Below are 144,179 nucleotides of genomic sequence, written 5' to 3'. Positions count from 1 at the left end.
ATACGATACGATACGATACGATACGATACGATACGATACGATACGATACGATACGATACGATACACTTTATTGTCCCCTTGGGAAATATGTCTTGGACTCAGTGCTGCACACCATCAGCTGCCGCCACAGCAGCATTAATAAATAGAAACATTATACACAATATTGTATTAATTCAAACAAATATTACAGCAGTGGTCGTTGCAGACAAACCTGGAGGAGATCTGCACTTTACCGAGTGCACTTTTCCAGTTATCAATGGAGTATATTGGCACCTTTTAGCCACCAGCGTTTACATTTTCGTCAATCATCACTACAAAATAACAACATGTCTACACGGTTGAAACAAACCTCATGCCGCATGCCTTCCTTTAATAGCTTTGAGCAAGTGTCAGGTTAAAAATCAATCGGTTAGTGACCCTGGTTTCATCTTTGACAGACTCTCTCAGTATTTCGTCTGAAGAGAGAGAAACAGACAGAGAGCCCAGAGGCAGACATAATGTTTGCTGCAGTGAAACGAGACCAAAGAGGTTACAGACATGTAACACGTTTGTCCTCGTTATTAAAAAAAAGGGGGGAAATATTTAAATGATCCACAGCAGTGTAATTATAGGAGGGGAATATCAATGAAGTAATTACTGTTACGCTGGTGGTGGAGACGTTCTCTCACACTTCCTCTTTCTCCAGGGAGAATCAGAGGCAGAACACGGGAGAAAGGAAAGAGAGAAGAAGAAGCAGGAAAGGAAACAACAGGGAGAGAGAGAGACAGAGAATCATAAACATACATTGTGTGTGAATGGCTGATGTCTCCTTTGAGAGCAGGAAGCTAATAATGTGGACAGCTTGGAGCAGGCAGGTTTTGGATGAGCCCTTGAGGTCTTGAGTCGTCTCAGCCTGCTAAATGCCAGCCAGATTCCCAGGAGAGGCCAGCAGCGCTGATATAACGATTAAACGGGAGAGAAAAGAGGGAAAGCAGAGGAGGGAGGGGAGAGAGAGAGAGAGAGAGAGAGAGAGACAGAGACTGGCAAACATGTTTCTGTCAGAGCAGAGAGCTGCTGTCCTCAGTCAGAGCTGATGCAGATTTAGACCAGCAATAATATCATCGTTTTCTGAATAAACACGAACCATCAGACGATCAGAAACAAACCTCCAGGTTAGTCGAACTTATTTGAACGAGAAAACGAATGTGAGCGGTACCCAAACTGTCAGCAAACATCCATCACACTTTAGAGATCAACTTCCTTCAACTTTGACCTGAGGCCTGTACTACAAAGCAGGATTTAGGGTCAGCGAGGTAACTTCAGGCATAACCCTTCAGGGTTTTCAGTCCTACGAAGATGGTTCACTTCTTACCGGGGTAGATCGCCATGGTAACTGATGCTGAAGACCTAACCTGCTCCGGAGCAGGTTATGTTTCGGATAAGAGATCAACTCGTATGAAAGCACCGCCTACCGACCAATCAAAGCTTGCAGATCGTAGGATAATATTACACAAATTTCTGACATGTCAGAAAGGAGGAGGAGTTAATCGGTCCTCGTTCCACCCCTGTACGCTGCACGGCAAAAGACGCCCGACGAAGCTGAAATTCGGTCCGACTCTAAAAGGAGTCGTGTGGCTCAAAATTCTGTCCTGAAACGGGCATAAATGTTACAGTGTATGCCCAGTTTTAAGCAATAAACCAATCAGTAGTCTGGCCAAGTTTTGGGCAAAAGACATGACATAGTGGGGGATATATAAAACACACACTGATGTCTGTCATATGAACTATTGTTGTTGAGGGACAGTGAGGATCTGGTTCTTATTTTCTCTCACTGGTAATAAAAATAATTAATTCAATAAACTCCTCAGACGTGCCGTCCCACCCTATAGATGCTCTATGAATCCGACTGTTATGGCCCACATGACAACATAGCCTCTGCTCCCCACCACCACCTCCACCCCCTGGTGGCTCGGCAGTTTGGCTCGCTCTTTGATTTGCAGGCTCGTTATGAATCTACTGCGAAAGCGCTTTCATGTCGGGGACACATTTAGAGCCGCAGCCCTCCGTACTCAGACATGGACGAAGTGCAGAGGTGGTGTCGGGGTGGAAAAGTGAATGTTCACAGATAAAAACCATGAGTGGTAAAAATGCGGTGCGTCTGCTGGAGAGTAAAAAACCCACAGACCAGCCACTATTTATTGGCTATTGACTTTCACTCAGGCCGAACGCAACACAAAGGCCGGGGGAGTTCACACTATCGTAAAAACACTTGCATGATGTCAGATTGTTCCTGTGGTTGAAATTTCCCCTTGTTATGTCATGTCACAAACATATTTTTAAAGAAATGTTCATCAATCCAAAATAAAGCTTCCTGTTCTTGTCATCTTTTAAAGATTTAAAACAATAATATGGACTAAAAGAGAATTTAGTATTAATATTAAATCATATTAAAACATGAAGCAACATCTCTTTCCACAAACATTGTTCCAGTTACTCTGTATAATCCACAGACCTCACTGTCAGCAGCTTTTATTGGGACTATTTTCTTGGTAGCATGAATAAAAACTATATACAGAGTGACTGTTTCTGGACAGTTCGAAGCAAAACACAAAATTCAGTCCATTGCATTGGGATGAAGGCGGAAATTTCAGATATGGATACTGACAACTTTGTGGCAAAAAAATCTTTCCATTGGATAAGAATTAAATAAATCCAGTTACTTATTGACAGATCGCACTTTTACAATATGGAGATTTGAATTGCTATACACGATAATAACACATTACAACTAAAAGGTAATGAACAACATTAAAGGTGCTATTGATAACATTCAGCCACTGGATGTCACACTCATTCTACTCCGTTCCATTGCATTCACTTCACAACAAGTGATTGCCAGTTCGTTGTACAACCTGCATATTTTATGGTCGAGTGGACTGAGACTCAGGCCCAATTCCAAACCACCCCCTACACCCTCTCCCCTACCCACTTCCACTCCGTTCGCGTGGAGGGTCTGCCATATTAAGTGCCATCCCAAACCAATTAGCGGGGAGTGGAAGTGGGTTATTAAACCCTCCAACAGCGAGTCTACATCGATGCCGACTTAACTAGCTTCCCTTACTGACGACACGCAACGCCGTTGTGTGTTCGTCATGCTCCAATGTCAGTTCAGTGTGACTACCGGTACAAACATTTACTTGTAAACTGCTCAAACTAAGATAAACATTTAATTTATTCTACTTTATTGTCAAACTTAAAGTAAATAGATTGTATTTAGGATCAAATATACCCTTATCTGGTCTAGAAAATGGTAAACACACCCATTTCATTGTAAAGTTTTGTGTATTTATACAAATATATATATATATACAACATATATTTATTAGTTTTTAACCCCTATCAGGAGCTATAACACCATAATTTATGATATCTTCAACTGTGCAATACTGATTTAACAGTACAATAATTTAGTGTAATAATTCAGCTGTGCAATAATCTGGTTTACTCCGGCATTAACACTGCATTTATTTATACAGTACATTTAAACTAATATCTATTTATACTATTCTTGCATTTTTACACACTTAATGTTAGATCCTATTTTTCAGCATTATTATTAGCAATTAGCACTGCTGTTATACATATTTCATATTTATATTTTCCTATGATTACTCTATGTGATATATATATTTATATATATATACAGTATATATATATATATGTATATATATATATAATGAGCAAAACATAACTCAATTTCCCCCCGGGGATCAATAAATGATGCTGATATTTATTTCCTTGCCGGAGAGAGGGAAGTTCGTCCCAAAGTGGCTGCAATATTTACACCCCTGTATTTTAATAGAGGACTTGGACATGCTGCTCACTTTAAAAACGATGTATAGTTTTCTGAATTGGCATATAAACCCTATAATGCTCCCAAAAGTAGATACTAGCACTGATCACAAGCCATCTCTATCTAAATCTCAGAGAAACCTTTTAAATAAAAATAGAAATAAAAAATAAATCCTCTGAAGTTACACATGATCACACACACCACTTTCTACTGGTGGACCCTGGATTAGTTCAAACAGCTATGTGTTGCGGTATTAAGCCGTGATTGATCGTGTGGCGTAAACATTCAGATGCAGATTCATCATCATCCTCTCAGAGTGACCGACAAGCATTCGTCAGAGACTGCCTGCGGCCCCTTCGTGATTTGTGGCACTCTCAACTTTTAGAGTCCGTCCCAGTGTGGTAGAGGAATGCCAAAGCTGTTCTGAGGTCAGCGGGAAGACACACAGATCACTTCCTAACTGACTAACACCTAACCTCGTGTGATAAAACAACAGGATGTAAAGGGAGAAAGGTGTGCAGTAGTAATGAAATGTGCTCACTGTTCTGTATGACATCATATGCAACCTTTACTGTTAGAAAAAGATTTTTCACTTTTCTCTCATTATGACCGTTAGAATGTTTATATTTTTCATTGGTTTTATAATCTTTGATTTTACAAATATTTAGTACTTTTTTAAAAATTTCTAATATGGAAATGTATTTATTTCCTATGTTGTCTCCTCTAATTTTCCTTAAAGGTCCCATATCATGCTCATTTTCAGGTTCATACTTGTATTTTGTGTTTCTACTAGAACATGTTTACATGCTGTAATGTTAAAAAAAAACTTTATATTCTTCATACTGTCTGCCTGAATATACCTGTATTTACCCTCTGTCTGAAAAGCTCTGTTTTAGTGCATTTCAACAGAATTGCGTTGCTAGGCAACAGTTTGGGTCCATGTTTACTTCCTGTCAGCTGATGTTATTTACATACACTGCAACAGGAAATAAACTGGGACACATTTAGAATGTTTATGTTTAAAATCGTGTAATGATCTATATATATTGTATATTTGTGACATCACAAATGGACGGAAATCCTAACGGCTTGTTTCAAACGCACAATTTCTGAATACGGGCTGTGTTTATTTCTCCGTATATTGAGCATTTTGATTGTTTAACAGTATTCATATAGCACTTAAACCTGCTTTATAATATAAAAGACATGGAAATCTCACTTTTTACAATATGGGACCTTTAAATTCCTCTATTTCGTGGATGTCTTATCCAACGGTGAAGATATGGGACACAAGATTTAATGGATTTTTGTTTTCATATCCAATACCAGAGCTCATCTGACACCACATGCCAAATCTCTGCATAAGTCAAATACAAACTGGACATACAGTTCTTCGTAAACACAGTTAAGGTGCATTACTTCTTTGATTGTGAGCTAAAGCTAAAAGCTTGAAACAAATGTAGACAATTTCAACGTAAACTTTCTCAAATCAATCTCCAATTTATAAATTTAAATCATGCAATATTCTCACTTGTATCCTTCTGTATCTTTAGACTTATCTTAAAACCCAAGTAATATGTATCATCTCATCCTGCAGGGCTTTTCATTAGTCCATCTATATAATCACTTTTTAATTGACTCAACTCATCCATTATTTCAATAGAAATTGGGATGATTGTGTGTTTTGCTGTATCCTGATGCTCTATACGAGCTGAAACTCCCTCCCTGTACGCCACGTCCACCGACTGTTTCATGTTGCCTCTGTTTGAAGTCAAGGTGGGGTCAGAGGACCGGTGGCATAAATCACTGCAGTTAGACGATGTTGGAGACTCCTGGAGGAGGACAACCTGCGGCTGCCGGGGCAAGAGTCTGGAGAGGCGATGAAACCCAATCCGAAAAGTTTTCACGAGGGCTTGTTTTTCTAGCGCCGAGCTGGGCCGTTGATCAGCTGTGGTATCCAAACAGAACAGGGCTTTAAGGAGCTCCTGCTGGTTCCTGTGTTGTTTCTTTGGGTTGACTTTGTACACCACCCCCCCTCCTCTCCCCTTTTCTTTGCCCTCTGCTCCCAGGGGGACGGAGTGTATTTAGACTCCTGGACAGCCTGCTGTGTCTGGGTCCAGGATTTACTCCTGGATCCTCACCTGAAGGGGTCTCTGCTTTGATTAATACTGAACACACCGGGTCCTCTGGTTTCTAATAAAATAAACCTGCCCAGTTTTACAATGACATATCCCACATACGTCCTTGTTAAAAAAAAATGAACGATGGCTTACACAGAAGGGCAATGAGCAAAAAAAAAAAGGCGAAAGCAAAGAGTGCTCATTGAGAAGAGGAGGACAGTTTGTGTGGAAGATGATGATTTAGTCGTTTATAGCACCTCAACGCTCAACAACTCACTGTCACTTGATGGCATTTGGACTGAAAGACAACCACAAAACCTTTGACTTAGGGTGTTTTCACACTTGGTCCCTTCCAGCCCTCCAAACGAACTCAGAGCAATTAGTCATCATTTTTTGCACATATGTGAACACTCCAAAAGAACTCTGACCTCCTCGGGAGGTGGTCTGAGTTCGGTTCACTTCAAGTCTGCGTTGCGGTTCACTTAACCTGTACTTTGTGAACACAAAGCACTCCAGGTTTGCTTTAGTGATGTCACGAGAATCGATACTTCGGTACTAAGTCAATGCAAAAATTCTGAAGACGTGACGGTACTCGTTTTTCTACAGAACCGCAGGTACCGTATGTACCACGAGGCTCGAGACTAATGGCGTTCCGTCGTCCCGGGGACAAAATAAAATGTGTTTGTATTTTGGTGAGAAACTTGAATAAAAACAGTTGTTTGAAGGAGATGTTTTATGAAAAAGAAACACTATGCCTGTACATGTTACGACCACCGCTTGAGGAGAGAGAAACGCTCCCAAATGCTCAATATGATTGTAATAACTGATGACAAAACACATTAATAATTGCGTTGATTGCACAGACAGGACATCCTAAAACATCCTAAAACATCCTAAAACATCAGTGGCAGCAACTTGATGAAAGCGCTGCATTTCCCATACACAACACTCAAGATGTTTATGGGCTTAAAGAATTTATATCATTAGGACTATGTGGGTCTGAGCTCCAGAGAAACTATAGTGTGAACAGAAAGAGGACTGAGGCCCCATCAGAGCTGAAGTGGACCAGAAAGAAAGATGAGTCCTCTTTCAAATGAACTGAGTCCCTTTTCAGTTGGTCCACTTTTTGGTCCAAGAGGACTGAGTTTACACCCTAATGGACAGTTCTGGTTCTATCATCAAATGTTCAGTCCCAAACCAATAATGAACGTATCTACAAACAATTATTGTGTGTCAGCCTGATAAATCTTCTTCCTTCTCCATTGTTGTTAATAATATGCTTTATAGTACAGTTTTTTTCTGTCCAGGTTGTAAAAACATGTCCATAACCCGACAAGCTCCAGAGTGGCAGAGTTAACCTCCTCTAAGACTCTGTGAGGACTGAAGAGCTTTGATTAAACCCATGGTCACCAGTTTTTTTATTGCTGTTACATCAATATTTTTCCTCCCTGAATGGCTACAGAGGATGAGGGGAACAGTATAAAACATGTAGCCGGTGAGAAATCCTCCCCTCACCAACTCTGAACCTGGTCCTGAGCTGCACTTGATTAAAAAACAACATTTAATAAGACGATGCCCCCACAGTCAGTGTCCTCCAGGAAGCCGACGTCAGCACAACAAAGACTGCAGCACACAAACACAGGGGTCGAGCATGTAGAAATATACAGGTACAGTAACACGTTATAATAGTTGTAAGCAGCTATAAAGACATTTTAAAGCTGCAGCGGGTAGAAATGGAGCAAATAGGATATTTTAAAAGTTATTTTTATAAAACGGTCACTATATCCTGACAGCAGTGCAGGAGACAATCTGAAAAAAATCATGTGCCTCTATGTCCTCCGGTGCTCATAATGGAGAGCCTAAGTCACTCCCCTTTCGGTGGACCCCATAGACGTTAATTTGAAAACAATATGAACGGTAGTCAACGGAGAGAGACAAATCATTTTTTTATTCCGTTTAAATTGCTCCAATTGCAATTCAAGAAAATGTTGCAAGTCAAGAAAATGTTGCAAGTCAAGAAAATGTTGCAATTCAAGAAAATGTTGCAAGTCAAGAAAGGTGCAGTTTGTTGTAAAACTGTTGACGTATACGTGTTTTATTTCTGATAACAAGCTTGATTTTGATTGACATGTGAATTCAGTACACCGATTTTGCTCCGGCACTCTCAACATTTCAAAACATACATCTTTTTTTTAAAGTTAAAGTAGAAAATGTTAAAGTATTTTAATAAATAAATAGGTAAGTAAGTAAATAGTTATAATAGTATGCATATTTATGATATTTTTATTGTTCAAGACAGGCCATTTCGGTCGAGACATTAAATATAACAATAGAATCAAAATAATGTTGTTTTACTTTTGCACGGCACTTTTTGTAGGCGGACGTTTTACTGGCGTCCGGAAGTTGCTTTCAGTCCAAAATGGTGGAACTGTAGCTCTTTGAGTCCTATTACTTCTCTTTCCTACATCTTTTCACATCCTACATCTTTTTTTTAATCTGCAAAGCACTTGAAAACTGTCATCCAATCTTCTTTTTCATCCTATTTTAAATTTTTAGTGCAATTGTTTGCCTAGTTTGATCGTTAAATTGTATTTTATTTAATCTCATTTACTTATATTTGATCTAATTTTTGTGTTTCTTGGCTGTAAGTCTTATGCAGGTTCCAAGTTTTTAATATTAAACCTGGTGCACCTTTTATTTAAACCTTCTTCTTAGACATTTTAAAGCTGCAGTGGGTAGAAATGGAGCAAATATGAATAAAAAAATTTAATTTAAAATGTATAACACCTCTATTTAAATATTCTTCTTCATCGTCTTATGTAAAAAAAAAAGTAAAAGTTTTCAGACGGCATTACAAAAACAAACTAACTGAAACATCAACAAATAAGGAAAAAGGGTTGAGAATCTTTGCCACAGGTGATGAGGTCACATATGTGTGAAATTCACTGTTTCTGCTGAAAGTGTAAGCCAGGATGTCTCTTATGGGAGATGCATGTTGCCCATTGTAGTCCGCAGACCTCCAGCATGCAGCAGTGACACTATAGCAGTGAGTGCTTTAAAGCTCCAGCTCTGGACAAAGGCTGTTAAAGAAAAGCAGACAGGCTCACAGAGATACCCAGCAGAGAGATGATGTGACAGTCAGACGGCCCGCTGTCAGCACGCTGCCCATGGCTGTCTGGAGAAAAAACCTCAATACGACAGGCAAGACCACCCAGCTGCAAAATACCCCCCCACCACCCTCCAACAACACTGCTCATATCAACACACTGTCAACCACATCAAATACATCACACGGCTATCTGAACACATTTATAGTTCGTGTGATGTACCTTTTTGACATATTCCTGAAAAATATGACCCTTTCAATACACATATCTGTAGCTGGGTGCTGTGATTTTTCTTACTGTTAGCTGTTATGAATTATTACGTTTTACTGTATATGTGTTTGAACCCTCGGAGACCCACAATAGACCCGTTTTAGTCTTTTTTAGAGAGGTACAGGGGGTCTTTAGTGGGAGATAGCAGGTCAACAGTAGATGTCACATAGAAGTGGTGTACATCATCTGAAAGCTGGGAGCCTGAAGGTTAATTTGAGATGCAGCTCAGCACCGTGTGTCAAGTTGTTCTAGTCATAAATCAGAAATAAACATGAATTAATGAATTATTTAAATTAATTGTAAAAGTGTATAAGGGTTTAGAACATTATGATTAAAATATATGATGGTCATCCCCATGCTCTATTATGTCTTATAAGTTGTTGCAGCTATTTTTGGGTTGATAGCATTTGTTACACAGATTTGGTGCTAAATTTGACCTTTTTGAAAAATGATCAATAATCCCTCCAAAACATCACATTAAGACACCAAGACCTTGAGGAACACCATAGAAAAAGAGATTTTGTTTAAAAATCTTTGGATTGGATGGCGAGCACCTCTGTTCTGGAAACTTCTCAGAAACCTCCTTATTGTCAATCTACCTAGGAAAGCCATCCATCCTCTGAATTGTAGTCGGGTATATTTATAGTGTATTACAATATTCTTTATATTTTGTATTCTATGGATATATTTCTCTAGTGTTGGCATGTACATTTTATGTACTGTTCCTGTGCATTGCCTGGATAACCTGCTGCTGTAACACGTTAATTTCCTAATTTGGGATCAATAAAGTACATCTATCTATCTATCTATCTATCTATCTATCTATCTATCTACCTATCTATCTATCTATCTATCTATCTATCTATCTATCTATCTATCTATCTATATCTGCATTTTCTTTTTTTGGTTTGATAAGGACACATCCTGAGGATTTCAGACTGGTGCTGGGTTTGGATTTAATGTACTGGCTTCATATCACAATATATTTAAGAAATCTGAAATGCAAAAAAAAGTCTCACATTAGGCTAATTCACCCTACATGGTTACTGTAGCTCAACAGAGTTCAGTAGCCTATTGTGACAGTTATCTCATATTTCACAAATTAATTAAAATCTTAAACTTTTAACATGTCATTAAAATGTAGATATTTAAATTAAAATATAGATAAATAAATTATACTCATGGCTGCCCTTTTCCTGTAGTCATTAATTTGTGAATTGCATTACACTATTTGCGTAAACAACAATATAGCCTACAATAAATAATGCCAAATTTTTTGATCTTCCTTGTTTGATGATATACAGTGAGAGAAAGCTTGGAAAATTTGTGATAAATACTACATTAATAACAAACTTAAGCAAGTGTCTTTCAAGATATTACATAGAATTTATCCAGTAAAACTTGTGTCAGAAAGATTCATGCTGGATATTGATTATAAGTGTAAATTAAATAAATATGAAATAAATATGTTTGAAGTAATGCTATATGTTTTAGTCAAGATAAGATTGGAAATAACATGCTGTATATAATACAATTATTTATTATCTTCGGAAAATGTCATATTCACAAAACAAAATGTTCAGGAACCAAGCCAACTATCCTGTACTTTATTAATTAATTCAAACAGTATAGCACAATCATACCCAATATTAAAAACAAAAAAGCCATTAAGACTTTTAAATTATTAAATGATTATAATAATATGATGTATATAACATAAACTCTGGCATTATTAAATGTTTTCTTTTCTTTTCTTTTTGTCTTGTTTTTTTTCAATTGTCTATATATCAGTTTGTACCTCTGTTAATGAGCATTAGTTCAATAAAGAAAGCATTATATTAAAAAATATATTAAAAAAAAAGTTAAATTCTTCGATTCATTTAGTGTGGTTTTTAATCCTGAAATTGCTATTTTTGTTTATTTATTTATTTTATTTTATGATTTTCTTTGCACAGCAGCAGGTCTGTCTTGAAGTCTGAAGGAAACTAAAATAGTTTTGCATTTTAGGTGAAAGCATTATAAAAGCATTATAAAAAAAGAAATAATAAAATAAAATAAAATATTTCCAAATTCTTTGACTCATTTAGAGTGGTTTTTAATCCTAAAATGGTTATTTATTTATTTATTTATTAATTTTATTTATGATTTTCTTTGCACATGCAGCAGGTCTGACTTGAAGTCTGCAGGAGACTAAAATAGTTTTTCATTTTAGGTGAAAGCATTATAATAAAAGCATTATAAAAAAAAAGAAATAATAATAAAAAAAATAATGCCAAATTATTCGATTCATTTAGTGTGGTTTATTATGATTTATTTATTTATTTATTTTACGATTTTCTTTGCACATGCAGCAGGTCTGTCTTGGAAGTCTGCAGGAGACTAAAATAGTTTTGTATTTTAGGCGAAAAGAAACACTTTTGGGACATAAATTGCTAACCTAAACACACAACATATATATATAGGCCTGCATGCTTTTTGAATAAATCTACATTTCACAGCCTTTCACAGTGAGTTTCTTTTTTGTTTTTAACACAAGTCTACTTTAAGTATCCTTCCAGACACATTCCGCCCTGAAGGCCCTGCGGAGCCCCAACAACACCAGAAGCAGAAGAAGAGTCAGAGAGAGGAGGTTGTCTTACTGCTGGTAGTCCTTCCTGCAGTACAGTCTCGTGTCTCTGCAGTAGCAGGTGTTGGTGAGCGGCTGCTGGCACGCGGCGCACTGCAGACACTCCTCGTGCCAGGACGCGTCGTTGACCCGCATCAGGAAACGGTCCGAGATGATCCGCGTGCAGCCCTCACACACGGCCTGCTGGAGCTGCAGGGAGGCACCCACTGATGGAGAGGAAGAGGAGAGGATGGAGGAGGAGGAGGAGGACATGTCAGATATATAGTTGATATGAAATGTGATTTGTGTTTCATTCAAGAAAAAAAAAATCTTCCATCAAGCCTTTTGAATTCATTCTTTCTTTTGTCTTGAATGTGTCATGAGTCTAAATAATAATAAAAAAACAATAAAGTGACATTTGCCCAGCCAGGTCTGCACTGTTAAGAATTTCCCAGTAAAATAACAGTAAAGAACTGATGGCAGCAGGGTTGCCTTTATGTTACTGTAAAATTAACATTATTATTATTATTATTATTATTATTATTATTATTATTATTATTATTAATAATAATAATTATTATTATTATTATCATTATTAAAATACTGTTTTTTTTATTAATTTCACAGTATTTTACAGTTAATTTACTGTTTAAAGATACATTATATAGCTGTTTTTCACCTGTCTTTTACATTATCTTACTGATTTGTTTTAATGCACTATTTAGGTTGTAGAGGTTGTGTCTGTAGAGGTTCTACTGTTCTAATGGAGAACAAAGATGGTTCTGTAGAGGTTCTACTGTTATAATGGAGAACAAAGATGGTTCTGTAGAGGTTCTACTGTTCTAATGGAGAACCGTTAAATCCTGCACTGTTAAGAATTTCCCAGTAAAATAACAGTAAAGAACTGGCAGCAGGGTTGCCTTTATGTTACTGTAAAATTAACATTATTATACTGTCGCTGAAATTTACAGCTTTGTAATGTTAATGTTTTATTAATTTCACAGTATTTTATAGTTAATTTACTGTTTAAAGATACATTATCTTACTGATTTGTTTTAATGACATTATTTTAGCTGTAGTTGTCTCTCTGCACTCATTGCTGTGTTCATTTCTGCATCTGTGTTTTACATTTCTAGATGGTTTTAATGCATGTGCATCATTTTTCTACTGCAGCTAAAATATAATGCTTCTGTAAAGTGTTTGCTGGTGTTGACTAACATGTTCTTTTTCCCCCTCCTATAGCAGTGTGGTCACATTTCAACAGTAAACACTTTCAGCTTAAATACTCTTAATTCAATTCCCTGCACAGACAACCACAGCTGCAGTTGATATGAAATGTGATATGTGTTTCATTCAAGGAAAAAAAATCTTCCATCATACCTTTGAATTTTTTTGTCTTGAATGTGTCATGAGTCTAAATAAGAAAAGAACAATAAAGTGACATTTGCCCAGCCTGGTGTGTGTGTTTGTTTTTCCCCCTCATTTGTTCTCGCTCTCCAGTATTATAATAATGGTGAAGAGCAAAGATAACACTACACGTAGGCCAGCGTCATCAACACAAGTATCCTCCATTCATAGGCCTATGTAAGCATTCATTTATAGGATACTCCTCTGCTGCTATATAGTGTGGATTAATATAATGTGTCGTGCAGTTTAAAGATGAAATGGTTTAAAGAAATAAAAATTTAGTTGGAATTATTCATTCTTGATTTAAAAAGCAAACTCCTATAAAACATAACAGGACAAATAGAGCAGAAATATTGAGGAAGCTGCACAGTCACAATGGAACTGATGATGAAGTGGGTCGATACAAGATGGAACTTTTATGTTCATATTTTATTATTATTATTTTACCTTTATTTTATTATTATTTATATTTTTTTACCTTTACATAAAAATACAGTTTAAATTGAGATGGCAGATCTGATAATAGAACGACTTCCATTGTTTCTGTCCTTAATTATAGACTATGACGTTGCAGCAGATATCTATCTATCTATATATATATATAGTGTGTGTGTATATATATATACAGTATGTTATATATAATATAAAAGTGCTGATGACTTTTTATTCATTTTTTAATTAACATTTATTTTATTATTATTTTTTTACCTTTATATGGCCACATATAAATCATATCTTTCTATCTATCTACCTATCTCTCTCTCTCTCTCTCTCTCTCTCTCTCTCTCTCTCTCTCTCTCTCTATATATATATATATATATATATATATATATATATAATATGATATGTGATGAAATGGGTCGATACAAGATGGAACTTTTTTATTCTTTTTTTTATTTTACCTTTATTTTATTATTATATTTTTTTACTATGTTTATCTATATATATCTCTATATTTATAGCTATAGATATAGCTATAAATAGACAGATCTTCTATATCTATAGCTATAGATATATAGATATAAAAGGCGTTTTGAAATCAAGTTCACATCTCCTTAAAGCTGACAAACTGTCCAGTTGTGTTGAGATGTCTGATCACATCTGATCACAATGAAAGAGAAGAAAAGTGTGAACTCACCGCTGAAACCATCCAGTGATCCCTCATCAGTCCGCATCAGTCGATCCTCTATTTTAATGTCTTTCAGCATCTTTAAACTCGACACGCGCTCCTCCGCGCGCTCCACACTCGCTATTTCCATAAAGCGCTTGCAGATCCGTGAGGTTCTGCGCGCTCTCTCTCTCTCACCTGAGAAATACTACTAGATACTACAATACAATGAAGCAAAATGAGTTTGTAAAATCCTGCAAAGTTGTGACCTTTCAGTCTCCAAGACAAGACCCACAGAGGACCAGAACCATCAGCTGATGTAAATCCAGAGGTGTGACATGAAACTGGTCCAGCAGACCTGAACTTGATGTGCCATTCTGCAGCTTGAGCCTCTCTCTCTCTCTCTCTATCTCTCTCTCTCTCTCTCTCTCTCTCTCTCTCTCTCTCTCTCTCTCTCTCTCTCTCTCTCTCTCTTTCTATGAGACTTCCAGCGGATAGAAACCCTCCCTCTATTGGTGCTCAGAGTCCGGATGGATCCGCCTCCACCAGGAGCTGCACAGTGAGTCCATGAATGTAGGCCTGAATGTCTGAAATCAAACACTTCAACATCATGGAAGGGTGGATTCAAAACATCCAATTAGCCTACTACACCCTAAATTATTACCAGGGTTTCACAAGATGCAGCTGTAATAATTCACAATAAATCACATTATAATTACATAAACAGGCCTTTAACTGTGATATTCACACTATATAATATTCATAATTGTATTGTGAAATGAATGCAAGGCATAGCTATTATTACTGCAAGCTACTGAGAATTCATCAGAAGAGAGGCTTCTCTGCATGCTAAATAAATGTGTTTATTTGAATTTAACCTCAATGTTTTAAGTTACTGATGGGTTAACATATAAAACTGTTTTTCAGTATTTTACAGTGTTTTTTAAGTGTAAATTTACAGCACAGTACTGGCTACTGAGTTGCATTAATGCAACTAGTAGCCAGTAATTTACATTTTACACTGTAATTCTACAACAGCATACTGCTAAACCACAGTAATTTAAACATTTACTGTGAAATTGCAGTTAAATAGGGTATTTTTACAGCAGCATACTGCTGAATTGTTGTATTCTGATGGTCATTTACTGTGAAGTTACCGTTAAATACAGTAATTCTACAGCAGCATACTGCTAAATCATAGTAATCTAAACATTTACTGTAAAGTTACAGTTAAATACAGTAATTTTATAGCAGTATACTGCTATATTGTGGTATTCTGAAGGCCATTTACTGTGAAGTTACAGTTAAACACAGTAATTACAGCAGCATACTGCTAACTCACAATACCTTACTGTAAACATGATATAGTACTTTACTGTGAAAGTAATGCAATTAGTAGCCAGTAATTTACTGTGAATGTACGGTGAAATAATTCACAGTGTACATGACAAATTAAACAAGCATGTTTCACCATATTTTGCCTCTTGAAACATTTCCATGACGACACTGAGGTCAGTTTTCTGGGCATTTGGGGGTTTTGCAACCAACACGGTTGGTATTCTATAGATTCTAGTATTTTTAGACTCAATTTGACTTTTAGGCAATTAAAAAATGAATGATTCATTATTTCTAGACCAGTTTGTTGCTGGCAGCATCTTAAGCAACATCAACTGACTTGTGACCTCACATCACATGCAACAGTGGCCTAGTTAGTACTTGTGGACAACCAAAAAAGTGTTTCTTCTGTCTCGGACTGTCTCATTTGACGGTCCAAGATAATTAGGAAAGGATATGCAATCATCATCAAATGATCATGGGACCCCTTGGGGGGGGGGGGGGGGGGGGGGGGGGGGGGGGGGGGGTTGTGACCGCCTGGTTGGGTTCCAACAATTTAGCCTTTTGAGTTGGGAATTTCTATTTACCATTTAGACCTGACTGGATTTAAAAATATGAAAAATCCCAATAATTAGAAGAATTTAGAGACTTTTTTAGTCAGAATTTTTGAAGGGGAGGGTAAGAGGTGTGCTGGCCCTGTCTACACTGAGTGTATATTAAGGCTATATTCTATAATGTGAAAATATCTTATTGCTAAAATATTCAGGATGCAAATATTCTACCAATTCTTTGGACATGTTTCTGATGTTGTCTATATTGAAATCCAGTTATTTGAGTTTGAACGGTATAGGCCTATCAACGATCTCCTATTTTATTGGACCCAAGATTAAATCTGTGCACGTGCAGCCTGATGTAGAATTTGCATAACTGTTAAAGGAAATTTTTTTTCTCCAATCTGCTTTCACAATACAGATTAATATTAAATATTACCCACGGATAACATCACATTATTCTAAACGGGCAGATATCCAGCAGTTTCAAATAAACCTTCGCAGATTGATCAATTCTCCACCGCAGGCCTGAGATCAGCTGTGTGGAAAGCAATAAAAAAGCCATATTCATCAGCTGTCTGCTCTTTTGTTCGTGCCGCTTTCACAGTTTGCTCCCAGATAGAAATCGTCGTGATATATGAAGAGCGGGAGGAGGCTTTTATTAACGGGAAATGAAATACTGAAAAAAATGCACGCGGGTCAGGTTCAATTATAAAATACGGAGGTTGTAGAGTACATAAATGGGTTGATTCATGGATTAAAACCGACTGCCTCTCCAACACACATGTGTATTGTGTGTAATTGGCATTTATGGGAGAAATCACAGAAAAAAACTTAGCCTATAGTTCATTTAAGAAAACAATTCATCCTTTCTTTACTTGACCTTACCTTGACCTTTAAGTTACGCTTTTAGTTTTATTTAAAAATATATATATTTAAGTATTTTTTATTTATTTATTTTTATTAATATTATCAGTATTATTTATTTCTAATTATTTATTTAATTTATCTTTATTTATTTTGTTTATTTTATGTGCTGCAGATGTATGTGCATGTATGTATGTATGTGGGGCTGCCCCCTTTAAGTCAATTGGTCGACTAATTGGTCATCTCGGTCGACTAGGATTTCTTTTCTTGTGTTTTTTCTTCGTGCTGGGTGACCTGTCTCCAAGAGATTTGTGAGCTCAACTATCGTAAACACAAGACTTGGAGTCGTACTTTTGTGCTATTCTTTGGGGAAGAGCTCAGTTTTACAGACGTGTTCGAACTAACTGATCACTTGGGTGACTTGATGGTGGATGGTATGTTGGTCGACTCGACTGAGAGTTTCTTTGGTCAGGGACAGTCCTGGTATTTATGTAGGTGTATAAATGTGTGTGCATATATGTATGTATGTGTATATATATATGTATATATATATATATATGTTTATGTATGCATGTGTGTATGCATGTACATATGTATGTAATCGGACAATGCATAATATTCTACTAAGTATTTCACTGTATAAACCCAAAAACCCCATAAATAAATCGTAAAAAAGAAGAATAGAAAATAATGGGATGCAGCAGCCTTGATCTTATCAGTAATTATTTAGTTTCTAAAGGAATTGTGAAATATTCTCAAATAAAATATATTTCAAAAGAAAAAAAGGTAGATTTGAAAAAGAAAAATAACATCACCCATCTTGTAAACAGTGATTTAAAATGTCAGCTATCGGTTTTGAGTAAAACATGAATGAGTGTCAGCTGATGGCGTTTAACCTGCACTTTAACAAACATGAAAAATGTGATTAATATTAGGCCATTGCATCATGGAAACTTGATGTTAATTAACATGTAAATTTCATTTGATTAATTATTGTTTGCTGAAAAATATCTACAGTTGCCTTTTTCCCATTTGAAGAGTATTAAAATCCATTTAATCAGAGCTAAATAAATGCAGTTTTTTAAAAAGAGGTGTTAGTATGTGCAGATAAAACCTGAAGCCAATTCTTTCCTATTTGTGAAGGTAGATTCTTCCAGTGAAGGAAAGGATGGAAGTCCAATCCTGACGCCCTGTGGTCAAAAGATGAAGCTCACCAGGAATAAAGAGCTGGTGAATGGATGAGAGAAACAATAGGAGCAATAGGAGCCCTCTCTCTCTCTGAAATGACCTGTTATTGGCCAAAGTCTTCCATCACAGGTCCTATAGGGGCTCAATCAGGCCAAGGTGCCATGCTAGTTTTGAATGAAGCCTAATTAACACACTCATTCTGCTAATTTTCCAGCAGCTGTGGTATAAAACAGATGCAAAGAAAAGAGGAGGTCTGATCTCCTTAACCATCAGAAACCACTCACTGCCTGTAAACGTAACGCAACACATGTCTAGAAGAGGATGAGCGTGTCGGAGCAGCAGAAGACTCTTTGATGACATGTGCCTCACACATTGACTTTCATCATTTCTATGATTTTAACAAGCAGATTTGTCAAAGGGAGCTATAAAACAGTCTCTTAGGAAATCCGCAGCAGTTGATGTCCTTGTAAACACGTTTTTATAATGTCTAAGAAGTCTAAGAAGTGTGTGTGATGTATGTGAGCAGTTGGAAAAGTTGTGGAAAATTAGGCAGCAGTTTTAAAGTAGTTGCGGTGGTGCCAACACAAAGCACTCTGGGTAGTTGTGTGCAACAGACTGCTGTAAAATTAAGACCATGAGCAGAATACCATATGAGCAGTGCCATGGTTTCTCTCACACACAGGACCTATACACTTATGAATATGGGGAGATAGCAGAGTGATGGGGCTGCCACACACATAGCACAGCTCCCCAAGCAGTTATAGGGGCTCTGTGCCTTGCTCAAGGGCACCGTGGCACTCTTCAGTTACCAGTCCACACTGAGCTGAGCTGCAGCTCCTCTGTACCAGCTTCCATCTCTCCACAGCCTGTCAGTGCTGCCCTCAGGCCAGTCTGCCTGTGCATTTAAGTGAAGACAATTCCGTTGTACATTAATCATCAACTAAGTACATCATCAGCCCGATACAAGTATCCACTTTACAGTAATTGCTGACATGTTAATTACACATAATGACAGGTGTGCTGTACTCTAGGAGGAGGTGGACTGTCTGTGAGTACAACTGTGAGGAAGTGCTGAGAGATCATGTGTCTATAGTTGTGTTGTCAATTGACAATTGGCAAAAAAAAGAAATGCGAATTAGTTGCGTTTCCATCAACATGGTTTGGAATGAATAAACTTGGCTACAATGTAGTTTGGTCAGAAGTTGGCGCTATAGGATACACATGGCTGCAATCCACCAGTAAACAGAATAAGAGGTAGAGATTGTGAACCGGAAACAACAAGGTTGAGCAGGAGAAACACTACGCTGCTACTGTATCAGGACTACCACTGCTTTTATTTATTTGTTTTAACCTCTTAAGCCCCTGGGTGCTGGAAGGTGTGTGGTTCGCCTAGACAGACATACCCAAAATAAATCAAGAATAGCTCCACAGCTACCAGGTCTATATGTGTGATCTTGGTCTCTATGGATTGGTAAGACCTCAGAGAATTCATCTCCAGTGTAAGTAAAATTGTGATTGGTTACTATGCCTGAGTAAATTGTGATGAACCATGGAAAAATTAACATTTTTATCCTCGCCTAAAATGTTTTCTAGATTAGACAGTGGATAACGCCATTATAGCAATGATGCCATGCACAGAGATGCCACTGAATTCATTAAGCAACTCCTTGACCACAAATGTGCCAAAGCAGATATAAATAACACAAAGCAGATAGATTCTAGAAAGGTTTTAGTAAAGATAGGACCAGGCAGACTCTCCATTTGGCCACTTGGATACCCAAAGTGTGCCAAATGGGTTTTCTACCTCTTGAAATAGAATCTGGCTATAATATACGACTGATATCCACTACAGGAGATGCACACAATGGAGCCTTTGGCCATGACATTTACCCTGTGTATCATCACATTCTACCATTGTGCACAGTTATAAATCAATAAAAAACAACTAAATTGTATAATTTTGACGAGTAGTTTTAATATAATAATGAAATATGATCAAGTAAAACTTAGATAATAACAAATAAGATCAATAATAATAATAATGTAGCTATATACCACTGCCAGCAAACATCCCCCTTGTGTGATCCTGAACTTCCACATGTATCGGGCCAAGGAATTGGTACGGAGTGCCATCAGAGAACGTGGTCAGCTTCAATATTGAGGACACCAGATCCAGATTTTGAGGTCTCCATCCCAATACAGTGGAGGAGAATGGACTTTCATTTGTATTGCTCACAGCATGGAAAGATAACCCACAGACCTCACTGTCAACAGTTTTCATTGGAACTATTCCCTCAGTAGAAAGTAGTACGATAGCTGCAATGCTAAATTATACTTGTATATGTACTTCATATTTCTTTAATGGAAATTGTAACTCTTTCTTTGATTCTTATGATTTGCATAACTACTCATGTGGACTGGAACAGCTGTGATTTAGAACAAGAACAATACTGTGCACAACATATGACAAAGTAAAGTCAAACGTCCATTGAGGTTGTTTTTTTTTTCCACTTCTTTCCTCTGTGGTTGGATAGTGATGCAGCTCCAGATGTCTGTCGGCCGCCGTTGTTTACTCCTGGCAGGAGAAGCCACATGTTTGCTGGAGAGCTAATTGACTCGAGTTTGTAAGTAAACCTTTCAGAAACAAAAACACACAGAGAGATGAAACACTGCAAATGAACCACAAACAGTGTGTGCAAATTTAAAGCAATGGAAGAAAACCACACTGTGAAGCTTACTGTATGTTGGCTTCTCCGAGACTCACTGTGAACTGAGCTTTGAAGCTTTAATGGAAAAGTATTTCACAGGAAATCTAATGTGAGGGGGAGCTGTGTTTGTGCACATGTTTGTTTAAAGTCCTCTGGTCCTCCCGTCAGATGATTTATATAAAGGGCAGCATTTAAAGCACACAGGTTTATAGCTTACATTAACGAAGAGGTACTTGTCAGGCCTCTTGTAAATTGTTTACAGTACATGAGCAGCATCTTGTGGCTGCAGGAGCAGGAGGCGCTGGCTCATTACATGCAGCTCAATGTGACCTGCTATATCAGTCCATACTTGACCATAACACTGTAATCAGTAGATGAACTGTGGACAGATATAACCCAGGCACATAGTTACATACAGCCTATGAACACTCTGAGGAGTTAATGTCTTAATATATAACTGTAGTATGCATATTTTAATTTAAAAATTTATTCATATATTAGGCCATAATTATGAATGAAAAAGTGAATATATATTTTTCTGTCACCAGGTCAGATTGTAAATTTTAAAAACAAAATAAACACTCCAAAAAACACATAATCAAGCCATACAATAAAACAGGATACCCCAAACATTTTCACCTTGATCAGAAACAAACAAACATTTTCATGCAGTTCCAAAATCATATTGTTATGTGGTAATAACTGGCATGGGGATTTACTAGGACTGTCAATCGATTAAAATATTTAATCGCGAATAATTGCAAATTATTCACACATTTTTTATCTGTTCAAAATGTACCTTAAAGGGAGATTTGTCAAGTATTTAATACTCTTATGAACATGGAAGTGGACAAATGTGCTGCTTTATGCAAATATATGTATATATTTATTAGTGGAAATCAATTAACAACACAAAACAATGACAAATATTGTCCAGAAACCCTCACAGGTACTGCATTTAGCATAAAAAAATATGCTCAAATCATAACATGGCAAACTGCAGCCCAACAGGCAACAACAGCTGTCAGTGTGTCAGTGTGCTGACTTGGCTATGACTTGCCCCAAACTGCAAGTGGGCATGTCTGTAAAGGGGAGACTCGTGGGTACCCATAGACCCCATTTTCATTCACATATCTTGAGGTCAGAGGTCAAGAAGGGACCCCTTTGAAAATAGCCATGCCAGTTTTTCCCTCGCCAAAATTTAGCGCAAGTTTGGAGCGTTATTTAACCTCCTCAGACCAGACTTTAGTTTGTTCAGGGTGGGTTTGGTCAAATACTGTCTGTGGATCAGTGGGAGGTTGTTGATAGCTTTGTTTTTGATTCAAGGCTTTTGTTACAGCAGACAATCTTAAAAACATGCAGGAACATTGCGTTCCTGTAAAACTGTCCCACACCAAAGACAGGAAGTTGCAGTTTTTAAATTAACTGCAGGAATAAAATGTTCCAGGATTATCAGAAGCTGGACTCGATAAGAAAGAAATATAAGTGTGTGTGAGCATTTGAGTATCATATCTCTTTTTCTTTTTCTGAGCTCAACTACCTACCTACCTAAACTTTAAAGATAAAGGCATGTTTGACTGTATCGAAAGCCTTGCAGAAATCATTTAAGGTCCCATATTGTAAAAAGTGAGGTTTTCTTGTCTTTAATATTATAAAGCAGGTTTAAGTGCTATATAAATACTGTTAAACTATCAAAACGCTCAATATACGGAGAAATACACACAGAACCGCATTCAGAAATTGTGCGTTTGAAACAAGCCGTTAGGATTTCTGTCCATTTGTGATATCACAAATATACAATATTTAGACCATTACACGGTTTTAAACGTAAAGATTTTAAATGTGTCCAAGTTTATTTCCTGTTGCATTGTATGTAAATAACATTAGCTGACAGGAAGTAAACATGGACCCAAACTCTTGCCTAGCAACGCAATTCCGTTGAAATGCACTAAAACGGAGCGTTTCAGACAGAGGGTAAATACAGGTATATTCAGGCAGACAGTATGAGGAAAATAAAGTTTTTTTTTCAACATTACAGCATGTCAACATGTTCTAGTAGAAACACAAAATACAAGTATGAACCTGAAAATGAGCACAATACGGGACCTTTAAATAAAATGAAACAATCATCATGGATGAGGTAACTATAATCAATTAAATCTAGTACTAATCTGACATTATTACTGATTCAGTCTCCCCTGCATGAATCCAGATTGTTCTTCATTAATTATCTTGTGTAGACCTGTTTTTAGTCTTTCTTGAAAGGAGTAGTGCAAATAATTTGGTATCATTATTTAATAAACTAATTGGTCTCCAATTATATGAATATAATTTATCTTTATTTGGTTTTGGAATAAGTATAATTACTCCTTGTTTTAAAGAAAGCATCATTAGCAAGTGTTGGTGTTTACATGGATGTTCAATACGTAGGCACGGTGGGTGGTTGGGTGGGAGGAAAGGGGTGCTCCTTCAGTCGGTTCAGTGATCCAAGGCCTATGGTAAGGAGGCTAGAACATACGTCATGAACGCGTCATCTCATCGTGGTATGGCACATGCGCAGTAGAATCTGGCCTGCACGACCGCGGCTTGAGTTACAACGCGCATGCGTAGTATCCCCATATTCCCCAGACCCGTGTCCTAACCTCCTTCTATAAGCCTTGCAGTGATCACTCCCCGGTTAGTTAGCTCCACCGACGGCTGCACCACCATGCTATCTGGAGAACCACCATGCAAACATACACAAAGCAGTTAAATAAGATTATAGCAATTTCGTAAAAAAAGCTGTGGAAAAAGTACAAGGGAGGATAACACAAGAAAATACACCGGAGACCGGAATTCAACTGTTATAACGTCGCTGGGTGAGTACTCAGCTAGCTAGCATTAGCATCCACTACAGATGTCTGGAAGCGACACTATAGCAACGGAAAGCTGCTGTTAACGGTGATATAACGTTACTATAGTGACTTAGATATGTTAAGGAGAACTATTATATTGCCTAATGGATAATGCTTGACAATGAACACCTTAGACACCGTTAACATCTGACAGCTTTGCCCGTTTGTCGCAGCTGGTGTTGGGTTACTTCTAGCTAACAGGCTAGCTTGTAAATCCCCCGAAAAATGCAAATCTTGTTTTTGACACTAAATCACAGCATGTCTTTTTCTATGGTGTTCCTAAAGGTCTTGGTGTCTTAATGTGGTATTTTGAAGAGATTATTGATCATTTTTATCAATTCTCAAGTGGAAAAAAATGGTTAAATTTATCACCAAATCTGTGTAACAAATGGTATTAATTAAAAAAATGCTGCATAACAATTTATAAAACATAATATAGCATTGGAATGACCAACATATACTTGAATCATAATGTTATAAACCCTTATACACTTTAACAGTTCATTTTAATTTGATTTATGACTAGAACAACTTGACACACCTAAAGATCCCCCCAAAAAAGACAAAAACTGGTCTATTGTGGGTCTCAGAGGGTTAAAAGCAGATGAAATCAATATATAATGTCTATGAGATTAATTAACAGTACAATACTGTATGTTATAATTATAAAGTAGCAGTAAAAACACTTTATTTTTCTTTTATTTGACCTGTTTGTTGGGAGACAGCAGGTCAACAGTAGATGTCACATAGAAGTGGTGTACATCATCTGAAAGCTGGGAACCTGAAGATTAATTTGAGATGCTGCTCAGCACTGTGAGTCAAGTTGTTCTAGTCATAAATCAGAAATAAACATGAATTAATTATTTAAAATGAACTGTAAAAGTGTATAAGGGTTTGGAACATTAGGATTCAAGTATATGATGGTCATTCCCATGCTCTATTATGTCTCATAAATTGTTGCAGCAATTTTTAGGTTGATACTACTTTTTGATTTCAGAATTTGGTGCTAAATTTAACAATTTTTTTCCACTCGATAATTGATCAAAATGACCAATAATCCCTCCAAAATACCACATTAAGACAGCACTGTGTGTCAAGTTGTTCTAAGGGTTTAAAACATTATGATAGAAGTATATGATGGTCATTCCCATGCTCTCATATGTCTCATAAGTTGTTGCATATCAAAATGATCAATAATCACTACAAAATACCACATTAAGACACCAAGACCTTGAGGAACACCGTAGAGGGAAATTAAAGTTTCCAGCATCACATTTCCATAGTGCAAACATATTAGTAAAAAGGCACAAGTAAGTAGTACAAAGTATAAAAAAATATACCAGATATAAAAATACCAGGAGATGAAGAAAACTGTTAAAAATGAATATAGTGCAGGGTAACAGCTGAGATACAATACTGTTCAAAATGTGACTATAGTGCAAAAAGTTTCCCCCTAAAGACCCCCTGTCCCCCCTAAAAAAGACAAAAATGGGTCTATTGTGGGTCTCAGAGTGTTTACCATAGACGCACCAATATTGAGTCAGTCAGCCTTTTCTAAAGAGTTTTATTTCGTCTTTGTTCCACAGCTCTGAACAGATGACTTTGGTAGTCAAGGAGATGCTATGTAGGAGGCCTCTGTTGTCCAGGCAGCTTCAAGAGTGATTCTTGCTCTGTGTAAATCCCACACTACTCACTTCTTATTAATATGCTAGTACGGATCCTATGCACCGTTTTATAAATGGCCTTCATTGCCCCCTCCAGTACATGGGTGTGTTGGTGGGTGGAGGGTGTGGATTGATGATGGTTCAGATAGACCACATCTTTGTGGCCCAGTGCGCAACTGGTACAACTGCTCTTTGAGAATCCCTGGCCTAGTACTAACCCTAGTCAGTGTAATAATAAATTAAACGCATATTAGGATATTTCACAAAACTTAATCGTAACTTGAGCATTACAACAAAGCTGTCCGCTCACCAGCTGTATCTGTAGATTGAAGGAAACGTCCAGTAGGTACAGTAGAGGAAAATGCAGGTTTTTAGCTCACCTTCATTTCATGTGAACTGACTTTGATCCAGGTAAATCCACCCTTCTCCTACTTCTCTGGACCACTTTCCAAGAAGTTAATCCGTCATGGTGCTTTTGTTGCAGAACGCTACAAAGATGCCTGAGGTTCGAGATCTTTCTGAAGCTTTGCCAGAGATGCCCATGGACCCGATCACTGGAGTCGGAGTAGTAGCCTCCAGGAACAGGGCTCCCTCTGGATATGATGTGGTAAGTTACTGAACACAACTTGGGACAGATTTTGACTAGTCAAAACTGAATTACAACTGTCGTTTTGACTAGTCAGAATGATGTTATAGATATCTTGAATACAAATTCTGACTAGTCACAATTTAATTACGACTAAAAATGACGTTGTAGATATCTCTGTTAATTCCGAATAGCCAGGCTTAGCTATTAAATGTTAAAACAGCTTGTGACATCCAGATATTGTAATTGTTGTCTCAGTTTAATGACCCCTCATCTTTTGACTTATCTGCCTCCAGGTCTCTACAACAACAGACGGCCTGGATGCTGACCTGTGGAAAGATGGCCTTTTCAAATCCAAGGTGACCCGCTACCTCTGCTTCACAAGGGTCTTCTCTAAAGAAAATGTAAGTTAACTCACCTCACCAACCAGCTATGCATGTTACAATCTTATGTCGAATGAATCGTTTGGTGAAGATTTTGAGCTAGTTATATTCACTTCCCATTTGTCCTTCTCTGTTTGTCTTCTTCTATAGAGCCATTTAGGCAATGTTCTTGTGGACATGAAGCTGATCGATATAAAGGACACTCTGCCTGTGGGTTTCATCCCAATCCAGGAGACTGTTGACACTCGTAAGTTATCAAGTCAAGTAGAAAGGCACTGATAACATCACTGTGTGGTAATACTGTTTGTCTGAAAAGGATTCGGATTAAATCTTTAAAACCCCAAAGATGTCGGGCCCTAACAATAAGAACTGCTGTGCTAATAATATTCAGAGAACCTTTCTGGCATCAATGTTTAGTTAAAGTGGCAACAGACAACTCCCTCCCCGCCCCCCGCATTAATTTTTATTTTTGTCCAAATTTCTAACACAAATCAATATACACATACATCGTTGGCGATCAACATTTACTTCATAATGATAAGTTAAAGCATAACACTTGTCTATTGCCACTTTAATGAGCAGACTGTCTGTCTCTTGTGTGTCCCACAGAGGAGCAGGCCTTCAGGAAGAGGCGACTCTGCATCAAGTTTATTCCACGGGACTCCACAGAGGCCGCCATCTGTGACATCCGCATCCTGGGACGCTCCAAGCAGGCCCCCCCTCAGTACACCTTTATCGGGTGAGCAGCTTGGGTTCACATGAATGGATGTTAGTTTCGGTTGTAGACTTGATAGTTTAGACTTGGCTGCTGTGGAATTTGAGACTTGACTACTGAAAGCAAAAGCATTGAAGTTTTGACTTCTGTCTGGGGTTCGAAACAGAAAAGAAAAAAAGTATTAATGAGAACAAAAAATGTGGGCTGTAACATGTACTCACATTTTGAGGAAGAGAAGTAGACATTCTTTTGTCAAGCGTGTAACTTTTTGTAACTTCTTGTTTAACAGAGAGCTCAACAACATGGGAATCTGGTATCGCATGGGGAACGTACCTCGGGCCCAGGACTCCACATTCACCCCAACCACCAACAACATCCAGAATGTGAATTCCTCCTCCGGCTCAGCCCCAGTCCCAACCGCTCCTATGCCCAAGTATGTCCATGCTAATGATATGTTTGTACGCATGTGCATATATGTGTCTGATTAGAGGTGTAAGAAAATATCAATACACATGAGTATCGCGATATTATGTTTTGCAGATACTGTATCGACTCTCAAACGCTGTATCGATGTATGTCTGATGTGTCATCACTTATCCAGATAGCTCTCATGTATCCTGCATTTACACACCTGGCTGAGACACTGCTCAGTCCTGATACAAGGAAAGAGGATGTTCACTGTCCTTAAAGTGGACATGAAACAGTCGACCAAGTTATGATGGTTTAATAAACGGATTTCCACTCTAATCAACAATTATATAACAAACATGACAAATGTCAGCATTTAAAAGAAAAAAAGAACAGCACAGTAGGCTATGGACGTGCAGCAAGGGACAGATTCAGCATAGATTCAGTATTTTGTCTCCATTGAACTAACCAGGTGCTATATTTTTTCTTTTTGTCCCCAAGACATATTTCTATGACCCTCCCAGCCAGCTTCAGAGGGAAGAACACCACCAGACCAGACTATGAGCACCAGAACTCCAACCTGTATGCTATCTCAGGTCAGTAGTTTGTCTTCCTCTAAACATCCTCTCCACCAATGTCTTCTTGAAATGTGTCCTTTGGACTTTTTTCCTTTCGTTCAGAACATTATGAGGATACAAAGTCCATTGAGTTTGTTTCTGTTGCAATTAGTGAGAGGTCGACCCACATTTTGGGGTAAAATGCCTTTACTAATAGCTTGAGACCATGTCCCAGCCTCTTTCAATGACCCTTTGTTAATACAAGCTCAACAAAAAGCCCTGTAGAGTTTCAGTGGACAGAATCCTTTCATGTCCTCTATTGTGAAACATAAGGAGGACCTTGTTGTGAAAAATTCAGTGACTTGCGCTGTTTAAATGTAACCACTGCCATCTTGTGGTACTTGTACGTTACTTTAAAATACAGTGTGGCTGGGACATTAACACACAAAATATGGGCCCTTAGTGTTTTGTTTTGTTTTTTTGTTAATCTGGGAATAACTGTTTTTTTTCTGTTACTTCTTTGCTGCCACTGTGAAAGACACATTTATGGAGTATTTTTTTCTAACTGTCTCTTTCAGCAATGGATGGCGTGCCTTTCATGGTCTCTGAGAAGTTTGCCTGTGCCTCATCCGATGTAAGTTGCCTGAGTTGAGTCTTGAAAAATTGACAAAAGATTAAGGTCGAATTTAAAGATAAATGGTGTGTGTATCAACTCGCTGTCAGAGAGAAGAGAGAGCAGAAAGTATCGATACTGTGAAAAATGAGTATCGAAACCGTTTCAAATATTCAAGTATCGATATGTATCGATACTTAAATATTTTCGATAGCACTTGATCCTCCGATAGCAGAGGTGTCCAGTCATGTGCTTTAACATCTCTGCTCTGCAACAGTTCTGCACCTATGTTTAATATAACCAGTGTAAAAGAATGCTTGACCTGTAAGCCAGTCCTGTTGTTTGACTGGTAGATGTTCTGTAAAAGTACAACAGATTTAAAATATAATATATTTGAAAATAGGAAAGGATAGTGTATATGATCACCAGAGTTATTGAATCTTAATTTGTCTACATAACTGGACAACTAGCTAACTAACTGTCACTGCTCTCCATGTTCAGCTGCAGCAGGTGGATCTGATGGGCATTACAATCAAGTCACTGGCTGAGATTGAGAAAGAGGTGAGTAGACAAATGTAATCAAACCTGATTCGTGAATAATAAAAAAAAAAATTCAAAACCCGTACAAAGTAATAATGTTTGACTGTCCCTCTGTCAGTATGATTACAGTTTCCGCACAGAGCACAGCGCAGCAGCTCGACTCCCTCCCAGTCCAACAAGGACCTCCCTGAGCTCTGAGGCCTGAGGATCCCCTCCTAACACCCTCCCTAACAACACTCTCCACACCAGCAGGAGAGACCTGTACACAACTACTGAGTACCTGCCCACAACAAAAAAATGAATTTCCTAACTTTTGGGAGATGACACGGTCTCTGTGTTTGTTAGATGTGCTGAGAGAGAGAGAGACAGAAGCAGAACACTGAGGGACTCTTGGTCTGGCTGAAACCACTACGTACACCATTGATGAGCTGGCTTTTAAAAAGAGATGGAATTGTTGGACAAAACAGACCTTTCTCGCTGAAGGAATCTCTCTCTTATGATTTTAAAATACAAAAACATCTCAAAAACAGTGTGAAGTGTTGTAATACAAATAACCACGTCCAACCTGAAGGACTTGTTACAAGCAAGATAAAAGGATTAAAAGGATATTCTGATGGATGGCACCTGTTACACCTTTGCTGTCTGAAATGGAATGAGAGCAGTCATCATGTCTCCATCATTGGACTGAATCACGATACCAGGAGGGAAAAATCATCCCAGTTCATATGTTGGAAATACAAAAAGTAAATGTCAATGGGATATTGTATTCAAACTTGTACTGCTTATCTTAATGGGGAATGATTCTCATTGTTCTCTAGATATTACTGTAATATACTGGTGTGACTGTGAGTGCACTTTGTATTTGGGAATTTCAGTGTGCTTCCTGTTTTCCACAGATATTCTGTTAACCACTCCTCCACTGTCTGTACATGAGCCAGCAGCTTGGCTTGTCTATAGAACCACTGTTACTGTTTATAGGTTGCTAAACCAGGACACATGTTACAATGCTGGACTACACTTACCACTATTCTTAGGATATTTGTCAACCATTGCTTATAATGTAATGTCTGCCTTTTCTTTTAGGGCTGGGTATCATTTTATCACCATATTAGTGATGAACACTTGCGTTTTGGTAACCAAACTTAACCAATATTTTTTTCAATAACTTACTTTGAATTACTATCAATTGATTTTTTTTTTTATAAAAACAAAACTAGTAACACTTCATTTTACAGGTCTGCAAATTTCATGGTAATTAGGTGATAATTAGCAAGTAACCTATTTGAAATTTCTTTGGAATTTTTGCAGAAATTACCTCAATATTTACCTAAAATTTATCAAAATTACTTTGTTATAAACATGATTAGCGAAAACTATTTTTCTATTAAACTGTCAAAAGTTGGCAGGACAAGGTTATCTTGCCAACTTTTGACAGTTTTCAATACTCAGTGCCACGGACATATTTCAGTCGCAATCACAAAAAGTTACTGAAGTTTGATACCCAGTTCTTGTTTGTTTACATCATCAAAACTATCTTCACTACTATTTTTAGTTATTAAGTGCAATGCTTAAAGGTACTAAATTTGATATCCAGAGCATTAATATAGTATCAAACAACTATTTGCTATGTTAAGATATAGAGGAGTAATGTCTACCTGAGCAGAGGATGAAGTCACCCTCCTTATGTGTGTTGTAATCAAAGCTTCTCTGTGCTTTGTTGACATTGCCGGGCCAGCCGCGCGTGCCTTTTAGTGCATGTGAGCGTGCCCTACTGGCTAGCTCACAGCCGCTGTTCTGCACTGCTCTCATCCGGCAGTTACAGCTGATAACGGCATCCTGACTGACAGCGTTTTGTCGTGGATGCGTAGCGCCCACCCTCCGGTAAACACTGTTAGCTCCGTCAGCACTGTTGCTGTTGTTTGCACTGTCAGCACCGTTAGCTGCGAGCTCAGCCGTCTCCATGTTGAGAGCCGTACGGAGGCAATAGAAATACTCTGAATTTCACATTTAACACCATTTAACAAACAGAAAGACGTTGCGGTAAAAGTGGTTCAGTTCTTCATCACGCATGAACAAAAGCATAAGTTGTCAAACAAAAGTGCTCTTTTTTTATTTCAGTACATGGTTTACACGTGAAAAAACCTTTGTACCTACAGTGACATATTTATCCTTTGTATTAACAATGGTATGTCTTTAATGCTACTCGTTTAAACAAACTTCTTTTAGCTTGAATCTGTTTTAGAAATTGGATAACTCTAATTAGCTTTATTTTTTTACCCATTTGACATGTGAACTCAGAACCACTAGAATACATTTCTTTGTGACAAATGAAAAGGTTTTACCTTGAAGGGATTGTATCAGAATAATTGTGGCCAAGTGTTATCCTGTAATCCCAATTATTAATTACAGAATTGTAATCTTTGATTTGATTTTATCCATTAGAGCTCGACAGTACTGGGTTTTTGACACCAATACCACTATCGACAGCTGATACATACACAAACACACAAACTACTTACATGCAAACATATATGCAGATACCGATATACCAGAAATTCTCAAATACCGTCCATGGCCTCGTTTCTTGTTTTACAAATATATTTTATCATATTTTGTTTGTAGGCCTTAATTTGAGAGACATTTTTGAAATCCGATCTGACATTCACCGAGACGTTACTCTTGAGTTCACTCCAAATAGATGTGTATTTTGTACGACTTTCCCTTTATGTTAATGCAGTATTGTGTTGAGAAGCACCGACGATGTGCTTATTTCACTCCCTTTTTGTTTCAAGTGTCTCTGCTATATTACCATTTCATAAATGCATGGATTAACTCCTTTTTATTTTATATTTTTGTTTGTCTAATTTATTAGTCATTTCAGTATTGTGACCATGTTGTTCTAAAGGCTCTATTGTTTTTTGCTTGTTTTCAGAAATGTATAAAATTGTCAATTGCACTGCTGACATGTTTGATGGGCTCATGTGAAGCTCCGTGTATTTGAGCTGAGTTGTATCTGCCTGCTCCGTGATCAGCTACACGTATCATTTCTCAACTGTGGTGTTTACTTCCAGCCAGTTTTTTGCTGAAACATTTAATAGCTAACTAATATTGTGTCTGCATTAACAACAAATAACAATCCTGCTTTGATATGTCTGTTAGTTTGCATGCATGGTGACATGAGGTGCCGGAGGTTTTAGTAGGACAGTTATTTTTTTAGGTTAATGATCAAAAGTCACGGATTATTTCACATAAATAGATTTTATTCACTAAAGAACGAACAAAACGGCATCAGTTGAATTTGTATTATAAGGAAGTTTTATTAAACTATGATGAACTGAAATCTTGACTTAAAGTTGGATTTGATTTTGGTAAGAATGGTGATGTCACTGAACTTCAAGCCTGATCAATACTGTATTCATGTGTGATGTTAGTCCCCATAGTAGCCATTTCATTGTAGTGAGACCATTTTTTTAAAAACTTGACCTCTCTGTATAAAATGACCTGTGGTGACCTCTAGGAAAATCACAGCTTCTTGAAACTTTACAGCCACAAACTAGAGACCTAGAGCATTCAGAGGATGGATGGCTTTCCTAGGTAGATTAACAATAAGGGAGCAGTTTCCAGAACAGAAGTGCTCGCCATCCAATCGCTGAACTATGCAATTCCTGCAGTGTTGCCAGAAAAGACAGGGATTGACTTAATTTACTCTCAGAGGTTTTTGGAAGCATCGTTAAAGAATGGTTCAGTTTTTTTTACAACTTTTCTCATAGTTTTGTCCATCATTTCTGTCAGTTATCATAACATTGTATAGCTGTAACAATGGGACACACAATAAAAAGGATGTTTAAAGCTAGTAAACTATCTATGTCTATGGCTTTCCTAGGTAGATTGAGAAAAAAGGGGGTTTCTGAGCAGTTTCCAGAAGGGATGAGCTCGCGATCTAATCGCTGTAATATGTAATTCTTACAGAAATCTCAAAATGTCAAATGTTTTTGATACCAAATCACAGCATGTTTTTTTTTATGGTGTTCCTCAAGGTCATGATGTCTTAATGTGGTATTTTGGAGGGATTATTGATCATTTTTATTAATTCTCGATTGATAAAAAATCATTAAATTTAGCACCAAATCTGTGTAACAAATGGTATCAACCCAAAAATTGCTGAGCTGCATCTCATATAATCTTCAGGTTCCAGCTTTCAGATGATGTACACCACTTCTATGTGACATCTACTGCTGACCTGCTATCTCCCCCTAAAGACCCCCTGTACCCCCCTAAAAAAGACTAAAACTGGTCTATTGTGGGTCTCAGAGGGTTAAATATTAGTCAGGGTCCATGTGTACTGCATAAGGAAAGAGGACCACAAGCTTCATCCTTTGTGAAAACAATGTGGAGGTGGATGAGTCAAAGGCGGGTTGATGTGAGCTGAGCAGCAGCGAGGAGCACAGGTGAGAGGTTGTTCCTCGGGGGAGGAGGGGTTAGCAGCCTGAAGACAGGGATATTGAAGGCAATGTGTGGTGACTGACAGCAGTGTGTCAGGAAACAAATGAACAACAAATGGTATCAACCCAAAAATTGCTGCAACAACTTCTGAGACATAATAGAGCATGGGAATGACCATTGTTAGAGAAATTATCTAATAAACAGTCTGGTCATTCAGTTAAGAAGCAAATACCATTTATTAAGCAAATGCATTTGGGTTCATATAGCAGACAAGTCAGTGTACAAAGACCAAGAGCTACCTCACTACATCATTCTTTATAATCTTGGTTTAGCCTTCCCCCCCTTGTAGCCCACACCTTCCACCCTGCTTCTGAGTGAAAGCATTGTCTATTGTTAAAAAGAGTTACTTGTGATTAGCTAGTTTTAGCAGAGTGCAGAGGCGAGGATGATAAGTAATGTATCTAAACTAGTACAGTCTGCTTTCCCAGGGTATTCAGATTTATCTGAGTACACAAATTCTACACAAAGGGTCATGGTATTTTCTCTCACACCATCATGTACTTTGATAATAATGTTCTAAACCCTTATACACTTTTACACTTCATTTTAATTAATTAATTCATGAATTAATTAATGTTTATTTCTGATTTATGACTAGAACAACTTGACACACACGTTATATTATGACGTTATTCTCGTTATATTATGACTTTATTCTCGTTATATTATTACTTTATTCTCGTTATATTATGACTTTATTCTCGTAATATTATTACTTTATTCTCGTTATATTACGACTTTATTCTCGTAATATTATTACTTTATACTCGTAATATTATTACTTTATACTCGTTATATTATGACTTTATTCTCATAATATTATGACTTTATTCTCGCTATATTATGACTTTATTCTCGTAATATTATGACTTTATTCTCGTAATATTATTACTTTATTCTCGTAATGCTACAACTTTATTCTCATAATATTATTACTTTATACTCGTTATATTATGACTTTATTCTCGTAATATTATGACTTTATACTCGTTATATTATGACTTTATTCTCGTAATATTATGACTTTATTCTCGTAATATTATGACTTTATTCTCATAATATTATGACTTTATTCTCGCTATATTATGACTTTATTCTCGTAATATTATGACTTTATTCTCGTAATATTATTACTTTATTCTCGTAATGCTACGACTTTATTCTCATAATATTATTACTTTATACTCGTTATATTATGACTTTATTCTCGTAATATTATGACTTTATTCTCGTAATATTATTACTTATTCTCGTAATATTATTACTTTATTCTCGTAATATTATGACTTTATTCTCATAATACTACGACTTTATTCTCATAATATTATGACTTTATACTCGTTATATTATGACTTTATTCTCGTAATATTATGACTTTATTCTCGTAATATTATGACTTTATTCCCATAATACTACGACTTTATTCTCATAATATTATGACTTTATACTCGTTATATTATGACTTTATTCTCGTTATATTATGACTTTATTCTCATAATATTATGACTTTATTCTCGTTATATTATGACTGGGGTGGGTAGGACATGAGAAACAGGGTGAAATGATGTGCTGTGTTACACTCTCATGTGCAGTAGGTGGCGGTATGCACCTTTAAGCTGTTTGCAATCCACCAAGAGAAGAAGAAGGAACCGGAACCGGAAATGAAACTGGGCTTTGCGACAGCTCAGCTCTGAGCGAATCAAAGTGCTCTGGGTGGCAGCTGTGTTATGATTCTGCTACAGTGCTTTACTACTAATAGAAAGAGTTAGCATCAATACAGGGAGTGTGCATGGATAACAGGGCAATGTGGACTCTTTCTTCCACTCATCGGATGTGACTTCTGAAGGTGAGTCACCGTCATGAACTAATAACACTTAAACCAGGGAGGCTATCCTTTAGCAGCTAGCTCACCACAACCAGATCACCACAGACAGCTTAGCCTGAACAAGCTTTACCAGATAACTAGGTACAACCAATGTCATTCACACTGTAATTACATCTTCTTACTGTCTGAATACCATGTATAAAGCTGCCACTTATATGAGGTTTACATGCTGACATAGCTAGCTAATGTGTAGGTCAGGGGTCAGCAACCTTTACTGTCAAAAGAGACGTGTTAGGTAAAGATCTGTCTGGAGCCGCAAAACATTTAAGCATTGTGATGAAGGTAACTCAGTTTATAGTCTAATTATATAGTGTATTAGTCTAATGCAGTGAGGGACGAAGTGCAAATGTACTACAGAGTATTAGGGCCACATTGAGGGAAAACAACATCTGAGATTTACAGAATAAAGTCATAACTTTACGAGAATAAAGAAAATAACATGTAAAATTGTTACTATATATATGACATTAGAGTATATATATATATATATATATACTAATATTATGACTTTATTCTCGTAATATTAGTATTTTATTTTCTCGTAATATTATTACTTTATTCTCGTAATATTATGACTTCTTTCTCTTAAACTTCTGACTTTATTCTCATAATATTACGACTTTATTTTCGTAATATTATTACTTTATTCTCGTAATATTATGACTTTATTCTCGTAATAATATGACTTTATTCTCGTAATATTATTACTTTATTCTCGTAATATTATTACTTTATTCTCATAATACCACGACTTTATTCTCGTAATATTATGACTTTATTCTCGTAATATTATTACTTTATTCTCGTAATATTATTACTTTATTCTCATAATACTACGACTTTATTCTCGTAATATTATGACTTTATTCTCGTAATATTATTACTTTATTCTCGTAATATTATTACTTTATTCTCATAATACTACGACTTTATTCTCGTAATATTATGACTTTATTCTCGTAATATTATGACTTTATTCTCGTAATATTATGACTTTATTCTCGTAATATTATGACTTTATTCTCGTAATATTATGACTTTATTCTCATAATACTACGACTTTATTCTCGTAATATTATGACTTTATTCTCGTAATATTATGACTTTATTCTCGTAATATTATGACTTTATTCTCGTAATATTATGACTTTATTCTCGTAATATTATGACTTTATTCTCGTAATATTATGACTTTATTCTCGTAATATTATGACTTTATTCTCATAATACTACGACCTTTTTCTCGTAATATTATTACTTTATTCTCGTTATATTATGACTTTATTCTCGTAATACTATGACTTTATTCTCGGGGAAAAGCAATTACAAGACAGCAATTAAATGAGTAGGAGAAGCTTGTTGTGCTAATAACTGGCTCTTAAAAATTAAAGGCCCGCACACAATGGGAATAACAATATGATGCTGGTCATCTGTTGCTTGTTTGCTAATGTTAGATAATGTCTTAGTGTGTCACAGCCTACTGCATTTAGCCTGCTAATCTTAGCCAGGCTAATGCAGCACACAGTTGGACAGGATTGTTTTGCCCTTACTCACAGCTCTCATGTTGAAAATACCAACAGCTTGGTGTTCACAGTGTAAATACTCATGACAGTCACAGCTGGGTTTTTTGTAAGAGGCCATTTGTTTACTGGTCAATACAAGTGTCCAGTGATGGCTTACATCCAGTTTAAAATGTCAATATTGTGACAACACTAAATCATTGTTTTGACTGTTGGGTGGCTCCAAGCTTATCCAAATAACCTGTATATATAGTGACGCTATCTAGTATGTTGATGTAACATGTTGCATGGCAGATGATTTATAAAGTAACCGGGTGTGTGAATAGTTTACTCCTTCTAAGTCATAAACACACAGTGCAGATTTACACTGTAATGCTTAAAGGGCCTGCACTGTATTATTCAGACTCTAGGCTGACTGCAATAGGAATGTTCCTAACTGAGTGAAATGACCTGGAAGTATTTAAGTATACCAGTTCAAATTCTCTGAATGCCAAGAAAAGGTCCTTCAATGCTTCCTTTCTTATCTCCTTTAGCATAGGATATACTGGACCATCCTTTGCCAAAGGAAAGGAGATAATGCCGTCAATCCACAATTCCTTGCGGCCACAACTTTTAAAGTGACGCACCATTCTGCCGTTCATGAAAACAAACCTATCTTGCATAATATTTTCATACAGTCATATACTAATTGTCGAACAAGTAACAAATAAGTTAAAAACAAAAAAAGAATAACAAATAAAAATAACAAGAATAAACTAATTTATTTCCAGCCTGCACTATGTAATAACTGTTATTTCGCTCCAAACAGGTACTGGCACCTTTCCTGCCTTGGAGCACAGAGAATAATCAAGAAAAAGGAGATGGAAAAGATGACTGCTCTCCCCTTGTCATCAGCCACTACTTTAAGACTCTCAGAGAGAGACTGAAAGGAAGGAAGAGAAAAGGATCGTCTGGAATACAGGGAGGAGTGTGAGACAAAGAGAAAAACATCCAAAGCTATCAGCCACTTTATATAGCAGAGGAAAATGGCTTTCTTGGACAACCCAGCCATTATTCTGGCCCACATCAGGCAGTCTCATGTGACCAGTGATGATACAGGAATGTGTGAGATGGTACTAATAGACCAGGATGTGGATCTGGAGAAGTGCCAGCTGGCTCTGGTGCCTGGCAGCAGCTGTGGGTCAACAGGGTCGGAATCCCTGAGCGAGGGGGGCAGCAGCGTGACAGACAATCATGCCTGTGACCTCTCCCAGTCCATGGACATCACCTCCAGCTGGGACTTTGGCATCCGTCGGCGCTCCAACACAGGTAGGCTCATCTCAAGGCTGTGGCTGGTTTAGCAGGGCAGGCTTTCTGTCGGGCCCAAATCCCTCCTGTCATTATTATGGCACGGGCAGCCAGAAAGCCTGTTCTGCTGTTGTTTGAAGGGGCTTTGTGTGTCCAATCTGGGACAGTGGTTTAAGTGAGGCTCATGTCAAATTGTGTGCTATGGAAGGTTGTTGCAGCACAAGTGGAAAGCATGGGGTTAGATTGCAGTTCACTGTGTGAAGTTTATAAAATGGATTTGAGGTGAGTAGCACAGATCACATTATCAATGATTAATTTCCCTTTTGGATGCCAGTATACGTTGTAAATCAAGCAGTCAATGTCAGATTGCTCTTTTTATTATGTCATTAAGTACACAATCACTTTTAATGGATTTTAGTAAAATGGTTAAGGATGCCAGAGCTACATACCAAAGACTAATCCCCAAATCTGGCCAAAATAACTGCAATCCACAATATTATCACAATAATCATATCACAAAATATACTTATAACTCTTAAAATGGCATCTTTATTACATGGAACAACCGGGTTTCTTTTAGTGAACATCCTTTTTAGTGAAAAACAATCTTAAATAAGGTAGTCACAAATCATGAGGTCCCTTGCAGGGCTCCAGGATGCAACCAAAAATCTGTCAAGTACGTCTAAACATTTTCATTAGTCGCACCGGTGTGCCTGACATTTAGCAGGTCTGTCTCTGTGTGTGTGAAACTGAGCTCTGTACTTTTCCTCGAGCGACATCACAACCTTAAAACATCCCGGCCATTACCGGTAAATGAAGAGAACTATTGATTGTTTTTACTTCAAGACAACTGCTGCGGTGCGCCCATTACAGGCAGGGGAAAAGGGAATTGCTGTAGTGAAGACGGGAGGAAATAAAAAACATGAATAATCATCTCCATCTCAGCTAGGGACACGATGGGCCTGAGTTTAGTAAATGTTCTTCGGCTAGTAGAAACAAGAGCAACCCAAACTGTTTACATGCTGCTCAAGACTCAAAGCTTGGTCCATAGAAATGCCTAGATTATGGAGGGTGGATTTAACAGAAGTGGAAAGAGAGCCAAGACTTTCTATCACCTTTGGGACAGAGCCAGCTGGGGCAGAAATAAGAACTTCTGCTTGGTCTGCATTTAGCTGTAGAAAGTTATCTGCCATCCAATTTTTTTGTGTTGATGAAGTTTTGTGGAACAGTTTAGTGACATTTTGAGTCTTAAACAAAATTTATAATTGAATATCGTCTCCATAACAATGGTAGGAGATAAAATTACTTATTATCTGTCCGAGAGGAAACAATGCAAATAGCATCGGACTCAGGTAGGGATGGGACGATATACAATTATATCGCGGATCACCATAAAAACATTCACAATAATTTGATCGTGGTGAATTTGTATTATTGGGATAATCGGGAACATCGTCATGAGTGACTTGAAAAAGCTGTCTAGTTTGCTATCACGGTAGAGAAATTGTCAGATATTTTACAAGATGGGAAAAGTCAAGATCAATATCTCCATCTGTCAGTCAGATGCTGATGTGACAAAAAAAACACGCCGCTGTACTGAAGCCATTTGGGCATCAAGAGTGAGAAGGGGAGGAGAGCTAGCCGCAACATTCCCGAAGCAGCACAGAGAGCATCAAGATGGCTCTGTGGCTCTAGAGCCGAGAGCTACTGTAAAGGGCCAGATGTAGCTAGTTATCTCGACACAAATTGGGTCTGAACAGCCCCGGCTGTGTCACCCTTTTTTCTCAGGCACAATAAGTTGAATTTGAGGCATACTTCTTTATGGGAAACAAGTATTGGTCTCTTTCAAACTCTGTCACCTAATGTTCTTGTGTCGCCCCGTAAATTTCAAGGTTTTCAAATGATGCTTTGCTTTGAGTTGGGATGTGGCTGGTGAAATATGACATATTGTAAAAAAAATTGTATTCAGAGTTTGAATCCAATAAAAAGAGTGTGAATCTGTTTTAAGCTACATCCAAGTGTTTTAATTGGAAGGTAAATATGGTTTTGGTGACAAAACGGGAGTCCAAAGGCAGACGGCATGTCTCTTTTTGGCTCTCTTGGAGTTTTGTATTTCGCTTGGTGGAGTGCTGCTCGTGGTTTTTGGGTTGTGGGTTCGAAAGCTGAAGTCCTTTCAGACTTGAGAGTGAGTACTGACCTGTGGTGGCTGTCTCATCAGGAATCCATCAAGACAGCCGTGAGAAACCTGGGGCTGCTGGTAAGATAAGAGAGGGATGAACAACAAAATGCAAAGTATACAAGTTATATTTGGTGTTAGCTCTTCTTGGTGTGTGTATGATACGTGTGTGAATGTCTGTCAGAATATCACATGCCAGAGAGTGAGTGTGTCTTTTTCCTGAAAACAAATGTCCTTTTCTTCTCATATTGGTCTCACAGGCCCAATTTGAACCAAAGTACAGTGTACTGGTGTTTTAGTGGTGTGGTAATAATGACAATTTATTGATTTTCCCCAGGTTTTTTAGCAACGTATTTGCCCGTGACTGAAATTTAAAAGTTGTTCTTTCTTTTCAGCGCAAAGACTTGAAAGGTTAAGGAAAGAACGGCAGAACCAAATCAAATGTAAAAACGTTCAATGGAAAGAGAGGTCGTCCTCCCATTCAGGTAGTGTTTCTCATTATTATTTTTACATACATGTATATTAAACTAATTAAAATAGCTGCATTCATTACTACTTTTGTAGCATGTTTCACTTTTTACTTATTACTGTTTCTGTGCATAGTGAATTTTTTAAATAAGTTTATTCTGACTAAAAATGCTGCTGAGAAATCTGAATGTTCAAACTATTTTCTATGACATACTATACATACTATCTATATACATTCCTGCCGTAAGAAGAAAGTAACTACTGTTACCAATGAAAATAACCAGGTGTTTGCTGCATGTATTGCCGTCATGCTTTCTGTCCAGTGGATGATCTGGGGTCCCTGTTTGAAAAACGGGACTATAAAGACCGGCCGCGGTCAACAGGTACCAAATCCACCCTTTCCCTGCGGCTGGAGCAGTGTCCCCAGCAGCTCAACAACCCCTTCAATGAATACTCCAAATTTGATGGCAAGGTGAGTTATTCCCCATTTCCTTCCTCTTTATTTGTATCTTCTTTAAAAGAAACTCATTTAAAAATGAGTGTGTTATTCTTTTTTTCCTCTATTTAATTGAATTAATTCAATACAGATGACCTTCTGTGTAACGCACGGATGCAGAGTAAAAATGTCATCACTTCATCATTTGATCCTATTTGACATTTGTATGAAATTGTAATAATAAACAGAAAGAATTATATGAATTATATGAATTCTTGAGTCGTGGCCAATCTAATCAGTTCATTCTTGAGTCCAAGTGGACGTTTGTGCCAAATTTGAAGAAATATCTTCAAGGCGTTCCTGAGATATCGCATTCACGAGCATAGGATGGATGTGAGGTCACAGTGACCTTGACCTTTGACCACCAAAATATAAGAATGGACTGGACGGACGTCCTTAAAACATAATTCCTTCTTCGCAGAGGCATAAAAATACTAAATACTAAAGTTTTGTGTCTCACTGTCTCTTCACCTTTTAGGGCCACATTGGCACAACGGCTACAAAGAAGATAGACGTCTACCTCTCAATGCAGATGGCTCAGGAGAAATTGCATCCGATGACAGTGGTGACCATCGCCAACGCCCGCGTCCACGACCTCATCGGCCTCATCTGTTGGCAGTACACAAGCGAGGGACGAGAACCCAAACTCAAGTGAGTACGAACACATTTCAATATCAGTTTCTCAGACTGTAAATGTCTGTGTGACACTCTCTCTCTGCACTCACGTCTCTCCACAGTGAGAATGTGACCGCTTACTGCCTCCACATCGCTGAGGACGACGGCGAGGTGGACACGGACTTCCCTCCGCTGGACTCCAATGAGCCGATCCACAAGTTTGGTTTCAGCACTCTGGCCTTGGTGGAGAAATACTCCTCACCTGGCCTCGCCTCCAGACAGTCACTGTTTGTCAGAATGTGAGTAAGAAATAAGGAACATAGTCATTCAAATAGTCACCCACAATGATGATTACTATGATTAAGATAAATCTACAGAGGCGTTCCTAACCTTTTCTGCTTTCTTTTTCCATTTTAGAAATGCTGCTCATGGTTTCTCTTTAATTCCTGTGGACAGTCTGAAAGTAACCATGAAGGAAATTCTCCAGAAAGCACTCAAGAAGAGGAAAGGCTCACAGAAAGGCTCAGGTAATGACCCCCCTCTCCCTTTAATGTAACCATGGAAGTTATTGACGGATTAAGTTCATTATGTCTTTGGTTTGTTTTGGTTGTCTCTCATCCAGCACATCTGTGCGTTCAGGTACACCCTTGTACACTATTATGGACTACAAATAAAAACCTTATTTTAGTTTGAATTGACACCTCAGTCTGTGAGACTGTGAGACACGAACCGTAAGTTGCATTTGCCATCAAAATGCTGTGTCTACATACCGTTGTCTGAAGGTGAGTGGTTATTACCCTTTTCCTATTTCTAAAGGAGGAACAATATATTAAAGATGGTGATGAGGTTGTTGCCCACTGTCTGTGCATGTGTACATCCTCACAAGCCCTGTTTCCACTGCAGGAACTTTCCCCCGGAACTAGGAACCTTTTGAGGAACTTGTTGCGTTCCTTTTTACCCCCCAAAAAGGTCCTGGTCGGGGGGTTGTACTTTCTCAAAATAAGGGACTAAGGGGTTGGAGATTGCAGGGATGACCGTCGCTAATTGGTCAAACACGCACACAGCGCCGCTGCTTCAACTGTACCGCTTCATTCATAAAACAAGGAAGTACTCTAGTATCGATTTAGTACAATTTTGGGACGACGGGAGAGCATTTCTCTTTGTTTGATAAAATTAAATGTTAGGCTTCGCTGTCGGCTTCCCGACTCATTTAAAAAAAAAAAAAAAAGACTGAGAGAAAAAGAGAGAAAGATCGTGCAAGCAAGCCGAGAGAGCGAATGGTAGAAGAGACGTTCTAAAGCAAAAATAAATAACCATCAAACACTTAACAGATGTTTTACTGTGGAGACAGACGCTCTTAGTTTCGTTTTCCTCTGCTGCAGTTCATTCATTACATCCAACGTGCATCAGTAAATACTATGCATCAGTAAATACTATGCATCAGTAAATACTATGCATCAGTAAATGCTGTCGCAGTGAGACAAAACCTTTATTTTTATTTCAGCGTGTTTTTAGAGTAAACAGGCGGACACATTGAACTGCAGGCTGCAGAGTGTGTTTACCCCTGTGAGCACCAGCAGCCCTCGTCCCATTTCATGGCTGAAGAAACCTTTTCGTGTCTTGAAAAGTTGCCCCCCCCGAGACTAAAATTACACAGAACTTCTTGGTGGAAACCCGGCTACACGCAAACAGTCAGGAGGGGGCTATTGTCTCATTTACATTTAGATGAGTAGTGGTCATTTTAGTCAGATTCATCCTCTTCACGCTCATATTTTCTTTATACAAGGACAGTCCAAGGTCATACAGTGTTGCTGTGTTGGAATCATGATTTTTGGCTTATAACTGGCATGTGATCAGCAGCCCTGAACTTCAAATACTTAGTTGTTGATACAATACTTTTATTATTAATTTTACTTTCCATTATGTACCAAGATGTCTTATTTCCAATCAATTTTGATGGATTGATGGAGCTTTGCAGCATCAACAAGAATGACAGCTGTGCCCTGCCCAACCCCGAGGTGTATTGCTGTCGTCTGACTCAATCATTCTCCAACAGGTCCCATGTATCGCCTGGAGAAGCAGACGGAGCCAAACGTCTCAGTAGACCTGGACTCGACACTGGAGAGCCAGAACACGCTGGAGTTCTGCCTGGTCAGAGAAAACAGTAAGTAATCCCAGTAGGTCATCACCACAGCCTGCCTTAACGTTTCAAATGAAGAAGCTGGTTACACTCCAACAGCTTCACTTCACCTCTTATCTGACAGTGATTTCATATCTTAGAAGAGTTTGGACTAAAAGAATGAATCACTCCAAAGTATAGTTCAAAGCTTCATTCATAACGTTGACATTTAATTTCTAAGCTTTTTTGTGATTGATTTTTTTCTTCTGTCTCCAGGCTCCAGAGGCGAGGAAAGCTCAGAGGAAGACCCTCCTATTGACATCACCACAGTCCAAGACATGTTGAGCAGTCACCACTATAAGTCCTTCAAGATCAGTATGATCCACAAGCTGCGCTTCACCACAGATGTCCAACTAGGTACATATATACTGCTTACTGAAGGCTGTAAGGGTGTCATCATCACCCCAAGTATTGTGATAGTATCGAACGGGAGATAGGTGAATCATCTCAGCCCTGGTGGTCAATATGCAAAATAACCCTGCTCAGATGCTTACTATAGAAAAACACACTTGGACAAGCGTTATGTTCAAACAGTATGTTTCACAAGAGAAAAGTCTTCGACGATGAATATTGATTATTATAGTTCAGCAAAATTCAACACAGAGCCGGACGGAGCCACGGATATTAGAATAAGCAACATAAGCAACAGGGAAATCAAATCGCTTTCTGACCTCACCCCCTTTATGTATTCCATTCATGAGCTGACACGACTGTTTTCTGCAGGCATTTCAGGAGAGAAAGTGGAGATCGATCCCGTCACCAACCAGAAGGCCAGTACGAAGTTCTGGATTCGACAGAAACCCATCTCTATCGACTCGGACCACCTCTGTGCCTGTGACCTCGTAGAGGAGAGAAGCCCCAGTGAGTCGACCACGGACTACACATCACAATACATGTTTGCACACATCTGGATACATGCTCAGCACTGTGTAGAAGTGACTGCTTTTACGTAGCTTTCCACTGAAGGCTCTGTGAGGACAAAGTTAAAACACAAAAGACATACTGTACATCTACAGGGTTTTGTTTCCTTCATTAAGATGACACATGACTGTGACCTTTCCTTTAGAGATTAACGGTGCTTTCACCGCTGTAGTTTGGTTCATTTGGTCCAGACCAAAGGAAAAAATTATATTGTTGCATTTTAGTTCTGATTTGGTTCCTGTTCACATTGACTTTTCAAAAAACAAATCGGAGTAATAAACATGAAGTTATATACAGACTGACCGGGAACTCAATGATCGTCATCCTGCACCACCAGGACCCACGTGGGGAAATCATATTCCGGTGACTGACAGATGTTTATGCAGCACTTTAATGCTTCTGTTCCTTGATTAATAACTGATTATACACATTATTAATATTAATATTATTAGACTGCAAATCGACCGCATGTTATGATGAATAATGGTAGAGACAAGACTGTACAAAAGCTCCTAGATGACTGGTGCGAACGCTGGGGAGCGACTTTTTTATCATATAAAGATACTTTCATATTAAGTGACGTTACATGCCAGTCTTTTTCTTATTATAACACTTTCTTCTCACACGATAATTCATATAATTCAGCCTGCTAAATCAAACTGATATTTTACTTAATCATACAACAAATTTGTGTTATTTCTGTTGTCCGTCTCATTAAACACTGTTTTTTCCTCTGTGTCTTACAGGTCATGCAATATTTAAGCTCACTTATCTCAGTAACCATGACTACAAGCCACTCTACTTTGAGTCTGATGCTGCTACCGTCAATGAAATAGTGCTAAAGGTGAGTTCTGGCTGGATGTCTGTGCTGCGCCGTGTTTCTCTTTTCTTAGGACAAAGTTTTAACAGGTTAGGTTTAGTCAGGGCATGAGCAATTCATCATAATTCAGGTTTTTATGAGTTGTTCCAGGGCGCCCTGTCTCAATTTGTTTCCCCATTCAAATATATAAAAACTTCTACTGGATATGGCGACGCATGAGTGGCAGTAAGTTGAAGTAAAGGACATTTACTTATTACAGCTTGGTCTCAGAGACTTCAAATGTATAACAGAAAGCTCTAAACTAAAGACATGGCAGGGAGGGTCTAATGAAAATGTTTCAAATGAACATTTTAAAACACTATCATGAATGTTTTGTTTAGGTGAACTATATCCTGGAGTCTCGGGCCAGCACCTCTCGGGCTGAGTACTTTGCCCAGAAGCAGCGGAAACTGAGCCGCCGGACCAGCTTCAGCTTCCAGAAGGAGAAGAAGTCTGGCCAGTAGAGAGGCTGAAGCTGCTCAGCCACCTTGTCCGTCTGAATATGAATAAACAGACTCATAAACAAGGCCTGACGGTGTCACACGCAGACGGCATTAGGCTAAACAGAGGTAAGACTGACAGGAAATTCAAGTCAGAGGAGACGGAGGCTGAAAACGGACCAGCAAGACGCGTCTCTGCTTCAGCTGAACGAGCTGCAAGTCTGAGTGGGCGAAGAGAGTCCACGAACAAAAACTAATTCTTCTTCTTTGAAGAATTGTGGGACAGAGTTGTGTCTGCCGTGTCACCGTCAGTTCTCGTTCATTCAACTCTGCCTCTGAATATAAGCTCTGTCCTCCAGGATGGATTCGTACAGCATCAACAAGTCGGCAATGTTCACACAACGAACAAAACAAAGCTATATGCTGAAGCTTTGCTTGTGTCCTCCATCAACTGATTCAACATGAGAAGTCATAATTGTTATGTACTGTACATAGACATTTTACATTCAGGAAATGAAATGATGATGATTTAGAAATGAAACAACCCAGTCTGTAATTTTTAAAACCAGGAAGGACACCCGTCTGCCTTGAATCCAGATAGCAAATCCTTAACGTCATCTACACAGTGGCCAGTTTATTAGGTACACCCAGCTAAAACTATTGCAGTCTAATACAACAAGACCTGCAAATTGTATGACGTCATGCTGACAGGTGTTGACCCTTCTTGATATGAATGGCATGGACAAAATAATAGAAACACCTCTCTCTCTGTATAACGCAAATACAGTTCAACAGCCATTTCTGTCTCCCACAAAATGTTGTTCCCATACAACTAAACTGCATTCTTAATTACGTTTCAAGGTAAACGTAATTTCTCCCGGATTACAGTCGCAATTTTAAACTGGTTTAAACGCGTGGTTAGTGTTGTAAATTCAAACAAAACAAATCATAAATCACAGCTACTTCCTTAGGTTTAGGCGACAAAACTACTTGATTAAGTTTAGTAACAAAAAAAAAATAGGGCTGTCATTTGATAAAAAGATAAAATAGCAAATTAATCACATATTTTTTTATTTGTTCAAAAAGAGAGATTTGTCAAATATTTGTCTTATCAACATGGGAGTGGACAAATATGCTGCTTTATGCTAATGTATGTATATATTTATTACTGGAAATGAATTAAAAACACAAAACAATGACAAATATTGTCCAGAAACCCTCACAGGTACTGCATTTAGCATAAAGAAATATGCTGAAATCATAACATGGTAAACTGCAGCCCAACAGGCAACAACAGAAAAAGGCTGTTAGGAGGGGGCTGACCAGGAGGGATCACCCGCACACCCACAAACAAGGAGCTCGTTCATTGTTTGGGGGTCACAACCTATTTTATTTATTTAATTTAGGGCTGTAAATCGATTCAAATATTGAATCGCGATTAATCATTTTTTGTCCAGAGTTAATCGGGATTAATCGCAAATTAATTGTACTTTTTTATGTGTTCAAAATGTACCTTAAAGGGAGATATGTCATTTAATACTCAAATATGCTTGCTTTATATTTATTATTGGAAATCAATTAACAAAACAATGACAAATATTGTCCAGAAACCCTCACAGGTACTGCATTTAGCATAACAGATATGCTCCAATCATAACATGGCAAACTGCAGCCCAACAGGCAACAACAGCTGTCAGTGTGTCAGTGTGCTGACTTGACTATGTGATTATCATAAAGTGGGCATGTCTGTAAAGGGGAGACTCGTGGGTACCCATTGAACACATTTTCATTCACATATCTTGAGGTCAGAGGTCAAGGGACCCCTTTAAAGATGGCCATATTAGTTTTTTCTCACTAAAATGTTGTGCAAGTTTGGAGCGTTATTTAATGACATGGTTGGTACCAATGGATTCTTTAGGTTTTTCTAATTTCATATGATACCATTACCTTCACTCGAGCTTTAAAACTGAGCGCGCTACAATCTAAAAATTGCAAGTTGCGTTAATTTTGACAGCCCTAGTAAGAAAAAACATCTTGGCTTGGCTTAAAATGACGACTGTACATATGTAAATGTTGACTTTTAGATTCAGGCGGAGACACAAACGGCGGTCTCCTGGAGGAAAGTCAGTCCTGTGTTTGTTTGTTTGTGTGTTTGTCCGGCGGTAGTGGACTTTTTCGCTTGTTATCCTTGTTATTATACCACGTCACATTCATTCACGGTCATTCGATATACTACGTCACCTACTCCAAATGTAATTAAGAATGCATTTTAGTGACAATGCAGTTGATACCTCTCTAAAACAGTTCCATCAAAAACTGAACATTTGAACTTTCAGGACTGTAGTATGTTAGACTGCTTTCGTTTTAGCTATAGGTGGACCTAATAAACTGACAACTCAGTGTATTCACAGTGTTCAAGTGGAATTTGGAAGGGTGTGACCGTGGCACATTTTTAGTATAATGATGCTTCATATTAAAGCTTTGAAGAGACGGCAACAGCTGAGAGAAATGGTTCTGAGTTAAGGTCTTTTGAAGCTTGAAAATCCACATTTAGGTATATCGTGGTGAAGCCGAGGTCGGTCGAGCAAGCACATTGGCTGAGTGTGATAGGCAGAGACACCTGTCAATCAAACCAACACATAAGTCTCATAAAGCCTTAAATGTACCCTGTGGAGTTTTTTTGCCACTATGCAGCTGTGATGAGATGCAGGTGTCACAATGCACAGGCTGTTCCACTGATGAACAGCTGGTGGCGGTATCACAAAAAGAAACAGCAATGCTCCTGCAAAAGGCAGTGACAAAACACTGTTAACACATGAGTAAAAAATTTAGGTTTTGAATGTTTTTTTAATGGAGGAAATGCTTTCAACACGTTTTTTTTTTACGTTGCATTAACACATTTTGCAAGTGTGCTTGTGTTGGAGCAAATGATGTAGTATTCAACTCTGATGGCCAGTTATTTTCTTACGTATTCTGTGACCTGTAGTGCTACAACCCCTTTCACCTTCAGGTAACATTCACTGCATCATGAAGGCAGGATTCAGAAGCCTCGTTTTGCTGCTGCTGAACTTCAGAACACATTTTCATACAGAACGAGGACTGTGGATTTTGTCCCTTTGCCATTTGCAGCGTAGTTGTAAGTAAGTATGGAGAGAAGGAATGATAACGATGAACAATAACACTTTCAATGTAAAAAATCTGATAATTTAATACCTTGATTCCCCTTCAAGAGAGAAGCCAGAGCTCTTCTCTTTTACTTCATTACAGCCAGTTTCCTTGGAGACATCCGGTGGCCAGTGGAAGAAGTGCAGCTCCAGGCACACTGTTAGTTCATTTCTAACAAACAGGTAATTGATTGTTCACCTGTTTCACTGCTTTACACACTGCCAATGTGTACGTTTCTCTGTTGCCTTGGCTAATGTAACTAGCCTTATGTTACTTGAATTTAGACCACATATTCTCATGTATCGGCAACCAGCAGGTGAAAAACTAATCAAAAACACAACAGGACTGTAGAAGTGACTGAGCAAATAGGTTAAATTCAACCTGTTCAACTGCTCTTTGGTGAATGTTTCATACAGTACTGCCATGAATCTTTGTACACAGCAGCTTTACAAACAAATAGAGGCATATTTCCCTCCAAGTGCAATGCCTTCATCAAAATGTAGACGTGCTTTCTCTCAATTATGACTTTCACATCTCATAATTATGATTTAACATCTCGCATCAGTGGGAAAAAGAACTATCATCTTTGAGATCCTGTAGAGATATTTTGGTAACACTTGATGTCAAAGACTAAAGAACGTAATTTGGTTTTAATTTCGGACAAATGCTACAATTGTTACATTCCCAATTCATCCACATTTATGAATTTAGATTGAGTTAATGTGTGAATAATTGGGATTAATCCTTTCCCCTCTAAAATAACACGTAAAATTACTACTTTATAATATTATGACTGTATTCTCATAAAATTACAAATTTTTTTTCTTGGAAACTTATGCTTTTATTCTCATAATATTATGACTTTATTCTCATATTACGACTTTTTTTCCCGTAAACCTATGACTTTATTATCATAATATTGCAACTTATTTTATCGTAAAGTTATGACTTTATTCTCGTAATATTTCGACTTTATTCTCATATTACAACTTTATTCTAATAATATTACGACTTTTTTTCTCGTAAACCTATGACTTTATTCTCATATTACGTTTTTTCTCGTATAGTTATGACTTTTTTCTTTTAAATTTATGACTATATTCTCACAATATTACAACTCTTTTTCTTTGTAAACTTGTGACTTTATTCTCATAATAATACGATTTTTTTCTCGTGAACTTGTTACTCTTTTCTCGTCATATTATGACTTTATTCTTGAAATCTCCGATTTTTTTTTTCTCAATGTGGCCCTAATACTCCGTCGTACTATTCTCAGCTGAATATGAAAAAAAAATTCAAATTCAAGCATGACACTTTAAAATTTAGTAAGAAAAAAAAACCTCAACTCAAGGTCCACTTGCTTGCTTTTTCCGGTGCTTACTTAGGAACAAGTAGTTGAAATCAAACACCAAGAACTATTTAACAAGTTCAACTACATCATTCCCTAAAAGATGAAAAGTACTCTGTACTGTCCCAGAAGATTTTATCTAATGAGCCTATAATTAATACCAAATTACATAGTTGTGTCCAAGTTATTTTGTCATAACTACAAGATGTCACGGTTATGAAATATGAAATTCCTAATTATGGGGAAACATTTTTTTTGTTAAACAATGTGTTTCTGTATATTTCTGTCAGTTATGTTATTTTGGCTTGTATTCTGTATCATAGGCTGGTAGATTTGTTTTCTTTTGTTAAGCAGCTTAACTGTGGACACTGGTTTATACATATGTTTAGGGCTGTCCTGCTGCCTCTGTAGCTAAAGGCTACAGTATACTTCAGATGAAGTAGTTTGTACAACATGTTGTCTGACGACGTCTTAAGGCAAAAGTGTTTCTACCTGTTAGGAACGTCCACATTTGAAGGCTGCATCCCCATTTTTCAGATTATAAGAAACAAATTGAAATTCTGCAGCCTGTTTGTGTATTATCAAGCTTCACTATACATCAAATGTATAACCTACAACAAGAATGAAACAAGCAAATGTCTACAATAATAAATACGGTACATAGTATTATTTCTTCTCTTGCATCTTCACATCCACTTTGCCATGGATTATGGGTAATCTTTCTCAACGAAGTCTGTACCCCAAGCAGACTTTCTGGAAGTCCTTCTTAGGAAGTTCTGTCATAATTACTACGGTCGCTAGAGGTCGCTGTCGTCTTCTTTTATACCTTCTTTTGGTGATCTACCATGTGAATAGATGATAAAAACCTACTTGAGAGTGTAGTAGGCCCCTATTGACCCACATCTATGGGGCTTATAGCGACTGATAACGCCTATTTAATAGCCTGACAACAGCCTAATCGGTCTTTTTGACGTACTTTTTACGTGTTCATATTAGGGATGCACCGATACCACCTTTTTTCAGACCGAGTACAAGTACTGACATTTGGGTACTCGCCGATACCAAGTACTGATACGAGTACTTCTCTGTGCCATAAGACCCCCGTTAACAGCCAGCTGGAGGGTGAGAGTGACACACGGCAGTCCGGGGAGTCCCGCATACGAGGCGGTGCGGCGCGACCATCTCTAGGTCGGCTTGGAAAGGCTCGGGGCGAAGGTGGTTCGCGGCCGCAGTTTTACAGCGCTCCCCGTCCGGTCCTCGCCGCACCGTGGACAAAGGGCTCGCTGCGCCCTCTCTCCCCGCCGGGGAGGGACGGGGCCCCCTGCTCCCAGTGCGACTGTTGACCGGGGCGGACTGTTTTCAGTGCGCCCCAACTGCGTCGTGCCGCCAGATCGGGGCTCGGCCCACATAAAAGGCGCCAGGGGTCTGTGGCGTTGTTGGCAACCCACCCGACCCGTTTTAAAACACGGACTAACGCAAGTGCGAGTCAGAGGGTGCAGGCAAAACCCCGTTGTGCAATGAAAGTGAGGGCCGGTGCGCGCCGGCTGAGGTGGGATCCCGGCCCAGCGGGGTCGGGCACCGTAAAGTGTCGTTGGTGCCATTGTATTGGAGCCGTTTTGCGAGTACAAGTACGAGTACAGGAGCACAGCATCGGACCCGATACCCGACACTGGTATCGGTATCGGTGCATCCCTAGTTCATATAGGCAACAATAGTGACAGTATAGTGGTCAAGTTAGCGTTGACTACTTGACTTCAGATATGACAGTCTTCTAGTAGAGCCTCAGTTGGTCTCCGTTAACTACATATTGAAACAGCTCCACTGTTCATGTCGGGGCTATATAAGGTCTGGTATCGATGCTGCATAAAACTGGAGGATTATGTAAATGAAGAGCTTATAATGAGCCGGCGTTCAGAGACCACCAAGGTTTCTTGGCCTGTCTTCATCATTAGCTCATTTCCTGAATTCACTTCCGAGAGCTGTAGAACTTTCTACTGGACTTGCCCTTAAAGAGGATCAACCCAGAGACACTGTGCTGATCCCACTCTGGGTGTCTTTGCAGCAGGGACATTCCAGACAGTGTTGCCAGAAAAGACAGGGAGTGATACTCACAGAGGGTTTTGGAAACATCGTTAAAGGATGGTTCAGTTTTTTACAACTTTTCTCGTAGTTTTGTTCATCATTTCTATCAGTTATCATAACATTGTATAGATATAACAATGGGAAATACAATAACAAGGATGTTTAAAACTAGTAACAGAAACAGCCTGTCTTCTTACCCCCTTTTTTTGCCTTTCGTTTTACTCCCATGGCCTACATTCACTGGTGAGTTTTCAGAGCACTTGTATTGACTGTGCCTATACAGTCGAGCTGCTCTCCTGAAGGGACCACAGTGCACTAATGTGCTGCACTTATCTGAGCCTCCACACAATCTTGCCAGACTGCCAGCAGTCACAAAAGATGCTGAGCCGAGCAGCTTGATGCCCAGCCAGAGGAAGGAGGGCTGCTCTATTTTACCCCGTACTGCTTTACATTCTATCACTGTCATGGCCTACATTCAGTGTGAACACACACGCACAGCCCACACACACACACACACACACACACACACACACACACAGCTGTGCCTGTGCCTGCTCGAGGAAGTGCAATGATTTATTGATTGTGAAATCGAACGTGGAGTTTGCAAGGATGTAGGATGGTGGAGGTCAGCACCCAGAACGGTGACGGGGGACTTCAGAGTCTGAGGCTCCATCAAGTCCCACTGAGGTCCAGAGAGAGAGAGAGAGAGAGAGATGTGACAGAGAGGAGGGAGCATGAAAGAAAACAAGGAGAAAACAAGAGTGGTACTGTAGCTGCAAAGCCCTGCTGAGGTTCTTGGATCTTAAAGGATAGCTTCCGATTTTTCAAGTCTCTTTTAAATTTTTTTTATTTAATTAGATTAGATTAGAGTCGTTGCACAGAGTACAGGTACTGAGACAATGAAATGCAGTTTAGCATCTAACCAGAAGTGTAAAACATTAAAACATTAAAGTGCAGAGTAATGTACAGAGTGATGTATAAAATATAGAATAAATCAGCCCGTTCTCATTCCAAGGGTGTGAAATACTCAGCTTTCCATTAAATACGATGATCTGGATAGAGAAGGTTAGACATTGACCTTGAATAGTTAAGGTTAGGTATTGACCTTGAATAGTTAAGGTTAGGCATTGACCTTGAATAGTTAAGGTTAGGCATTGATCTCAAATAGTTAAGGTTAGGTATTGACCTTGAATAGTTAAGGTTAGGCATTGATCTCAAATAGTTAAGGTTAGGTATTGATCTTGAATAGTTCAGGTTAGGCATTGATCTTGAATAGTTAAGGTTAGGCATTGATCTCAAATAGTTAAGGTTAGGTATTGATCTTGAATAGTTAAGGTTAGGTATTGATCTTGAATAGTTAAGGTTAGGCATTGATCTTGAATAGTTAAGGTTAGGTATTGATCTTGAATAGTTATGGTTAGGTATTGATCTTGAATAGTTATGGTTAGGTATTGATCTTGAATAGTTATGGTAAGGCATTGACCTTGAATACTTAAGGTTAGGCATTGACCTTGAATAGTTCAGGTTAGGCATTGATCTTGAATAGTTAAGGTTAGGCATTGATCTTGAATAGTTAAGGTTAGGTATTGATCTTGAATAGTTAAGGTTAGGCATTGATCTTGAATAGTTAAGGTTAGGTATTGACCTTGAATAGTTAAGGTTAGGCATTGATCTTGAATAGTTAAGGTTAGGCATTGATCTTGAATAGTTAAGGTTAGGTATTGATCTTGAATAGTTAAGGATAGGCATTGATCTCAAATAGTTAAGGTTAGGCATTGACCTTGAATAGTTAAGGTTAGGCATTGACCTTGAATAGTTAAGGTTAGGTATTGATCTTGAATAGTTAAGGTTAGAATAGGTCGTCGGGCACCGAGTCTCGTGAGAGTTCTTGCAAGTTTTTGCAGATTTCAGATCAGATTTTGCAGTTTGCAAATGCAAGGTAAGTAAATAATATAATAAATATCATGTGTGTCTATTTGCCAGATGGGTCCACTGTGTATAAACTGCACCAGGATAAGCTGGAAACAGACAGCAGGGAAGTAGCAGCTGGGTAAGTAATGTTTAGAGAGTAGAGACCCTCACTTTTGTTATGGTTCTTATAGCTCCGGCGTATTTGATTTGAAATGAAACTTTGACTCAAACTAAAGTGTTGACTTGGTTTAAATAGTTTTATTGAGTTCAGATCCATACTGGGTGAAGAGTGAAGCAACTGTAGATGGATATAAGTGTCCTCTGGTATCACAGACATCACAAGTCATTTATTTTCTCTGTCGTTATTGAAGCTTTAAATTTATCAAGACAATTTCCTTTATTACATGTCTGTGATATATTTATTTGAGTTTTTCTTACATAACACTCGTGTTGCCTGTGTAGGACAATGGAATTAGGAAATACCCCTAACTGACATTTTCTCATTATACAAAGTGAACAACTGCAGATGAATTGTACTTCATGCAGGGACCGATATAATCCCTGTTATTATGTTATTTGCCCAGTGGTGCGCAAATAGATTATGGGGTGTTTGGATAGGAAGGCAATCCAGGCACTCTAAAATACTAAAACAAGTGGCAACGAGGAAGGAAATATATTAAAAAAGCCTTTATTGTAGTGGCTAAATCATTATTAAAAAGCCAACATGTTTCGACCACTGTAGGTCTTCATCAGGGCTCAAAACAAAGCGGATGTGGCTTCACCTGTATGCTATCAACAACCAATAGTCACAAATAATCACCATAGTATTACAAAATATCACAAAATTCAAGTTGTGTACTTTTTATATTACCTATACGTCTATAATTTTGGATAGTTTATACATTTTCTATAATAAACCTTCAAAGTCAAGAGGTGGTTTGCGCTTTAACATGTGCTGTATGTTTCTGTTCATTTAAGTTGTGCCGTTTCACTGCAGGTACTATACAGCTAAATACAGTACACTTACAGTAGTTCATTTAAAACTCACGTTAAATATTAAACTATGAAATCAAAACTTTCCATAATGTCTCAGAAATTAGATTTAAACTTGAGACATTTAACTGTATAACAGATTAAATAACAATCCAAAAAATGCATTTGAATTAATTCTTTGCTTATTGTATACCATATATACGTACTGTATATGTATACAGTATATATAACTAAAAACAATTTAGGAGGACAGGAGGAAAACCAACCCACATATTGCTCAACATCCTTCAAGAAAACAACAAACTAAGGTATTTATTGTTAAATTTATATTTATATTACAACTTTTTTTCTCGTTAAGTCATGAATTTATTCTCGTAATATTCCGACTTTTTTTCTGGTAAAGTTATGACTTTTTTCTCATAATATTATGACTTTATTCTGGAAATATCAGATGTTTATTCCCTCAATGTGGCCCTAATACTCCGTCATACATTTGCACTTGGGCCCTCACTGCATTAGACTTATATACTATATACTTAGACTATAAACTGTGTTACCTTCATCACAATGATCAAATGTTTTGCGGCTCCAGACAGATTTTTATTTTTATTTTTGTTGCCTAAAATGTCTCTTTTGATAGTAAAGGTTGCTGACCTCTGTCCTATCCCCTATGTCATCGCTCCTCCTCATGTGCTGCCTTGAACAATGTTGTTGCACTTCACCTAAAGAACAGGCAGACAGTGGCACCCAGAGTTCCCATTCCATTTATTAGATATGGTTTATAAATAGACACACTCAGACACATATGTTGAAAGTATAAAAAATACAAGATTACAGGATTTTCTAGACATTTTTTTAGATAGGTCTCTTCTCTCTGTTGTTGCCTTTGACACGTTATTTTAACTTTGAATGACTGACGGAAATGGAAAAATTCATTTATTTTTTTCTTACACAGCATAGTAGTTTCACACTTTCACAAGTCCATTCATCGAGCAAGTTACTATCATCAAAGGGTCATGTTAAAATGAGATCAGAGCATAGAAAACAGTCACATGCAGCCAGCAACTTTTCACTGTATCTGTACAGCACGTCCTGTCAGCCAGACAAGTGTTAACACAGTGAAAATTTTCAAATATATATATGTACTTCAAGTTTCACTGTACTTTCGTCTTACAAATTCTAAGGAAAGCTGATATCACAAGGGGAGAAATGGAGAACAATGATTAATAACTGGGGGGGGGGAAAACAGCTTATTCAACCTTTTACTGAGGACTGATTGCCAAAAGCTCCTTCACGTCTTCCAGATATGTTGAGTCATTTGACAAATGGGGTCAAACCATTTTTTTTTTTTTAAATAGTTTGGATATTAGCATACAAATATGTTCCAGCTGCACTGTCGAGTTTTTAAAACTGTAAGTTTCAAATCATCGTCAGTGCGCTGGCAGGAAAATTTGGGATTTAGGACGCTACAAAAACAAAGTCAAGAACTATATCTTGAGAGATGAGGCAACATGGCTAAGTTGCATTGGTAAATGTTTCTAAAAACTTCTGCAACCGACGAGCAATGCAAAGGTTCTGATTTTGCTAAAACCGAAAAAAGGACAATATAAATCACACATGTAATAAACCTAGTGCAGCACAAATACACAACTAATGTCTTCTTCAAGCATTTATGTACCATATAGCTACTGTGCCAAATCTGGCTCAACTTGTTTCTAAGGACAATAAATCCTGCTGCTAATTCATATATTTTTAATTTGTAAATATATCTAAAAAATACAACTCATCAACTTCAGTGTTATAGGAAATTGCATGATTTATTGGTATTATACCAAGTTTTGTTTTTGTAACTTTCACTATTCACAGTGTTTAAAACTGAACAGCACAGGCCGACACCTACTGTGTGTGGCTGGTAACTGGCACCATTTCAATATTCATTTATAGAGGTTGCTTTCAAGTCCAGTACTGCTCCGGTACTGGATTTAGCTTGAATCTCTCCAGAGTACACCATTAAACAAAAAAAAACTTTCAGTATAGTACTTCTATATAAGCAACAATACGACTTCATGCTGATTTTTATAGATCTTTCAAGTAGCACAACTGTCTCTTTTTTCAGCTTTCATTATTTTCTTACGTTGCCATCAAAACTTTCAATATTTTATCTGAATTTCAGCAAAACTTTCTTTACAGATGTGTATAATATAATATATTATAATATAATATATAACAGCTCCTTCTACAGGAATGTGGTACTTAAGTCATGAAGCAACTTTGCATAGAAAGTATTTACGTATAGCTAAGAAAATAATGTTTAATATTTTCTGCATGATATACCATTAAAGTCGCATATGAAAAATAGTCATGTCAATAAATGGACTCTTTCATTTAAAGAGGATACGTTTTTAAAAAAAAACATACATTTGTTATGTTAGCTAATAATTTGCAAAAAAATCAAAATACCTTTAATGTCAGTTTAGGTAATCCCTACCAAAGGGAGTATGTTGTAACAGTAAATGACCAGGATACAGATAAATGACTTGTTGTGGATAAAAAGTATGTACTTGTTAAAAAGATTAAAATAAATAATGTACTGTAACTGTGCTCATTCTGCACCTGACAGGAAATATTCTGAAAAAGAACAATACTGACCAAGCAGACATGAATATATATATAATTTTGATAACAAAATACTTATCTACAAATGTTTGTAATTGGATTGATATATAAATGTGTAACAATATATATGTATTTCTATACATATATATTTATAACAAAAGGTGCACTTAAATAATGTCATCGAGGAGATGCGGGGTGCCTACCCAGTCCAACGTCCTGGGCTCAGAGGCAGCCATGATCATGCACATAAACTGTTTACCGGTCCTCTTATCAATAGGATAAATAGTTGTGGGTGTGAACCTTCTGTTACTTTCCACAAACTCACAGAGCTGCTGATAAACCTGTGGGTATTCATGGCGTAGGAAAACCCCTCGAATCCTTAACTCCCGTTGTATATTTATAAAACAGATTTCTCTGGCCTTCCTGCCTTCATCTCCCTCTTTGTCGATATCTGCCGTTCCAGGAGGTGGAGTGAGGATCAGCGTTTCCATGTCGCTCTCTTTCTTGTGAACCTTTCTCTCGGGGCTGAAGGAAGCCAGTGCTACCTTTGCATATTTTCTCACAGTTGGAGCTTCGTTCCTTGGCGATGGCCCGTCGGGCAATTGGTCACCAACAGCAATGGATACATTCAAGATGAAACATTCGTTGGGGTCGTACTCTTTACCGGCTTCCTGTAGCTCCTTACAGTACTCCCCTAGGTTGTCCTTGAAGCTTTCAAGCTCTCGGAGGGACAGGTACGTAGGAGACATGAGTAGACTATCCAGGCCGTACTGCAGGAATTTACTGGATGCCGCAGGATTTGGAAAACCAAGGAACAGAACTCCTCTACCTCGAGAAAGGTAGCCAACTTTGGCAACACGGGAGAAGGCTTTGTGGATTTCTGCGGTCTCCCGGCAGTGTTTGATGATGTGACGGCATATGCTGCCAATTCTTCCGTACAGGCAGCTTTCTTTATGAATGTCCCAGTCCTCCCTGCGACAGTTACGAGAGCAGTAGTAAGTGTAGCAGCTGTGGCAGGATTTAAAATATAGGCAAGCATTGAACAGGGTCTCTGTCCTCCGGCATTTGTTGTTAGAGCACATCATTGTATCGTCCTCATCTGGGCTCTGATCTGGGGAGCACTCGTCTGCACTCTTCATCGCATCACTGGCCCCGTCCATGTCTCGAAAAGCATCGGGATTCATTCTTATCGAGGTCGGCTGCTTGTCAAGAGGAGGTGGTTCCTCTGTACATGGCTTTGAGCCCTTTCTGGACAGAGATACTGCTTCTTCCTCGTCAATTAACTTCTTTAGCTGATCAAGAATGTCCTCACTTGCCCTTCTACTGGGTGGCTTGTAATCGGTCACAAGATCTGCCAGAAGCTCATCAAGTTGTTCAAGGCTTTGCTGTAGTGAGGCGTTGTCGTGTGGCTTCTCTTTGGTTGAGCTTTCAAAGTCATGCTGAGTCAGTTCTGGACCCTCGGTGCTTCTGGAGTCAAGAATGTCCCAACTGGCAGACCGTCCTTCAGCCTTATTAAGTTTCCCCGGTCGCATGTCATTATCAGTGATTGTTATCTCAGGCGTGACAAACCAGAGTTTACTAGCACTGTTCTTGGATGTCTCTGTTGGGCTTTTGTCAATTAGTGAGTTATCCGACATTGATAAGGCTGCATAGCGTCTTGGCGAACTGGAAAGATTGACTACCACCGGTTGCGGTTTGTCACCTGTGGTTGCAGCAGGCTTCCTGGAGTCAAGAAGATCATCGTAGCTCTGACCCCGCTGTACAGGAAGAGGTTGTTCCCTCTCTACACGAGAGTTAAGGATATTGTCCCAGGACCTCGAGTAAGACTTTGACTCTGTGCCAATTCTTGGAGGTTCTACACATGGGCTGGCATACCAGGGTGTTGACGCAGGCTCTTGTTGGACTCTGGTTGGAGTGACTTGAGATACATAAGAGGCAGGATTGGTGGAATAACCGGATATTTCTGAGCCATACCAGTCATCTGTTTGTGCTTGAATGACTCTAGCATGTCTTCGGCCCTCCGTGTAATATGCTCTTGCCGGGATATGATGCTCTGGTGGCATTGCATACATGTCGCTGGAATAATAAAACCTTGGCGGAGCAGTCTGGATTTGATAAGACCTTGGATCGTCCCCATAAAATATTCTTGTTGGAGGTGTCTGTATGATGTATGGTCCTGGTTCATTTGCTGCATAGGGTTTGGGATACCCTGTCTGCACAGAGTATGGATAGGTCTCCATCTCAGGATAATAAGGTCTTGTAGCTACGGCATGCACCATTCGAGTCCTTGGATCTTGCACATATTGCACTTTTGGAGTATATGTTTGTCCTGGTGTGTAACGTTCATCCTGAAAGCAGGAACTTGGTTGAGGAGGAGCAGTAGTAACGTATCTCCCTGGGTCATCCGCATAGAAGAACTTGGTTGGCACATTAGGACTGGAATGAGCTCTGCGTTCCCTACCATAGTAATCACTTGATGACGGCATTCTTTGCAAGGGTATCTCCATGGGTTGTAAGTAACTATTTGGCATGCTGCGGGAATATTGATAAGCTTGCCTACCCTCTGTACCTAACGAATCAGTGGGAGTTGGTGTTCTTGAATAGGAGAAATGGCGTGGCACAGTCAGACTCCTACTCCCCCCACTGTGGTGCCTCTGCCAGGGTATGTCCACTTGAGGTGTAGCCTGTTTCCGTCCTGAATGATGTAATGCTGCGTCATCAGGTTTGATGTCCACCCGACACCTGACATGAGGGCTAGTTGCTGGTTTATCCAGCCCTCCGTCCTCAGGATTATCCGCAGCATAATGAGGTGAGTATCTACTGGTGTCACTCATTTGAGGCTGCAACTTTATGGGATGGACTTCATGCATGTGAGCCCTAGTTGCTGCATGGGAGGACTCCCTTCGCGGTGATACTTCTGGCCTCCAGCGAGAGTCTCTCGGGGCCCTTTGGGACTCCCTGCCCTTCCTCCCCGAAGATGAGGACCCTTCAAAAGACACAGGGGTGAGACTGGTCTGGACCCGAGGGGCACTTTTTGACCTGGTCCTTCTTTTTTGTTCAGGGACAATGACTTCACTGGTCATATCTGCAGCCATTGGTTGAGGAGTTAACCTATGGCTAAAAATGTCCGGGGCAGAAAAACGGTATCTCTGCTGGCGGCCCAAGGCATTCCAGGCAACATCTGGGTTGGCTGCATGCCTATCAGCCTTCTTGTATGGGGACTCCATTGAGTAATTGTGTGATTTTGGGTACTCCAATGACTTATAGTCAAAGGTGCGGCAGTGCCTCTTATTGACTTTGCTCTTACTGTCCTCCAGTTTGCTGTAATTTATAGAATCACATTGTTTGGAGGGTTGCAAGGACTTGTAGTGTGAAGAAATGGGGACCAATTTAATATCTCGATGCACAGTTGATACCAGTATGTCAGGAGGGTCTGTACGTGTCATCTTCAAGGGACTCCTCTAGTTATCATCATCAAGTTGCTTTAATGTTGATGTTGCCTGGAGAGGTAAACAAAGAATTTTAGTTAGTGACATTTATGCAGGCAATACAAATTTGTTCCACCAACTATGCACGAATATAAAGTACAATTCAGCATGGGTTACTTGTTAGCGAGTTAGTCTCTAGCGTAAAATATTGGCAGAAAATATTAAACAAAATTTAGAAACATATTTTAGTGTAATGTTTAACTGTAAAATGACTCGACTGTTTTCAACACTGAGGCCTGGTCACAAACGTTCTTATTTTACAGCTAACAGTCCACTAAATATGTTGGTTGTGGAAATACGCCGTATGTCGTAGCAATGTGCCAGCACAGGCAGGAAATAAAGAAGACAGCTAGCAAGCAAACACAGATATAAACGATGCAGGATTTAAAATATTTCAAAAATTTGCTTTGCAAATGTTTTTAAGGAAGGAAATGTAAACAGAAACTTTTGTTTGTTTACAAGAAAAATGCTGCTGAGCTTTCAGTATAGGCCAAAACTTCTGCTCTACGTCTGTCCGTCTGTCTCTGAATATGAGGCTACTAATTCATGAGTCTTCCTGATAAGCCTGAGGATGGCCTAAGTCACAAATTTCTTGTGTTTAAGTCGTCGCCAGTTTTCATTTTGTAATGGATGGTTTGTAATGTGTCAATCGTGAGAAAGTGTCAGTGTTTTCTTGAGACTATAAAGTCTCTTAAAGAGACAAGGCACCCTTGAGCGTCGGTATCGAACGCCGACGGCCGTGACAAAGCATCAGGATTTGACGCCCTGGGAATAAGAACGGGCTGTAATTATCCTTATGAACATAAACATATGGCTATTGTTAGTACTCACAGCTGGATAATTTTTAAATCTAGAGTACTCTTGCTAGTTTCTCAACATTACCAACCCTAGCTTTAAGTCAAGGATTAGCAAAAGGCCAAAAAAATCTCTGGTGTCAGTCACTCATGCATCGTAGCCCAATGAATAATTTATGCCATTTGATGCCTTTGATCACGCTGACTGCACTCGCAATCTGCATGAATTTAACATATGATTTAAAAGGCAGCAGTTGGAAAGTGACAGGCACATGTGCATTCTTAAAAGATGCAGTTGAGTGGTGGGATTTGTCTACGATCAGAAGAAACTTTTGACTAGAAAACGAATTAAGTAATGACATTTCAAGATGTTTACTAACGCTGTAATCATTCAACAAACATGATTTAGGGGTCTGTTACTCATAAAATCATGATCTGTATTCATAGAAAGGTAATTGTAAAATGTAGAATTACAAAGATGCAGGAATTAAAATACTGCTTACATAATAAAATACATAAAAAATACAAGCTGCTGCAACCTGTGTGAGACCCCCGAAGGAGAAGCATCTGACCCAGATTGAGCAACTGGTCGAGCAGACGCTCAGACCGGAGCAGATGGAGGATAATTATGGTGTTGACATGGCTGATGTCTCCCTAAAATCCTGTGGCAACTGCAGCCTTGTGCACATTTGTAAATGTCCTTTTAAAAGAGGGCAACTGTCAGAGTGCAGAAACAGTTCAGCGAAGGTCATGTTCAAATGCTCAGAAAAACTACAAGTCTTTGCTCCAGTCCACCAGACAGCATGGTTAAATGGATCCAACTCAAAGCTCTCAATACCAACCCCTGCTTACTATTTTCATTTTTCAGCCATAAATCCACTTAAAAATTATAGAAAAAAGACATGAATATTAGCTGGGTTTTTTGCACTATCAATATATTTTTCTGACAGGAGTCAGGCTTAGAATGTCCCATCAAAAACATTGTAAAAACCCTTGGGTTGAAAGGGTTAAAAATAACCTCTCATTTATTTGAGGATGGCCTGTGATGGGCTGACGCCTTTCAGTAACAGATGGCTGCATGGAGTAAGTGTTACTCTGCCTTCATACGGCCACAGGCCACTTGCAGTTCTCCTGCAAGTGGCCTGTGGGCACCTCAGAGAGTGTGCACATGACATCATTGAAAGTAAATTTCCTAGTGCTGATACTAATATATATGTAGTTTCCATAGAAGGTCATAAGGTGGATAAAAAAAAAAGTTAAATTAGGGCTTATTAATGCTTCAAACTGGTCCCTCGTGCACAAGATAGTAAATGACTATCCAGTCTAATGGTTGTGACTTACTTCTGGTCAGTGATTATAGTGAGCACTGTTTTTATAGTGCATTGTGGGTATTTTCTATGGAGCACTGCAACACTGCACCATTGGCACTGAACACCCTAGAAAATGTCTCTCCGGGCAGAACTAATTCATCCTTTCCAGACTTACCCTCCCCCAACATCAACATTCAACGCTACACACTGACTACCCCATATACTACTGAGACTGACACTTTGAGGGGAGCTCTGTTCCACAGCTGTATGTGTGCCAACTTGGAGGGAGTAGGGAGTTGTGGGAATTGGGAGTGTTTGGAAAGGTTATGCTTAAATGTTTTTTCTCTCTATGCTCACCATGGAAATGGAGCCTGATGTGAGACCTGAAGAGAGATTTGCAATCGAAACATTTCAAGTGCAATATTGGCCAATAATCTGTCAATGATAGGAGTGTACGGGTACACAAAATCTATGGTTCGATATATATCTATATATGGTTTTGGAGTCATAATAAGGTATGTTTTAAGTACAGTAACAACAAGAAGCAGAAGATAACTTTTTTGTTGTTTAGTAAGGTGTATCAATATGATGTAACACTTGCAGTATGGTGTGTCAAGACGACGTAACACTTGCAGTAAGGTGTGTCAAGAGGACGTAACGCTTGCAGTAAGGTGTATCAAGACAAGACAAAGTAACGTTTGCGGTAAGGTGTGTCAAGATGACGTACCGCTTGCTGTAAGGTGTATCAAGATGACATAACGCTTGCTGTAAGGTGTATCAAGACGATGTAACGCTTGCAGTAAGGTGTATCAAGACAAGACAAAGTAACGCTTGCGGTAAGGTGTGTCAAGATGACATAACGCTTGCTGTAAGGTGTATCAAGACGATGTAACGCTTGCAGTAAGGTGTACCAAGAAGATGTAATACTTGCAGTAAGGTGTACCAAGAAGATGTAACGCTTGCAGAAAGGTGAATTAAGAAGATGTTACGCTTGCTGTAAGGTGTATCAAGACAACGTAACGCTTGCAGTAAGGTGTATCAATATGATGTAACACTTGCAGTAAGGTGTACCAAGACGATGTAACGCTTGCAGTAAGGTGTATCAAGACAAGACAAAGTAACGCTTGCGGTAAGGTGTATCAAGATGACATAACGCTTGCTGTAAGGTGTATCAAGATGACGTACCGCTTGCAGTAAGGTGTATCAAGACAAGACAAAGTAACGCTTGCGGTAAGGTGTATCAAGATGACATAACGCTTGCTGTAAGGTGTATCAAGATGACGTACCGCTTGCTGTAAGGTGTATCAAGACGATGTAATACTTGCAGTAAGGTGTACCAAGAAGATGTAACGCTTGCAGAAAGGTGAATTAAGAAGATGTTACGCTTGCTGTAAGGTGTGTCAAGATGACATAACGCTTGCTGTAAGGTGTATCAAGACGATGTAACGCTTGCAGTAAGGTGTATCAAGACAAGACAAAGTAACGCTTGCGGTAAGGTGTATCAAGATGACATAACGCTTGCTGTAAGGTGTATCAAGATGACGTACCGCTTGCTGTAAGGTGTATCAAGACGATGTAATACTTGCAGTAAGGTGTACCAAGAAGATGTAACGCTTGCAGAAAGGTGAATTAAGAAGATGTTACGCTTGCTGTAAGGTGTATCAAGACAACGTAACGCTTGCAGTAAGGTGTATCAATATGATGTAACACTTGCAGTATGGTGTGTCAAGACGACGTAACACTTGCAGTAAGGTGTGTCAAGAGGACGTAACGCTTGCAGTAAGGTGTGTCAAGAGGACGTAACGCTTGCAGTAAGGTGTGTCAAGAGGACGTAACGCTTGCAGTAAGGTGTATCAAGACGATGTAACGCTTGCAGTAAGGTGTGTCAAGAGGACGTAACGCTTGCAGTAAGGTGTATCAAGACGATGTAACGCTTGCAGTAAAGTGTATCAAGACGATGTAACGCTTGCAGTAAGGTGTGTCAAGATGACGTACCGCTTGCTGTAAGGTGTATCAAGACGACGTAACACTTGCAGTAAGGTGTGTCAAGAGGACGTAACGCTTGCAGTAAGGTGTATCAAGACAAGACAAAGTAACGCTTGCGGTAAGGTGTGTCAAGATGACGTACCGCTTGCTGTAAGGTGTATCAAGATGACATAACGCTTGCTGTAAGGTGTATCAAGACGATGTAACGCTTGCTGTAAGGTGTATCAAGACAAGACAAAGTAACGCTTGCGGTAAGGTGTATCAAGATGACATAACGCTTGCTGTAAGGTGTATCAAGACGATGTAACGCTTGCAGTAAGGTGTATCAAGACAAGACAAAGTAACGCTTGCGGTAAGGTGTGTCAAGAGGACGTAACGCTTGCAGTAAGGTGTATCAAGACAAGACAAAGTAACGCTTGCGGTAAGGTGTATCAAGATGACATAACGCTTGCTGTAAGGTGTATCAAGATGACGTACCGCTTGCTGTAAGGTGTATCAAGACGATGTAATACTTGCAGTAAGGTGTACCAAGAAGATGTAACGCTTGCAGAAAGGTGAATTAAGAAGATGTTACGCTTGCTGTAAGGTGTATCAAGACAACGTAACGCTTGCAGTAAGGTGTATCAATATGATGTAACACTTGCAGTAAGGTGTGTCAAGAGGACGTAACGCTTGCAGTAAGGTGTATCAAGACAAGACAAAGTAACGCTTGCGGTAAGGTGTGTCAAGATGACATAACGCTTGCTGTAAGGTGTATCAAGATGACGTACCGCTTGCTGTAAGGTGTATCAAGACGATGTAATACTTGCAGTAAGGTGTACCAAGAAGATGTAACGCTTGCAGAAAGGTGAATTAAGAAGATGTTACGCTTGCTGTAAGGTGTATCAAGACAACGTAACGCTTGCAGTAAGGTGTATCAATATGATGTAACACTTGCAGTAAGGTGTGTCAAGAGGATGTAACGCTTGCGGTAAGGTGTGTCAAGAGGACGTAACGCTTGCAGTAAGGTGTATCAAGACAAGACAAAGTAACGCTTGCGGTAAGGTGTGTCAAGATGACGTACCGCTTGCTGTAAGGTGTATCAAGATGACATAACGCTTGCTGTAAGGTGTATCAAGACAAGACAAAGTAACGCTTGCGGTAAGGTGTGTCAAGAGGACGTAACGCTTGCAGTAAGGTGTATCAAGACAAGACAAAGTAACGCTTGCGGTAAGGTGTGTCAAGATGACATAACGCTTGCTGTAAGGTGTGTCAAGATGACATAACGCTTGCTGTAAGGTGTATCAAGATGACGTACCGCTTGCTGTAAGGTGTATCAAGACGATGTAATACTTGCAGTAAGGTGTACCAAGAAGATGTAACGCTTGCAGAAAGGTGAATTAAGACGATGTTACGCTTGCTGTAAGGTGTGTCAAGAGGACGTAACGCTTGCAGTAAGGTGTATCAAGACGACGTAACGCTTGCAGTAAGGTGTACCAAGACAAGACAAAGTAACGCTTGCGGTAAGGTGTGTCAAGATGACGTACCGCTTGCAGTAAGGTGTATCAAGACGATGTAATACTTGCAGTAAGGTGTATCAAGACAATGTAACGCTTGCAGTAAGGTGCATCAAGATGATGTAACGCTTGAGGTAAGGTGTATCAAGGCGATGTAACGCTTGCAGTAAGGTGTATCAAGATGATGTAACGCTTGAGGTAAGGTGTATCAAGGCGATGTAACGCTTGCAGTAAGGAGTATAAAGATTAAGGATGCACCGATACCACTTTTTTGCAGACCGCGTACAAGTTCTTACATTTGGGTACTCGCCGATACCGAGTACTGATACCAGTACTTCTCTGTGCCAAAAGACCCTTGTTAACAGCCAGCTGGAGGGTGTGACAACATACTGTAACGCTTGCAGAAAGGTGTATTAAGATGATGTATTCAAAATAACACTAAACAGCGAGTTCAGAGAAAGGAGAAGAAAGACCAAGTCTTCCACTATGTTGCTCCTATCAAAAATTAGGTCATATGTCATTCTCCTGCTCATACAGCTGACATGGTGAGTCAGGCGACTAACTATGCAGGCTGCGCCCAAAAGAGAGGCAGTGATACTTGGCAACATGCTAAGAATGTGTAGCAAGCTCCATTATAATTCAGCCAGTAAGCTATGCTTTGTTAGTGTGCTTTCACCCACAGCGCTGCAGATAAAGAAGTTGTTAGTTGAGGGTCAATTAATTCAAGCCTGAGAGGATATGAAATTTATTCAGGCCCCTTCAGCATTGGGCCAGTAGAGTGTAAATTTGCTTTAATCTTGGTCTAAAATCTCCCCATTCTGAAGCACCAGAATGTCTTCACATCTCTTCACATGACCACAACACGTCATACCAGTGAAACCTTTGTGCAAAAGTAAACCAAACACAATGGATATTATTTCACATTCCTTCTATATATTGTCTCTGTGATCATCAAACTGTATTTTCTATACAGGAACACATGTCCAGACGTACAAAGAGCACTGTACATCAACGATACACAGGTTTGCATGCTGTCGATCTGTTTGCTTTTGGCTCATGATTGTTCCTAATTCCACTGAAGTAGCCTCTAGTACCACGTGGCTCAGCCTCTTGACACCATTACATGTGAACTGGCTAGCTGACTCTTCAGCTCTATAAATGCTGTTTCCTGCTCCATTTCCTGCAATCATTTGCAGTATTGGCTCATGAGTCTCTTCAATGCTTCTGACGTAGTGATCCTGATTGTGTTGCTCCGATGCTATTTCACACATAATGTATTCCCCAAACACAAGTTCAGTCTGAAAGAATTGACAGTTATTGCTATTGAGTCTTGTAATCATCACGCTGTTGCATGATTCTCCCTAAACAATGATGTTGGGAGAGATGTGAAATCCTGAAATGCCCCGTAGACTACGTCTACATCTAAAATTATTGATGGATGCATACAAATTGTGTATAGTACATTACTGTAATTATATCCGTCTGGCAGCTGCAGTGTGCCTCGAGACATGTAGCCTATGTGTTGGATTATTCAACATCTGAATCAAGTTCACTGTGTATGCTGTTATGCCTTCAATGTTTGTTTAATGCCATAGTTTTTTTAATTATTTGTTTGTACGTTATCTGCGCATAGCAACTGAATTATGATGAGGTTATGGTTAAGGTTATGCAACTGAAACACTTGGTTAAGGTTAGGAAAAGACTGATTTAAAAAAATTAATGTAACTGTTGGATTGTGACAGAACACAAACTCCTACCTCCTGCATGAAAGGTATTAAAATTGGAAGCAATATGCCTGTCCACCCACCCCAATCTCTACTTTTAATAATGAACTTTGGTTACGTAACCGTAGCTCTTAACCAGGCAGAACGTTGATATTGAACGATGTTCAATAACCACATCTTAAACAATATCTGCACAAATAAACTCCGTTGAGGTAGCCTACAGTTAAGGTCAGACGACTAAAATAGAAGTAAGGGGAAGATTGTGGTTACGGTTTAATAAAAAGCATGGTAGGACCATAGAAATAAAATAAGAGTCGAATGGACATTACCATTCAAATCAAGCCCCCAGGAAGAGCGCCGGTCATTAATGCCAATTTTCGTAGTGGCCAAACGGCGGTACTACAACTTCTGTGTCCATCACGTGATGCCATTGGCCCCAAAAAGACTTTTCCCATAGACTTACATTGGGAAAAAGACATCTGTAACTCAGTGGATAATTGTTTTTGAGGTGAATCAACTTCCCAGTATGAACACCTGATTAGGTCCTTCGGTCCTAAAAGTTGTAAAACGCACTAATAGCTGAATCCAGAGTTATTTCCCTTCCTCCGTTCATGTGAATGAGACCCAGACCGAGGCTGGAGCGAGGGCTGGGAGGCGGGAAAGTTAGCAAGCCGTGACGACAGACGTGTGACCCCATGACCGAGCCATGTGACCGAGCGGACGCTACTGCGCCTGCTCCAAGGGCCCAATGGATGCAGAAGATCGCCGGAAGATCCGGGTATTTTTCGACTTGGAAGTCGAGCCATTTTGCCATCATGCGCCACTGAGCAACTTTCATAGGAATGAACGGGGCCCCGCCTCCAACGCTGTATCCAGTTCTCTTAATACATCCATGAGAATCGCCCTCTACCAACATGGTTTTTAGGGATACTGGGCTGATTGATGTGGCATTCTTCACCCCACATCTCTTGGAAGAGGTGGCCCCTCCAAGACTAAATGGTTGATTTTATTCAGTGTTTACGCCTCATAGGATTTATCAACCTTCTTCAAGTAGAGCCACAGTGTAACATATGGAGTATCCCGTTAAAGCTACAGGAACCTGGTTTTGAGAAGCCTTAATATGCGTCAACAGGGATACAGTATGTCTGCAATTGTTTGTGGATTTCAACTTCAAATGATGTAGTAACTACTTAGAAAAAAAAACCAATATGAAGATAGGATGATCTATGAGTTGGTATAGCTGACAAAAATAGAGAATACGCGTCATGCTCTCACTATCCATTACCGTTGATGAGACGAAGAAGCCAAACCCTGCATCAGCTATAATCCCCAGCTCCTCAAACGACTACAGAAATGAGAACGGCAGGTGTGTAGAAGACAAAGGCAGATGGCAGACTGATCAGAAACCTTTAAAGGTTCAAATTAAGTCTACAGAGATATAAATACCCAGGTTACTCAATGTTCCCTGTAAACATCCAAAATGTGATCAAAGAGAAGAAAGCACTCAGTGCACTCTCTAGGAGGTGCATGGTTTAATCTATTTTTCGCAGCAGTGAAATATGGGTGGCTGCTACTTTTGGAGCATTGTATTATTATGCCATCTAGCCACAGGGCATTAGTTGGTTGGTTGTTTGGTTGGTTGATCCAACACATTAGTCTATATGAAATCGGGTTCAGCTTTTCATGGTCTCCTCAGCATAAATTGTAATTGTCAGTGGGTCAGAGACCGCTGCTAGGTGTGACTGGCTGGCCCCCGACGGGCACATTTCCTCCATGGCACTGCGCCACAACTGGTCAGCTTGAAAAGGCCTGGGTTGAAGGTGACTCGCCCGGACCTCACTGCTTCCCGGGGCTGTGGATTTAAAGCTCGCTGAGCCCTCTCTCCCTGCAGGGATGGACGGGGCTCCTGGCGTGACTGTCAACTGGGACGGACTGTCCTCTGTGCATCAGGAGTCTGAGCATGGATGTATTAGGAGAACTGGATACAGCGTTGGAGGGCGGGGCCCCGTTCATTCCTATGAGAGCCAAAATGGCTCGACTTCCGACTGGAAAAGTACCCGGATCTTCCGGCGATCTTCCGCATCCATTGGGCCCATGGAGCCCTAACTCCGCCGACTCCCAGCCCTCGCTCCAGCCTCTTTCTGGGTCTCATTCACATGAACGGAGGACGGGAAATAACTGTGGATTCGGCTATTAGTGCATTTTACAACTTTTAGGCCCTAATGATTTAAATAATTGCTATTCAAGTGTTCATACTGGGAAGTTGATTCACCTCAAAAAAAATTATCCGCTAAGTCAGACGTCTCTTAAGTCTATGGGAAAAAGTGTTTTTGGGCCCAATGGCATCACGTGACGGACACAGAAGTTGTAGTACCGCTGTTTGGCCACTACGAAAATTGGCATCAACGACCGGTGCTCTTCCTGGAGGCCTGGTTAGCGGTCTGAGGCGATGTCGACAACCAACCCGATCCATCTGGAAACACGGACCCCGTCTTGTTAACCATGCGTCATGGGTGTGACTTTTTTGCCGTCATCATCATTCATATCTATGAAACCAATGTGTTTATAATTACAGTAAATTGTTTATAAGTCCACAAAATTGTATCTAGCCTCTTCAATTTGCTCTCGAAGTGCAAATTTAGGGTAATATTCCTATATATATTTTTTCATACTGCATTATATATCACAGAAAAAAAGAATATTGCAATGTGTTTTTTCTAATGTCATGCAGCCCTAACTGGAAGAGGTTTCCCAACCCTCTTGTCAACGCTCTATCCCTAGCAAGCAGCTTACACATTAGCAAACATTGTGTAAATAGGCGGCCTACTTTCTCAAACAATTATGTGACTTTGTTCCAAGCAGCATTTCATTTAGTTTATTCTATAGAGATTTTGGAAACATGCAAAAGAGGGATCACAGAAACTCCAATAATGCTGTTCTTCTCCACAGATATTTATCCACACCTGGTTATGACTGAACTTCCTGTCCCACCAACTGCATCGCTTTCAGCAAGTCATATGGAGCTTTGAGGTGAGTTTTGCCTTCAAGTTCAAATGTTTTGACTTTCAAAACCACCTTCAGTGGGTCTTCATTGTTAGTCTTGTTTAAAACATATTTCAAAAACATAAGAAAAATAAATGTAAATGTAGAAAAGTATCACCAGAAGTGACTAACTCACTAACTGATGTGTTTGTAGGCATTAGGTTTGTGTTGGGATTCTGCTGCCGCCTCAGAGACAAACCCATATTTGGCCACCTACAGTACCGCAGGCTGAAAGAGAGCTCCTCTCTCTGGGTCTCACTGTGTTGAATGAATAATACAAAGATAGTGCTGAAATGATTAGTTGTAATCTTATCTTATAAGCAACTGGGGCAAAAGTACCTACTGTAGCTACAGTAAATTCTTTTGAACTAAAAATACCAAACATGTGGCCCAGCTTCTGTTTGATGGTGATGAAACTGAACACTTGAGCTGTTATGTGATGATCAGTAGCTTCTGATTGATGATGAATTGTTCATAAATTATACAATTAAGCTTCAAATGTAAATTAATTCTAGGGGTGGGGCCCATGTGTTACGATTTATTTATTTTTTTTACAATTTTGAAATAGATTTTTTTTTAATGCCAGAATCGACATATTTGCTTCATTTGAGTCTATGCGGAGGTAGAAGGAAGTTACTGCTTACATCATATTATTTTATAGAGCAACAAAGTCCATGTAGGGTGGGTTGGAGTGGAGGATTAGAATGAATGGATTATAATCCCCAAACGTATAAAACATTACATGTCCCTTATAAATTAAAAAGAAAATACCACTAACTTGTGAGGGGAAATGTCTTTATCCTTTTATTTGACTGATATATTTTACTTCAGGACATCTCTGACTACATACATGCTGAAAATCAAACATTTTAATGTACTAATTTAGATATTTTCCAAAGTAAAAGTCCCTAGAAGTGTACGATTCATCTTTTTTCTCATGGTCTAGTGTTTAAAAAAGTTAACAAAAATCGCAATAAATCGTAATATCGAATCGCAATACTTAAAAATTGCAATACATATCGAAGATAGGTGTATCATCCCAGCCCTAAATTAATGCAAGATTTGTATTTTTGTCACACAAATTTAGAAATTGTAATTTCACAGCTGTAGCTGCATATAATCTATCTATCTATCTATCTATCTATCTATCTATCTATCTATATATTTATCTATCTATCTATATATTTATATATTTATCTATCTACCTATCTACCTATCTATCTATCTCACTATCTATCTATATATATATTTATCTATCTATCTATCTCACTATCTATCTATATATATATTTATCTATCTATCTATCTCACTATCTATCCATCCATCTGCACACATATTGTGGCCTCTGTACAACTCTGCAACATCTGGCTAGGCTATTCTCTGCCGGTCTTCTGGTGACAAAATCAGAACAACCCATCATGCAACCTCTGTAATACTGCAACCATGCAGTGCTGAGGGGCTTGTCTAGTTGGAAATGAAATGAACTTGGGTTGCAGAGCAATGCATCTCCTGTATAGTCCGAACAAACGTCGCATTGACGCCCCTGAGCTAGCAAACACTGCGTAGTATCCTGACTCCTGACTGCTGCTGCTGCATGAAGCTGAGCTGCTGCTGCTGCTGCTGCCTAGAGCCACAATCCTGATGAGGATGAGGATGATGTCAGTGTTCCAGGATGGGAACACATTTGAGGAACATTAGCCAGCAGGGGAAACAAACTGCATGGACAGAATAGTAGCTCTAATGAGCAGGATCTGCATACTCATCTTCTCTGTGTGCTCAGAACATGCACAATCACTACCAGGACGACATGCTGTGCAAGCTATAAATGCAATTTGATACGTGCACAAGATGCAAAGAATCAAAATGCACGATGCTCTGATGTGTATCATCATCGCAGTGATGTCAGATTAAACAGGAATAAAAAGGTTGGAGGTTAAAGATGCTGCACGGTGCTGCAAAATGCAAAGCCTCCATCCATCCATCCATGTCTTACCGCATCAGTCCGGACTGCCAGCAGCAGCAGCATCCTCTGCTTCTCCATGTTTTATGTCCGGGATGTGCGATGGTGGTTTCCCAATGACGACATCGGACATGTGCAAAAGATAAAGCTGCAATATCCGCTTCATTGGTCAGGTTTCCTCTCTCCTCTCTCTCCTCCTTTTGACGTTACATCGTTGGTGGATTTCTGCGCAAACCCCTCTGCTGCTGCACCATCCAACATCTCCTCTACGTGGCCATAACCACAACCCAGCCTCTCTCTCTCTCTCTCTCTCTCTCACTCTCTCTCATCACGCCTGCAGCACTGACAGCTTTAAACCTCCGCCAAGGAGGCTGTGATTGCCTCAATCCTCCATCTGTTTCTGACTGTGACGAACATATTTCCATATCAGGGGAATCTGTTGTGCACATATTCTCATATTCAATCTCCAATCAGGATGAATCCTCACCACATGTTGGTGCCACTCCCTCAGTGCCACCATTAGGATTATTATACTAGTGATTTGCATGTTGGAGGTGATTACAGTTTAGTGCAATAATGTCACTGTTTCATGGGGCATCACAACTTTATTGCATGTCTGAACTCACCCAAACACATTTCATTCATGCTTCCTAAAGCTAGTTATTGTGTCAGTAAATTGGCCACTAAAATTAAAAAGTTGCTTGGTCATCATGTGAGCCGTATACTGGCCAAAATGTTTGAGTGTTTTTTTCACCATGGCACTCAACCCTGGAAATGTTTCTAAAGTTTTTCTCATTCGCTTTGGCTCAATTTCTCAAATGAGAATTATTTTTTTCAAAACAATGAGTTCAAATCTCTGAACAATTAGTTTGTTGTTAACAACAGATTAGGAATTCTCATTCATTCAAGCAAATTGCACATGTTTTGGCACATGTGAGCAAAGAGTCAGTACAATTGACTGCAATTTGCACAATAACCACTTGCACATGTCTTATTGATCATGTATGGATGTGTGTGTGAATGCTGATATGTAGTGTAAAGGAACCATGAAGTGTTTGGCATTTTTGCATGAAAACTTACATAAAGTGGCAGTAGGTAGTATATATTTAGCATCATTGGGCAAAAATTCTATAATAACCTTTCTGCATATTGTAATTCAAGTGATCTGAGAGAAACTAGACTTCTGCACCTCCTCATGCCTCTGTTTTCAGGCTTTAAATAATCTAGCCTGTGATGGAAGACTTTGACCAATCACAGGTCATTTCAGAGAGAGAGAGCGTTCCTATTGGCTGTGATCCGGCTGGTGGGCGGTGCTTGGTAATTCCTCAACTTGATCTCAACATGGCTGCCGGGTCACAAACTTTCTCATTTCACAGCTAAACAGTACACTACAAGATGTCTCTGAAAACATTTGAGGAGAGAAATAGGCATTACAGTGACAGAATATTGATAAATATTTGATCAGTGCTGCCTAGTTTGACCGTTTGATCGGAGTTTGCGAGTGATTGACTCGTCTCCCTCATAGACGGCAGACTCCCGATCAGCTCTGATTGGTTGTTTTCCTCCAGGCTGTGAAATCTTGCAGATGCCGTTAGGAGCACCGGAGGACACAGAGACACATGATCTTTTTTCAGATTACGTGTCTCATGCACTACTGTCAGGATATAGTGACCGTTTTATAAAAATAACTTTTTTTTAATCATACTTGCTCCATTTCTACCCACTGCAGCTTTAAACGATTAGCAAAATAATAAATTTTCTGTCAATCAAATATGAAGAGTGTATCAATAATAACTAAAGCTGTCAAGTAATTATAGTGGAGTGAAAGGTACAATATTTTACTCAGTATTGTAGCGGAGTAAAAGTATAAAGTAGTATTAAACAAAAATAATCAGGTAAAGTAAAAGTACCTCAAATTTGTACTTAAGTACAGTACTTGGTTACGTTCCACCACTGGCAGGTTTTACGTAACACAATCCTCAGATGACTGGTGATGTGTCATAGTAAACTAACCACCTCTCTCTCTTCTCTCTCTCTACTGACACTGTTGATTCTCAGCGTCATGCTCTTAATAGTCAGGTTGGGTTACACACACCTGCAAGTGATACAGCCTCATAAATATCTTGCTCTTCATGAATTATTACAAAGCTTGCAAGTTTGTCGTGAGCATGTGCATCCATCCATCCATCCAGGCAGCCGGCAGGTGAAGCGGTCAGTGTGGATGGAGCAACACAGCCGGGATGGACATCTCCGTTTTACCTAACAACAACCACCCGGAGAAGTTCCTTCAGCTGGACGTGGGGATGCTGCCGGCCACCCACGGCATGTTCCAGATCGGGGCAATTATATCCAGTCAGAGACACTGGCAGAACAGAGTCTACTCCCAGGTATGGACTATGTCACATTCATCTCTCTGTATGCTTTTATTTCTCATCTTTGACATGGGTAGCTGTATTTAGTTCCATAAAAATGATTCCACGTTACAACCCAACCCATATACATTATTTATGATGTGCATTTAGTCTGCATGAAGGATTTTCTACATGTAGCAGCAATCATCATCACAATCAGGAGCTGTGTGGAGATCTATCCTTAGATTCTGGTCATTTGACTTATTGCATTAGGTAAGGGAATCTGCACAACTAAAGTACAATACTAACTAACTTTCACACCAAAAGCCCCAAAGCAAGTTCAATTTAGTGTGGCTCTCTTTGGGCTTAACTGAGTTAAGTCTAAGCCTAGTTTGACCGTTTGGTTGGAGTTCGCGAGTGATTGGCAGCCGGCTCTCAAAGATGGCAGATGGACAGCAGACCTCAGATCACAACGTCTCCTTATGTTATTCTGAGCTGCAGTGACGGAAATAAGAGTGTAAAGGCATAGACACTGTCAGGAATCATGTTGAAATAAAAGCAAGGAAGTCGCAAATTAAATGCAGAAATAATCGTCATGTATTTTATGCAAAATAATTCTGGTTTATTCTATGTTGTATCTATGTCTCTAGTGTCTTCTCGTTGTCTATAGAAAGTGTGCATGTGGTGAGAATCCAAAACTCTGCCTCATTGTCTCGACAGAGGGATCGAAGGGTAAGGACTGAAAGCTGGTCTCCTCTGTCCCCGGAGGGCACTCCTGTGGTGTTTGAGGACAGATACCTGGAGAGGCACATCACACCAGTCACTCTGAAGTCAAACATTAAAAGAAACCCTCTGTTCATGGACATAAGATCGATGGAAGTAGTGGACATCAAGAAGCCCACGCCTTCCTGGACTGTCAAGGAGTATGACACACAAACAATCCATGGAAACCTCGCAGATTATTTAAAGGTAATTTGTGGAGAGAAAGGGAGGCTGTGGTTGATTGACGGGATGAATGGGGGTTTGGGGATGGGTTGCTGCAAAAACAAAAAAGTCAGACAGGTGGACAGCTTGATAGCAAAAGGGATGTAGACCGTTTGATTTCATAACCGTGGACAAAAAAAGTCATAGTATAGCATGTCGAAAAATTTCATTGTAAAAGGTCATAGTATAGTATGTCAAAATTTCACGAAAAAAGCTTATAGTATAGTATGTCAAAACATTTCATGAAACAAAGTCATAGTACAGTATTTTGAAAAATTTTATGAAAAAAAGTCATAGTATAGAATGTCAAAAAATTTCACCAAAAAAAGTCATAGTTTAGCATGTTGGAAAAATGTCATTGAAAAAAGTCATAATATAGTATGTTGAAAAAAATCATGAAAAAAATCATAGTATAGCATGGCATGTTGAAAAGTGTCATGAAAAAAGGTCATAGTATAGTGTCAAAAGATTTCACCAGAAAGTCATATTATAGCATGTCGAAAAATGTAATGAAAAAAAGTCAAAGGATAGCATGTTGAAAAATTTCATGGAAAAAAGGTCATAGTATAGAACAACGAAAAAAGTGATAAAAAGTCATATAGAATTTAAAAAATAAATTCGTAAAAAATTTGTATGTCGAAAAAAGTAATAAAAAGTCATAGCATAGTATATGAGAAAAATTGATTAAAAAAAGTCATAGTATGTTGAAAATAGTCATAGTATAGTATGTAAAAAAAAAATACATATTATAGTATGTCGAAAAAAGTCAGTACAGTATTTTGAAAAAAGAGATTAAAAAAAGTCATAGTATATTATGTCGAAAAAAGTCACAATATAGTATTTTGAAAAAAGTGATAGTATAGTATGTAAAAAAAAAGTGATTAAAAAGTGATAGCATAGTATTTCGAAAAGTGATGAAAAAAAGTCAGATCCCTGAAATGCTACACACTGGCCGGCCCTTTAATACTGAAGCCTCTATATGACCTACATAAGCCAACGAGACCACCAGCAAGAGCATGAACGTTACTTACAGTAACTTTAAGCCTATTTCCACTACCCTTGCAGGAGGAAGAGAAAACTCCTAAAGATCTGGACTTCTGGCTGGAGGATCTCTACACACCAGGATTTGACTCTTTACTGAAGAAGAAAGAAGCAGAACACAAAAGAAAAAAACTTTGTAAAATTCTTTCTTTAATCATTTTGTGTGTTTGTGCAGTACTTATTGTGATTGTAGTGCCAATTGTGGTTCTACAGAAGAAAAACTGATCGACGAGGACATTGCCATTTTATAGTGCAACTTTTAGGACCTCTTTGTAAGTGCTGGTGATATATATATATTCTATATATTGTCCTGTTCTCTGTCATAATGGACATGTTTTTGCTACCCAGCTGCCCACTGGGGACTGTAAATATCCACAGCAAATTCTATGGTAACCTGGCAAGTAGTTGCTGAAATATCTAGCTCTGTACCAACATGTTGGAAGTGCAGACAGATGACCGGAGAAAAAAAGTTGCCGTTGAGGACTGCTTAGACTTTAAAGAAACATTTCTTTCCACCGTGAAATTTGACTCGTTAACACTGACCCCCACATCAGTGAATCCAGAGGCTGTATTAAACATGGACATAGCATCCATAATGTCACCAGTAGGTTTTTCTAAAGGGATGCCCTAGAGCTTGGATCTGGCTTTACTGCTTACTAGGCCAGAAAATCTACATTTTGAACATAGAGGATGGAGCCTAGTTGGAAGGATGAAAACGCAGCAACCACCATGACTGCAAAAAAAAAATCACAGTGCAGCAAACACACTCCTGTAAATCATTTGAAAGATGATGTAACCACACAAGAGTTCCCAGTGGCTTCACACAGCAGCTTAACACCAACTGAAAGTCTAGTTTTTGCTGACCTCCAGTGGTTTAACTTCTCACCATGCTGCAGTGATGTAGTCTAGGGTGTGTCAGTACACCGTGATATACATATATACCCTTCATACTTACGTACCCTTCAAGTATATTTCACCTTATGTAGTAAGTATACTAATATCAATGTACTAGTAGTATACTTGTAAGTGTACTAATTCAATACTTCTTTCTAGATTTGAAGAAAAATGTTCGAAAGATATATTGTTAAAATCAAAATTATGAACATATATAGTCAAATCAAGCACAATTATGGCACTGAATCTTATGTTCTAACAAACTTATCAAGGAGTCAAAGGTCTTTTGTTGCACAGTTAAGAACAGGAATCCTTCCTCTGGCCTCTCCTCCTGGTTAGGAGAAGTTGAAAATGAATCACATTTTCTTTTGTATCGTATGATGAGTTACGAGTTTCTATTATAAATGAAATGTCTGTTCAAAATCCCGAAATGTTTTGGTGTTCGAATGATGACGAAATGGAGTGGCTATTTAATTGAAACGCTTATATTATAAGTTGGCTACTCATATTTGTTGCACTCTATAAGAACATGCTTGACAGAGTCCGGTTTATTACAGTGCGTGCATAGTCCAGTTGGGTGCTTGCCTATTCTATGGAGTGTTTGGTGTAATCCTGTATGTCCTATTTTCAGACGGGTAATGTCCATCTCTTCCCTTTGGTCACAACAATGACACAATAGTTATCTGAACTTAAAGGTTCCATATCGAGCTCATTTTCAGGTTCATACTTGTATTTTGTGTTTCTACTAGAACATGTTTACATGCTGTAATGTTAAAAAAAAAAAACTTTATTTTCCTCGTACTGTCTGCCTGAATATACCTGTATTTACCCCTCTGTCTGAAACGCTCCGTTTTAGTGCAGTTCAACTGAATTGCAACGGAATTGCGTTGCTAGGCAACAGCTTGGGTCCATGTTAACTTTCTGTCAGCTGATGTTATTCTTATATACTTAGTTAAGTTTTGGGAAAACATTGTGTTTGAGGTTAAAATAACTACGACCACAAACGAACACTGTCTATACTACACCTGTCATAATTACTATGGTTGCTAGAGGTCGCTGTTTCATTTTGCACCATGCGACTAGATGATACAACATACTAGTGGGTTTAGTATGCCCCTATTGACCCACATCGATGATGCTTATAGTGACTTATTACGCCTATTTAATAGCCTGACAACAATCTAACCGGCTGAAATTATACAGAGCACAAAAGGAGACATCAAATGTGACTGATTTCATTTGATTTATTTATTGCAATAAAGATGTACAAAGTATTGGTAATCATAAATGTTAAAATGTTAGAAAAAGCATATCTGTGACTGTTAACAGTACAGTGTATCAAAACATTACTGCTTCAACTGGCTGGGTCGATTCCATCCACATTTGTTTGTGTGAAAACAGGAGAAAACAGGTTTGATCTGCTTTGACGCGATGCCTTTTTGAAGAAAAGGCATCGAAAAGATAGAAATACACAGACTCCAAAAGAGAAAAAAGACACAATTTGCTAAAATCAAAAGGCAACAAACTCATAAAAGAAAAAAAAAACATGCAAATTAACTTACAACCAAAACCGAAAATATACCAAAAAGAAAAAAAAGTGGAGAAAATCCTGAACTAAAATAAATATCTTTCTCCATGCTGAAATTTGACATAAGTATTCCACTCCCCTAATGTATGCCATTAGACTATGAAGTTTATTTACAGGTTAGTTTGCAGTGTGGACAACATCATCCATCGTCATGGCTCGACACATGACGGATGGAGACTGGAGAGGAAGGAGGGGACTTTGGCAAAAAAACTAAAACATACAATGATTCAGTCAAATGATGACGTGGTGGCGGACATATGAGTACAGGTGACATTTGGTTTTCTTCAGTAGAACATCGTCAAATCTAACGGGAGATAAATGAAGTCACACACAAACACTATTATTTGGTAGTAAAATGATGACAGGAGGTCGTTTTTGTTTAATGTGACATATCAAAGACAAAAAGATCCCCTCCAGGGTCAGACTAATACATTTATATATGAGTTTATATAGGCATATATATAGATTCTTTAATATACAAATATAGAGTAACCCGTGTTCTTGTATTGTAATATTGTTGCTCTGTAACAGTAAGGGAGTGCTTCACAGCAGAACTGAAATGAATGGAGTTATAAAGACACACTCCTTGATTTTGTTATAGTGCACAACAGCGACCCCAAATGTTGTTTTAGCAGTTACTATACAAGAGATCAATATGTACCAACAGGAAATGATGCGATATCGACAGACGTCACACTGTAACTCTGCAAATGCCACTTATAGCGGCACTGCAGTGATTTAGTGTTTCATAAAGTCAGGTCATTTGCGAGGAACAGATTTTTTAAAAATGGATATAAAGCAGCAGAGGTAGAGATATCCTAGTTTGGGGTCAAGTATACTTAGTTATGTCATTATTAAACCCATAACAAACAGTAAAATACATGTACAGGTCCACTTGGTTCCTTGAAACCAAGGTCAAAATTGAGTCGAATTGGATCGGGCAGAGTCCCGATCTGCTTGATCCGCACGTCTAATATCTGAACAGATGATTGGGTCGACCACATTTTGGGTCGGATTTAATTTAATTATCCTCTGGTCTATCTTGGACTGTGTTTCTTCTTGTGAAAAGTTCTATGCATGACGTGTTAAGGAAGGTTTTTCACAGCCAAAAACCTCTACTAACAGCGAGCTGGGACGATATTTGGGCATTTGGGGGACGCTGTTGCACGCTATAACATAAGCAGACCTCGTCTTTGACTGTGCCTTCAATCAAATGGATTACACTTCCTCACCCAGTACATGCTTTTTCCACATACTTTAAAAGTACTCAGGGTATATTAAATACACTGGTGAGTGTGTATATAGTTCATGTGTATGTGCTGAACGCACTAAAAAACAACCTCTCCTCACATCACACACATGCATACATACATACAGTATGTATATCAAAGTCCTGGCCTACACATTCTGCAGGTGAAGCACATAGTGATGAGTGATACAGTCGTATGAGCGCTAACGGCACAACGAAGCTGACACACAGTACACTGCACCAACAGCAATCGATGCATGGAAAAGAGTTCATATACATGATGGGGAAACAAAAAGGGCGACTATGTATGCTAACTCCTAGCGGTAGTGTTTTCATTATTATACAGTACATTCAACTAAGCTATAAGCATTGTGTCACAATCCTCTTTTGAAATTGCATACAGTTAAAGGACAGAGTACATGAAAGTAACAAGCTAAATGCTAATTTCTGGGGGGAAATGCAGAGGGAAAAAAGTACATTAGAAGAAAAGAGAACCCTGTTTTATTCCATTGTGGCAGTTTCTAAATCAATAAACCCCCCCAGTCGCCATAATAAAGCTTTTCTTCTGTTACAGTTCACGCTCCTGGTAACGGCTGACGTTAAAGTGGAAGTATGGGATAATTTACAGTGAGCTGTGCAGTTATCTTTTGATAAATCTAGCCAAACGTTATCCTGCTTATACCACGGACTCTTACGTTATCCGCAATTCAAATTCATTTTTCAGGGCAATGCACTGAAATAGAACATTTGTGTGTGTAAGCCAACCTTAAGGTGTTCAGACTGAGCACTAATGTGCAAATTCTTCTACTAAAGTGTTTCAATAGTCCATGTTTTGACTGCACAGTGGCTCAATGTAAGATAGCCATCAACTTGTATTTCAAAACTTAACAGCGACTTCCTGTTTATTCTTTACTTTTATAACGACTAAATTTGTAGTTTGCTTGTCTCCCTATTTTCATGAATTGGAACTCTTTGGGATAAGCATGATTTTTTTTTTTTTCCCACATGTTGAAACATTTTTAAAGGGGACATATCATGACAAAACTCACTTTTTCAGTGCTTGTGCACATACAGTACATTTGGAAATCTGGAGCGCCTACCGACCTACAAACTGTGAAATAAGTCCGTTTTTTTGTGGTCTGTCTCGATCAGAAAACATGTAATTCAACAAGCCATTTATATTTGGCTCCCCTTCCTATGTCACATTTCTCTCAAGCCAATCAGCGCAGACTGGGCTTTTTTGAGAGGGGGTTTCTTAAAGAGACAGGTGCTTAAAAACGGAGCGTTTCAAACGGAGGGTGAATACAGGTATATTCAGACAGACAGGATGTGTTTTTGAACATTAAAGCATGTAAACATGTTCTAGTAGAAACCCAAAATACAAGTATGAACCTAAAAATGAGCATGATATGTCCCCTTTGACTCACTCCGATGTGCCTAAATCTGGGCTGCCCAGGCGTGAATTTGCATCCATTGATTTTTACAAGCGATGTTGGAGCTTCCAAAATTCACTCTGCGTTCAGTCTGAAAGCACCTTTAGAATAAATGCAACTTTACCACTCCAAAACACAGCTAAACCGGTTAACTACATCAGAGCTGTGTGGTTATCTGAAAATAATCAACACCCCCTGGCCGAGTCAATACTCTCTGTGACCTTATTTAGAACATCAGTGTTTAAAATGATGAAATGGTCTATACATGGCTTTTTCTTGGTACCCTTAAAAGGCTACAAGCCAGCGCCTAACTTGCCCTTTATATATGAACTGAGGAGAGTAGATCCTTTTACATGGACACGGACTTTTATTACAAGTACTTACGCAACACAAGCTCATATGCATAGAGGTATATCTTCACTCAGCCTCGACACATTCTACTGTCACATTCTTCCTGCCAGCAAGTCTTCCAGTGTGAAGCTTGTGTGTCGTTCATTCTCTGTGCCCATGTACTGTAGGCTTTCGTAGGAATGGAGAGACCAGCAGATGGCAAACAAGCAGCCAGACAGGCGTGCGTGAGTGCAAAACTCCAAGTCTACTGTGGCGCTAACTAGCTGGCATAAGTGGAATATGTTTACATGTGTTGATTGACCACTTCGCCAGCGAACACGCAGGCCTACAGTAAGCAAAGTAACAGACTAATGCAGGTGGACTATGGGATGGAAAATTAAGATGCATATACAGTAAAGAAGACAATTGTGCTGAAAACACTTCTCATAACATGTAACCAATGGATCGCTATCTGCATTTACCCACAAACCGTCCAGCCAGTATGGCTTATAAGAGATAATCATGACAATCGTTAGTTCTAGCATTAAGGCAAGGTTTTAGCTAGCTTGTTGGGTAGCGCAGTTTCTTTTTTCTCAGGGGAAGAACCGTACATGTGGACACAGAAACACAAAACGTTGTTGAAAGAAAGACTTAATTTAGTCAATCAGCAGAGATAGTCTTTCCACATTGACAATGATTGGAAAACTAGGTTCACATCTTTTCTGACAAAACAAGAAGATCTTAAATTTAAGACCCATATAAACATTATTTTTAGGCGCCGTTGCCTAAAAGATAAACCGTGTCTCGTGTCGACTAGCTGAGGCTATCGTAAAATATTCAACAGTTTTTAAAAAGGAAGACTCAAAAGTGAATACAAAATAAAAACGCTATGGCCCAAAATAAAACATTGATTAGGGTAAAAAGAGAAAAGAAATGACAGAGTAAGTCTTCATGCAATCAAGTGGACACCCTTCATTAAATTCATGCAATCCACTCGCATAAATACAACGCTCCAACTAAGAAGGAATCACATTTAAAAACTCAATAAAACTAACTAGTATCCACTAATATCATAAGTAATATTGTCAATCTGGATAGAGATTATAATTATTTCATCTGATTTTTAACTGGAAGGCACATCCATAAGGCTTCAGAAGGTGTTTGCAAAGCATTCTGCATGGTTCTCTCCCAATATTTAAGGATAACAACGGGGTGATTATTGCTGCGACACACAAAAACAACTGGTCCGATTAGGTATGACATCAAGATATCATGAGGACGACAATGTGAACATTGTGCACGACTGCTTTGGAGCCTGAGAGAAATCAACTTCGACAAAAATGAAAAAATGTCATGAGGAAATTATAAGAAACTAGAGCTACAAGAGAAAAAAACCCAGACATCTTGGAATAAATAGAAAGAAAAAGAGCAGAGTGGGCAACCTTACAACCACCCCCCCCCTCTCCCACCCAAACCCCGACATTCCTCTATCACTTTTTAGGGCTTTTACACATCTCAGCCAATAGCACTTCCTTCATCTTTATTCATATTACCAGCATTGATTCCGTCAGTGGCTGTGTTTTCTACCGTCCCTGGAGTGTATGTGGTGCACCTTTAGGTCTGGACTGGAACTGGGATGTGTATGTGGGTCTGCTCCCCCAGAGGCAGAAGTGGATGTGAGATTTTAAAAACTTGGGTTTGTTTGTTTTTTTTAAGAGTAGAAGGTGAGGACACTCTGGTGGTTGCCGCGCACCAGGAGGAGGGGAGGCAGGTCTTTGGACAAGACCTCCAGCCAGCCCATGTACAGAGCGCTGGACACCGCGCCTTTCCTGGCCAATGGCAGACTCCTGCGAGAAGAAGAGAGGGCGATCATTAGTGGGGCTGCTGATACTCAGAGCTTGTCAGGGAGGGAGCTAAATAACGCTCCAAAGATGGGATACATTTTTGGCGAGGAAAAACTGGCCATATTTAAAGGGGTTCCTCCTACAGACACGCACACTTTGTGCTAATCCCGGGCAGTTTTCTACAGTATAAATGTGTTATTTTCGCCTATTCTAAAATGGTAAATTTGAATATTTCTCCATACTGGGGTCCCTAATTAGTCTTGGAATCACATAAAGTGGGTATCACTGTAAAGCTGAGACTCTTGTGGATCCAATGAGCCCAACTGTATTCATGTGTGATGATGTTAGTCCCCATAGTAGCCATTTCATTGTAGTGAGACCAATTTAATGAAACTTGACCCCACTGTATAAAATGACCTGTGGTGACCTCTAGGATAATCACAGCCTCATGAAACGTTACAGCCACAAACTAGAGACCTGGAGCATTCAGAGGATGGATGGCTTTCCTAGCTAGATTGACAATAAGGGGGTTTCTGAGCAGTTTACACAACAGAAGTGCTCGCCATCCAATTGCCAAGGAATGCCATTCTTACAGAAATCTCCAAATGTCAAATGTTTTTGAAACCAAATCACAGCATGGCTTTTTCTAAATTACTACAACAACTTAATGGAGCATGGGGATGACCATCATATACTTCTATCATAATGTTCTAAACCCTTATACACTTTTACAATTAACTTTAAATAATTAATTAATGAATCAATTTGTGTCTCAAATTAATCTTCAGGTTCCCAGCTTTCAGTTGATGTACACCACTTCTATGTGACATCTACTGTTGACCTGCTATCTCCCCCTAAAGACCCCCTATACACACCTAAAAAAAGACAAAAACGGGTCTATTGTGGGTCTCAAAGGGTTAAAGGAGTCAGCTGCTACAGAGGTACACTCCCTGAAACACTCAGTGGGTCCAATCAACATGTTAAAATGGAAAAAAAATGCATTTGCAAAATGTAAACTTGCATTCCTGAGGTGACTGTAATTATTAAAAAAAAATGTCAGCAGAGCACAACCACTGTTATAGAAACTATTACACAACAAGGCCACCTGTGTTATTCAAGAGCACACACACCCACACACATACACAAACAAAGAGTAGCAGCTTACATGACGATGAGGTTGGCTGTGCTTGAGTGCTCCTTCAGCAGCTCGTTGAGTCTGATCTGACGATTAGTCTGAAGAGCAAAAACAAACACAAAAACCGGTTCAAACATTCAGGTATCAGCTTACAGATAACTATCACGAGCTGCTGTGACGCTGACTATGAGCCAGCAGCACGGCTCACAGTGCTGCTGGCTCACTCTCAACTGTTTCCACTCAGTGCATTACAAATGTATTCTATGACAAGCCATTTTAACATTTAATAGCTAAGCTTGACTATCCAGAATTAACATTACAGATATCTACAATTTCATCGTGACTAGTCAGAATTGTTATTCCAGATATCTATAACGTCATTCTGACTGGTCAAAACGACAGTTAGAGATATCTGTAATTCAGTTCTGACTATCCTAATCAACAGGTTCAGATATCTCAAACGTCATTCTGACTAGTTGTTATGCATGACGTTGCTCATGCGAGGCTCCCCGTTGGTGTTAACAGAAACTTTTGCTAACTTCTGTAAAGTTGGAAAGATATTCACAGGATCAATAACTCATAAGCGAAACATTGTTAAAACACACTCACTTAGTGAGAACAAAGCAGTGAATCAGAGAAATAAAATGTTATTGCTGAAGCTCAGAAACGTCCCGAACACAGCAAAATAAGAAATAAGAAGAAAAGAGAAAATCCAGGCCGAGGGCTGAAGGGTCTCTGTAGATACAGACACCAGGCATATTATACCTTTAAACTTGTGAATGAAAGAGACACAGAACGATGCAGAACACAGTGAATTAGAGTGAGTAGCAGTGTGCTGACCTTGGCGCGGTACAGCTCCAGCTCGTTGTCAGTGATCCTCCAGGGTTCGCTGTCCTTCAGCCTCTCAGCCGCCTCCTGCTCCATGTCGTCTTCCTTCAGCCGATACGGCTCGATCATCTCTTCAAAGGCCGACACGCTGCACAACAACAACAACAGCGTCGTGGTTAACCCCTTTATACAAGCCAGGCAACAACACCTTAAAGAACACTCACACTGAGATTACGTTCACTCATATTTGTTTTAAATGGGACAACGATAGACAGGGATACAACGGCACAGGGTTGTGTTGAGTGGTGTTATTTTGTTCTTGTAAAGTATATGGCCAAATCAAGCTTCAAGATTTAAAGCATAACTCAGGTATATTACAACTTGAGTATTGTTTTTGTAGTTTTGGCCATCGTTTTTATCAATTATGACGGCGATGTAAATACAAAGACATACGTAGAGGTCAAGGACCCCGGACAAGTCAACAGTTTATCCAAACCCCTTTATTTAAAGGTCAAACTGAAAGGGAGCGCAGCTGAAATGTTGCTAATAATCCCTCATTGCAGGAGTGCAAACAACTACACAGTGAGTAGAGTAGGCAGAAGTTGATGCAGGAAGTCTGGGTAGTAATCTTACTGTTCTCCTTTGTTTGACAAACCTGTCTGATCACATGTTTCTGACTTCTCTTTAGGGATGTCACTGTGTTCCTAGATCTCTGACCACAATGTTTCTGATTACTGATGGACAGATGCAGATGGACAAAGCTAAAAAAGTGAAACCCAAATTGTAATTAGCTGAAACCGTCCTTTAAGTTACAGCACAACAACACTTATGGATCCACATGACCCCAAGCGATGTAGAATATATAATAATTATGTAGAATATCAGACCCCCATATAGTCATTTCGAACATCATATAAATATCATCATGATCTGTTCAAAGCAAACTGAAATGTAAATGTAAGCTCATTTGTCTGAGCCTCTGATTCTACTGATGTCTTCACACAAACACATGAGGGTGGCAAATATTCTGCCTGCCTATACTGTAGACTCATCCATCTATTATCATTTATCGCAGCTTAATGACAGATGTGAAACATTGAACTTTAAATATTAAAGGGTAACTGTGCTACAACAATTTCTGAATCTGGTCCAGTATTGAGGGACAGCGCTGTACACGGCCCCTCAATATAGTTATGGTCTGTATTAGTGACCTTTATTTGAGAGGAAAACTGTTAAAATGTGTATCAGCTGGTAGAAAAGCTGGATGAACTTACTGCTCCTTCTTGGGCTTGGTGTTTATGTCTCCCAGCACGGTGATGTCCGAGAAGTCTATCCTGAACTTGCTCAGCAGAGTGGCCATCCTGCACAGAAAAAATGCAAAAACAAAGAGCTTTGGGGTGAATACTGGAAACCAGCTGCAAGACATTTCAAACAAAGGAGCTGTGGACAGAGATAACAGCACTGAGTCATCCTGAAGGCCGGGGAAAAGCTGCTTTAAATAGCTCCGTTTGAACGTGGAGTTTCTGGGAGGGGGGAGGCAGGTGGGACAGGCTTTAACGGGGAGCACTGTGGCATTCTGGGTATGAGAGTCATTTCCTTTGGCTTCAACTTCAAAGAAGCTGATAAAACTCACTCACTTCATAAGGTCAAATGTGTGATTTTCAGTCTAGAAAAATAAGATTATCTTTTCCCATTCGATATGAAAACTATTGAAAATGAGTTCTGGTGAAGTAAACAAAATTTTTTGGGTGAAATTTGGGTGAACTGAACCCTTTGAACTGAATGCATTAAAAGAAAGCAGGAATAAGTTCAAAGTTAAACATATGTGTCCTGTACAATCAAAAACATGAGGGATAACGCAAGTTAGTTTTAACGCCACTAATTTCTTTAACGTATTAATGATTTTAGGTTATAGCAGATTCAGTTTTAAAGCTAGAGTGAAGACACTGCCATCATGTGAAACTACAAAACCTAAGGAATCCATTGGTACCAACCTTGTCATACTAGTTTGTCATGAAGGAGGTTAAATAACGCTCCAAACTTGCACTACATTTTGGGGAGGAAAAACTGCCATGGCCTTTTTCAGAGGGCTCCCTTGACCTCTGACCTCAAGATATGTGAATGAAAATGGGTTCTATGGGTACCCACGAGTCTCCCCTTTACAGACATGCCCACTTTATGATAATCACATGCAGACACACTGACAGTTGTTGTTGCCTGTTGGGCTGCAGTTTGCCATGTTATGATTTGAGCATATTTTTTATGCTAAATGCAGTACCTGTGAGGGTTTCTGGACAATATTTGTCATTGCTTTGAGTTGTTAATTGATTTCCAATAATAAATATATACATACATTTGCATAAAGCAGCATATTTGTCCACTCCCATGTTGATAAGAGTATTAAATACATGACAAATCTCCCTTTAAGGTACATTTTGAACAGATAAATGTGTGATTAATCGTGATTAAGTATGGACAATCATGCCATGACAGCCCTAAAATACATACTGCAACCTACTTGCCTATTGATACAAAATGCTGCATGAATTCATTCAAGTTTGAGAGGGAAACATTAAAGTGTCAGATATTGGCTGAAATGGCCAATTTGTATTTTTTTTGGTGTAAACAAACACAAAGGGGAGTTCAAAGTGCACACAGAGCGTACACAGAGACAAAAGGATCGGCGACTAGCACCGAGCTAATTTTATCCAACAAAAGGAGGTAGGAGGCAGCTGTACGGGAAGGACAGTGAGAGCAGCAGAGGGTGAGACGCGTCTTTGTGCTGAAAACGGATTCTGTTGTGAAGGTTTATGATAATACTGGAAATATTACATCCAAGGAATAGTTCGACATTTTATGAAATAGGCTTATTTGCTTTCTTTCAGGGAGTCAGATGAGAATATCAATCTTGTGTTTTAAGTTCAGCACTGGTTTCTTTTTCAACTTTGGACAGAGCCAGGCTAGGTGTTTCCCTCCGCTTCCAGTCTTTATGCTAAGCTAAGCTAACCACATCCTGACATCTGCTCCGTACACAGACATGAGATTGATATCAATATACTTATCTGGCTGTAGGAAAGAAAGCTACCCGTATCTCTGAAACATAGGAAACTAATGTCTCGAAGACACTGAAATAGAGTTGAAGTGTTTGTCCTCTCTGCATGCTTTAATGAGATTTGCTGAGAAAAGCTTCTACCCTAATGACCATTAAATTACCACTCTTGGCAACACACTAACGGTTCTGACGAAGACATAATCCAGAGGGAATACAACCACAGAGCAGACAGGATGTTCACATGATGTGTTGCTGCTCCAAACAGCTGGCTCCACTATTTATTTGGTCTATTTAAAGGACCTTTAAGGGAACATACTGGTAGTTTTTCTGGGTTTTCGCCACTTTCCAACAACATAGTCTCAATTCATTCCATTCCACTTTACAATTCAGTTTGCCGAAACTTGAAACTTGCTGTTGAATAATAAACACTCAGTTAATTTTTAGTTGCCCTTTACTTCTTGTGTAATAAAAGTCAGGGCTCAAAATAACATGTGCATATAATTCTCAGGCCGACATGCAGCGGTGCACGAAACTGTTCAGGGCTGCCAACTCTCTCGCAGAAAAACACATTGGAAATGTCCTCATTTTTTAAACACTCATAAATTCAATGAATACATGTTTTTCTTCAGACATTTGTTGACATTTTGGATGTAATCCTGTCCAGAATGGCCTTGACTATGACCTCTATGACTATGAGAAAATTAAAGGGAATCCAGCTGAAATGACATTTTAACTCCTTGATGGTTTCCTCATATTTGAATTATCATAAAAAAGAATGTTGGGCTTTTTTCGGTCAGATCCGGCCGTGGTGGAAGTGCCAAGAATGAAGGACAAATACACCAAATGGTGCATTGAAAACACTTTTTGGTGCAGGTAAAATAAAAAAGGTTTGGTGCATGTAGATTTAAAAGATAAATGCACCAGTGCACGTACGCAGAAAAATGTATTTCGACGAGCCCTGGAAGTTATCAGTTAAAGCGTCCGGTGGATTAGCTGTCTGCTTCAAGTCTCTAACACCTTCCAGTAAGTGAACCTTGTGCTAGGAATGTTTTGTCAAACTGCTATTCCCAAGATCAATTATAAACCTTCAAGCTCAAGAGTCTGAAATGTTATTGGGAATTGGTAATCAGTAATGTAAAATTGAAAACATACTGGCTGGTGCAGAACCATCAGAAGGATCCTTTAGTTTATTTCTTCAGCACTTAGTGGCCTTATTAAGTAGCCAGTAAGTCAGCTTTGTAAGTAGATTTTGCATTTTGATGCCTACAAAAGATCCTTTTTAAGATTCTGAGTCAGTTCGGACATGTATCAAAATGTTGCATCTCCCAAACTGTGTCCTGACTACACATCGTCCCAAAGTATGCATGAAGGACATCAACCAAATTGTAACTTTGAAATGGCCAATTTACAAATTTGAAAAATGTTTACAAGTGGCAAATAACAGTGTTTTGTGATTTACAGCTAAATATTGTGTTGTGTTTGCTGTACATTTGCACCATATTTAAAATTTGACTGATCTTAGTCATGCTGCCAATTTTCCCAACGAAAATGCACAAGACACAAACAGGATTTCGAGTGCATCTTAGACATTTTGTATATCAATATATTAAGTTCTTATGGCTGACGTGAACAAAGACTTGTGTGCAAACGCGGCATCAACAGAACAGAGTGTCTGTGTCTGTGTCAGTGTGGATTCTATGTTGTCAGCAGCAGCTGAGGAGAGGCGTGTGGTGCTGAAAGGAAAGCAGATGGCTGCCCTGTGTTCACTGCTAACAAGCTGCACGCCTGCTTTTATATGCACTTCTGCATGCACACGTTTGGGGAGTTTTCATGTTGTCCAGCTTGCACCAGGGCTTCATCCTGTTCTCATCCAATACCATGAGCCCGAAAAAAAAGCTTTTTTTTTAATGTTTAATAATCATTATTATCTTTAACTAATATCATTATTGTTATTGTAGTAGCAGTGGTAGTTGTTGTAGTATTTCAACAATTCAAGGGTGCATGTAATCATTTCAAAAGACTCAATAACAGAGTTAATATCTGCTAGCAGGTGTGGTGGACTTGGGACATTGCTTTTGGTAAACGTACTATAATATCGTATTATCTACTTTAGATAACCTTCATAATTGAATCTGTTGATGGGGAGAACTTGCAGTACTTACGCTCGGCGGTCGTGATCAATCCTGTTGATTTTGCCTCCGATGAAGACGCGGATCTTGCAGTCCTTCCACCTCTTCTTGTTGATCAGCAGGTAGGGGATCAGCAGGGTCAGACCTGGACAAGATACATCAAACTCAGCACAAAGCGTCTGTGATTTCAACATTAAACACCTGCTATGTGTCAGTTGGTGGACGTAAAAGTATAGAATATATATAAATCGTCATCCAGAGACAGAAGTGTGATCGTTGGACTCCTAACAACAGTTTTGCCTGCACCAAAGAGTGTCAGAGTCTCTGCTGTCAACAGCGAAGCGGCCGACATGGTGATGATGAGGAGCCAGATTGGAGGTGTCACATGCCGTGGTGTCTCGAACACACGAGTCATGCCTCTGGTCTTGTTCACATCTTTACACCCCGCTGGGCTGACAGAGACCCCAAATCATTCTGCCAATGAAGTTACATGAACACAGTGGCTCCGTCGGCTCCACCGATCAACACCTCACTAATAGGTTTGATCTTCCTAACAGCTGTGGATTGATTTGTCAGAGCTCCGCGCCTCGGTGTTGTCCTGCTGACTGCAGCTTTATATTACTCACATTGTTCTGGCACATGTATGTCTGTGTCCAGTAACCAACCAGTAAACAAAACCATTAGTCAACACTGTGCGTTGTTGTTGTAGACTAATCGTTCATCTGTGGTTTTTAGTGGCAATGCATCTACAGCATATGTGCAGCTGGGGGCGCTGTGGGTACTGAGTCATACTAACTGTACAAGACACAAGAGTCATGATAGAAAAATGCAAAATGTTTCAAATTGTTTTTTCTTTTATGCTCTCATATTCATAGTAGACCAAATGTATGTTCTGACTGTGAACAAAGCATAAAAAATACATTACCTGCCAACAAAACTATTTTAACTTAAAGGTGATGCATGGTTGCCCAGCTGGGAAACTCTTATATAAGCTGCGGCGTCACACTAGTATAAACAATAATAGGTGTTATTTGGCTGCAAACCAGACACCTTTGATGTTGCGGTGGAGAGAAGGACACTGAACCAACTGTTATCCATCACGGATGACCCTGACCACCCTCTCTCTCCACCACCTACTTCTGTTTTTAGTCCTGTAATATACAGTATATAGTGGGTTATTCTATGTTTATAATTTCGATTTTTTTTTTGCTAGCTGTAGTAGTCGGGTATATTTATAGTGTATTCCAATATTCTTTATAGTTTGTATTCTATGGATATATTTCTCTAGTGTTGACATGTAAATGTTATGTACTGTTCTTGTGCATTGCCTGGATAACCTGCTGCTGTAACACAATAATTTCCCAATTTGGAATCAATAAAGTACATCTATCTATCTATCTATCTATCTATCTATCTATTTTCTTGGTCCTCATGCAGTGGAAACTGGTGCATTGCCTCTCACAGCTATTTGGACTATGTTTGATCTGGGTATAGTGGATAACAATCTCCCAGACTCACCTCCGTCATCAAACAGCCACCAGACGTCCACGGTGCCCTTCCCTTGTTTCTTCTGGAACTGCTGGCTGGCCTCCAGCAGCCTCTGGTCGGACACATTCAGCGGTACAGTCGGGCTCTTCTTGTCTGCAGGGACAGTTGCCAAACGCACACACAAACAACACAGACACAGCAAAAGCTCATTTAGATGGCAAAGAACAACTGTAATGAGTATAATCATTTGTTGGCTGGTAGACGTCCTGAGAACGGAACAGTAAGCAAGTAAGCAAAACTGTGTGTTGCTTGGATTTGTCATTCATGGACCGTCAGTGTGTCTGTGGGATTACGTTGCATTGTGTTTGAATGACAGTATGACTGGCCACTGCTTTTCTACTCTTGTAAATTTGTATCTCAATTTCAAAACATTTTGTATGTTTACATGTTTTTTATGTGTAATTATTTTGAATTGAATGAAATATAAAATGTCAGAAAGCAGTGGAAAACAAATTCTCATCACAATTTCCCAGAGCTGAAGACGGCGTCCTCAGATTGCTGGTTGTTTCTTCCAAACCAAATTATAATATTGGATTTAGAACGACATACTGTATACAGACAAATGCAGCAAATCCACACATTTAAGAAGCTGCTCATCGTGATCGTTTCAGTACCAGTTAATATTCACGGTGTACTGAGATGAACAACGATGGTTTGCACTGATACGGTCGTTAAGGGGATGTCTTTATGTGAAGAGTCATAAAGTCAGTGAACCGACTCAGTGATGTCTGCAAGCCAACATCAGCCACCACAAGCTGCTGGTCAAACCAGACCAAGTCAGGCTTTAACACTAACATCTGTAAGTGTATTGAATTGAGCAAGGGTGACTGGCAAATGAACAAACTCTTCATTTGTTAGAGGAAGACTGATACTGTGTCTCAATTCGGATACTTCCGTTGGTACACTGTGTACTTACTTGTGTGGTCGAACACAGCTGTTGTGCACTTACCGGAAATGACGATCGCAACATTTGACCGCTTCTTCTTGTTTTTAAGAGCGCAACGTGTCGTACTCTGAAAACCCCGCCCACCAAAGGAAAACAATCGGCGCCACAATATGCAACCGAGGGCCGAAACGTTAACAAAACGCCTGCATCAGAATTCAGCAGGTCAATGGACTATTTTAGAACCATATGTCTACCAGGGGTGCAGCTGTTAACGAAAATGATCGTGAAGATGATGAAATTAGCTGTTAACAAGCTAATGTTAGCTATGTGTTAGGAAGCTCATGTAGCCAGCTAAGGCACTTGCAAACATAATACTGCATAGCTTCCTGATTTATCCACATTCCACTAAGTTGCATACCGTCACATGCTTCAGCTTAAAGCTAGGGTTGGTAATCTCAAGAAACTAGCAAGAGTATGCTAGGTTTTAAAAATGATCCAACCGAAAAACCCGGCCCAGTGTTGCCAACTCTTTTCAAATGAAAGCAGCTAGCGTCGCTAGCTCCAAAAGTCACTAAATCTAGCACCAAGTCGTCAACACTGACTAGTTAGACTTCCGTCACGTGACAACCCTCACTACAAAACACTGCACCTACATGCAGGCGTGTAATAGTCACGTCTCTACGCCACAAAACTTGACGTTGACATGCTTTCTTCCGGTGGACAGGCGGGTCCATCGCAATGCTTTGCCATGAGACTTGGCTGCTTCAGGCCTCCCTCCAAAGCCACTCCCCAAAATAATCATCATCATACGCCGCCATCTCCGACATTTTCACAACTTTGGTGGTCCCTCCCCCTTCCGCTACGTGGCCAAGATGACGACCAGCGTTCCACACTTAACTTTTGACCGTTATGAGTACACCATCTGGCTTCTCATAGTGCACTGCCTTTTGCCGTACTTGTCGGTGTGAACGCAGTAATGCACTCAAAATATCAAGTGTAAGAATGCGGATTGAGATACAGCATGAGTTTTTGTAAGTATGTGTTAAAAATTACTTAAAGTTTTAACTATTTTTTTGGATTTCATTTTGGTTTAATGAACACAGAGGAAGAGCACCAGTAAGAAAGAAGGAGAGCAGTTCAGGAGTTAGCTGGACGGAGCTGGAAACATGAAAACAGGAGAGCCGTTTTCATCCTGGAAGAGAAAGCTACAGACAAACTGTCACCTCCAGAGAGAGAAGAAGCAGCAGGCGAGACAGACTGAAGACAAAAAAAAGGAGGAAATTGAAATGTTGGCACACACGCACAACATTAAATACTCGAGACTTGGACTGAGTTAAAAGGTACTATCACATAGAGTACAGCTTCAGAGGCTGGGCTCGAGCTACAAGCTGGCGACTTTTAACAGGAAGGCAGGAGAAAGAGAGGAAAAGACAAACTGTTATTCCCCAAAGCCAAGAAGCTAGCGGGCCGGAAACAAGGACCAGAGACATAAGACAGAGACGGCACAGTGCGGGACGGTATGTTAGTACAAGAGCACTTCAGAATATACAGTGAAATATGAGGTGATAGAAGGATGGATGAATGGAGATGAAGATAAAAACAAAGCCGAGAAAGAAAGAAAGAAAGAAAGAAAGAAAGAAAGAAAGAAAGAAAGAAAGAAAGAAAGAAAGGTTTTAAGGCAACACAATAAAGTGGGTCTCCTGCCTTTTTTCAACAGTGGCTGAGTTGGAGCTTTGCCGTCGTCGTCGTCATCTGAGAAATGTGAGACAAAAGGAGAGAAAACAAAAAAAATTGAGGTGAAATGTTGATGTGATGTGCCAGTAACTTACAACTGAGGTTCGTTGGTCGTGGATCCACATGAGTGTAACAGAAAGTTAACAGTCATAATGCTTCATGCGAACAGACTGAGGTTCATGGAAAAACACGGAGCTTTTGCTGAAGCTTTTCCACTGGCAGGAGCTTTAACAGAGAGCTCAACTTGTTCTCTCTGATTTCTGGACATGTCTCGACTCTGGTTCAATCAAACTGGCCATTTGGTGAGCACATGTGAGGGGTATCAAGTCCGCATAAATCAGTTCTAATTCTCAAAGCTGAACTACTCCACTGACAATATGCTTGGATTAAAATGAAACCACACACACACACACTAAAGAGGGGGATTCAGAGTGGAATGAAGTCCGCAAAGAGGAGGGGGGGGGACTTAATGATGGCTCAGGTACAGAGGGAGCTCAAGCAGGGACTAAGAGGATTACCCAAATCAAGGCATTCATCTTCACTTTGCTACTTCTTCTACCTTCACCACACCAACATGTTCACCATGTGTGTGGGCCCCCTCAATTTGGGTACACATTAACCCCCTGAGAACCTGCGGGATCACTTTACTGTCTTTCAGAGGCTCTAGTAGGTTCAGTTTTAGGGCTGGAGTGAAGACGCAGATATCATATGAAACTAGAAAACCTAATGAATCCATGTCACGCAACCATGTTGGGAAGGAAGCTAAATAACACTCCAAAGTTGGGTTTAATTTTACCCAAGAAAAACGGCCATTTGGTCCCTTGACCCCTGACCTCAGGATATGTGAATGAAAATGGGTTGTATGGGTACCCACGAGTCTCCCCTTTACAGACATGCCCACTTTATGGTAATCGCATTTAGTTTTGGGAACAAAACATGCCGTTTTTTTCACACAACTTGACACAAAGTGCTGAGCAGCATCTCAAATTAATCTTCAGGTTCCCAGCTTTCAGATGATGTACACCACTTCTATGTGACATCTACTGTTGACCTGCTATCTCCCCCTAAAGACCCCCTGTACCCCCACAAAAACGGATCTTTTGTGGGTTGGTAGGCGCTCCAGATGTATGTGCACAAGCACTGAAAAGGCGAGGTTTTCATGATATGTCCACTTTAAATAGTGATCACAATATGCAGGAGCATTTAGAATTAGGACTGTATTTCTGTTAAAATGACACAGCAATGTTGTATTTATAGAATTAGTGCTGTAGAAATGTAGAAATTTTTCAAGACAACAGGTAAACATGGAAGAACTGTTGAGTTTACATTAACGGTTAAGTAAAACGGGAGCTAAACAGAGAACAGGCGTTATCATTTCTATCACTTTACTCACCAAAGTAACGGCTGAGACTTGTTTTAATAATAAGTAGGGTATGGGTGAGTGGATTTGGGCGACATGCACAGCATGGGATTTCGTTGCAGGGATAACAGATTTAATATTGTACCTAAACTTTGACCAAAATTGTAATGATTTCATTTTGACCTGTGTCAACATATAGCTCATCATCCTACAAGAAGACATAAAGTAAGCATGTACAGGGCTTTGTTGTTCATAATATGAAAGGCTTCCACAACAAGAAATATCAACACCAAATACTTTAACAGCCGTCATGAACCCAGACCGGATGAGGCCTGTTGCTCCGATCTGGGAACACTTTCTTTGTTTGCTTGCTCAGAGTTGTGTGGGTCTCTCTCTCTCTCTGTGGACTAACAAACTTGGCCCAGTGGGACGACTGGAGTCATGGGTCACTGAGGCGACTTCCTGTCAGGGCAGTGTGTGTGTGTGTGTGTGTATAGAGGCACAATAAAGGAAGCCATTGATGGATTAAGAGGGATCTCTGAGAATGGTGTTAAACTGATTTCCTGGATGAAAAGCCTTCCTCTGACATGACCTGAACTGGTGTTTGAGTAACATAAACACACATACTGTATATAAATATATATATATATATATATATATATATATAAATAAATAAAAAGAAAAAATATATATATTAATAATATATATACATAAATAAATAAATGAAAATATAAAACATATATATATATATATATATATATATATATATATATATATATAACAAATATAAAAATATAAAAAAATATATATATATAAAAATATAAATATATATAAATACAAATATAAATATAAAATATAAATATATATATAAATATATATATATATTTTGAGGCAGGCTGACCTTTTTGCATTGCCGGACTGTTCTGGAGGCTGGTGGCCTTGGAGGACGGCTTGGATGAATCTGCGTCAGAGTCTTTGCTGGTGTCTATGGACACAATCACATCTTTCATCCCAGAGGACTTCTCCTGGTTGGACAGCAGCTCGTCTGGGAGGAAATGAAACGAGTGGGCAGATGGAGAGGAAGATGCAGAGAGAAGAGAGAATAAGGCAAGGAGAGGGGAAAAAAAAAAAGATGTTGGGAATTAAACATGGATTATTTTAAAGAGTGTGAGAAACAAAAACGTAGAAATGGGGAAATCAGACATAACTACTAGTTAAGCAGTCATCACAGACACAGCATCTCTTTTGAATTAAAGGGTTGCTCCAGAGATTTAACATTTCACTTCCATAAGGTGGGGGGACTCACCGATGAAATCAACAAACGATACTATCGAGTTGCATAATGGGAAATGTAGGGTCCAGCATTTTTGGAGCTTGACTCATACAGACCTCTGCAGCTTTGATTTTTGACCACTTGTTTTAACCCGTTTCTCATGAGTCCCCCAACTTAATGGAAGTGCAACACTAAAATGCTGAAGTACAGTTTTTAGTTGTTCGCAGTATCGTTATAAACTGTGTTGATTATCAATTTGATTCTTTTATATGTGATTTTGGAGACACGTCAATATTGGAAAAATCACATTGATCAACCACATTGCTAAACACTTCTCTGGAACCATGATGTGTGTATATGCATGCTTGATACCTTGTCCATGGATATGGGACACATCCAGTCCCTCTTTTAGTCGCAGAATGACAGCACCGAACTGGAAGTCAAAGGAATCACTGAAAAACAACACAGAAATAAAAGATTAAAACAGGCAGTGGACAGAATGACGTTTAGTGACAACTAAACAGATACTTAAAAAGGATGACAAATGAGCACTACTGGGAGAACTGTACATAACAAACAGCAGGTTCAAGCATGTGAAGGTTGTACCGTGTAGTGTGTACACTCAGTGTCGGCTACTCAGTGGATGGAAAGTAAAGGGCACATTGCTGAGCGTATTAGCTGTGATTTTAATATTGCTACGCTGAACCATCTCTGACCTTCAGCTCTAATGCCATAATCCCCACACTTTACAATCATTCAGCTTAAGTCCTTCATTCACAGACTCACATGACATGATTTCACATGGACCAAACACAGTACTCCTGTCTTAATACAAGTACATACAGTGTGTGTAGTAGTACCTGGAATACTCCTAATACTATAAAAGTTCTAGGTCTGGATGAGGATACTAGCCATGGTCTGGGGGCCCTGGACCCTCGTGGGGCTTAAAGGCTTCAGGTTCTAACCAATTAGCTTGTGATAATTTATTTTAGTGAATTAAGTAATTCATTGAAAATGTCTTAATTTCTGCACAAATAAAGCACACTGCAAACTAAATGTATTTTTGTAACCTGTATTATTGCATAACCATGAGGCCATAGTTTTAAAGACTATAATGTTTCAGTGTATGTTGAGCTTACACAGTACAAACTCCTAAATACATTTTTGCATCAAGTTACAAACAAATTCTTGCCCCCGGGGCTCCAGCTTTGTGTCTGTGACATCACATACGTGTTTCTGAAGCCTGTGTGAAGCAGCAAGCTAGAAGGTACTGTAGTGATGGTACTGGTATCATATGAAGTTTGAAAACCTAAGGAATCCATTGCTACCATCCACGTCATACTAGCTTTGTCATGAAGGAAGTTAAATAACACTCCAAAGTTACGCTAAAATTTAGGCGAGGAAAAACTGGTATGGCGATTGTCACAGGGGTCCCTTGACCTCGGACCTCAAAATATGTGAATGAAAATAGGTTCTATGGGTAACCACGGGTCTCCCCTTTACAGACATGCCCACTTTATGATAATCACATGCAGTTTGGGGCAGTTTTTTTCATGCAGTGTAAATGTGTTATTTTTTGCCTATTGAGCACAGCACTCCTGGAAGGAGCTAGTGGAGTAACATGAAGGTATTTCCTCTCACATGAAGGTATTTCCTCTCACATTAAGGCATTTCCTCTCACATGAAGGTATTTCCTCTCACATGAAGGTATTTCCTCTCACAACTAACATTCTTCTTCTTCAGAGAGTTTTCTCAGATGACTCAACCTCTTCAGTCTAATCAGTACAACCTTTGTATTACAATAGTGCGACTGGTGACTCTTTTCACTCAGCTTTTTAATGTGTCTCTCTGGAGGAGCTTCACTTACTGGATCATACTGATGTAAGTCTCCACGTTCATCATGTCGCCGTCCCTCCAGTCGTTCTTGAAGCCCAGCACCAGGGTGTTCGGCTTGAGTCGACCCAGGCCGGCAGCCTTGAGACGGGGGAAGAATGGAGATTACAATCTAATTCATTCATTTTTTTCATTTCCAAGGCTGGCTACATTCATTCTGGAGCAGGAAATTAAAAATGAAGCCTGTCACTGGAGCCAATTCTTATTAGATTCACTCTCAGGCTAGTTGTCACTGTCAGTTTTCACATTTGAGGTGGAAACTCTGGCAGCACCGAGGGATGCACCAATCCGACTTTTTCAGTCCCGATAGCGATACCTGGGCTTTGGGTATCGGCCGATACCGAGTACCGATCCGATACCAGTCTTTTAATTATTAAGCTGTATGCCTCACTGTGTGGACGTGACTGGGAAAGACAACATCAGGCTTAACTTAAACATTGCTTTCCTAACTTGTTCCAAATTCAACAAGACACAAGTCCAAGACAAGTGCAAGACTTGTGGTCTCGAGACCGAACTTGAGACCAAGACTGGACTCTAGTGCTACAGCCCTGAGACCACGTACGTGATACTGGGTTCTAAAAATAACATGATTTGATTTGCGATTTATTGAGATCATGTGAGAAAGTTTAAGCACAAACGGGGCCCAAAATTCAATATATTTTATAGCCTCTTACACAACGAATATTCTCAACCAGGAAAAATAACTTCAAACATTTCTTGTTGGCAACATTTTTGTGAAAAATGTGGCATTAGAATCATGTGCTTATGAACACCAACGGAATACAGTGAGCCAACACGGCTGGCTGTTGTTAGTTGTTGGCACTCGCTGTGCGAGTCTACGAGAGGCTTGAACAATGCCTCCTGAGAAAAAACGGCTATGTGCAGAGCAGTCGTATCCTCCCGAGCAAGAGAAGCTGAATCCATTTTGAGATTGAGTATTGCTGTTTTCCTACCTGGAGCAGGTACTGTGCACCCTGCCTCATGTCCTCGGCGAACACAGGCGTGTAGAAGGCCTTGGTCTCGTTCTTCAGTAGCCAGCGCTGGTACCGGGCCTGGTCTGTTGTCAGATCTTTGAAGTTTGGCCTTCTGTAACCCTGTGGACGCACACACACACATACATCAAATATAACCAATCCCACAGCCCTGCATGAAATACTGCATGTCCACATTTCTAAGGTCAGACATCACTTAATTTAATCAGATCACAGACAGGAGAATTCAACCTGTAGAACAAAGTCCTGCTCTGAACCTCCTCATCAGGGACTTTGTTTATTTCTGAAAAATAGAGCTCACAAAGCTGCTCTTCAGCCAGGAAACGGTAATGCCATTAGCAGAGAATGTTTAAACCATTTAACTTGGAAGAAATAGACGCTGGGAAGGGGAGGAGGAGGAGGAGGAGGAGGAGGAGGAGGAGGAGGGCCGATCAGAGGCCACTATTGGAGGACGGCGTGTTCCACAGAGCCAGAGGGCTGCTGGATTGCACAGAGCCTGCATTCATCCTATCAAAAAGGTCTTTCCACTATGAAGCAGTTATGACCAGCAGGGGATTTGTAAAAAGATTTTTTACACCGTGTATACAGGAGCGGAACAAAACGCATCAACATACTTGCCAACCCTCACGATTTTCCCGGAAGACTACCGTGTTTCATCGCCGTCTCCAGGTTTCCTACCGGGGTAACAATTCTCCCGTATATCTCCCGATTTATGGCAAATTTTCACGCCTTTTTTTCCTTTTCGTTATTTCAGCCTGTTTCTGAACAGTGTGTATAATCCCTACTGTTTTTACCCGGACGACAATAGAGCTACACCAACTGTTTCCCAGCGGAAGAGAGCAGTCTATGCTCGTGACACAGCGCAGTTTGAGCTCGTGTTTAAGCTGCCCTCGCCACAGCGTGCAGCAAAAAGCCGTCGTGGCGCGGCGCAAGCCGTTAGAAATAACGGGTTTCAGAGCGCAGTGGTACCGTTGTCATGTTGTGTTTGAAAGGACCTTCAGTGAGTGAGAGAAGGAGAGAGAAATGTAGAGAACTAAGAGAAAGAAATACTCAAGCAGGAGCAAAAATAAATAATAACAGATGAATATTAGTTTATGCCAGAGATTCACACGCCAAGTTCACACCAGAGGGGCGAATTATTCAGTTGTCTTTCTTGGAAGTTAAAGACGATAAAAAAATTAAACAGTCTTTGAAACGCTAATTTCTAGCATCCCTAGTCTTGTGTGTGTCGCCTCACTGTTTTGACCGATGCTCGCTGGCGTCACGTAGTGCGAGCACAAGCGCGAGCAGCAGGACGCTGACTGTCGTTCACTTCACGGCCACAGGTGTCGCTGTTAACAAGCAATTTCTGATTCTTACAGATAGTCCCTTTAAAACCAACTGTGTATGTTTTTTAGAACATATTTTTTAATAACCACAAAAGAAGAAGTAGTATCTACTCACCGCGCGAATATGACCACAGATCATCAGGCCTACGTTCTTGGTGAAGCTGTGGACCAGATCCAGAAGAGCTGGACGAGAGTTGGGGTAACCAGTCATCACCAAACACTGGGGTCTGCAATCAGACACATCCAACAGAAAACATCAACACTGTTTCTACTGTATATATATATATATATATATATATATATATATATACACACATAGTATATTCATCTTTTGCCGTGACATTTACAGCATTGCTAGCTTTTTAAATGAGCAGCTTGACCTTCACAGTGGCCTCTAGTCTTCTTAGCAAAGGACAAAAAACAGGAGCAGAGTAGCGCACATCAAAGCAAATATGTTAAGCACCACGGGATTTAATGGAGGCGCTGAGAGGAGACAAGAGGGAGCTCAGAGGAACACACGAGTCATTCTGAAGACACCATCAGATGCCTTTTAATCTCCTGCTTGGTTTGCTGCCATGGGAACAGTCCGAAGGCACATCACTATCACTAATACGTCCTCAAACACACCACATGTGCAAGCATGCAGAGAATGAACATGTGTAACATGGTGGACACAGAAATAATAATAGTACCTGCTCTGAGGTGTATTTCAAGTTTATGGATCATGATAAAAATGATAATAAATACTATTACATTTCCAATTGTTGATGTTCCAGTACCATTTTTTCCTCCCCGATTATAATAATTAGTATTTTTTAACAGCTGTATACTACTAACCCTGTATGGATGTGATGTGATTGCTATCATTGTTGTATGCCCTGGCTCAGGTTAAACCCTTTGAACATGAACAAATATATACAGTGAATGATTCCCATATTTATTATCTAGTTTAATATTAAGTAATATTGATGTCAACCATATCATCTCGTCCTGGCCACAAATAAAGTTCAACAACAGCGCTTGTTTATGTGTCAAAACATTAGCCTATGAGTCTTGCGTTGCCATAACTCCGTGACCACACAGTCTGATGAGATACCACCTGGTCCAGCTTTAATGGTGGGGTGCTTCTTTGTGTTTTGTACCTGAAGTTCTTGATGTGGTCCTCCACTCCGCTGAGGTGCAGAGTGTGGGTCAGGGCCTGGTGGTAGGTCAGAGCCTGGGTCGACGAGCCCCAGTTCACATCTGGAGGGGGAGGACGCATGCAAAGCAGAAACACACAGTTCAGTTGGGAAGTGTGTTTACGGGTCGTCCTGCTGGGCCAAAGGCCGTCTGACCCATGCGGTGTTACAGGCAACGGGAAGGCCTTGTATGTGTGTGTAGCTGCATGTCAAACTGAGTGTGCACACAGGTGTGTGTGTTCAGAGCAGCAAGGCCGGCTTTGTGTTTGCAGAGGTGCACAGATGTGTGTTGGGGGGGGCGCGGAACAACTTGACAGCTCAGTATCGTGTAGCAGTGCAATATATTAAACCACACTTTGTTTACAATTTTTCACTTCTAAAGTGAACAGTCAAACGTTTTTTGGAAATGCCACGACAGAGATAGGTCAGATCTTTAAGGCCCTGACACACCAAGCCCACAGTCGGACTTCGGACAGTTTGGGAAAAATGACTCATGCTTAACTACTCACCTGGCTTCTTGTAGCTGACGTAGATAAAAAGACCCAGAACGATGACGTTGGTGAGGAGAGCGGCCCACCAGTTGATGACAAACATCACCACGCAGCACAGAATCGCTCCAGCGAGAGAAACCCACATGTTGTAGTATTTGAAGCTGGGACGCCATCCTGCAGCACCGATGAAAACAAGTCAGAGCGTTGCAACAAAAAGGGCGAATACTATTTTGAAAACATCAACTTAAGAGTGCTTGTCACATTCTGTATCTGTATCACAATGTTTGCAAAAAATTAATAATGATGGTAAAGCGAGGAAATGTACGTGTTAAGGTTGAGTAGAAGTCAAAGACTCCTTAAACTGGGATCAAATTAAGTCAGACCTGCAATTCAAAAGACTAAAAATCAGGAGACAATGTGGCCATCCTCCATGAAAGGAAACATTTTCCAATAATTGTCATCGTTAACATGGCCTTACAATAGTAAATGTTGCTGTTAAAGAGCATGGATTAAGTTGAAGTTGAAGATATGTGCTTGGGTTAAGGAATGGGAGTTAGCCGCCTGTTAGACTGGAGACCAGAAGGTTATACCATCTATTAGAGACCATATTTGTTTACTGGGTACCACAGAAACTAGACTAGTGGGATTTTAGTGATGGGATACAGTCAGACTGTGTGTGGTTACACAATGACAGCTTCTAAACAAACCACAGGACATAAAGGGTACATTGATGGTGCAGCCCCATGCAGGGGTTTTATGTGTCCCCAAGAGTGGGGAGAGATTGGCCGTGAAGAGGCCAGAACACCAAAATGGGGTAGTAATCGTTTGTGGTTGCAGAGGCAGTAAAATCCTTAAATCAATGTCTGTATTACTGCTTGCCTCTAATTTGGGCATGTACCATTTAAGTCCATGTAATTATATGACCTGCTTGGAGTAATTAGAAGCAGATAGAGAATCTGTACCTGGAGTTCTGCTAGAGCTTTGGTATTGTGGGGGAAAAAAATAAACAACTCAATATATAAAAGATCAACTACTGCATGTGCATTTCATTCAGATATTCTGTACAGTCTAAAGGGCCAGTTCACCCAAATTACAAAAAACAGTGGTATCCAACCATAGATAGTTTGGGTTTCATTTTGTGCCTGAGGCCCTGTTCAGACCTGGTATTAAGATGCGTCCTCAGTGATCGGATCACAAGTGGACAGTTCTAAGTACAGGTGTGAACACACTCAAGATGCATTGAGATCGGATCTTTCAGACTACATTCAGACGTGGTCTGGGCCTCATATGGCCACATTCTTTTAGCAGTGTGTACGTGAACGTGTCCTGGGCCACATTAAGGACTGCCTACTGACGTCGCGCCGGGATGCGCGGGTTCTCTGAGCTCCTCAGGTGAATAAACAGCCTTCTACATTTATGACTTATTGTCTGGATATCATTTTCTTTGTTTGTATTGTATTAATTGTTTGCACTGACCAACAGTTGAAATTTAGCCACTTGGCTCACACTGGCACATTTACAGCCATGTTGACCAATTATCCTGTAAAGAAGTTGTGTAAACGGTCATCTGACTGCTACTGCAGTACACCTAAAAAAACACACCTTAATTCTACTTCAGATTTTCTGTTAGCTTCTCCATAGGCAGTCTATGACAGGAGCCGTCTTGTGAGCTGTAAAAGCTCGAAGCTTTTAAAGCAGTTAAACATGTCCTGCGCTGTAGAGTGCCTCAAAGTGATTCCTTTTAAAACCCCCATTAAACATCATATGACTCGTGACTCGTCATCACGGCCCGGTGAGTCGCTCGTTTTTACAATTACACGAGGGATGTCTCTTATGATAAGTTCCTCTGTAGCCCTAATTTATTTTTTGATCTTACCTGGTGAGTTAGCCAGTGAGGCGTGGAATACAGAGAAGTTGATCAAGGCATAGGACGCCAAGAAAAAGTTGGAGATGATGGGGGCAATTACGTTCAACTTAGCTGCAAGAAGAAAACACAAAACAGTCAACTTACATTGGGTCAATACTCAAATGTCATGTCCTCTGGTCCTTTCAGCCAGGGCAAAACTAAATGGCTTGTAATTTGATTTAATTGAGTCACAATGGAAAATATTTTTCTAGTAAGTTTTCAGGATGTAATTTGGTGCTAATTATGGGCAAAAAAAGGAATATGTTTGAAATGATTGGTCCATTCAAACTAAAGTAAATGAATTATTCATTTATTAAATTAATTGTAAAAGCCCCAATTGAACACTTTTCAACATTACAGATCCTTAAAATAAAGTGCTACTGAAAAATCATAATTTTGTTGTTGTTTTGTTCATAATTTTTCAATGAACACTACAGCCTCTAGGCTTTTAGTCTTGTTTTTGTGATCTCATACAATAACCTTATTGTCAGAGTACAAATGAGCGATGTGTGCAGAAGTACCGATGAGGATGAAGGCCAGAGCGATGCCGAAGGTCAGGATGTAGCCTCGGAGGGGCTCGTTGTTCTTGCCGTAGCCTTTGGCGAACATGGCCAGGCCGGGGTAGATGTTGTCCTTACATAACGCCTGTGGAAATTAGAGGTGTAAGAAATCCCGGCCCAGGATAAGCGGAAGAAAATGGATGGATGGAATATATCACCTTGCTTACAGTATCGCAATACGTCGCAATATATTGAATCGTAACCCCTGTATCAAGATACATCTTGTATCGTCAGATTCCTGCCAATACACCAGTAAATTGCTCACTGGTTATTAGTTCAATCCGTTAGATGAAGCAGTTTCGGTCGGGTCTTACCTGAAAAACTTTAGGGGCGCTGACTAAAGAGGCCAGAGCTGAGGACAGAGTGGCAGAGAAGATTCCAGCAGTGATGATGGGCCCAAAACCAGAAACTATGCTCATCACCTGAAAGGAAGATTAAAGGCAAACTGTTTGACTTTTGTACCCAACAACCACACTTTTAACCTCCTAGTGTCCGAAATGTTCCTAACATACTTCAAACCTTGTCTTCTGATAGAGCTGCTTCATACCTGGAAGTCATTTTGGAGTCCGAACTTACAGTCCCCTTTTTCACTCTTGCACGAAGAGAAATCGTAGCCAAATTTGCAGGCGGCATCGGTGCAGTTCGTCATGAACTGAGCACTGAGCGTGTCATTCGCATTTCCGGTGGCGTCTCTCACAATGCAGGAGCCTGGTGTGAAACAAGTACACAAAACTCTGTTATTCACTTGAAAAAGTGCAGATTCTTACAGAACATTGCATTTAGTATGTGCTATTGTACCTGTTGAAATAGCAACACCCAGGTAGACTATTCCTGTGATCACTATGGCCAGAAGGGTTCCTCTGGGAATGGCCAGCTGTGGATCCTGCAACAAACAACCACAACACAGACTAAGATAACAAGCAACCCATCTATCAAAAACCTTTTAATCCTTATCAATAAAGGGCTTTTAGATGATGTCATCAATTCTCTGACTGCCACACTCAAGGTCATCAAGCTCAATCACGGTGACGCTGTGACTCGTTTCACTATTTCCAACAGAGTAAATCGATAAAAGCCCCCCCACACATTCACCTGTGTATAAAAATCTACACAGACAACAAGTTTGTTTTGACAGCTTTAGTCAAATCTATTACATCTCTTTTTCAAGGGGGGTTTTGTCAGGGTTTTTCCTGGCTCAAAATGAGGCAAATTGTGTTCATTTTAAAGTTAATTGCATCAATCTGGTGCACTTTGAGAGCAAAATGAGGAGACTAGATCTTGTACTCTTGTAAACAACTTTGTGCTATAGCAGTGGTGGACTGTAGGCTACTCAAGTACTGTACTCAAGTACAATTTTGAGGTACAGCAAGCACTCACTCAACGGCCCCACGAGCCACTTTCCCCCCAGGCCCCGGGCCTTTCCTAGTCGAACCACGGCAGTGTGCTGACCGGCGTGGAGGAAACGCGCCCGGTGAGGGCCAGCCATCCCATCCGTTGGATGTTTTAGGAGAACTGGATACAGCGTTGGAGGCGGATAACTCTGGATTCGGCTATTAGTTCATTTTACAACTTTAAAAACTGAATTTTTTTAAATAAGGGCTATTTAGGTGTTCGTACTGGGGAGTTGATTCACCTAAAAAAAAATTATCTGCTGAGTAACAGACGTCTCTTTCCCAATGTAAGTCTATGGGAAAAAGTATTTTTGGGCCCAATGCATCACGTGACGGACACGAAAGTTGTAGTACCACCGTTTGACCACCACGAAAGTTGGGATCGACGACCGGCGCTCTTACTGGGGGCTTGGTTGAGAAGTGTAGTATTTTTTGGGGTTCATTATGAAACTGTTCAGGCACACACTATTAACACCAGCAGTCAATATAAAACTATTAAAACATCAAACAGCAGGGAAAAAGGAGTTTTGTTTACTGTAGTGATTTTTTTGCTGCGGTGGCGTTACCAGACGTTACCAGCGGAAACACTGTCGCTCCCGCTTTGCAGCGGTCCTGCTGAAAATATTTTTTCTTCCCCTTTGGCAGTTTTGGCAGCGCCTTTCCTGTTTCACTGTGCTGGTTATGATACAGCACCACCACCACAACGGCGCAATGCCGCAATTGCAGTTGCAAATGACTAATCCATCATGTGCAACGCAATACGCATATTAGAAAATAGTGTTTTCTGTGAAGACACCCATGAGAGTTTTGTCGAGAGCTGGAGGCGGGGTGAAATTTGACGGCGGAAGCCTCCTCGTAATTCTCTATGTAGGAAAACCCTGGGTTTTGTTAATAGTTACGGATGACTTACAGCAAGGTCTCCTGAAATGTTGGCTCCGGCCAGAATACCAGTGGCTGCAGGGAAGAAGATGGCGAAGACGGAGAAGAACGTCTCCTGGCCTCGGAAGTCAGGACCCATGTTTTCCCACATGATTTTACCTGACAGGAAAAAAGGGAATTTAAAACACCAAAACACTGCTATAGCTAACCTCCCTCTGGGTTACGAGGTGGTCCAGATGTTAATTCTGCCTTAAAAAGAAGTTTCACTTGAGAAATCAGTGTGCGGTCATACCGTCATAGCCAAAGAAGCCCTGAGCTTCCTTTGTCGTGACAGGAATGAAGCTTCCGATGAAGTAGTTGATGATGGCGGTGATGAGGACGATGAGCAAGAATATCTGGGCCTACAGAGAAGAAAAAAAACAATTCAGATAACCAACTCATTTGTCACAACGGATCTACTTATCTGTCAGTGTATCAGAGATGGGATCCTGTCTGTACCTTGGCCTCCCATTCCATTCCTGCCACGGAGATGCCCAGGAGAAGGATTACTGTGATGGTGCCGATGATGCGGATATCGTTGTCCTGATCTGTCATAAGGGCGTCTACACCCTGAGAAACAATACATAGAGTTAAATAGTATAACAATGCCTAAGTGCTCACACTGTAGTTCTTTGATAGGTATTTTTACTCAGTATAATAGTTTAAACAGAAGTCCAAAGATGGGGAGCTCATAAATGAAGCTAAAATTAAAATACGAAATTCTGAAGCATTCTTGTTTTAACCCCGGTCTCGAGGTTAAAACAGGAATATTTGTTTGAATAGTTCGAAGACCTCCACAGAGCGATCACATTCAGTTTGCCTTAACACTGACAGCGAAACAGTAAGATAGGGATGCACCAATACCGATACTGGATCGGATATCCGGCCGATACTGACTCAAAAAGCTGGATCGGGTATCGGTGACAATGGATCCAATCTATTCAATTTAGTTCTATGTTTATATACTATACACATTATACAATATAATTTTAATTCCTGTTTAAGTTTTGAAAATAATAAATACAAATTATGTCAATTTTGAAGTTTTTTTTTACCAAGACGCTTGTGTATGAATTATTATTTTAATAATAAATACAAATTCTGTTCATTTTGAAGATTGTTTTTACTAAGTTACTGGTGTACGATTTATCATGTAGCCAGGAGAGTCGAGGTGGGGGAATTGCACAAACAAGACAAGAGACGCAGTAGTAATAACTAACTGTATGAAAGTACCATAAGGCACAAAGAGACTTACGGCAAGAAGTTGCACAACAGTTTCAGCAAAGCCCACCACATACATGGCTACAGCCACTGCATTGGCAAAGGCAAAGATCAGACCAATAGATCCTCCAAACTCTGGGCCCAGACTCCTCGAAATCAGGTAATATGCTCCACCTGGAAATAAAAGTTAAAGGACATGACGTTAGTAAAAGTTGTGAAAACTTAGATTAAACTGATAGTATAGATTTACTATTTTTGTATTGGCTATATGTATATTGTATTATTGACTATATGTATTATATGTATGCTGTTTTGTTTATACATAACATTGCATCTGAAAGGATTGCACTGGGGAATAACTGTCAGCTGTCTGTCCCCCTGTCAGTCCCCCCACCGACACCTGTCACAATAACTCTTTTTGTTGAAGTAATAAGAAGAAATAATTGTCATAAACAATATTATCGTCATTTTAAGATCATTTTATGCCACTGATAAAATGATAATATAATAGAATAATAATGCTTAATAATAATTCTTGATAATAATTCTTAAGAATATTCAGACATTGGAATTTGAATGTGAAAAAAAATATGTAACTATTTTCTAAATGAATAAAATAAAACCACACAACCAAAACAAAAATAAAAAATGTACTCTCAGGCTCTGTTAACAAAAATGCCCCCAAGTCTTATAATGGTAGAGAAAACCCTGCTGTTTACTCTGGCATCATGTTGGCTAAAATGTTGGTGACGTCCTTATGCAAAACAAACACGCATGTAATCACAACTGGCAAAATCAAGGTCAGCAAAAATTATCAAGGTCATGTCCATATAACGTACAATAAGTCGATAACGTAATTCCTCTCAGAGTGTGACGTGCTAGAGAACACCACAGCCCCACAGAACCAACAGTTGGGAGAGGTCTCCAGGGCAGCAGCCCATGCTCCACATCAAGCTTATTTTAGTTCCAGGATCACATATCACACTGCCAATCAACTGTTTGGAAAAAGTGTGTCTGGCTGGGCGTGCTACTGCTACTTAGCCTGCAACAAAGCAGATTAGAGTTACCAAGAGGTCGGGCTGGAAAATACAGCAGCACATAAAACGTTGGGCTGTGTTGTGGATGGTTCTGTCTATGGTACACTGTTGTAGAACAATTCATTTGATGTATCCAGGCACAAATGGAGCTCAATTTGGTCTGACCAGTCACTAAATGGTTAAAAATATCTGATCAGTACACCTTGATCCTACCTTAGACAAAACAATCCCCAACTCAAGGTCCACATGCTCACTTTTTCCCTGAGCTTGCAACCACAACAAGCTGCCTTCACACGATAAGAGATTTGCTCTTCGCCTCACCGTCTGTGTTGGAGTGACCTCCGTCGGGTGATGAGGACCGTGTCATATGGATGAAATATGCGATCACAATTTTGGCTTCCCACAATTAAATGACAACAATTAAATTGAGAGCATAAAATTCAGTATAGTTTAAGTAGCCCTCATTAGCATATGACTGTCTCGAGAAGGACTCTCAGCAACCAACCATCTTATTGAGCACAAAAGCCCCATTTGACACTACTTTCTGTCCGCCTCAAAGCAGAGAAAGAACCCAATTAAAGGAAAACTACATTTTGCAAGCCTGTTTTTCCCGAGTGACTGAGGAATGTGTTAATATCCATGTCGGACCACCCAGTCAGAGCTGCCCCTGCTTCCATTCACTTCGACGTCGAAGTGTTGCAATCTGCAAACTCATTGAATTTCTCGTCTCGCTGAGATGACTGGGAGAGATGTGTGTCTAACCCCTTCTTTAATCTGACTCCAAATAAAGCTGCACACATGATGCTATCACTGTGATGGATGACGGAGAGCTGCTCACGCTGGTTAGAATCACACAGGTGGATTACCTCGTTTCACACCAAACAGCAGGAAGAGCTTAAAGTCGACCAGTGGTCACTGGTGTTTTGTGATCATTCTACAGAAGAAAGTGATGTATATACCTCCTCGTACAAATCCGTTGGTGGCGATGGCAGAGGTGGAGAGGCCGGTGATGGTTGTCACTACGGTAGCCATGGCAACAATCAAACAGGCGAGAGCTGCAAAAAAAACAAAAAGACACGGTATGAACTTTATGAATCTCTTGAATGAAAAGAATGTGCAACACCGTCGACAGTTTTCTAGCAGGCCTTCCATTAACTCAGACAGCTCTGTGAAAAGTAACAAAGACGAGCTACTGCAGTGAAGTCGGCCACATGTGTCACTTTGTGGTGATATTTCACATCAAAGCGGAGAATTATCAACACGTGCTGGAGGGGAGGGGGGTCAGGGACAGTGGGGAGTTGTGTGTGTGTGAAGTGAGAAAATAACTGAAACAGAGTGTTGAACACCGGGTCATTTATTTAGGTCTTTGTTAAGCGTCCTTGGGTTTCATGAAAGGCGCTATATAAATCCAAGATATTGAAATGGCCACCCAGCGAGCACCGAAATGTCAATAAATATGGGATGTGTGCCACACTGGCTCGCTAACTCTTCTGCACGGTGCTATTTGAATTTGTCAGTTATGTGCAGTCTTTGTCACATCAGAGTAAAACATTGGCTGTGTATCAAACAGGCTCCCGACCCGCTGGCTGCTCTGATCCTCTGTAGCCTGGATTATCTAACATTTTAAGGGGATTATTAAAATGAAAAACAATTGGCCAAAATGATAATTTGTAAATCAATTACTCACCCTGCACTACGATGAATTATAGGGCTGTGTATTGGCAAGAATCTGGCGATACGATATATTGCGATATATTGCGATACTGTAAGCTATCAAGCGGTCAAGAATGAATATCCATCAGACCATAATCGTGTTTTTGCATGTTTCAAGTCATGTATTCTTCACATTACTGATACATGTGAACAAATGCTGAAGTGTTTTACAGTGTGTTGTCTGGTTTCCAGTATGAAAATCACCTTGTACAGACTCGACATACAGTATTATTCATTACAGGAAACATCATGACTGTTCATTTCTGCCAATGGTTCTGCCAATGTAACTGTTGCACGAATATTTATTTCGTAATCTGTATTGCATTATCATGTGACAATAAGTTGGGCCACAGTAAAAGCAGACAGGATGTTTACTGGAACTAAAACAGTTTCAAGGCTCTTCAAGCTGACGTCACAGTATAATACTGTAAAACAAATATCTGCCTGGAAGATAGAAATCAACCTCACAAACAAAAGTAGTAATGCAAGTAAACTTTATTTGTAATAAGTGGCGTCCGGTTGATTGGAGCCTAAATATGTCATCCTGACATCAGAACAGTCTGTACACTGATCACAGATTAATGGCGTGATGTGACAGCTGATAAGACGGAGCCATCTACCTGATAATGTGGTGATTTTCTGTGTTCACAAGTGATGTTTTTAAACATGTCAGATCCAATGTAAGATTGGCCGTGCCATTGTTGTTCCTCAGCATGATAACGCAACGCAAAAACGTTTCTGAACAGGAAGAAGGAGTCTTACACCATCTGCTTTTTCTGTTCTCATGCTTTCAACAACCGCAGTCAGATTGCACACACACACAACTTCCTATGTCCAAAACACAAACAACTGAGAGCTGAAAATGATTCTAAACAGGGGATTACATTGTCATCTCCTCATGGGTGATCTCTACTTACCAATTCCAGCTTGACCCACGATCCATGACATGCGAATGAAGAGCATCACACCCCAAATGTTCAACATGCAGCGGACCTGCAGAGAGAGGGGGGGGGGGGGTTACTAATGAGGTTTTACTAATGAAGGTTTCCACCATTACAGGTCTAAACAAAAAAGATTGCCCGCTTGCCCCTGGGGCAAGTAAAATGACACGTCGGGTTTGTAAATCTAGCAACTCACTTGCCCGAAAGTAGCTAAGGAGGGAGTCATCTTGCTTCCTTCTCATCTCTGGCCCTGTTCAGACCTGGTATTAACATGCGTCCTCAGTGATCGGATCACAAGCCGACAGCTTTAAGTACAGGTGTGAACGCACTCAGATCGGATCTTTCAGGACCACATTCGGAGGTGGTCTTAGCCACATATGCAATATCGCAATATCGATATCGAGGTATCATAAACTTAATTTCTGAACCAAAATCCCAACAGGGATTGTGTTCATTTCCTTGGTATTGATTGACTGTATGCTGCTTACAAAACTGTTTTCATAGTGTCTGCATTATGTAGGTTACAACAAAATCTTATTGTCTGGTTGCCGTGCAACCAAACACAGACATAAACTCACTTAATACTTCTGTATCTCCAGAATCATACTTCAAGAAGATTATATTCAGAAAATACCATTCACAACTTGATAAAAGCCCTCGGAAACCAAAAGACATGAGGATGAGTGTGAGGTTAGCATTAGAGAGGAAGTAAGGACTTCTCTTGTCAAAATAAAAGCAGGCTGATAGTATCCAGACACACGTCATCCTCTGCCGACTACACTTTGAATACATTTAAACATGACTCTCAGTTGCTGGGAGGAATTCCTTCCTCAGTGGTTTAACCAGCAACCAACCACTATCTGAGCCACCAGTAATTCACACTCATGGTCCAAAATCCTTAACAGAGTGTCACCTACTTGCACATATACTGGCACACTTCTCATCTGTGATCCACTTCATTGAGTTTAACAGACCACTTGGACATATCATGAACATGAGAGGGACTTTAAGGACAAAACTATAAGACCAATACAGACGTCAGGTTTGTTGGCCCTTATTATAGTAAAGCTCCAAAATGTGAGACATCATGTGGAACCGTTGTTAAAGAGGACAAAGAGTAAAGTTATTTATCTTTCAGTATGCAAGCTGCAAAATTTAAAGTAGCATTAGCAGTAGTTCCAGTTTTGCACATGTACTAATATGATCTGTTATATAACACTTTTACATATTCCCAGAGTCTACATTGTGATTTTGACAGTGCTTGTGGGTAATTTGACTTGAAGAATAAAAAATCTCTCAACAAGTAATGACAAAAGAAGATTTAATGACTACAAAAGAAAGCAGGGTTTGAAAGAAAGTGACTCACCAGCACCCCCTTAACCCAGCCAAACTTCACCACTCCTTTGGACTCGGCTGCTTCTTTAGCGGCAGCCTCCTCAGCCGGGGTCAGCTCATCCCCGTTGGCAAACCCATCCTCAAATGGCTCCTACAAAGCACAAAAAATAAAATCATGTTAATGTGTGGCGAAACATTGGTGATGTCATCTATAGCTCGCTGAACATTACTACTCATGGTAATGTTAGAGTCAGAACATTCATATATGGTCAAAGGGGGTGAATCCTGAGTGTAGCTGTGGTGGGACAAGCAAGAAACTCCAATGGTGGAGTATGACTGGCTGAGACGAATGTCAATCGAGCAAATGCGACCCAAAACACTCTTCTCTTTTTGGCCTTAATATCTCCAATCATTTTCAAAATCAAGAAAATGGAAAAATAAATTCTAAATAAAAGGGAAAATTGTAGAAACAAATGTTGTGTTTCACAAGAAAGGTTGGTACTTCTCTACATCATTACTTCATTCATGTTGACTGCAAGTCAGATTAGGGCTGGTTTAGTATATTGGTGTCACCGTAACGGCACACATTTTCAGTATTTTCAAGATTCAAATCTGATCTTGTAACAGAATAAAGACTGCTCTGTGTAATTTTGGACAAAATATAACATGTAGGGTTCTGACTTGCCTGTATTTCCATGTGATGGGCTACTTTTAATTAACACCATAATATGTATGTATACAGAAAAAAGGACGTTAAGAGGCGAAATAATCATGTACATGTGATAAAAACCCACTGGCTTTCTCTTGACAACACTGGCTCTTTAAAACACACAGACACACTCTGACGGTGCTCGTCTGTCCCTGTGTTACTACAGCAGTTAAAACACAGGAAGCCTCCCTCCTGTGCACAGACAATGCTGTGACGTTGGTGGCCTCCCTGCCAGGACTCTTTGGGTATACGGCATACTATCCTTTCTGCATTTATAGCACTTGTTATAAGCTCATGATGAACATGGGACATCTACAAACCAATCCTCTGCTCTTATTCTGAAGCTCCCCCAGCATTTCCTCCCTCCCCCCCTCTATGGCCGGGAAGATTGAACATAAAAGGGTGTCTGACAAAAATAAGCTTAACAGCAGGACTTCAGAACGGCTCTGACATCCTTTACAACAGCAGAACAAAAGTGAGTCATTACCATCAATGCCGTGGCATAATGTTATATGGCAGTTAATTAGCTGGAGACTGGAATGCTTTATTGAGAGCCACAATAGAAGTGAGGGCTGGAATGAACAACACTGACAATGTTGATGTCCTTAGAGGATTGCTGCTTAGAAAGATAAAAATGTTAAAACATTTTCCCTCTGAGGACCATGATTGTGTTCAGCAAATGTTAAGACAATCAGACAATGAAATGATGTAATACACATGCAAATTGGGTTTAAGGTTAGGCCAGGGGTCAGCAACTTTTACTATCAAAAGAGCCATTTTAGGCAAAAGAAAATCTGTCTAGAGGCCACAAAACATTAGAGCATTGTGATGAAGGTAACACAGTTTATAGTCTAAGTATATAGTATATAAGTCTTTTTTCTCATAAACCTATGACTGTATTCTCGTAATATTATGAGTTTAGTCCTCAATGCGGCCCTAATACTCCATCGTACCGTCGTACGTTAGACCCACAACAATGATATTAAAAATGTTATTCATTTCCAATTTTAAAAATCCACAGGGAGCCACTGGAGAGGGGCTTAAGAGCCGCTCCGGAGCAGATGGTTCCCATTCGAAAATGTCTTTTTTTTTTACAGTGGTGTTGTTTCATATTCAGACAGTTTTCTCTGGATATGGTATGGATGACCTTGGGTTTATGGATCCAGTGGAAGCACTGTGTCATTTTACAGCAGTGGAGAGGAAGTGCGGTGATACAGTTCTGGCCTGCTGTGCGGACCGTGTTCATTGATCAGTGGCGATGTGCGCATGCCCTCAGGGTCCATGTCCATGACAGTTAATGTGCACATCTGAAGAGTGACAGACACTGACTAATTGTGCAAATTAACACCTTTCATCGATGCATATTATAAAGGATACTGAACAACCCCCCCCACAGACACACAGACACACACTGATATTAACAGTGAGTCATATCAGATGCATTTCTTAGTGACCAAAGACTTAGTTTGTATTTTCCTCTGACAGGGTAGTGATTCATGTATTACGGGTAATAAATGCATATATTTAATAGATGAATCGAATTTTTCCCACCCCTATGTATCATTATTTTTTTTAACGATTTTGAAATTGATTTGTTTAATCCCAGAATCGATGTATTTGCTTCATTTGAGTCAATGCGGAGGTAGAAGGAAGTTACCTTCTACCTTTCTTTGTGTCAGCATTCATTTAATAATTTACTGTAAACTAACATGGCTGCATCCTGAAGGGATGGGGCAATGTCTATGGTAAGAAAAAGAGAGGAAACGTGAAACAAATGGGAATGAACATCTCTCAGCAGCACAGAGGCTCTTTTACAAACGGCATATAAATAGGTGTTATAAATTATCCAAGAGTGCCGGGCCTGAGCTGTGGGAGGGAGAGAGGGAGGGAGGGCTTGAGCATCACTCAGCATCCCTTCACCTGGGCCATCTGTCAACATGAACACCCTGCCTGTGTCCCCCTCAATGACTCAGCAACACCGCTGCGTTCTAGCTATGGCAGCCAGACAGGCTGCAGGCAGCCAAAATCCATCTTCACATCAGGTTTAGCTGCTGTTCCGAATGGATTTGAACCCTTAAATCTCATTAAAGGTTTTATTCATCAATCTTCTTAAAAGCCAGAACGCGATGTTAGGGTATTCTGTTCAGTTTAAGGTGATTGGTAAATGGTTTTCTAGTCTTCTGAACATTTAAAGCGCTTTACACTACATACTGCTGGCAGAGGCTGCCATGCAAGGTGCCAAAATGCCAATCAGGATCTAATCTAAATACTCATCCACACACACCGATGGCACAGCCTTCGGGAGCAATTCGGGGTTCAGGATCTTTCCCAAGGACACAGCCGGGGAGCTCAGAGGTAGAGCGGGTCGTCCACTAATCGGAAGATTAGAGATTCTGAGCCACAGTTTAAGGGGCCACAACTGAACTTGCTAATAAAACTCAAACAACGGTATAGCAATTATTTATTCAACATTTAAGTAACCATTATGTCCTGATATAGCTGCATTGTTAAAAGTGAAAGGGATTTCTTTGTTGACGGAAAAAAAATCTTTTCTTCTTTAGCCGTTTATTAGCATCAAGCATAAAGTGTTCCTTTTAGCATTAACGTAAAATGAAGAGCCCTAAATAAAGGCCCAATCCCAAAATCCACACTCACAGACTTTGAAGCGCATTCCCACAAAGTCTGTGAGGGTTTAGGGACGTCCCGCTGTCAAATCATCAAGTCCTTGAGGGCTCTGTCACAGACATTTTGAGCCCTTTATGAACACTTTCCGTAAGTCTGCATTTCTGCAGACTTTGCCTGAGGGAATTACCCACAATTCATAGAGTTGTGACGTTAAACACAAGGTTACCACAGTTACCAGGGGAAGCCCTGAGGCGTATAAAAAGGTAAACAAAGAGGACGGCACACGGGTGTTCAGCCAGGCACATTTCAAATTGCTTATAAACATTAACATATATTACAGACCTGGTTTATTAATCAACCATTTCTTTTAATTTTGCTTAATGAAGTTTGACAAAAACAAGTAAATTGATTATTTGACAGAGCCTGGAAGATGTTCAAATCGGCAGTAAAAAAAATAAAATATAAAAATGGTAACGTGATATTTCGGCGCAAAGTGCTGTCCCATTCATATTTATACCGTTTCAAGCCCTTGTAGCCTCTCACACGCAACCATTTACCAGGTAACATCAGTCAAGTCCCTGAGGGTTCAGGGCTTGAGGCCTTAGGGGGGGACATTGGGATTGGGCCCAAGTGTCAGAATGATGAATCAAAAAAAACAATTGGTGCAAAAATGCATTGTGTAATGGAGGCTATGGGACCAGAAGCTAGCGTGGAAGTGGGACAGGACTTGGCTCTCTATACATTTTGTCGGAGAATACCCAACTTCTGGAGATACTGGTAGTGCAGGTTCTAATTAGGGCTGAATATTGAACTTTAATACTTTTGGGACACTGAATGAAATAATAAATAATAAATGTCTGTCGCACTGAGAAGTGCTGAAGCTGGCATTAAAGGCCTGGTAAGATTTTTAGCATCCTTGATTCTTTTTTTTGATTTTGGTATACCAAAACTCAGGTGCCATGTTGGCACTAGTATCAAAAAAAATAAAATGTACCATGTGTGCCCTACTTATTACCAATTATTAGCAAGATGCTTGACAAACCCAGTGGAGGCAAAACTATGCAAGGCGCACTGCGAGTCTTTTCCTTGTCAATGCGGAGTTACCAAAACACTGAAATTTAATTTTGATGATGTAATGATGAAAACAGATGTTCCGTTGGAAAAGTATATTGGAGAAGGTATAATATTTACCTAATTCCAGACATGGATATCAAAGAAAGGTGGTGTGGTGGGAATTGAGTGCATTAATGTGTGTGTGTCTGAGGGGATACAGTATATCTTACAGACTGCATGTGGTACCTGCATGAGTCACCACCACCCCTCCCTCCTGGGATGGTGACTAATGGAGGCAGTTAGACAATAGGAGGATGTCCACCTTAGGTACACTCTTTAATAGCTACACTGTGCAAACAAATTCATTGTGTTGGAATCAAACTAAACGTCAGGTATTGAACGCAGACATCAGTAAGGGTAATAAGAAAATTCTTGGCAGGAGCTGTGTTGGAATCAGTCCAAAAAGATAGCCGGTCTACACAGACACACGGGACAAAGCAGGGAATAAAAAGAATAATAGCCATGAGTCACACCCCCGTCCTTTAACTTGAAGTATTTGCTGTCTAACCCATTGTTAATTTTTAGAAACCCTGAATGAGTCCTAAGAGAGCAGTGACCCTATAAAAGTGGAATAATGATATCATCCAGTTCTGGGTAACGATGACGCAGAGTCTCTGTTAATGGGCTCCAGCAGACACAGATGGAAGTTCCAAGAGAAAAGCTGAAGGCATGCAACAGAGAACATGTGATCAAGACTCAAGAATTATAGTAGACATAACTTTTGACTTATTTGACATGCCAGTTTTAATAAGAGGAATTCTTTCTTTAGCACAATATATTAAAACTGTAGAGCTCTGAAGGTTGGAACTTCCTCATACGGGGTGGGCGATATGGCCAAAATCTTCTATTCTTTCAAAATGGGAAGCGTTAAGGTTCCTGAGAACATTAATTTTAAGTGTTTTAAGGTTACAGGTGCAAACAAATACCATATAAACATTACACAAATTTGTATTTTAGACTATACGAAAATAATAAAAGACTTCCTGCAGGATTTGCTGATCTTTCCTTTCAAAAAGCTGACAAAACACTGTCAAGGTAAACTACAGTGTACAGATGTCTGGTAATCATGTAACCAGAGTTCTTCCTCGTCTTGCGTTGGTCGGGATGCCTCCTCCTGCTCTGTATTTACAACTTCCCTCTCCTCCTCCATGTCTGCCCAAATCACGTTGCTTTTGCGAGGCAGCTGGATTCGTGAGATTGCAAGATCGAAGGAAAATTGCTATCCTCATTGAGTGAGGTGGCCGTTTCTTTTCTCGAGTCCAGCTGTATTTTCCTACGGGTGCTTTTGATTTCGATAGTTAAAATTGAAAGCTAATTCTGATCGCTTTCCGATTTAGGATTGAAATCGTGACACATCTAATTACGAGGACTTTAAGCATGTCATTTGTACGCCACACAACAAAACCACAGTAACGTCCGCAGTTAGGTTTAGGCAACAAAACCACTTAGTTAGGTTTAGGAAAAACGTCATTGGGCTTAAAATAAGTACGTAAACCAAGTAAAATATGTACAGAAACAATGTGACAGAAGTACGGAAAACACTACACTAAAAAATATGTCACAAACATAACTTACAAAACAAAACACCGGTCTTGAACACCGGTCTCCTGGTTGAAAGCTGAGCTCCAGCATACTTTTCTGTAGCACGATGAGGATGGCTTAACAACTCAAAAGATAATTAAATCTGCTCCTGGCATTAATTATTGAAACAGCTGGGCAATGGGACACATTCTTAGCTAAGTGAGTGATGTAAGGTCATACTGCTGATATCATTATGCAACACTGAAATTAACGTCTGCTGCCTTTGTGTGGCATTAGGGACACCGTCAACCAGGGAGCATCTGTTTGGTTGATTTGTAGAATTCTGGGGGGGTCACACCAACTCCAGCCTGCCTCTGTTTCTTCATGAAGTTCATCTCTAGTGGAGACAACAGTGTTCCTCAGATTACCAGTATTATGTTCTGTTATAGCTTTGATTGAAATGACTGAAATAACACATTCGTGAGGCCTGCTTGCTTTGACTGATCTTTATGACACCAGTGACGTTGAAGCTCAGGAATGTGGAAACGCTGGCTTAGTAATCGGCATCATGTTCACGATCAGCAGACATTCTATAAGCAACACAAATACGTCAAAACTCGGGTCTCAATTCAGTGTTGTGCATGAACACGATCGTGGAACCCTCTGATATAAGGAGCTTCACAAATCAACGCTGAATCCTTCAAGACATAATCGTCTAGTATCTCTGATCTATATCTAACAACTCCTTATGAGCCAATGAGAAGATCACAGAGCAGCAGCATGAAATTAAAAGCAGCCAGCTGTTTATGATACTGAAAACCTTTGCCTCTGTTTTCAGTGACATATTTGAGGTGGAAAAAGTCCTGTCCAATTTTTCCACAGCATAGCCACAGCAGTTCCACACTAAATGGATTAAATTACTACAGCACATTATACAAAACAACATCTTCTGGGGAAGCAGGTGGAAGCCACAAAACCACTGGAGAAGACTGAAACACTTTCAGTAACGTCAGTGGAAGCTAGAGGAGAAGGAGGATACTCTATATTAGGACAATTTGTTCTTGAGTCACGCCATGTTAGGAACAGGTTGAAGCCATTTGTCCTAACATTCTTCCACAGTTTGGCAGTCTTCTTGTGCAACACCAGCTCCACATGCCACCTAGCAGGTATCAAGCAGACATTCTAACTTCAACCCCAATAACCGAGCTCTCGCTGCTGAATGCACAGCACGGAGAACAGTGCAGACGATACAGGATGACTTAGTGAACATTATCCACATGGCTGAAGCAACACAAAGGCTGGCTTTGCGCAACAATGACAGAGCATCGAGAGATCAGCACGGCAGTGCAAACTGTACCATGACTCGCTCCGGCATCGTTACAAAAACAGAAAACCTAATGATGCAATTAGATTTCACAAACGTTAACCCTGGACAAAGACGATCTCAAAGTCAAGTTAGAACCTTTTTCAAATACCGTTGACAACATATCAAAGAAGGACAGAGCATTTCCAGGAAACACCGGCCTGTTCTGCTGACTACACACTAATGAATAATTATAAATTATCAGGACTGACGCAACACAGCTAATCATAAAACAAATAAAGCTCCTGTTGGGTCGGTGAGGCTGGAACTGGCAGTTTCCCTCAGAACTACACACGACATCACGGAAAAACAGACATCACTCCAGCCACTTAGTTTTACAGAGGAGGGGATTATGTTGGGTTGTGTAAGAGCTGAGCTCTTCTGAATCAAAAGACACATGCTGAAGGTAACTTAGCTAATGGCATCATTCAAAGAAAGGAGTTGGGAGACTTATTATTTTGCCCTTGACAAAAGATCAAAATATTATTGTTCTTCTATTATTAATTTGGCATTTCATTACTCCCCAAAACATGTTTTCCAAGGTTTCTGATGACATGGAAATTGAAAGAAGAGGCACAGACAAAACACTTTCAGGAAGCCCAGTAGAAGTGAAATAGCCTACAGCCATTGGGCCCAAAAAGACTTTTTCCCATAAACTTACATTGGGAAAGAGACGTCTGTAACTCAGCGGATAATTTTTTTTTTTAGATGAATCAACTTCCCAGTACGAACACTTGAATAGCTTTTATTTAAATAGATCAAATGCAGGTATTGTTTGACTGGAGAAGTTTTGATAATACTTCTTGGTACTGGGTTTTTTCAGTCGATACCTTACCGATACCCAGCCCCAAAAGCAACACAACAAATAGTGTACAGTATGTAGTGCTTAAAAGCTTAGTCCATTAACGGACTACTTGCTGTACAAAAAATTCGTCATAAAATATTAAAAAAATTGATTCATTGTTTATGTTATTTATTAAGCAAAAAATACTAAACATTCTGTGGTTGCAGCTTCTTCAATGTGAGCATTTGTACATTGAATGTTTTAGGGGTCTGGACTGTTGAAGTGTATAGAGAGTTGCAGCCTTTATGGGCTGTTAGCATGGCTTGTAAGATTTTTGTTAATAATATCTCAAAAGCACCATCCTTTGGTACACTGCGTCCGATATACGTATTGGTTTACATCGCAGTGGTAAGCATCATTTGAGCCACGCTGATGCTGATGGATTCTCAGATACCTATTTCAGGCTGACAGTCCCCCGCCCTCCCCTGCATGACTCTATCAGTGACTGAGAGGAACGATCAGATGTCCACTGTCCGAGACATCTCTCCATTGTTGGAAAAAACCTCCCACCACTCAGTTCATTATTCTTTTACTGCACTGAAACTCTCCCAGAGTTGGATTCCCTGCTGCCCACTGAGCCCTGTTGATTGAACCAAAATGGCCTGGCCTGACACTGCAGAGATTTTTGTTTTGGAATTGTGTCGAATTACTATTTGACTCTGGCGTGAGCGTGAAAGAGGTGACGAGTGAGGTACCTGCAAACAGTGAGGAGCTTTGTTGCTCAGCGAGGTAATGGTGAATGGAGTCGGATGGAGAGCCAGTTTTGGGAACACAGATCAGTTTTAGTTTGGGGTGGAATGGAGCATGTGTTTGGCTTTGGAAGCATTATTGGTTTCAGTATTTATCTACTGTATACAACTTTAGCTGATGAATCTTAAGTGGGGATTTGCCTTGTAATGGCCCTTTAATGGCTGTAGGGATGTGACGGCATCAAATTTTCAAGCTATGGTAAATGGACTTGCATTTATACAGCGCCTTTTCTAGTCTTGGTGCATCCCTAATGTGGATTGGATGAGCCGGGACTACAAACCTACCTCTGAGCCACAGCTGCTATAATTACTGCGGCAAAAGATATCACGGTAAACCGTGATATCTTATTGTATCATAGTTCCCCAAAATAATGTTATTAGAGCTGAAATATAACAAAATGACTTCACACCATGCCATGGATTTTATCAAACCTAACAATTACTAAAACTTTGTTGGATATCAACGTAACATACACTTAAAACATCAGAAACACAAGCATGTTGGTTGTTTAACATTTAGGACATCTGACTAGAACTTATTTTAAATACAGCACAGGGTCAATGTGTCTTCATTTTCCACATCTGTTCATGTTTTCATACATGATTACCTTTGAGATGTTGGTGGTTCAAATACGTGGAACGGTACATTGGGCTTTTACAAACCACTAGCGCCACCCGCCCAGCCATATTTGCTCCTATGCCCTGTTAACTTCAAACGTTCCATCACATGTGCTTTGTAGAAACGCGCGTTTATAGAAGCGGGCCACCAAGAACGACTTCATTTTGCGATTGCATGGAAATTGACTGGATTGTGGGCACATCCTGCCATACGGATCGCATGTGTACACACGAGCACCCATGTGGCAGCTTGTAAACTTGTAAATATAAAAAGGATGTCTGCCAATTTTCCATGATGCTAAATACGCACTCACAGGAAGTTGATTTTAGCTCCCTCCTCATGAAACAGGCTGCTTCACTGAGCAGGAGAGGCGACTGCCGTTACATCCAACTGACCTCCAAACATCCTTGACTTGTTCATCAAACAGTTTCCTTCTGAACAACATGCACATGTGAACTCTGCAGACGTGTGGTACGTTAATACAGACAAAAGCTCTCATTGTCTAAGTGTCCTCAGTTCAAGGTGAATACTTGAGCTGGGAAGCTTGACTTCATTGTAGACTGCAATTGAAGGGAACCAGAGATAGCACTCATTTCCTGTTTAGAGGTGAGGCTAGTATGAACAAAGGGCAGAAAGCTTCTAAAAATGTACACTGTCTTTTACTGTGTGTTTTGATTATTTAGTGATAAATATATTGAGGGCTTAGTATCATTTGAAATGTTTACTAGTCCCAGTATGATACACAGGTTTTGGTACACATACACAAACAATATTTTTTACAAAACCTTTCTCTATTGAACAACATAAACCAATGTTCTCAAGCAGGGTCAGGGTCTGAAATTAACTTTTTTCACTTCCTGCCACTGTGGCAGGTAAGTATTTTTAATTTATCTGCCACTTTTGAAATCTCTGCGCTAAATGAAGGAATAACATTTTAGATCTGATGTCATTCAATGTTCGATATATTTTACATGAAAAACATGGTAAATTACAGTGTTCGAATTACACCGTAGCTTCTGGGGGAGCCCTATTTTTTGTGGCAGAGAGGGTACTGTACACAGTACTGTCCTGTACTTTGTTATTGTCATCTATAGTGGTTATTTGCATAAAAACACACAATTCAAAAGATTATAATTATTTACATATTTGCTTTGATTAACAAAAATCTTGGCATCAGTAGTTTTAATGATGTATTATAGGCTGCTTAGAGCTAGTGTTAGGTAGTTAAACAGGTCATAATTCCCTCTCTAATATCTACTTTATATTGCTGTGAAAACATCTCCTTCAAAACAACTGGATTTATTCAAGTTTCTCGCAAAAAAACTTACGAGGTTACATTTGAACACATCATGATAACGTTATAATTTACCTTCACCCAGTGGTAAATTTACTGAGCACAGTTTGAACGCACCATACTGTAACTTAATGGCAACTCCGTTAACGTTAGTTGCTTCGTTATTTAAACAAGCAGGACTGTGCTGCCCATCGCCTTCTAACCGTTAACGTTACTAACTCTCCTCCTGCCGATTTCAACACAGATTTGTTATTCACAGTGTCGCATTATCAGGGAAAAAATAGGGTGCATCCCCTCAGGTTTATAGCGCCACGCTTTTGAACGTTTTGTTTTTTTTCTCCGCCGTGTCTCCAGTCCCAAAGAAACTGAAACATGATACAGCGTGCGTATGCGTCATTGTGTATGCACAACTGTCGGAAAGCATCAATAAGAGGACTCTATAGACACGGAGGCATGAGATGCCAAGGAATCAGACAACTACGGTTCTCTAATCCCATCCACAGCATTTTCCCTGCCTGCCAAAGTGGTGGTTGGCCTGACGATTTTATCCGCCACTGACCACAATTTACCCGCATTTGGCGGGTGCCAAAATAAAATAGTTTAAAATTGGCAAAATTATGATTTAAATCAGAAACTTTCTGATCAAAGATTAAGTGAAGATTACAAATTTGAGCAAGCCTCTGCTACTTTCAGCATGATTGTCAGGAAACTCACATTTTTATTTTTAACAGTTTGTTCCAGTAAGTTATGTGGTCCAGTCTATTCTGTTGGCCTGGACAGAATTTTTACTTTGTCTTTCTTCCAAGTATCACAGTCCTCCCCATTCATAGCAGCCGTAGCGAGTTTGTTATGCCACTCTACAGGGGTGGGGGGGTGCTATCATGTGAGAAAGTGATGTCAACATTCATCCTTCATACTGTGACTGAGCCCTGAAGTGAAAATAGTGCATGTGCTTTGTGAAGTGCTGAGCTTAGCAGTGCTGGGAGCCGACAGTCGATCTGGCGTGCAGTGCTGAGTGCTCCAAGAGCAAGGACTGCAGGCACAGGAAATGTGATTATGAAGGTCGCCACTGTGTTATTCCTAGAAGGGGACAAAATTCCAGAAAAAATTCCAGTGTGCATGTGCGTGTGTTTTCCATGTTGGAAAATATTATTGTAACCTACTTTTTTTTTTCCTGCTGATTTCAGTTTGTAGAGATTTCTGGAAAAAAAAATGATTTCCAGATGTTTAACTCCAGTGTTTCATTTGGATCTCATATACATCAAATGTTTACGACTGAAAAGGATTCCTTGGATTCCTTAAAGGAACATTTCCAAGGTAATGTTCATAAAGGGCTGTACTTTATATGTGGCTCAATTATAAGCAACCAGGCTGTGTATGACACATTCACAATTTCAGCGTTAACATGCTAGCGTGCATGCCTATCCCAGAGGTCTCTAATATAGGAAGTTAGGTGTCAGGTTTCGGGGGTCTGGTTAGAAGTGACAGTATGTAAGCTAAACATACAGGCTAAATATGTTCTTTAGTTTGCATTGATTTTTCAACACTGGTCTAATCAGGATGGTGAGGAGCTGACTGTTCCTGCATCTGCGTGTCTCTTTACTGGCCTCAAGCCAGCGGGCAACTATTATTGTTAAACCTTGGCATGTCTGGTTTAGTCAATACAACCACAATGTTTGCATATTGGAGTACATCTGACAGGAGCTGATCTGTTTTCATCTTATACACAACTGCCTCATTTGAAGCACAGACAAAACTACATTTACAGATGTGAACAGTTTAACCTGACTGATGATCTGCCAGCCTCTCAGGCCATCAATGATCTCTGTACTCACCACCACTGGCTCACACTGTGATGGACATACCAGCAGCAGCAGCAGCAGCATGGCACAATAAAGCTGCGTTCCACAAGTCAACTAAGCTTCATCATCAAGGTTTTTACAAGTTATCTGGACATTCTGGGCTCTTATATTTACCACCCCAATTCCAATATGCTTACTACGGGCCAAATGGTAGACTAGATTGTCTAGTTTTGGAGTAGAGATATTATAAAATTACAAAGAAAAACAACCTACGACTAAAATTACAATATATTAACTTATTATGCACTGAAAAATGAACTTACAAGTGCTCCCGCCATTTCTGACAACGTCAACAAACACGCCACAAGTCATGAACTCGGAGCTTTCAGAAACTTTCCAATTAACGAGGTCGTGAATACCACAAGAGTTCATGTGGCCTTAACTCGTAAACACGGTACCGACAATTTGAAGGCACCATTTATCTCTGTAACCTGTTCTGTGTTGGCAGAAGCAATCCACCTGTGACCCTGTCGCTAAGCAACCATGACAACAGATATTTTTTTCCTTAGAGCTGGAGTGATACTAAAAGTGCAAAGGAATTAGACGTCACTAGTATGCGGTTATCATATCAGGGCTAGTTCAGGTAGTGTGATTTGAGCTACCTGCTTTATAATTCACCTTTGTAAGGTAAGGGGGGGGTGGGGGAGACAAACTCCCATTTACTCCCAGTTTAATTACTGTACATGTAAAACTGGTACAAATGGCCTCATGAAGGGGGGGTGGGGTTGTGTGCTATTTTTGACATCAGGCTCCATGTGACGCACTTGGATGTAGGGATAAGAAGGAAGCCAGGACCTCTGCAGACAAAAAAGCACACACTCTAACCCACATCGAGGTTTACGAGCTGTTGCCAAACAGCTCGTGTGTGTCTGTGTGTGCGTGTGTTACAACAGCTGTAAGGCCATCAGCCATGGCTGATGCTGAGACAAAAGGACTCCCTCTCCTGTCAAAGGCCACACCAGAAGCCCAGGGCGTCCTTTGCTTCCTGTTTCTGTGTACAATCTGTGCTGCAAACAAAGAGAAGGGGGAGCAGGGTAGAGACAGGGGGAGGGAGGGATTTGCTCCAAAAAAAAAAACGTAACACGTAACACTCAAACAACACTTCCATTGTGCAAGCTCACAACATCTCCCGTAAAGAGCAGCAAACTCAACAGCTGTACCTCACGGTTTGTCTGGCAACATGTGCTCAGAGCGGAGCAGTTGGGCTTGTTTTTCCTCATTTTCAAACATTTTTCACAACCGCCATGCCTGAACTCAAATTTCATGAGTAATTACCTGAAGTAATTACCCGATTGAATCAGTACACTGGACACATGTCAGGACATGTTGTTCAGCTGCTCGGCAGTAAGCCTCAGAACTAGAACAAAATACTCCAATACAACCTGTATTAATTAGATTTTATACCCAAAAAAAAGCAGCTATAAACATCCTGATTAGACTCTAATACAAGTCATGCTTGACACAAAAACCTTGATTTAAGGACAACATCCAGCTAAAAGTTAAATAGTAGAGTTGAAATCAGGTACTTTCTTGCGCAGATTGAACCAGAATGAAAAGGCTGGCTTGAAATTGTTCAATACAGTGCAGGAAATATACCAGTGCTACTTTCATTTTGTCCTGTATTACTCATTGTGCGGCTGTACTGAATAGTTTGAAGCTTTATTGGTAAATGAACTTGCATTTATACATCACTTTTCTAGTCTTCTGATCACTCAAAGTGCTTTACACTACATGCCAACATTCACCCATTCCCACACACACACTGATGGTGCTAATCTGCCCATCAGGATCTGATCCAAATTCTCATTCACCCTCCGATGGAAAAGCCTTCGGGAGCAATTCATTCATAAGGTTGATATTCAAATTCTAAATCAACATTTGAATGCTACGCAGCTTCTTTTTTATTTGCATGTCAATTAATTGTGTTTAAAGCCAGTATTTGTGCACAGTTATAGATAAAAATTAGGATACACTAATATTATTAGTATTATACTATTTGCGCAGGATTGTTTCCGATTCTTATGATCCAAACCATTGACTATATAAAGATGGACGACATGACAGCTCCCCAAAAGTGAAGCCAAAACATCTTGATCGCCCCCTGGTGGCTGGCTGCAGTATAGATCATAAATCCCACCCCTCCACGCTAACTGATGAGACATGGATCAAACTAAAATGTCAAAGTACAAGCCAAATAAATTTTTCTAAAAGATGGTTTCTGTCATCTTAGGTAGTTCTTAATACACTGATGTATGTTCAAGTGTTCATTTTTCTGATAAGTTTGGTTTTAATTAGTTATTAGAGGCTAAAAAAAAGGAGAGAAACGTCGTGATTGACAGCTGCTCTGAGTGAAGTAGTCGCAGGAGTCTGTGTAATAGAACATGTGTCAATTTGATCATAAATGTAGTTGTAGTGATATTATGGTTAGTTGTAGCCCCCCTGATCACTATTGCACAGACTCTGGTTCCAAATTACATCAAAAATGCAAAGTGGCAGCTCCTGTATCCAGTAGGGGTGGGACCAAAAATAAAATAAAAAATCAATTCACCTTTGTATCGCGATTTTTTAATCGATATATTTGCTTAATTTCAGTCTATGCGGAGGTAAAACAAAGTTACCGCTTTTATTGTTGTCGTCAGAGTAACGTGACATCATAACCGTTCCGTATCCGTCACCAAAACAAACCAGCCGGCCGAAAGAAAGTAGAAACCGGTGGAGGGTCTGCATGGATACGACCTGCACCCTCACATTTTAAATCCAAAGTGGTAAACACTACACATACAGTAAAGTATGGAAACCCTTTGGGTTTCACACATTACCAGAAAAAGCAGAGCTAGACATCGTGGCTAAGGCTGCATGCTATCTCTGTCATGGACAGGAAACATTATTGTATTGCGGTAACGTGCGGTAAAGCCAGCCGCCACTCACATCTCCGTGGTCAAAGTAATTGTTAGTTGTCAGTGCCATGTTACACTACATTTTAGCGCTTACCGTCATCCCGTAATTGTCACTTGTGGCCACTGTTAAGCAAAATAGTACAATTGAAACTGGCACAAGAACTGTGCCATGTGTGCAGGGGAAATAAGACACGAAAGATCGTTTTTTTTTTTTTTTTTTATGGCTGAGATGCCATTTTCAAACTAAAGTGCAAGTTTAGCTGCAAACTCAAAAAGTAAAGGGCATGCTACAGCTATGCCTTTTCTGATGCAGTGGAGCTGCTACACTGGAGCAACACTGAGGGTGGCATCAATATTTAAGCACAACGCATTTATGCTTGGCTGCTCCGGACTGAATAAATCTGCCCTGTCGTCCCTCTACTGACTCGTCAATATGGACCTACAGCACACTGCTGCTGCCTGATCAAGGGCCCGTTACACTAGGACAGCGAAACATTCCTCTCCCTGCTTGTAATGTCCCACCAAATACACTCAATTTTCTACTTGCGGAGCTCACCATCTCTGCCCCTATCCGGTTACATGAAGAACCTGAAGTGTTCAGGGGTCATCAGGGAAATGCAGAGGCACTCAGTCTCTTTAACTACCATGACAGTACACTGAATGACTCATTGATCGCCGCGAACATGTCCACGGGCGACAGTCAATTGGTACAGTGGAATTTCCATTCCACATTTCGATCTGCGTGTGCGGTACAAAGAGGGAAAAACTCTTCAATGTTAGAGAGGATACAGTGGAAACGCCAGGGTCATCATGTCCTTCAAACCACAACAAACCCCCCGAATTTCGTATTGCAAAAGCTATTTCCCAGATATTGAGCCAAACAGTGCTGCCTCTATGAATGTGAGCCAACCACAGCAGCTAATTAAATCCTGCCGTCTATCAGTTGATCGTGCATATCTGCTAACAGCAGTAATTTAGTGGTGATGAAACAGACTCGACTTCTGATACTAGTACTACATACTTGCCATGGGAGAACAATAGGAGCCCTCTTTCACAACCTTGAGAATATATGAGACCAGCTTTTCATCACAAACTACTTGATGGCTCGATACGGGAACGGCTCATCAGTTGCTTCGGAGATTTCCGAACAGGGAAGGGATATTGCTTTTCACCATTTTTCATTTACTATAAAACTGACCGGCGGGCAGTGATCTTGGGCAAAAGCATCCTGCTTATGTTGAGAACATACTGAACAACCTCTTGTTAATCCAGAATCCAGCTACGTTTTTATGACCTGTCCCAACTGAACCCTAGTCAACCTAACCTGACTGGTGCTGTACATGTGTCATGTGTTGCAAGTAGGGGTGTAACAATTCATCTACTACATCGATTTATATTCCTACGATCCAACTACATCGATAGGTTCTCGACAAGTTGTCCTTCACGGGGGACGTATATCGATCTAAAATCGATTTGCAAGGTAAATAATCGATTGTATTAATACTAAGACTTTACTCCTTGTATTTAAGCACGACAAACGTTATATGGATATAGTTTTCAGCACCTTTAATAGTAAAGAAATGTTAAACGTTGCTTCGTTTCCCTCTCCCTCTATATGACGTCATCGATGACAACAAAAAAAAGCACGGCTGATATAGAGAAAGAGCCAGACGAGCGAGAGATTCTCAAGCCGCGTTTGTCGTCCAGCGGGTGGAAACATTTTGGCTTTTGCATAAAAGGGAGATAAATCGCTTGCTGTTTGCTGAATATGCAAAGGCCAGATAATATACAACAGCAAAATGACCATTCTTTCCACGCACCTACTGCTCTACCGTTTATATTGAAAATGAGAACAGAAACATGTACTTAAACTACGGTGACCAGACGTCCCCAGTTTGTCCGGGATTGTCCCGGTTTCAAGCTGGGTGTCTAGAGTCCCGACAAATATCTGTAAAACACTCAAATGTCCCGGTTTTCAACAGTCACTACCGAATTGTCCCAGTTTTCATCACAATTAAAATAATGATAATATTATACTTAGATAGACGTTTCATGCTCTGCCCCACTCATTAATTAATTATGAGATAAGTATAAATATACAGAGAGCTAACACAGCGGACCCTGTAGATAAGCAAATATCAGATAACGGATGAAATAAACAAAAGTATAACTTTCTCTAGTGGGGTTTGGGTCTCAAATTTTTTGCGGTACCGGTCGGGTTCAGTTGGGCAGGGTCCTATGAAGGGGGAAAGGCCAGGTTTGGGTCTCAGTTTTGGATTGTGACTGACTGTAGAATTGTAAATCAACTAACTTTTTTGCATTTAGCCCCAGAAAACAAGCAGAACCCTGCTTCCTGCATCCTACAGTGTTGGATTGGATATTTGACTTCATCATGCACATGATAAACTACATACAAAATATCAAAAGCTTTGGAGGAGGCTGATGTCCTTGACCTTGACATCTAAAGATCTAACCTGTTCAAAGAAGCAGGCCCGGATAAACTGACTGAGTAAAACCAAGAAATCATTTTCACTTCTTGATAACTGAATAAACTTCACAACAGGCCCAGACGTATACACACTAGTGCTGGCTGTGTTTTTTTCTACTCTCAATACAGCAGCAACATGCATAATCCATTGGGCGTTACATCACATCCTATTTATTGATTCCAGGCTAAATGGTCATACCATTTCCAGTATAACAGAATGGCTGAGGGCAGCATATGTTTTCTAGATTTGTATGCAAGTCTGCATCTATGGCACCACTTAGACCAATTAGAGCCCAACCAATACCGCCTTTTTAGGCCTTTAATCATTCGAAAATCCAAATATCTTTACGAGTTGTGACAAAAAATATAGACTGTCAGGATATATTACAGCTGAGCAATGAAGTCTGTATGAAATAGGATTGGGCAATATGGATAAAACCTTCTACCACAGTATATAAATTTCTTTTACTCCTATTGAGAAACTGTTTTTGTGTATTAAATAAAAAATAAAATAACCAGGAATTACTGTTGTTGGCTAATCCATGGAATTAAATACCCGAGTCAAAACAATTTGAACAATATATTTTTAACTTGTTTCCCACAATACAAGTGCTTACAATAGAAACCACAGTATAGATATTTATTGCTTTGTGGTTTAAAAATCATCATAATGACAATTATCAATTTCATCAGTACATTCCATTTCAAAAATTGTTTTTGTACTCTGAATAAAACATATTTTATAATGCGTTAAATACATAAGGGTAAAATATGCATAAAATTAGAGCCTACAAAATATTTATTTAATTCAATTTCAATATATGCATATATATATAAAGTCATTCTGATGTATCTGTAATGGAGTCAAGGATACAGTGTCATAAATTTGAGCCCGATGTATCAGTTGGGCACTAAACGTAATAAATTGGTGCATACAATCTGCACATTTTAATCTGCAGTAGTTATTATTCAGACATGACTCTATAAATAATCCCTATTGTGCTGGTATTTCTACATTATGGCGACTTATAGCTGAGTTATGAAGACAGTTTGGAATGTCTTCTTGCATTTGGATCTGAAGCTGATTTTTGGTTCAATACTAACATGTACAGTACATTGTGATGGCTTCATATAAGCGATAATTCAAGTGCAGCCATATTCTAAAGAGATGTAGCCTATGTGCTGCTGTTTATTTCCTGACCATTTGTTTCTCCGAGTCATATCTCATGCTGGAATGTTAACATGGCATCCCAAACGATGGCCTTCCCTTGAACAGCCTGATATAATGGCTCACTAATTTAATAAACAGAAAACAAGGTCAGTGGGATCATCACTAGTAGGCTAACTGGAATAACTAAACGTGAAGTGAACAGAACAGAAAAGATCCAAGCCTATCTCACCCTCTTTTATCTCACTCCCGCGGTCCGAGTGAACAGGTAAAAATAGGTGAAACCACATCGCTGTGTCAATTACTGGAAGGGATGATAACCAAAAGAACGTGTGCAGCCTAAACAAATAATAATCATGATAATAAACAACAGGCTAAATACACACTTTGGCTTCTAAACTGCTCATTATTTACTAAAAATAATCACTTCTCACTCTGGCTTGGACTCATTGCTTTTCTAAATAACCTCAACATCCTGACAAACACTTGGACACAAAACAGTACCCATGACATGTTGATAAAAGGTGTCTTGTACGTTTTGTTACTTCCGTTGTTATGTTAAATCCAAACCGGTACAAAGAAGGGGCAAATACCAAAAAGAGGTATTTGTCATCAGTGCAAGAAGCAATTAGCACTTTGATATTAGCAACTTTTCAAAAGACACGAGACAACTAATGGAGCTCCATTTCCATTTTTATTACCACTTTGAGGACTTCTCGTAAGTTATTTTATTCATGCATTACAATCACGGGCTGCACGGAAGCTCCCTTGGCTCTATCTGCTATATCTAAATTCTCTGAAGTATCAGAGTTGTCACTGCATAGTTGTAATGCTCATTGAGCCGCTATGACTCATCCTCCTTCATCTCTATTAAATGCACACATACAACGTGGCAATGTTATATCTGGGTTTGTTTACCAAACCAGTACTTTTTAATACCTTACTTTCAGAAATAAAAACGTGTTTCCACAATACCCATTTTTCATTTAACAAAAGAAGTTCTGAATTGTTAAATGATGTCTAAACACAAGCTGCTGTACAAGAACTCACTTAAACATAAAATCCAGTCTACAATTGGCAAAATGTTGATATAAAATCAGGAGCCATCTTATCAAAGAACAAGTAAACAAGATTATGGATCTGACAAAACATCCTGTACAAGCTTTCAGTGCTTTTTTGAAACGCTGTGCTATGGGTACTTCCTAAAAAAGTAGCAGCCCAGCCCTACACCCAACATGCAACTAAGACGCCTTAGCAGATGTTCGAAGGTGCCTTTGATGGAGCTAGGCTAGCTTTGTTGGTGCTAAGCGAAGCAAAACAAGTCTCAAAGCTACCCCTGTACTGAACACACAAATAAAAGTGATCCCCATCTTCTCATCTAACTTGCAGTAAGAAAGCAAACAGGAATATTGTCCTGTGTGTCTAGGCATTATATTAAACATACTGTGGCGCAATCCCTGGTGAGACTCTGATAGAAATCCATTTTCTATATATATATATATATATATATAAAACATATACTGTATCTGACACTGATACTGATATATCTGTGATATATTAGCTGATAACTTCAGAACAGAAAATGCCAAAGATGTGTTTGAGGTCATTTAGAAACCATTGCATATTTTATATTGTAAAATGTCCCACTCAATACGTACCATGGCTACATTTCTTTAATAACCAAATTTAAGGGATTATTAAGAAAGATGTTTGTTTATGTGTGCGACAAACCATTCATGACATCTGAAAAGGGGGGCATGGCTTAAGTGTAGGGGGCGAGGAGTTCGTTAAAGTACACAGCCTATAAAACCCTAAAAATGGGCGAAAATGGCGCATTGAATTAAAAAATGGCTGACTTCCTGTTGGGTTTTGGGTATACCTCCAAGAAGCTTTTTTGTGCGTCTCCACATGTTACATCTGCCTACCATATTTCATACATGTAGGTGAAACTGGAACGAGGGGCTCAATTTTTCCAACTTTGTAGGGGGCGCTAGCGAGCCATTTTTCAACATCCAAGACCGAGACCCTTAAAAAAACACTGCATCTGATAAGTGTGCAAAGTTTAACAACTTTTTGATGACATTAAGGCCATCAAAAATGTGATTCATTTTGTGAAAAAGAATAATTCCTACAGTTTCAATACAGTCCTCGCTGCCCTTATAACATACAAATATCAGTATCAGCCTCAAACATCCAATATCAGTCGGGCTCTCTAAAAACTTCTCAAACAAAGATCTGTGTTCTTTTATGGCAACTGACTTCATTACTTAACAGCTTAAAAGAACACAGTCAAACAGCTACATCCCCAATGCCCCCTGATTCTTGCTCTGATTAATGCTGTTATCCAGATTTATAATTATCTGCTTGATCAAAGGAATGTATTTCTAATTAAAAGAAGGCACTTGGGGATATAAAGTAAAAAAAAAGGGCGCCACCGCTTACGCACTGCATTTCATGAATGTCTTCTATTCATAGTCTGGATGTTTACAGTGCAGGCTTTAGAATAGCTCTCTATTCCAGAGTGAGTAACCAGTGCAAATTCATCGGGGCTATGATGCATTAGCCAGGTTACTGCTGCCAACAGTCACTTTGAAGTTTATCAAAATATAACCTTGACAATTAGGCCTACAGGCAACTCAGGGTCAGATAAAAACAAATCCAGTTCATTGCACTCTAGTAGAAATTACTCTTTAAAAATCACTTCCATGATGGGACATGATTGAAGCCAATCAATACAGTTCAAGTCACTGAACCAGCTGACAGATGCTTTTGACATATAACCAAGATTTGCCATGTTATGATTTGAGCATATCTTTTATGCTAAATGCAGTACCATCCCATGTTGATAAGAGAATTGAATACTTGACAAATCTCCCTTTTAAGGTACATTTTTGAATAGATAAAAAAAATGTGCAATTAGTTTGCTATTAACTATGGACAATGATGCGATTAAATATTTGAATCGATTGACAGCCCCAATAAGAAGAAAATTTAATGTTGAGGTAGACCTCATTTTAACTACTTTGTATACTGTTGTATAGTTTAATCTGTAAAGCATCATATTTTGTTCACTAGTCACATTTTCTGTATGTTGAATCTGAATCTGCAAAGTATCCAGTAACTGTAGCTGTAATGAAGTAAAAAGTAAAATATTTCCCTCTGAATTTACTACTTTTTACAGTATATATATAGAAGATAGATAGATAGATAGATAGATAGATAGATAGATAGATAGATAGATAGATAGATAGATAGATAGATAGATAGATAGATAGATAGATTAGGGCTGTCAAAGTTAACGCGATAATAACGTGTGAACGCAAATTCGTCACTCCACTAATTTCTTCAACACATTAAACGCAGTTTTAAAGCTAAAGCGAAGATGTGAACATAGTGGCATCATATTAAACTGGAAAACCTAAGGAATCCATTGGTACCAACCATGTCATACTAGTTTAACGCGAAGGAGGTTAAATAATGCTCTAAACTTGCGCTAAATTTTGACGAGGAAAAACTGGCATGGCCATTTTTAAAGGGGTCCCTTCTTGACCTCTGACCTCAAGATATGTGAATGAAAAAGGGTTCCACGGGTTTACCCTTTACAGACATGCCCGCTTTCAGACTCAGTTTTGGTCAAGTAGTCAAGTCAGCACATTGACAGCTGTTGTTGCCTGTTGGGCTTGAGTTTTTTATGATTTGATTTGAGCATATATTTGTTATGCTAAATGCAGTACCTGTGAGGGTTTCTGGGCAATAATTGTTATTGTTTTGTGTTGTTAATTGATTTTTAGGTTGTAACGGGCTTAGCTTTAAAGGTCACATATTATGCTCATTTCCAGGTTCATAGATGTATTTTAATGTTGCACTAGAACATGTTTACATGCTGCAATGTTCAAAAAAACCTTTATTCTTCTCATACTGCAGCCTGAGTCTGCCTGCCTCAGAGCCTAATTCAGCCTCTGTCTGAAAACCACTGATTCACAGCCTGTCTCCTCCCACTCTGCTCTGATTGGTCAGCGTTTTCTGTCAATCAAACTTCCTCAACAACACAGCGTCACCCTCCCCCTCCCTCCCGGAGAAGCTCTGGAGAGAGAGACGAGTGGAGGGAGAGGCAGCTAGAATAGAGCTTATAAACCACTTTAAAGTTTATAAACCAGAAACTTCACCCAGCGCACGTTACCGGAGGAATCTGATCAGAAATCGGCGACACATGATGAACATCTGCGGTCCAGATTCCAGGTTTTCCTGACTTTCTCTCAGGTAAATAATACTATTTATAGCTCTGTTAGTTAACTCAGTGTTTACCTCATGCATCAACTCTGTAAACCGTAAACATACACTCTGTTTTACGTCTGTCTTTACAGATCCATCTGTGAGAAATGACCGACAGAATCATCCCAGAGGAGAGCAGATAGCTGAAAGCAGATGGGAGATACAGAGCTAACCCGTTAGCATGTAGCTACATGCTAACGGGTTAGCTACATGCTACCGCTATGAGACGGTGTGTAAACACAGCGACCATCAGGGTGGAAAATAGAAGATGTGAAACAGTAGTCAGTTCATTATTTCTGCTAAAAGATAAATGTATGGAAGATCAGAGTAATGGTATATTATTTACAGTAGTAGCTGTCTGTGTTACCATGACATATTTAGATGATGGGAGTACATGAAGCCTGTTCTGCTGGTTCTTGCAGACTTTGCTCAAGTTAGGTTGAGGAGGAGAGACAGTGACGCGCTGTGGGGCGGGGTCAGCTACTGAAGGTTCTCTCTGGTTCGACCAGGAAACCCTTACATGGCTTGCATTCTCTAATGACGTCAGAAGAGAAGGAAAAAAAGCGATTTTTTTTTCTGCACCCATTTCCGGACAAACGGAGGAGGAGAAAAAGAGAGAGGATGGTCTTTTATGATACTATGGTGGCCTGTAGACACACTGGGGACAGATATTGATGTTTAAAAGACATGGAAAAGTGCATTTTGCATAATAGGTGACCTTTAAAGCTGGAGTGAAGATACTGGCATCATATGAAACTAGGAAGGGAGGAGGATAAATAGCGCTCCAACCTTACGCTAAATTTCGGCAAGGAAAAACTGGCATGGCCATTTTCAAAGGGGTCCCGTGACCTCTGACCTCAAATTAGGGTACCCACAAGTCTCCCCTTTACAGACATGCCCACTTTATGATAATCGCATGCAGTTTGGGGCAAGTCATAGTCACACTGAGTGTGCCATATTATTTTATGCTAAATGTAGTACCTGTGAGGGTTTCTGGACAATATTTGTAATTGTTTTGTGTTAATTGATTTCCAATAATAAATATATACATATATTTGCATAAAGGAGGCATATTTGCCCATTCCCATGTTATTGATAAGAGTATTAAATACTTGACAAATCTCCCTTTAAGGTGCATTTTGAACAGATGAAAAATGTGCAATTAATATGCAATTAAATATGGTAATTAATCGCACTTAAAACCAATTGACAGCCTTAGTTATAACCCTGTTTACTATGACTGTGACAGCTATACTATGACAGCCATATTATGATTTTAGCCATATTATGATTTTAGCATATTATTTTATGCTAAATGCAGTACCTATGAGGGTTTCTGGATAATATTTGTCATTGTTTTGGGTTGTTAATTGATTTCCAATAATAAATATATACATAAATTTGCATAAAGGAAGCATACTTGCTCACTCCCATGTTATTGATAAGAGTATTAAATACTTGACAAATCTCCCCTTTAAAGTGCATTTTAAACAGATAAAAATGTGCAATTCAATTTGTTTTGACGATTGACAGCCCTAGTTATAATCCTGTTTACTATGCCTGTGTCAGTGCTTGTAGCCATGTGTGTGATGGACTCACCTTGTCCAACTCGTCGTGCAGCTCCGACAGGGTGGGTCTGATGAGTTTGTCCCCCAGCGGCGCTGCTGTCTGCCGGTAAAAATCGATGTTGGGCACGGCATCAATGGTGTTGTGGCCAAAAGTCCTCAGGTAATAGGTGTTGGTGTGGGTGTCGTAGTGGTAGTGATGCTGGCCCCCCGTGGACGAGTGCAAGCTGCTCTCGCTCATCACCGTGTCCCCGTTCTGGAGCCCCTCAGCCGGCAATGCGTCCGGAGACACGGGGCTCTCCGCTCCGCTTGGACTCTCCGCGAAGTTCACCACCCGAAACCGGCCTTTGGCTTCCTCTCCGCAGACACCTGGATCCGCTGGAGCCGCTGGAGCTGGACCCTCTGGAGGAGGCGCCGCGACGGGAGTGGCCTTGTCGCTGCTGCTGGATGGGACAGTGGTGGAGGCGTCGGAGCTCGGAGACTTATCGTCACCGGCGGTTGCGCCTGCTGCTTCGGCAACAAGGTCCACCTGGAAGCGGCTTTGGCTGGGCGTGGGACCGGGCGGCCTCGGCCCAGCATCAGGGGCTAGAAAATCAGTATCCATCGCGGCGCTATCTGCCGGGGCGGTGGAGGGAGGCGGTGTGGATGATGGCGCTGACATGGCACACCAAAATGAACCGTTAAAACAGTGTTAACACGTTACACACTGCCACAAACTAACTGCCGAAAAGTAACGGAAAGCCCGGGAGTTGCCCCGGTGACAAGCACCCCAAATGACGTTCTATATACAGGGTGAAGAAGAAGCACGCGCTGCTCTCCCGGTTAGAGACGCGCGTGAAGAAGCGGTTGGTAGTAGCTAGCCTCGAAACATGAGGAACTTTACAGCTATTCTTCTTCTTCGTAAATCCAAACAAATACTCCCTGGTTACTTTCACTAGCTGAACCACCTCCTCGTCCACCTCCTCCACGTCTTTCCCCGTTTGTTCGGGTGGTAAAAGGATGCTGTTGTCGACCTTTACTGCAGCTTCTTCCTCCTCCCTTCAGACTCCCGGAGCTGCCCTCGCTGCTATTATACACACACTGCAGTCGGCATCACTGAAAGGGTGGCTCCAACTAAAAAGAGGAGATCTCGCGAGATGTCATCGAATCGCATCTCTCTTAGGATCTCTCTCTTAAATCTCGCGAGAAGACATCATATTACACCCAAACAGTAGGCGTGACGTTATTAGGGCTGCTGTATGGAGGGAAGAGATGGGGGCCTGGAGGAGGAGGAGGAAGAGGAGGGTGAAACTGCACCAACAGGCCTACCAATACTCGTGCTTGCCTGTCTCTTTCTTTGTCTTCCTGTATGGCTTCACGTGGGTCGTCTGTGACAAGTTTTGCTGCCATATTGTGAGGTCTAAACAGTTAATAACATGGTGTTTTTTTTATATAGTTTGAGGATTGATTACCACTTCTCTTGTTGTAGAGGTATTGTAGCCGAGCCTTTTGGGGGAGTATGATTTGTTTCCCACACCTGTGCCCTAGGCTCTGGCGGCTAGGCCCCAGTACATTATGTTCACCTCTACAACTGAGCATAAACATATGTCACAGAAATTATATACACACATGGTCACACAGTATTTTTTTTTTTAATTATATTTTTATTTAATAAAAATAATATTATTCACAGATATTTAACATTTCACTTTTCTCCAACCCCCCACTGCCTAGACAAAATAACGCTTAATAACATATCTAGGGAATGATGGTTAAAAAAATAATAATAATAATAATGTAAAATAAATTAATTAATTAAACAAAAA

At 39.8% G+C, this 144,179-nt stretch overlaps 6 protein-coding genes across 8 annotated transcripts in view; 3 read left to right on the top strand and 3 right to left on the bottom strand.

Annotated features, from left to right (window-relative positions):
• LOC141757653 (LIM homeobox transcription factor 1-beta-like) overlaps window positions 1-14,787 on the bottom strand; it is a 39,880-nt gene extending 25,093 nt beyond the window's left edge. Inside the window, exons 1-2 of the mRNA XM_074618250.1 lie at window positions 14,480-14,787; window positions 11,969-12,161 (exon numbers count right to left, since the gene is read on the bottom strand). Of these exons, the coding sequence (XP_074474351.1) occupies window positions 11,969-12,161; window positions 14,480-14,600 (314 nt within the window). The 5' untranslated portion in view covers window positions 14,601-14,787. The remainder of the gene's footprint in view (window positions 1-11,968; window positions 12,162-14,479) is intronic.
• An 8,959-nt stretch (window positions 14,788-23,746) lies between these two features.
• mvb12ba (multivesicular body subunit 12Ba) lies at window positions 23,747-32,334 on the top strand. Of its 2 annotated transcripts, XM_074617588.1 has the most exons (11): window positions 23,747-23,956; window positions 25,579-25,666; window positions 26,141-26,263; window positions 26,539-26,646; window positions 26,776-26,872; window positions 27,235-27,364; window positions 27,630-27,773; window positions 28,250-28,344; window positions 28,884-28,939; window positions 29,420-29,479; window positions 29,577-32,334. In XM_074617588.1, the coding sequence occupies exons 3-11, from the start codon at window positions 26,153-26,155 to the stop codon at window positions 29,661-29,663; spliced, it is 888 nt and encodes a 295-aa protein (XP_074473689.1). In that variant the 5' UTR covers window positions 23,747-23,956; window positions 25,579-25,666; window positions 26,141-26,152; the 3' UTR covers window positions 29,664-32,334. The 2 variants fall into 2 exon arrangements, with proteins under 2 accessions (XP_074473689.1, XP_074473688.1); XM_074617587.1 differs by lacking the exon at window positions 25,579-25,666 and having other exon boundaries at window positions 23,749-23,956.
• A 3,319-nt stretch (window positions 32,335-35,653) lies between these two features.
• On the top strand, window positions 35,654-48,365 carry mapkap1 (MAPK associated protein 1). The gene is made up of 12 exons (XM_074617131.1): window positions 35,654-35,807; window positions 38,175-38,674; window positions 41,225-41,314; window positions 41,621-41,769; window positions 42,272-42,444; window positions 42,531-42,707; window positions 42,826-42,935; window positions 44,465-44,572; window positions 44,804-44,944; window positions 45,311-45,448; window positions 46,255-46,352; window positions 46,709-48,365. The coding sequence occupies exons 2-12, from the start codon at window positions 38,392-38,394 to the stop codon at window positions 46,829-46,831; spliced, it is 1,590 nt and encodes a 529-aa protein (XP_074473232.1). The 5' UTR covers window positions 35,654-35,807; window positions 38,175-38,391; the 3' UTR covers window positions 46,832-48,365.
• An 8,689-nt stretch (window positions 48,366-57,054) lies between these two features.
• ajm1 (apical junction component 1 homolog) lies at window positions 57,055-75,164 on the bottom strand. The gene is made up of 2 exons (XM_074618009.1): window positions 74,756-75,164; window positions 57,055-62,422 (listed from the first exon to the last, which is right to left on the bottom strand). Exon 2 carries the CDS (start codon window positions 62,366-62,368, stop codon window positions 59,090-59,092), a length of 3,279 nt encoding a protein of 1,092 aa, XP_074474110.1. The 5' UTR covers window positions 62,369-62,422; window positions 74,756-75,164; the 3' UTR covers window positions 57,055-59,089.
• A 1,766-nt stretch (window positions 75,165-76,930) lies between these two features.
• minar2 (membrane integral NOTCH2 associated receptor 2) lies at window positions 76,931-79,858 on the top strand. The gene is made up of 3 exons (XM_074618453.1): window positions 76,931-77,109; window positions 77,794-78,042; window positions 79,132-79,858. The coding sequence occupies exons 1-3, from the start codon at window positions 76,963-76,965 to the stop codon at window positions 79,321-79,323; spliced, it is 588 nt and encodes a 195-aa protein (XP_074474554.1). The 5' UTR covers window positions 76,931-76,962; the 3' UTR covers window positions 79,324-79,858.
• Window positions 79,859-81,225: 1,367 nt separating this feature from the next.
• LOC141757725 (solute carrier family 12 member 2-like) lies at window positions 81,226-143,462 on the bottom strand. Of its 2 annotated transcripts, XM_074618451.1 has the most exons (27): window positions 142,409-143,461; window positions 117,317-117,436; window positions 115,927-116,002; window positions 114,256-114,351; window positions 112,294-112,433; window positions 111,498-111,608; window positions 111,292-111,400; window positions 111,031-111,158; window positions 109,528-109,612; window positions 109,277-109,437; window positions 109,044-109,151; window positions 108,691-108,814; window positions 108,140-108,241; window positions 106,282-106,437; window positions 105,737-105,836; window positions 104,710-104,821; window positions 103,228-103,368; window positions 102,249-102,355; window positions 100,754-100,833; window positions 100,010-100,153; window positions 97,719-97,766; window positions 95,099-95,221; window positions 93,614-93,725; window positions 89,674-89,760; window positions 88,412-88,547; window positions 87,602-87,669; window positions 81,226-86,439 (listed from the first exon to the last, which is right to left on the bottom strand). In XM_074618451.1, exons 1-27 carry the CDS (start codon window positions 143,033-143,035, stop codon window positions 86,304-86,306), a joined length of 3,537 nt encoding a protein of 1,178 aa, XP_074474552.1. In that variant the 5' UTR covers window positions 143,036-143,461; the 3' UTR covers window positions 81,226-86,303. The 2 variants fall into 2 exon arrangements, with proteins under 2 accessions (XP_074474552.1, XP_074474553.1); XM_074618452.1 differs by lacking the exon at window positions 97,719-97,766 and having other exon boundaries at window positions 142,409-143,462.
• Window positions 143,463-144,179: the final 717 nt, after the last annotated feature.

This window comes from Sebastes fasciatus, chromosome 19 (genome assembly GCF_043250625.1).
Source record: "Sebastes fasciatus isolate fSebFas1 chromosome 19, fSebFas1.pri, whole genome shotgun sequence".
Taxonomy (NCBI): domain Eukaryota; kingdom Metazoa; phylum Chordata; class Actinopteri; order Perciformes; family Sebastidae; genus Sebastes; species Sebastes fasciatus.
Note: the sequence above shows the minus strand (reverse complement) of the source record. Positions and strands in the feature narration are given on the sequence as shown.

Bases quoted from the DNA above. Each gene is read 5' to 3' on its own strand.
- mvb12ba (XM_074617588.1), top strand. From the start codon at position 26,153: ATGCCTGAGGTTCGAGATCTTTCTGAAGCTTTGCCAGAGATGCCCATG. The intron at 26,647-26,775 runs GTAAGTTAACTC...CTTCTTCTATAG, and splicing joins GGGTCTTCTCTAAAGAAAAT to AGCCATTTAGGCAATGTTCT. The intron at 26,873-27,234 runs GTAAGTTATCAA...TGTGTCCCACAG, and splicing joins CCAGGAGACTGTTGACACTC to AGGAGCAGGCCTTCAGGAAG.
- mapkap1 (XM_074617131.1), top strand. From the start codon at position 38,392: ATGGCTTTCTTGGACAACCCAGCCATTATTCTGGCCCACATCAGGCAG. The intron at 42,708-42,825 runs GTGAGTAAGAAA...TTTCCATTTTAG, and splicing joins CAGTCACTGTTTGTCAGAAT to AAATGCTGCTCATGGTTTCT. The intron at 42,936-44,464 runs GTAATGACCCCC...ATTCTCCAACAG, and splicing joins AGGCTCACAGAAAGGCTCAG to GTCCCATGTATCGCCTGGAG.
- ajm1 (XM_074618009.1), bottom strand. From the start codon at position 62,368: ATGACACGTACAGACCCTCCTGACATACTGGTATCAACTGTGCATCGA.
- minar2 (XM_074618453.1), top strand. From the start codon at position 76,963: ATGGACATCTCCGTTTTACCTAACAACAACCACCCGGAGAAGTTCCTT. The intron at 77,110-77,793 runs GTATGGACTATG...TTGTCTCGACAG, and splicing joins AGAACAGAGTCTACTCCCAG to AGGGATCGAAGGGTAAGGAC. The intron at 78,043-79,131 runs GTAATTTGTGGA...CAGGAGGAAGAG, and splicing joins ACCTCGCAGATTATTTAAAG to AAAACTCCTAAAGATCTGGA.
- LOC141757725 (XM_074618451.1), bottom strand. From the start codon at position 143,035: ATGTCAGCGCCATCATCCACACCGCCTCCCTCCACCGCCCCGGCAGAT. The intron at 111,159-111,291 runs GTATGACCGCAC...TTTTCCTGTCAG, and splicing joins GGGCTTCTTTGGCTATGACG to GTAAAATCATGTGGGAAAAC. The intron at 95,222-97,718 runs GCAGGAGACCCA...CTGTCCCTGCAG, and splicing joins TCAGCCACTGTTGAAAAAAG to ACAAGAAGAGCCCGACTGTA.